Genomic DNA, 143438 nt, shown 5'->3' with positions numbered 1-143438 from the left:
GTTTTCCAGCTCGTGCACCCCTTCAGTGGACATTCATAGAGCACTCACTAGGTGTGAGGCCTGTGGGAGAGAGGGTCCCCCCCTCTCTCTTTTTTTTTTTTTTAAGATGTTATTTATTTTCGAGAAAGAGAGTGAGAGCAGATGTGAGTGGGGGCAGAGTAAGAGGGGAGGGAGATCCCCAAGCAAATTCCATGCTGAGCACGGAGCCCACCTTAGGGCTAGACATCATAATTTTTAGATCATGACTTAAGCCCCAAATCAAGAGCAGGTCGCCAAACCAACTGAATCATCCAGGTGCCCCGAGAGGGCCCCTCTCTTAAGAAGTGTACTGTCTCGGGGCGCCTGGGTGGCTCAGTGGGTTAAAGCCTCTGCCTTCGGCTTAGGTTATGATTCCAGGGTCCTGGGATCGAGCCCTGCCTCGGGCTCTCTGCTCAGCAGGGAGCCTACTTCCTCCTCTCTCTCTGCCTGCCTCTCTGCCTACTTGTGATCTCTGTCTGTCACATGGATAAATAAAATCTTTAAAAAATGAAAAAAGTGTACTGTCGGGGTCCCTGGGTGGCTCAAGATGGTTAAGCGTCTGCCTGCAGTTCAGGTCGTGATCTCAGGGTCCTGGGATTGAGCCCTACATCAGGCTCCCTGCTCACCAGAAGGTCTGCTTTCCCCTCTGCCTCTCTCCCCTGCTCATGCTCTCTCTCTCAAATGAATAAACGAAATCTTTAAAAAAAAAAAAAAAGACCAGGGTGCCTGGGTGCCTGGGTGTCTCAGCCAATTAAGGGCCTACCTTCCACTCAGGTCATGGTCCCAGGGTCCTGGGTACAAACCTGGAGTTGGGCTCCCTGCTCAGTGGGGGGGTCTGATTTTCCCTCTGCTCCTCTCCCTACTCATGCTCTTTCACTTTTTCTCTCTCTAATAAATAAAATCTTAAAAAAAAAAAAAAAAAAGAAGTATACTGTCTCACATGGAAGAAGGGACAGTCATGGAAGGCTTCCTAGAGGAGGTGATGCTGATCAGAGACACAAAGCACGAGTTGATTGGGCATCATGTCAATCAAGGGCAATCTGCCTACTCGGGGGAAAGCAGGGGAAATACCAGGTCTCACTTCAGGATTCCTAAACATGAGCTAGATCCTCATGCCAGAGCACTTTCCTCAGTGTCTTGGCATGACTTCCCGGCAGGCTTCAGGTCTCCAGACAAACAGAGCAGGTCAGAGAATTATAAACTCGAGCGCTTCCCCAAACACCAAGTGTCACCGTGGCAGGATTTGGGCCTATGGCCCAGCTGCCGCTCCTTCTGCCCAAGCGGACTTGGCCCCCCCGACCACTCACCAGGCCCCACCACCACCAGAGACCAGCCCGATAGCCAGGCCAAGGCCAGTGAACACTGGGGAAGCAGGTTTGCCCAGGGCAGTTCTTGGTCCTGCTTTAGTTTTGGGAGGAAGTAAAAAGGGAAGGCCTGAGTGGTTTCCCATGGACCCAGCATGACTGCTCATCTCTCTGACCAGGCTTGGCAAACCGGTGGGTGCAATAAGCAGCTCATGCCCCCAAGCAGGCGAAATCATAAAAATAGAATTACACACTACCAAAATAGAATTACACACTACTAAAAATAGAATTTATATACATAGGTAATACCATGGTCAAGAAAAGCTCTAAAAGGCTTCCAAGCCAGTCCAATACGTTGATGGACAAAACCTACTTAGGGAAGATAACCTTTCTGGGTCAACCATTTATCACCCCCAGATGGCTCAAAGTGGCGGTTCCTGGTGTCCATCTGTCCAAGGGTCCATTCTTACAACAGTTCTTACTGGTCTGCTATAAAGAGTATAAAACGTTTCCTGACTTTTTGTGTAATGCTCTTTTTTTCCCATTTAAAAAGCATCCTTTGCTTTGACATCGTGTGTCTTTTCTAACCTTTTTTGGTATTCGCTTTTTAAATTAAAAGAGATGGCAAATGGTAGTGTGTGTTTCTAACATCCTCGCTTGGCAGAATGAAAAGCTGCCGACCGTAGTTTGGTAGCTGTGGTGTCTGGGGGTACTTTACAGGAGCCGGCAACCCAAAAGTTTGGGACCCTTCGGCCCTAGTGGTCATGTGGTCTCTTGTTGAAAGGGGACTGAAGCAAAACCTTCCTGTCAAATGAGTGCAAATTTCAGAGCTGAAGTATCAGAAAGGAAACCATCCATGTCAGAATGGCCGATGGCAGGGGCCGCTGCATAAAACAAAAGGGGGAAATGCTGAGGCCCCCAGAAGAGGCAGCGATGAGAATTTTAAGAGAGAAAACTCCCAGCCACAGCCAGCAGGGAAGTCTTCATCTTTTGCTCTCCGAACGCCATCTCTCCCATTTTCCCGTGAGAGCAGAGATCATGCCATATACTTGAGAAATCAAACCCAGGATGGGGTATGTAGCTTTAGTGAGTATTCATTGACTGAGTATTGGTAAGGGGTTATGGAGGAGGATGCCCTGACGCCCATGCTTAGCCATCGAGGGCACACACACCCCCCCACCGCCCCCCACTGCCCCCTGCCAACTAGAGGCCGCCATCCTCAGACAACCAGCAAGCAAGTCTGTACTGGCCTCCCTGGGCTCACTCGCCCATGCCAGCCCTTAGCCATTCATAAGCTGGGCTCCTCCTGAACCCTGGCTTTTCCACACTCTCCTGGCACTCTCCTCCTCACTGAGGATTGGACATGTGGAAAGTTTCAGCCTTGGGAGTTCAGCTCTGGGCAGTTAGCGGGATGCCAAAAGAGAGAGGAATAAAAAGAAAACTCCCGAAATTGCTTTGAAAGTAAGAAATAGAAGGCATCGTTCCCTCCAACCCCCCTATCCCACCCCACCTTCTGGCTGTGCCCCTGCTACCTTCACTTAGCTCCAAAACAGTCCAGCAGAGATTTACTCAGATTTTCCACACAAACCCCTGCCTCTGGGAGGAGACCAAACTCAGAAGGGGCAGGCCCCGGAGAGATTCTGGAAATAGCTCTCACCGTGTGGCCTGCTCCCTCCACCAGCTCAGAGCTTCTTCGATCAGCTACTTGGTAGCAGAAAGAACATGACACTGGGAGTCAGAAGGATCTGGTTTGACCCCAGCTCAGGCACATCCCTACCATGTGACCTTGAACTGCTGCCTCCATGATCTCATCTATAAAATGGGGTTGAAAATTCCTGCCTTAAAGAGTTATGTGAGACGCAAGAGAGATTGTGGCTATGGAAGGACATTGTGTTCTCCAAGACTCTTTGATGCACTATAGTTTTGTTTTTTTGGTTTTTGGGGTTTTTTTGGTGGGGAGCAAAGCAACATTTATTGAGCAAGAGTAGAAATCTGCCAGAGAGGGAGGGGGCCTGAGAGGGTTGCCCCCAGAGTTTCTAAGTTTAGGGGTTATAAGCTCTTCTGTGGAACTTCCTCAGGATGTGCCGAGTCATGCCGATCTGGGCTTTGGGCTTTGGTCACGTATCTGTCTACCTATTAGGTTAATGTCAACATGCTGATGCTTTCTTTTTGCTGACATCTGGGGGTTTAGATCTTAACTGCCTTTTGTCCATAATAGGGACAAATGCTTTGTGCTTAATTGTCTTATTTTAGGACATTTTGCAGAAGTCATGTCTGTAAACGTTATAAAAGAGAATGCTAGTGATACACTCCAGTCTTATGCTGTTGCCACAAGCTGTAGGAGGCTATTCAAAATGAAACTGGGGGCTCCTGGGTGGCTCAGTCATTAGGCATTGGACTTCGGCTCAGGTCATGATCCTAGGGTCCTGGGATCGAGCCCCATGTCGGGTTCCCTGCTTGGTAGGAGGCCTGCTTCTCCCTCTCCCACTCCCCCTGCTTGTGTTCCCTCTCTCGCTGTGTCTCTCTCTGTCCAATAAATTAAAAAATCTTAAAAAATAAAACGTAACTGATTAAAATCAAATAAAATGTAAAATTCAGTTCCTCAGCCACATTAGCCACATGGGGCTCATGGCTACCATGTTGAACAGCAAGCTAAGGAATGTTTCCATCAGCACAGAAAGTTCTATTGGGCAGCCCTGCAAAGCTTTAAGAAAAACCACCACCTATCTCCCATCTCCCAGCGGCAGAGGCGAGTTGGCCTCTGGACATCCCTTTCCCCACACTTTTCCCAGGGCAAGGCAATGTCAGTATAGGTCCTGGTTAAAGGGATGGACCCAGCCCTGTTGTGCAGGGGCAGGGCTGCTTTTCAGGCTCTGGATATGGCCAGTTCCCTCTCCACCCCATTGCCCAGAGGCACCGTCTCCCTCACCTGTGACCAATTAGATGAGGCACTGACTTCAAGACGGGTCTCTTAACCCTCTGCCTCCTCTAAGACCTCCAGCACCTTCCCCTCTTGTCTGGGAGATGAACCTTAGCTCCAGATCAGGCTCTGGGCCCAGCACCCCCACACTGGAAGCTCAGCTGCTCCCTAGACGAAATCTCCATCTTTCCTATAATCTGTGTCCGTGGGACACAAAGACCCTACCCACTGAGTCAACGATCCCTCCCTCGGGTTGAGGACTGTCCTCTCCCACACCCAGAGGCCTTTGCAGACAAGACAGTCTCCTATTCACCCTCAGTATTTCTCTCAGCCCTGCCTTCGGCACCCCACCTTAGCCCCCTCCCAGAGGTTTTGGTTAGCCCTGGAACCCTCTCACAGGGGTGGGGCGTCCACTTAGGCCTTCAGCAGTTTTGCCTTGACCTTTGGTTTCTGCAGAAAGGGACCTGATGTCAGAGATCCCAGAGGGATCCCTGTCTGGTCCCCACATACGTGTCTTCAGAATCCACCCGGACCCGTCCTCCACACATGGGCTTTGCCCAGGGGCCGTGTCTCCAGGCCCCGAGATGGGCCCTGAGCCCCAGGCTGGGGGAGAAGCCAGGTCCTCAAGCACTCGCCCTGCTCCCGCCACAGCTGTGCTGGGACTATAGCTTGGGATGGCTGGAAACGGCACCGGGGCTCAGGGGCCAGCCAAGCACCCGGCTCCAAAATAGCAGTTGTGTTCACATAAAAGCCTCTAATGAGAGAAAGATGCCGTTTCTTGGCCCCTCGTGTGCTCTCTGCAGACGCCGTCTGGCAGGCCAAGCGGGCCTCTACTGTTTGGCGGCCAGAGGGGAGGAAGGGGGGGTGTGAGTCAGCCCTTGGCCCCCAGCCCCTCAGCATGGACCGCCCTGCTAATTGCATTAACAAATGCCACAATGCTGGGCCAGTCGGGGGCAGGAGGCCAAGGGCAGAGAGCAGTCCCAATTCCCACCGGCTCTGGCAGGCATGGGGCGGGGAGACCACTGGGCAGGGCTCCTGGCCCAGGGCTGAGGCCCAGATTTGTCTCCAGCTCCTGCCTGAAAGCAGAAGAGTTAACCTGGCTATCCCCATAGCCCCAAGGGCGGGGGGTGGGGGGAGCGCTTGTCTGGACAGAGGTAGGGCTTTGGAGGTGTCAGAGGCAGAGGGGGCCTCTGGAGACTAGAGAAAGATGGGATGGGGTCCCAGGGCCGCCTCTGTCAGGGAGGAGCCCAGGAACCAGCCTTTTCTAGGCAGGCAGTTCTAGGGCAAGAAAGACAGTTCTGTGGCTCACTTGGAGCCCCAAGCCCTTCTGTGGCAGTACCAGATCCCCGGGAAGATCAGGAGGTAGGGAAGACATCACTCTCGCTCACTACTCAACCAAGGCCGGGGCAAAAGCACAGAGGAGAGAACAACCTTGTGATCCAAGAGACCTCTGTTTAAATTCTGTGTGACTGTGGGCAAGTCCTTTCACCTCCGTGAGCCACAGTGTCATCTAGAACATGCTCACGCATTCAACATTTACGCTTGACCCAGGATGGAAGGCAAGACAGACATTGTCCTTTTCTTCATAGAGCTTCCAACTTAGAGAGATGGTCACAGAACAAGCAAACAAGTAAGAAGAACCGAAATGGAGGTATGGGTTACGAAGGAAGAAAGATTCGGGGGTCAGGATCCAGAATCACAAGGCTGATGTGGGGAAGCCCCGAAAAAGTGGTCAGGGGAGCTCCTCTGAGGAGGGGAACTTGAAACAGAATGGGAAACAGGACAGGGAGCCAGCCCCATAAAGAGAGGAAGGAAAGCAAACAGCAGTCTGCCCCAGCACCCAGGGGAAGTGTATTCAAGGAACCCAGGCTGCATTGGGTGGGCGAGGAGGTTCTGGGAGATGAGGCTGGGTGCCTGGCAGCGCGAAGGAGGGAACAGAGATGGGTCACGATATGATGCGTAGAGAGAGAGAGAACCAGAGAGTGGGGAGAGCAGGCAGCTGGTTGTGGCCATCACCCAGGTGCCCACGCTGGTGCCTTCAACGGGAGAGGCAGCCGGGGAAGCAGAGAGCAGCAAACATGCTCCTAGGAGACGTAGGAAGTAAAACGAAGAGGAAGAGCCTGGCGAGGAAGGTGTCCTGGATGGCCCCTAGGCGTCTGAGGCCAGCAGAGCCTTCTCATAGATGGGGATGCCTTTTAACAGGTCGGATAACAGGCAAGGTACCTGGCACAGAGAGAAGGAAACCATGAGCTTGTTTTGGACGAGTTAAGGCTAGGGATGTCTGGGGAGCATTGAGAGCAGACTGATGCCGAGTAGGCACCCGATGAAGGAGGCTGGAGGTCAGAAGAGAGGTCTGGCTGAAGATATATATAAATCTGGGAGTCGTCAGCTCAGAGAGAAGGCTTCCATCCATGGGAAGACATCAGATCATCTCAGAAGCAGTGCGGTGAGAAAGAAGAGGACCCAGGATGCAGTCGTGGGAAACCTAATGTTTAGTCGTTGGGTAGAGGACCAGCAGCAGCCAGGGACATGGAAGCGGGGCACAGCAGAGAATCACACAATGACCCCTCATGGGGTGAAGGGGGTTGAAATGCTTCGTGCGGTCCCTGTCACAGAGTGTGGCTATAATTGCTGTTGTGGATGGTGCCTACGACTGCTCGATAATAAGGGACAATTAACGCTTGGCTTGGCTCCCATGGCCCCTCTCTTCGCATGGGAAATTTGGGAGATCTGCAGGGTCTTGGAGAAGCCCAACATGTAGATGTTGGGTTGAAAGGGAGATGTCAGCGAAGGAGGCAAGAAGAGGAGGCTGGGGATGGAGGAAGGAAACTACCAGGCCACCCACGTGAGCTTGTACCTTCTCAGTCCTTTACTGAACATTTGCCAAGTAGGCACTCCCCTGGTGTCCACAGGACACAGCACCTGGCTTCAGGATCCCTGGATAAGGACACCTCCTAAATGCTTCTTTGAGCAAAGAGCCTTGGGGGCATGCGCCTGCTGGCCAGGAGAGTCGCAGCTAGCTGCCCTGGTGGGGAGAGAGCTGCCATGGTGGGGATAGAGATGAAGGTCTCTTGTAGGACGACAGCCGTTGTGTTGGGGGTGGGTCCCCACAGGGGTCACGTGATTATCCCCCTTTGCTGCCCCTCACCTTGCTCTCCTCCACTGCCTGCCGACTACGGAGTCTCAGGGGATGGTTCTTCCGGAGACCAGAAGCCCGGAGGCTCCAGACTCTGGCTCCTGGCCATTCCTGACCAGTCGGTGAAGATCCCACCCCTGCCGCGGGATCCCTAACATTTGCTCAGCATTTACCACTGTGAGGCCTTGGGCTAACTTCTTTACATGTCTGGCTTCTCTTTTTTCTTATAACAATGATGGGTGCCATTCCTATCCCCATTCCGCATGTAGAGGAACTGAGGCTGAGCGCAGCCAAGCGGCTTGCCTGAGGTCACCACACTATTAAGTGATAGAGAAAGGGCTTGAACCCAACGGGTCTGGCTCCAAAGTTGGGGCTCTTATGCCCCCGGCCATAGTTTTGCCCAGTGAGCTGGAGTCATTACAGAGACGGGATGGGTGGGGCCACATTAGGGGGAAGGGGTCCTCATTGCACTGAGATGTGGACCAGAACAAGAGCCACCATGCCCACAGAGGCTCTGAACCAAGAAGGCAGGGACAGATGACAAGGCCCACTCCAGGATCTCCTGAGTTTTCTGGAAGGGCTGATAGAAGTGAGGCAGCAAAATGGGACCTCTCGGCATAGTCCTGGGATAGGCCCTGCATTATTGAGTACGTGCTTACTGTTTCCCTTGTGTCCAATGAGCACCTGCCATTGCGGCGTGCCCAGGGCCATGTGACACAGCCCCTTCCCGCAGCATCAAGACCAAACCCATATGGAGCACAGACATCATACCAGACCTTGAACTAAACCTCTAACCCAAGTTATCTCATTTGTCTCTTACAACTCTGTGAGATAGAGACTAACACCAGGCACACTTTACAGGTGAGGAAACTGAGACACAGAGAGCGTGAGCATCTTGCCCGGGGCCACATAGCTAAGTGGTGGGGCTTGCATGTAAACCCAGGTAGTCAGGACCGTCTCCTGGACGTGGATGAAGATGACAGCTAAACTTACCAAGGGCCAGGCTCTCTACACAGACTTGCCCATTAATCGGGAGCATGAGCCTGGGACTCCAGAGCCAGGCTCCCTGGACTCACATCCAGGCTCTGCTGACTTCCTGGAGGCGAGACTTGGACAAACCTCATTCGTAAATGGGAAAGATCAAATGTAGTTTAGAGGATTGTGAGGATTAAAAATTAGCAATAACAAGTCCTTTGAATAGGACCCAACCCATGGTAATAGCTACAGTGTTATTATTAATCCTCAAAAACAACACTGTATTGATGATTATACTCATTTTCTGGATGAGGCTCTAGAAGAAAGCCAGTCACTTGCTTGAAGACACGGAGCTGGGATTCAGATCCACAACTCCTTGGACTTGGCACCAGAATCCAAAGCACATACTCTTAACCTCGAGCCTTCCCACTTGGTGGTGGTGATGGTGGGCTAACTCCCCTCCTCCTGCCCCACCCCCTACTTCCTTCCCCCACCACAGCAGCTGCGGGATTCCCTCTGCCCTGCCCACAATAGCCTCTGCGCATCTAGGCCCAGAAAAGATGAGCAATCAAAGAATTCTTCAAATCTTCTTCCCCAGTGTGAGCCTTCAGAAGCCCCCGAAGCGTGGTGTGTGTGTGTGTGTGTTGGGGTGGCCACGGGGGTGAGCCAGTCTGGGAAGGCTGGACAGGCTCCCAAAAGCCCTAACTATAAACAGGATCCAGTCAGCCCACACTCTCCAGAGCTCCCCCTCAGGAAGGGCTTCAGGCAGGCCCCCGGCTGCGGCCTCCACAAATCCATAAACACATAAACCCCGTGGCAGAGCTGGCAAGGCCACAGAAGGGAAGGCAGATGCCATGACCACAGGAAAAGATGACAGCCCCACTTCTGACCTTGCCGAGGTAGAGTGAGGAGTTGGGGTTCCAACAGTGGCGGTCCACAGAGGCAGTGGTTCCCCGAGGTCCAGGGACCAGACAGGGACAAAGCAAGGGGCCTGCCAGGCAGATGGACCGATAGGTCACAGCAACCAAGAAGTCTGTGAGGGGAGGTAAGAGGGGGCCGCGGGTCCCAGGGGGCACACTAGATGAGTAGTGGGTCAGATCCACAGATTTCTGGCAGAGACCTGGGGACAGACTGAGTCTCCTCACAATTCTGGGACGAGACTTCATTCTTGGCAGTGGGGGTAGGTCACACAGCCCCCCTCTCCTGCTGGCCAACGAGGCGCCCCACACGTGTAAAAGTGCTGGGAAAGAGCCCCGAGCCTTCCCCAGCCTTGGCACTCTTGGCTCCAGCTGGGAGGGCAGCTGTGGGGAGGGGAGAGGAAGATACTAACCACGGGGGGAAGCAGGAAAGCCAGCTGACGGGGTGTGGAGCCAAAAGCCCCACATTCTACAGAGCCAACACCCCACCGCCCACGTGGTTCTCGTTAGGCTCTTTAGCAGCAAAATAGCAACAAGCAAACAGCAGAGGGCCCAGCTAATGTGCACACAGCCCTCGCCCGGGCAAGCCAACTTCAAGTGGGAAAGTGATGCCCACTGGCAACTCCTCCAGGAGGGCTGCCAGGCTGCATGCCAGGGTCAGGGGGGATGACTGGGGGATTAGCAGGGCGAGAGGACCGGGAGAGAAATAGGGGGGCTGAGCACCCCCAGACCAGAGCAGGATTTGGCAGCATGCTCGAGCAGCCCCCAGCTGGGGCACAAGGGTACACACACACACGTTGCTTCTGACAATGTGCAGACTCACCCAACCTTGAATTTCCAGTGTCAAAGCTCCAGTCTGGCAGACGCTACCACAGGAAAATCATGAACAAGTTAGGAAACCGAGAACCTCCTGCACTGGCGGGCAGGAGCAGGGCCCAGGCCCAGAGCCCTCAGGCAGCTGGGGAGGGACCGCCCCCTCCAAAGCTCTGGCTTCAGCTTCAATCTCAGCTGCCCTCTCAGCCAAGCTCACTAGAACCTACCAACCCGGCTCCCCATCTCGCACCCCAAACCCCTGCCAGGTCCTCCAGAGTGCCCCAAGGCTATGCTTCTCAAAGTGTCATCCCGGACCCACCAGCGGCAGCGGCAGCAGCCCCCGGGAACTTGTTAGAAACTCAGACTCTCCAGCGAGCCCCAGACCTGCTGAAGCAGAATCTGCACTTTATTTTTTTTTTCTAATTTGTTAAAGATTTGATTTGTTTACTTGTCAGAGAGAGAGAGAGAGAGAGAGCACGAGCTCGAGCGCACAAGCAGGGGGAGCGGCAGACAGAGGGAGAAGCAGCCTCCCCTCCCCACCCCAGCAAAGAGCCTGATGCGGGACTCAATCCCAGGACCCTGGGATCATGACCTGAGCTGAAGGCAGACGCTTCACTGACGGAGCCACCCAGGTGCCCCAGACTCTGCACTTTAAATAAGATCCTAGAGGATTCATGGGGAACATCCAGATTTGAGGTAGGGCCCCCAAGGCAGATCTTCTTATGACTGACCCAACTCTGCTCAGTGGGCCTTCAGGCCCTGCTCGAATTGCCTGCGGTGCTTTAAAAATACACCCGTGCCCAGGCTCCAGCACCCAATCTCAGAGCTTCCGCTGAGCACGAACCCCTGGCTACCCACACCCCTGACTTCTCTGCCCAGGATTGCTGCTGATTTTGAGTCTCTGATCCTCCTCTGACAAGTCTGTGACCTTAAGCCAGACACCCGAGCCACACTGTCTTCATCTTTTTAAGTTTGAAGGACGGGTGTCTTCCCCGTCTCTGCCACCAGCCACAGAGGGCCTGTCCTCAGAGAGCCTCACTCATCCAGGCTCCCTGGAAAGGAAGGAATTTTCAGGGGAAAGATCTGCTTTGCTGTTGGTTTTTGAGTTGGGGGTTTTGGTTTCTCTACCTGGGGACCCTTCAAGAGACCCAGGATTCATGCCTGAGCCTCACCATCAGGCGGGAAGAGAGTCAGGGCCCCGGGTTTGAAGCAGAACCAAGAGCTGGGTGAGCGAGCTTCTCCATCTCCACAGAAACAGAAGCATCCCCATCCCACCCCCTCTCGGGAGGCCTCAGAATCAGAGCCGAGGGCCTGTCTCAGGGCTGCGAACACTGCCGGCCTTGTCGTAGACCCAGGCCATTAGCCGCGAAGCCCACACACTGAATAGGGCCTGGGGCTTGTCGCTGGGCAGGAAGGGGCTCTGGTGAGACTGAGTCCTTTCAGCCAGGCTTAGGGCCTTGCAGAAGGTAGTGGCAGGGGGCAGTCAGGTGGGGCTCCTGGGCCAGCCATAAGGGCCTGGGCAGCTGACAAGGCCTCCAGAGGAGCCTGGGGTGTGGAGAGAGATCCAATACCTGATTTCACCTGTAAGGACTCCAAAGTCTAGAAAGCCCCACTCTCAGCTGGGGTTGGGAGGGAACAAACCCCCACAGAGAAGAATGTGAGGCTCCGAAGTCAAACTGCCTGGAACGAGCCCAGGCTCCAGGCCTCGGAAGAGCGTTTCCTTGGCCGCGGGTCCCAGTCAACCCAAGACTCTGCTTCCTCATCTGTACGTGGGAATGGTCACTAAATGCCCACTCCACAGGGTTATTGAGAGCCTCGATGAGGGTAACGTATGTGAGGAGCTCAACACAGCGGTGGGCACAGAGGCGACGTCAGCTGTGAGCTAGCCGGGGCGGCCGTCCCGGCTCCCAGGTGTGGAAAGTGAGAGCTGGGAAGAGCAGGTCAGATGAGCTATCTGGTCGCAGGGGCTAATGATTAAGAAGAGGGACCCTGGAGTCAGGTTACCTGAGTTCAAAACCTGCCATTTCCAGTCCACATGACCTTGAACAAGTGACCCGCCTGTGCCTCAGTTTCCTTCTTTGCCCAATGGATAGTGGTCGTCGCTGCCCCTCAGGCCCTGTAAAGTGTACCTGGCACAAGTGAGGCTTTGGAGGCCTTGGCTCTTGCCGGCACAGCCTCTGTACGCTGAACAGAGGCTTGAGCTTGGAGGTCTAGGCTCTTCCTGCCTCACTCCTTGCCTTCTACAGAGCTACGATAACGACTCTCCCTTTGCTCTCATCGGGGCCAGCCAGGAGGGAGGAAGACTGCTCCAGACATGGGACTGGAGCCTCCTCTGAGAGCCTCGTGCCGGCAGGAGGCCTGATGGAGGCCAGGACTGGCAGGGCTGGGAGCCAGGGCAGGGGGGGCGTTCCCACAGCACGCGACGTGAATGCTGCCCCTAGAAGCGAGGTTCCGGGGTCAGGTCTGTGCTGCAGATCACAAGGGTGCGTGTGCGCCCAAGGGCCCCCATGGCCAGGGCGAGCGGGGCAGCAACACAGTGGGGCAGCAGCACGAGAATGCAGGAAGCTTTGAAAACACGAGTGGGGAATTTTGTCTGAAAGTCGTTTTCATCTGGAGGCCTTTTAAATTTCTCTCTTCCACCACCCATTGCCTCCATTCTGGAGAGGCAGACGGGGAAGACACCTTTGCTCCAGGTTCCGAAGTCCCTGGAACTGGCCATTCTCGAGGGAGCGGGGCAGAAAAGGGTGGATGGGGCAGAGGCACTCACGTTTGATACAGTGGTTGGTGCTGTTCGCTGTCGTCCAACCCGGGCAGCACTGTCCCCCGCAGACATTCCTCCTGTGGGGTCAGCAAAAGTGGGTCAGCACAAGGGTGCTCAGAGAGGTCCTATTCCGAGAGCCCCTTGGGACGGTGCCACCCTCTATGGGCGGGGCCACGGGGAACACTGCCATGCTGGCCAGACCTGCTCTAGGGCGTCCGTGTGGCCCCCGGGGCAAGAACTTTGCAATCCCGCAGATCTCACACTGAGTCCTGATGGCCATTTTCTGTGTGATCTAGCGCAACCTCACTCCCTCCATCAGTATGATGCGGGGAATTAACACCTGCCTGGCTGGGCTGCTGTCATGATTAAATGAGAGAGAGAGAGGGAGAGAGAGAGAGAGAGAGAATACATAACACAAAGAAGGCACTCCCTGGGCCGATTAATGACAGTGATGACGCAGGTGATGAAAAAAGCAACTTCAGAGAGGTTCAGTGACCGGCCGAGGCTCGACAATGAGTAGTGCCAAAGCCGGGTCCGAACCTGAGTTGTCTCATCTCTAAGTCATGCTCCATCCCTACTCTGCCCCTCACCAAAAAAATACACACGGTGGGCCTTTGCCCCACAAACACTGACTCTCGAAGGGAAGCTGGAAAACGCGCATGTGTGTCACCTGCCCACAGATGTCCACGGGAGGAGCCTTGCACTTGGGCAGGCTGGTGCGTGGGGCAGGGGAGACAGAGGGAGCTGGGGTTGGAGAATTTCTATTTAAGAGGGGCTTCATGTGATGGGCCGGCAGGAGGATGAAACTGGGGACTTGGGTTAAGCTGTGCACAGGGAGCACACTCTGGGCAGGCGAATGGAATTTACTTTATGGGGACAGCCCTTCTCCAGCTTGCTCCCTGGTGCTGGCACTATGGGCCCCACAGGAGACACTGGTTGGTAGGAACTGCTGGGGTACTCTCCCAACTCACCCAGACTTTGTTTTCAGGTGTGTTGTGAGGCCCCTGTAACACCAGCAGCTTTTGCCAGCCCCAGCTTTCCAACTAGAGACCCACATGCCTGGACCTGGGTGACTTCTCTAAAAGGGTCAGCCCCAGGGAAGGCTTCTGAGGGCCCGGGCCTGGCCCTGGCTGTGTGGACCCCACTATTACCACCAGAAATTGTCTACGGAGCACTCACTGAATCAGGCTGAGTGGGCAGCAGAGAATGAGCTGGAAGATCAGCGTGCAGAGAAGGGGCCACTCCTCTGACCCCTGTAGACCGAAGAGTGAGCATCTGGTCTTGTTTACGAGTTTATTTGACATTTAAGTGGACCCCAAAACTTGTGTGGTTTTTGAAGCCTTACAAAACATTCAAAATAAATTCCTGTAGCTTGGAAAAGCTGAAGCCCATTTCTAGCCCTGTGGCCCAAAGTTGTGGGGAGCTGCCTCCCAGGGAGCTCCCGGAATGTCCTCCCAGCCAAAAGCTGGGCCACCACCAGCCACCTCAAAGCCTCTCTGGCCCGCTGCCTTCCGAGGCTTCCTGGCTCTGTGACAGCATCCTCACGATCAGGGCCCAAGTCACCAGGTTCTGAGGAAGGGGCTGGTCCTCATAGCTGGGCTTTCTGTGTATGCACACTAGAGGAAGGTGTGTGTATACTACCCACACCTCTGTAAGTCACTACCCCTTGTGGTGGTGACAAGTCCTCTTAGAGACTTAGGAGGTCTTCAAAAGGAAACAGACTTCATACCTGGGAGTTTTCTAAGAACTAGGGTCCGTTAGCTCCCAGAAAGCACAGACAGAGGGGCCCAATTGGCTGGAAGGTCATGGCGTGGAGCCCAGCCCAAAGAGGCCGCCTGAGCCAGCTGTCACCCCAGATGCCCTCGGGACAGCTTTGTAGCTGACTAGAGGAGGTGGCAGCTGGCCTCCCGCCTGCCAGTGGTAGAGCCCTCAGGGGTCTCGGGAACCTGGTTGTAATCAAAGGCGGCCAGGCTGGGGCTGGAAGAGCCCTCGAGAGGGATTCAGGAGAGTTCTTTCAAGGCCAATATTAGAATCTTTTGCAGAGGACCAGGAAGTGGAAGATGACCATTCAGCTGGGCGATGACCATTCAGCGGGCTCTGGCTAGCTAGAGAGAGCAAGTGAAACTGACTAGCTGGGACATATCCGACTCGATGGTTCTGACTCCGTGGAACATACCACCATGAGACCATACGAGCCCAACCTTCCAGGTGACTCCTCTCAGCAAACATCTGCTCGGGAGCCAGCATCACTGTCCAGCCCTTGGGTTGGACAGCCTGGAAGAGCTGCTGGCCCACCTCAGATATGATCATACTGGCCCTTTGTTAATGGCTGCTCCTAACTGTCCTCCATTGGCCTCTATGAAGCTGGCCAGGCCCCCACCTGCCTGTGCTGTCCAACTGCCCCATTCCCCTGTCCCTGTCTCTATAACCTTCCACAACCAAGGCTATGACCCTCCAAGGCTACAGAATGTGTTGTCCTGCAAAGGCACCCCATAGGGACACATTTTGATGCCTTTGCTTAAACTGCTCTCTGCCTAGAATGCCTTTCCTCTCTTTGCAGATTGAAATTCTTTGTGTACTCCAAGACTTCCAGAGCCAATGTGACCTCCTTTGTGAAAACCTCCCCTGATCTATCCTCTGCCTTCCCCATCCCCCATCCACTGCAATCATTAGTCCCAACAGTCCCAGGTTACTGGTCCTATGTGTCCCCATCCTGACTATCTTAAGAATTCTTTTTTACCCCTCTTTGTGTCTAACACAATGCCTGACACGTGGTATACATTTAATACTACTTTGTTTCACTTAATCCACTGTTTCCCAAATAATGGATGAGCCACACCCAGGCTAGGAAATGGGGTTTTAGGTTTCCACAACCACAGCATTCAGCACTGTGAGTCACATGGTGAGAAAGCAATCCCCTTTTCAGTGATCTTTCTAGCCTGATTAGATCAGTCAAAAAAAAAAATCTGTCTGAGGTTGGGTCGCCATGCCAGGACCTTCTCCCAACACATGCCAGTCTCCCTTTTCCAGAGGAAGAATACACCACACCGTTGAGCTTCCTAAGATAGGGGTGTCTGACTAGAATTTGACAACATTTTCTTTTTATTTCAATTTTCCTACAATTACCTTCTATTTTATGACAAGTGGTATTATTTTCAACTATGATAGTGATACAAAGTATCCTTGAAAAATGAATTTATTTCTGTATAAAAAGGAGTCAAGCACTGTTTGCAATAGCAAACAACAAAAAAAGTAAATCATCTAAATGTTCAAAAACAGGAGGGTAGATAAACTGTAGTATATTCAGACAGTGGCATACTATACCACAGTTAAAATGAATAAATGTGGGCTGATTATATTAACGTGGCTAAACTCAAAAATCTAATGAGGAGGGAGAGAGCAAATTGTAAGAGGATGACAGAGTATGGTATCACTTATCTGAGTTTAAAATATGCAAAGCAATATTGTGTATTTTATGGAGGCATGCATCTGTAGTCATAGTGTAAAAACATGCTTTGGAATGATGAGTAAATTCAGGGTAGCGGTTAACTCTGGGAAGAGAGAGGCAACTTTATGGAGGGATTTTCAACTAAAAAAATCAAAAGCAAAATATGCCAAAATATTAAGGTTTGAAGAATTCTGGATTGTTAGTTATATTATTTCCAATACTTTTTTATATGTTTGTACAAAACCTCATAATATAAAATACTTTAAAATAGATAAAATACGAAATCCTGCTATTTTTACAAGTGTATAAATTTTTTTTTTTAAGATTTTTTCTTTATTTATCTGACAGAGATCACAAGTAGGCAGAGAGGCAGAGAGAGAGGAGGAAGCAGGCTACCTGCAGAGCAGAAAGCCCGATGTGGGGCTCGATCCCAGGACCCTGGGATCATGACCTGAGCCGAAGGCAGAGGCTTAACCCACTGAGCCACCCAGGTGCCCCAAGTGTATAAATTTTTTTAAAAATAATAGAACAAGAGGGAAAAGATCAAGGAAAATATGAAAGTATTAGGCTGTGAGGTTAGTTCAAGAAAGACTGAATACTGTGAAACAATGGCTTTAAAACTCCCCTGTGGACCATAAATTCCATTAGTGCCGGATCTGTGTCGGCTGTGGTTACTACGTATCCCACACACCAGCACTGTGCCTGACCCATGCTTAATAAATATTCGTTGTGTGCAGTAAATCCGCACTACATGCAAGTTCTGTGAGGACACTGGCTGTGTTCGCCTCTGCTGTATCTCCATGGTCCAGCAAAGTCCCTGGCATACAGGAGGCTTTTCAAATATTTGTTGAATGAATGAACAATCGCTTATAGTAGTGCTGCAGTTCCAAGCTTCACCAGCAGGTGGCACTTGGCCCTTGGCCCTGAGCAGCCCACTAGGCAATTGCCAGAGAGGTCCGCCTGGCCAGAAGCCATTAGCCAGAATGGGCCTGCGTAGAGAAAGCAGATGGACAAGACTCTACTCGGCTCACTTGGAGTGGTTGCGTGGACTGCCAGAGGAACCCACCCTTAACCAAAGCTGCAGAAAAGAATCTGCGGGAGGAGCCAAACATGTGATTTCGATGTGTGTACCTGTGTATGACAGGTGCCTAGGGGTGGCACCCAGCCTTTGTCCTTATACCCCTGTGCACACATACCAGCTTTATTGTGGTAACAATCTGCTTTGCACATCCCCGCCTCATTTTACAACTTCTAATAGTGCACCCTTCCACTCCCAGCCTCCACTATTCTACCTTCCCCCAGCTTACACCTAAATGCCTATGCTGTAAGCTCCTCCACAATCTGCCCAACCTATGCCTCCAGCCTCACGCCAATGGCTTCGCTACACCAGGCTGCCGTCCTGCCCCTAGGCCAGTGTCAACAACGAGAAGCCCTCATCCTTGGGCAGTGCTGCGCCTGGGACCCAAGTCCCTCCACTTGCTTCCTCTTGCTTCCCCACATACTGCCCATCGAGCCCAAGGGGCTCCAGCTCCTCAGCCATAACTGTCCCATTTCCTTATGCTTAATAGGAAGCTGCCATTACTAGTAAGCACGTTCGCCGGTACACATCTGTTCATCTCCCCAACTCCATTTTAAGTTATGGAGCTGCTCTCTTGGCAGGAACAATGCCTCTGTCTCTGAACCCCCATTCCCTGTCCCAGGTTCTGCACACTTGCTCTTAGGAAGCACGCATTCACTTGCACATGTCAGGAAAGGAAAAAACTGAAACACAGCCCGTGGTCCATTAACACCTGTTGACTGATCCTGTGTGTAAGCAGCTTGGCAGCGCCTGGGTCTGCTCTCTGCCTGCTTTAAGCGGGGTCTTCCTGGGGCAGCAGGGAGTTCATTCACTTGCTTAAAGGATACTTAAGGAGTATCGACTGTATGCAGGCACTGTTCTAGGCACTAGTAACACAACAATACACAAAACAAAGCCTCTGTTTTTGTAGAATTGACATTGGTGTGGGCTGGGAGACCAGACCAGAAATGCAGACAGGTAGAGCGTGTGAAGGGAGAGAGGATGGGGCAGAAGTAGTCCCAGCAGACCTGTCTGAGCAGAGATCTGAATGAAGGGAGGCACTCCTGAGGAAACAGGAAGAGTTCGGCACCCACGGAAAACCTGGAGCAGAAGGCCACCAGGTGCACCGTCCTCCAGGGTAGAGCTGAGGGTACTGGGGTCCTTGATGTGCACTGGGACTAAAATCAACTGGTAAATTGAGCCCAGGCCATAAAGGGCTGCCAGAGCCCTTCCCAGCCTTTCCCATCCTGCCCTCCTCCAGCCGCGCACTGCGCCGGGCTCCCTTTGCCCGCCATTCTGGAGACACATGGCATACCCAGACAAGGCCAAGTGCCCTTCAGCCATGGGGATCCCGGACTGGGTACGGGGTTGTATCTGAGCTTCCCGACGCTGCAAGGGCGCCCCCAGCGGGCAGCAGGGGTGCTGGGTGGGGGGAAGCAAATCGCCGGGCTGGGGGACAGTCCCCCTGCAGATTGCGCGAGTCGCGCTGACACCTAGCTGCACAGGCGCACACACAGACCCACTCTCCTACGGACCCACTGTGCCACAGCTACAGCGCGAGCGGGCTTCCGGCCCATGCCCCCTCCCAGGAGCAGCCTCGCGCGGGCCCAGCCCGACCTGAGTCCCAGCTCGTGTACTTGTAGCCAAGTTCAGGATTCGCGGCCAGCCCCCTTCCCGGAGATGCATCTGCCTTGGCACTCTGGAGCCTCGACGTCCACCTACCTGCGCTCTGAGCCCGTTCAACACTTTGGGGGCCTCAGGCGACAGGAAAGCCCACCCCGCTGCCCCCTCGGGGCTCCCTCTCGGATCCCCGCAGCGCTGCGGGCGGGAGTCTGCGGGCGCGGGTTAGCGGAGGGCAGCCCAAAGCACGGCGCCTTGGGAAAAGATCTAACGTCAGGTCTCGGCGAACTGGTACGAAAGGGTGAGGGTGGTGTTTCTCTTTGCCCTCAACTCTTTGAAAAGTGGGTCAGATCTCGGAGCCTCAGCTTGGGGACCCCGGTGCTTTTCCTTGCAGTCCTGAGGCCGCCTTGGTCCCGGAGGAACCAAAGGCACGAGCCCGGGGCCCTCTCCTCTCGCCTGCACATCCTTCCACTAATGAACACATGGAGACCCGCCCTCGCTCCCTCCGCACTCCCCACCCCGCCCCGACCCCCAGGCTTTTCTCTGCAGTGCTCACCCCGTAAGCCGCCCTCGAGGAGGGGTTGGGGGCGCAGCCCCGGGCCGCTGGAGGGTTCCCAGGCGCGGGAGAGCCGGGGCGGCCCGGGCGCGGGCTGCGGGCTGCTGCTGGCCCGAGGGACTGCTTCTCCAGGTCTGCGCAGGTGGCTGGGCTCGCCGCGGCTGCTGCGCGCGGGGCGGCCTCCTAGTCAGAGCGTCCGCGGGCCTCCGGGGACTCCCCCAGCCGGGTTGGGCCCGCTCCGTGGGCGGCAAGCCCGGGACTGGCGCGTCCTGCTCTCGGAACAGACTGTACACCTTGGCTGCAGTCGCTGCAGGGTGACTGCCCCCGGGGCGCCGCAGCCGGTTCGCGTCCCTGCCAGCCAACTCGTATCTTCCCACCGGGTCCCTCTGAGCATGGCCCATGCCCACGAAGAGAGCCAGGGTGAGGGCCAGGAAGCCCGCGCAGGGGTTCAGTAGGGCGCGCCCGGGGCAGCGGTGGGTGGTCGGGGGCCTCATGGCGCCGGGGGCGATTGGAGAGCCGCGAGCGGGGTGGGAGAACGACCCCTGGAGCTTGCGGCGGTCGCGCTCTGCTCCCCGGCCGGCGGCCCGCTTCTCCCAGTCTAGGGGCTCCCAGTCAGCCTTCCCGGGGCGAGGGCTGGGCGGTGTGAGCGGTCGCCGGGCTGCGCGCCCCGAGTCTGGCGTCCGCTGGTCTCCAGCCGGGCGCGTACCGCCGCTGCACCTTCGCGCCTTCTCCCGTCTCTGCAGCCTTCTGAAGGGGAGCCGGACGCTTTTATTTTTGGAAACCTCCCCCTGTTTTTTCGTCTCTTTTATCTACACCATGCCCCCTCCTCGGAGGGACAGCTCAGCCCCCTCATTACGGGAGAGGGAGAGAGAAATTCCAGCAACACCCACTTTGGCACCGGGAAGCGAGCGGGCGGCGAAGGGGGGTTAACCCGTGAGGAGCTGGGGGCAGCTCAGGGCGGACCCGACGGCTGGCAGGGGAGACGGTGCCCGCTGGGACGGGGGCACCTGGTCACCTGTCTCTCATCCTGGTTAAGCTCGAACTGCTGACCTGCCCCGGGCTTATCTCCTGCCCTTAGCCTCTGGGACAAATTCCCGGTTGCGTGACCAAGGCTGCAGCCTCGAAGGTCTCAAGGAGGCCAGGAGAGGTACTAAGATTGGGAAGACAGAGCCGGGCCCCAAGGACCGCGCCCGACTCCTTCGCTTCCCGCCCCGGCCACTAGGGGCGCCCGCTCTGGGGTCGGCGCGCGCTGGGGAGCGCGGGGCCGTGGGGCGGGGGCAGCGCGGGGAGCTCGCCTCCCCCTCGCCGCCCCAGGGTGCGTGAGCTTGGAAGGTCGCCGGGGGGCGCGCGCCCTCTAGTGGAGCATGCTGCGTCCTCCGCCACCTTGCAGCCGCCGCCCGCCGTCTGCGCTCCTAGATCTTACTCCTTTTCCGGCTGCGTCAGGGTCCGAGAGAGGCCTGGGGCGGCGATGGCGGATCCTGGAAGAGATACCATCTTTGTAACAGAGGATCACGTGTCGTGTAGACACGAGGATCTTGAGTAAGGTCACACCAGGAAACGGCGTGTGTCCAAAAAGGGAATGAAATGATGGCCTCCTGCTTCGGGCTCAGAAGCCTGTTCCCCGGGGCTCCCTCGGAAATGTCCCACAGGAGGGGGCAGGGGTTCGATGAGGCTCTGATTGACCCGGTGCGTGCTCACACCTTATACCGTCAGCGAGGGGGCTGGGGTGCAAGACAAGATGGCTGACTGCTACCCATCTGACTGCCTCCAACAATGAGCTCATCATTCACACCATGACCCCCTGCCCTCAAGCCTGAGGGCCTGGCCAGCATGATGTCCCCAGTGCATTTCCACTGCCTACTGTTTCCTAGAAAGGAAGAGTGACCTCCTACGCTGCCAAAGGATGGGCACCGCTAATACCTGGTGTTGACCTGTGACCTCTGATTTCAACGAGCCAACAGAGTGGCCTTCTCTCTCATCTGTTTCGCCTCTTGCAGCCTCCTCTCTGCCCCTTGAACAAGCCACACTTATGCCCACTGTCCTCTCATCAGAACACTTCTCTCCAAGATGTGTTACAGAATTGGCTCTTCATGGTTTCCTCTCTCAACTCAAATATCACCCACCTCCTGGAGTGGCCATCCCCGAGCCTCCCATCTAAAGCAGCCCACCCCTGTGTACCACATCACACCATTTCACCCTCCTTGCTCTAATGCCAGTTGAAAGTATCTTCTTTATTTATTTACCTGTATAACTGACTTAGGGAATGGGCTGAACTTGGAGAGGGGCTGTGAGGACAGAGCTATGTTTCTTTCCCCTCCGTGCCTTCAACCATGGTATGGTGAATTTCCCTACTCCACCTTTAATGACATCTCAAGTGGAGTCCTTGGCTTGCCCATCCCTACCACCACAAGAACAGTCTCTTCCATAATTAAGACCGACTTTCAGGCACTAAAAAGTCTGGTCCTGTCCAAATCAAAACCTCAGCCAGTTTAATCAAGCTTCCATCCAATTTAATACTCCTTACCCCCCACCCTCCCTGGGCCTAGCCCCTGGCCCAAGATCCTATGGTGGGGAGTAGACACGGTCTGGTTTTGTTTTTTAAGATTTACTTGTTTATTTGAGAGAGAGAGAAAGAGAGAGCAGAGGGGGAGGGAGAGAATCTCCAGCAGACTTCCCGCTGAGCACAGAGCCTGGCACCGGGCTGGATCTCATGATCCTGAGATCGTGACCTGAGCCAAAAATCAAGAGGCGGACACTCAACTGACTGAGCCACCTAGGCGCCCCTCGCATGGTCTGTTTTTCTAACCTCCCTTCTCTGCTGTGGCTCCCCCATGTCAGGGTCAGGGGAGACGTGTTAGAGGACCAGTGGCAAAACCCTACGTGACAGGTGCCCTTGGCTGGCAGGTGCCAAGTGCTTGTTCTTTCACGGGCACATCTGTGGGCTCTTGGGAGTCTCCCTGTGGGACCTCCACCCTGCGATGGCCAGCCTCTTACAGACTCCTATATTTCCCGCTTCTCATGGGACTGCCGCCCCCCACCCCCCATGGCAAACCCCTGGTGACTTAGCTGCTCCTCACTCTGCCGTAGAAGCCACTCCAGCCAGGATCCACAGTCCGAGTTCTCCAGACAGGGAGTGCACACAAGCCTCTTCAGTTGTGCGAACCCTCAATTCCTAAAGACTCGTGTTGGGTTCTCCTTAGAAGTTTCTTGCTGTGCCTTGGGGGCACTGGGGATGCTTGCAACTTCCAGCAACTCAGACAGCATCCAGGGAGGGAGAGTTACGGGGAGTCATGCTAGTCTCCTCTTCTTGGAAGCCCCCAAGTGCAATGACTGGTTCTTTTGGGGCTTGGTTTGCGCTGAGGAGTGGCCTCGGGGGGAATCTCAGCCTTGCCTACTCATGTAACAGTTCCCTACCTCAACAACTTCCTTCGATCCCTTTCATGTATAGACTGGAATCCGGGGATGTGGCGCAAGTGTGGTTGAACCAGTTCTGCCTTTAGGAAGGTGTCTAGTACTTCTCTTTGGAATGTGAGAATATTCAGTCCTTATTGTTCTACTCTCTGCAGCCTCAGCAGAAATTCAAAGATCACAGAAGAATCCTGTTCAACAACCTATAAAATCATGTCTGACTTCCCCAGCCATGACAATAGCTCCAAAGGAATAGATGTCTTGTCTGCCTGGCTCACCAGAGTTTCCCCAGAACCTAGGACAGTGCTTGACTCTAACAGACAACCAAAAAATATGTGTGCCACGGTTGACTAAGTAAATGGATGGCAGCATGACTCCATCACGTAAAAAGGGCTGGTATCATTAGACCCACTTTAAGAAAGAAATACTGAGTTTCTGGTGGTAGTTACTGGTCCAAGTTCATGTGCTTGCTGCCTCCAAGGCTGGTCTGAAGGATCTCCTTGAATCTTGTGCCTTGTATTTTGAGATGAATGCCATGTGAGTTTCCAGAATGTTCAGTTCTCTCCCTGAGACACTGCACCTTCCTGGCTTTGGGAAAACCTCAGCTCCACACTCACCCCCTTGCCCTGTTACCCACCCTACCCTTCAGCATGGGTGCCCCCTTCCTCTTCCCACTACCTGCCCCATCCCTTCAGGAGCTGCTGTCTTCATCCCTCAATGCTCACCTCTGAGCCCCAGGAGCCTCCCAAGGCCAGAAACCTTGGCGTCATCTTCGTCCCTGAGCTATTTTTTCCTCCCATGTGTCCAAGTCATTATTACTGCTCCGTCTCCTCCGTCTGCACTTCTGGAAGGCTGCCGCCCATTCAGCCTCTCACCGCTGGCCTGGGCCAAAACCCTCATGCAGACACACTTCCCTCACCACTAGGCGCCCCGCCCACTCCTCCGTGAGTACAAGTGGTCCTTGGAAATTCCCACCCTGCTCTCCAGGGGCTGCAGCCCGGCTGATCTCCTCTGAGGACTCTCCTTCTGCCCCACCCTGGTGCCATCCTCCTGCCCCGGCTCCCACTTACCGCCCATCACTCCCTCCCTTGTAACTGTTGGGACCTGTTGCTGCAGCAATTTTGAATCTCCAATCCCATAAACACTTGAGCTTTTTGTTTGTTTTTCTTTTCTATAGCTGCCAAAACTTATGCAGCCTCCGATGGTCCAAGCACGGTGCTAAGCATGTTACATAAATTGGCTCATTTAACGAAATAAAGGAGGCATTATGATTTCTACACGGACAAAGGAGGAAACTGAGGCTGGGAATGGCTCCTGGCTTGTTGGTAAATAACGGATGCAGGATGCAAGCTTAGACCATTTGCCACCCAAGCCCAAGCTTGTCAGCATCCGACATGTTGTTTTCGCCCCAGGCCTGTGCCCCAGCAGCCCTCCTCACAGCTGAAGGGGTATCTTTCCCGGCCCCTCTGCTCCTGGCACCACCTGAGACCCTCCACTGTACATTCCCAATGCCCTCTTCCCTGCCTGCAAGCCCACAGTCAAACTCCCTGGTGATATGGAGTTACCAGAACCTTCTCTCCTCCTTTACCCTTCTTGCCTGGTACTAGAAGGGGGGCGAACTGTGTCCAGCCTGACCCCTGACTCACCATGTGTCACGTCCTCACCCCTGATCCCAGCTTCCTCCCCAGTGAGGCAGAGAATGCTGCCCAGCCAACTCACCCATCTCTTGGGGTCCAGGGAAGGAAATCATCTCTGGAAAGCCCTGCAGAGAGAGACGGAAGGAACTGATAAAGGATTCCTGGGGGGGGTGGGGGGGTGGGGGAGATGGGCTGGGTGGCTCAGTGGGTTAAGCCTCTCTGCCTTCAGTTCAAGTCATGATCCCGGGGTCCTGGGATCGAGTCCCACATGGGGCTCTCTGCTTAGCAGGGAGCCTGCTTCCCCCTCTTTCTGCCTATTTGTGATCTCTGTCTCTCAAATAAATAAATAAAATCTTAAAAAAAAAAAAAAAAGGATTCCTGCAGGAAAGGTTTGCTGGGACACATGCACCACACAAGGGGCTGGAGAGCGGCTGGACACCCAGCGCAGCCTGTTCACTCTCCCATGTCTTGTTGGCATAATACTCGCAGCCACGTGGCTACCAGAACTTAAACTAAGTTGGTAAATAAGGACCAACCACAAGGGATGAATTTCTGTTCCCTTTGCTGAGACCCAGACTTCCAACAGAATTCCAGGCATTTTTCTTCCTTGGAAGTGACTGGACCTCCAGCCCCGAATTCCTCTCCCCAGGAGAGCTTATTCCCCTGTTCAGAACAAATAACACATTTCCTTGTTAATCAGTGGGCAGAACAGCCGAAGGAAGGCTGACTGGGCCCCTGGCCTTCCAGGCTGGAGCAGCTCGGGCTCAGATGTCCCCACGCAGACCCTGGGCAGAGCTGGGACCTCGGCGCTGCACCACCGCAGCCTCCAGTTCAGAAGGTGGGGGCCGTACCGAGAGGCTCCAGCTTGCTCCTGCATGAGGCCTTCAGGGCCCACGGGGGCTGCCAAGACCCTTCTACCTCAGACACCGTGGTGGCCTGGCCTCCCTCAGAGCTCACGGCCACCCACCCCGCCTTGGTCGGCCGGTGCCATCTTCTCCAGGTGGGCGCGAATGCTTCTGCCTTCTGTGCACCGGGCTCAGCTCTCAGCTATTTTGTCATCTGAAAATGGAAACAAAGATGCTCTTCTGGCCACCTCCACCTTCAGGGAGAATGAGATAACCAGCCCGGCTAACCTGTGTGTGTGTGTCGCGGGGGGCGGTGGGGTGGCGGCAATTACTGCTACTCTATCTGCCAGCGGGTATTTCCCGAGTGCTTAAAATGCACCAGGCGTGGTACTCTTCCCAGACATTTTCTCATTTACTTCTCGCAGTGATCTTAGGAAGGAAGCCTTCCTATTTCATTAGCACATGATGAAATGAAGGCTCAGAGAGGCAAAACAGCTTACCCGCCGTCACAGAGTTGGTAAGTGGCCACGCTAGGTTTCATTCCTTGTTTGTCAGGCTCCAGCCTCCAGAGGAGCATCGCTCTGGAAACGTACCACAGGGTGCAGTTCCCTGGGAACTGGAAACATTCCTGGCTGTGTGTGGTGTGTGTGGTGGTGGTGGGGGGTTGCTGATGGCCACTTGGACCCCTGTCACAAGAGAGACCCCACCAAGCACATCCCCACTCCTCAGGTCTGTTTCCAGCCAGGTATGCATTATGGGTCAAGGGCAGGACAAGGGCAGATCAAAGTCATCACGGGGAGTCTCAGTGAATCTGATTCCCTCCCATGGAGGAGAAGGAAGGAAATCAAGCTAGGAAATCAAGCTTCCCCTACATCAAATCGGTTTCAACTGCTAAAGGAAGGCTCATCTCGACCCTCAGCTTTTCTCTTTGGAAAAGAAAGTGCCCTAAATAGAACACCTGTGTGCCCCTGCGTGGTATAGACGTTGTAATTCCCATTTCACAAACCCAGAGGGGAAGATTCTTGCTCAAGGTCAGACAGCTAGGAGTCGAGCCAGAAGTCAGCCAGAAAGTCTGAAGGGCCCCCAGCCCCCTGCTGCTTCTGCTGCAGCACACTGCTCTTGCTCCAGGATGCCCTGCAATGATGTGAAAATGCAGTTCTTCAAAATAGTAGGCTGTACTCTGTTTCTCTTCATTTCTAGTCTCTGATACAAGAGTGGGCTGATCTATCTGCAAGCTCTGTGCATTTAGCTAAAGCTCGGATATTTCCTCCTTACCTGCATAAATTCCTTCAGCCTCTGCCTTGAGTGGAATCTTCTAGAATTCCTGGGGGATGAGACCTAGCAGACTCTCTGAAGACCTGAGCAGGAAAACAATGAGAGCAGCCTGGAAAGCCTCCTCCTTTTTAATTCGGTCTGATAAGATCACAGGGGCTTCGAGTGCTCCACCGGGCAGGGGTGGGGGGTGGGAATTGGATGGGGAGGAATCTCATCTTATATTACCTGTTCAAAATCTCCAGGGAGAAAAGTCCTGTGGGCCAAAGGACTGTGCCAACCTCTCCAGGATTCTGGAATGGCTGTGCTGGACTTTGAGGACAAGGCTATCACCGGGGTCTCCCGGCCTGTTCCCATGTTGGTTCCCCACTGGGATGCAGTGGCAGCCCTCATACCCCAAAGGAGAGGAGTTGTGGAGACAGAGAACAGAAGCTGCTACAGGGTGATTTCCAGAATCCGCTCTTTCCCCGGAGGCCAGTAAGCAGCCTTCCTTGCTTTCTTCATCAGGACAAAGCAAGGGGGTAACATCTTCTGCCATCACCTCTTGACTCCGTTGTCCCCTGGATCATATGCTGAGAATGGAGACACCCCATGAGGTTTTCCCTGGTGGCCCCAATACTCTAGTCTCTAGGACCCCAAGCCCTTGGGGACAGGCCTGGACCTTAAAGCTTTCCAAGACAAGGCCCAGACACCCGGCTGGGGAGTGGGAGAGGAGGGGCAGCCAGATCCCAAGGGGCCCCAGCCTGCCTGCATGACTCACTCCTTGTTTCCGTCCACTCTGGTCTGAGTGTCTTGGCCCAGGGGCCTCCAGGAGGTTGTAACACAGGCTGGCCCCTCGCCCATCGGGGCTCAGCAGACAGAAATTAAAGATCTCACTGCTCAGGAACTCACACAGACAGCAAAGGCATGCTCTGGGCTCTGCCTCACCAGACCAGACCTCAGGCCGGAGGAGGCTGATGGCCAAGGGAGGAAGGAAAGGCGTCTCCGGCTCCTCCTCCTCCTCTCTGCCCCTCACATCCAGGCATGAAGGTCTGGCCACTGCCCACTGTCTTCTCATTCCTCAGGTCATCCCCTGAAGACGGTGGTGTCCCCCGCCCTCCTCAGCTCTGCCACTCTCCTCCCAACCCTGCCTGAGGAAACGGGGAAGACACAGACTTGGAAACAACTCCCCGGGCATTTTCTGACAGCAGAATTCTAATCAGGCCTCTCGCCTGCTCAACAGCCCTCAATGATTCCCCAGGGCCCCACCAATCAAGTCCCAAACTTCTCACTAGGCCTGGCACACGAGCTTGTCTCTTCTATGTCCCCTCGTGTCTGCGGGTATTCAGCACAGTCCTACTTGCTCAGAAGTCCGCCCCCAGTTGACTCTCCCATGTCTCCTCACCCAAATACTTTGGGCCACGCCATTTCCTTCACCTAGAATATTCTTCCCGCCCTGCCTACCTGTCCTTCAACTCCTATCCCAGAGGCCACTGCTTCCAAGAAGACTTCCCAGAAGCCCCACTCCACCCCGAGTCTAGAAAGCCAGCTCCCTCCCCTGGAGGCCTGTAACTCTCAGTGTACCCCACTCCACCCTGCATGAGTAGGCCACAGCTGCCAGTCGTCAGCCGTGGGAAATACCTGGGGCTTTGGAGCTCTGCTCTATGCTGTCATTTACCAGCTTTGTGTCCTGGTTAAAGTGACTGAGCCTTTTGGAAACACGATTTCCTTACCAATAAAATAGAAATTGTAAGAGCTGTCTTTGTAGGGCGCCTGGGTGGCTCAGTGGGTTAAGCCTCTGCCTTTGGCTCAGGTCATGATCTCAGGGTCCTGGGATCGAGTCCCGCACTGGGCTCTTTGCTCAGCAGGGAGCCTGCTTCCCTCCCCCACCACCCTCTCGCCTGTCTCTCTGTCTACTTGTGATCTCTCTCTCTCTCTCTGTCAAATAAATAAATAAACAAAATGTTAAAAAAGAAAAAAAAAAAAAGAGTTGTCTTTCTAAGCATCGCATCTAGATAGGGCAACTCTATTTACCAACCACACAAACTTTAGGCAGAACGGATTGGACCAGAGATAAGCACCTGACCCAAGGGAGCCCTTTCATGAGTGGTCAGGGGCCTAAGACCTCTGTGGTCGGACTTGAATGCAGGCATCATTGGTTACTGGGAAAACCAGATTCTGTGTTAGACATTTGAACAAACAGATTTTTCTTTGACAACCAGGCCCTGGGATTAAAACAGAACAAGCGAGTCCCAGTTCTTAAAAGCTTATAGTCCAAGTGGGTTCATATAACCAAAGATATAGAGCCAGACAGGTAGCATGACTTGTGTGAGGTCACACGGCTAGTCAGAAACGCAGAGAGGGCTAGGGCTCAGGTCTCTGGACCCAGGTTTAGTCCAGGGTGCCTGGCCCCTGCTCTAGTCTCAGAGGCACGTGGCCCTGAGCAGATTGCCTGAAGAAGACCAAAGAGCCGCTTGCCCCACATCAACCTGTTCTGGCCCAGCTTTTGCACAAAGGGCTCCACCCTTCAAGGCAGCGCTTAAAAGATAAGGTCAGATCAAGGCAGGGAGTGCAGACGCTGGTTCTCTTCCCCCATGTAGTCCCCGTGTCCCCCTGGGCCTGCCCTTTTGCTCTTTCAGATGTCAGTTTCCTCATCTCTAAAAGGAGGGGCTTTTACTGGATGAACTCAAATTCAATGTCAACACTAAGATTTTGATTTGAGGCGCAGACAGACAAGCGGTCGGTGTGGGTCCAAGAAGTGTAGGACCCAGAGTGTGAACGCCAGAGGGGACTTCCCGGAGAACTCAGCCAGCCCACTCCTTCAATATACAGTTGAGGAAACTGAGGCCCAAAGGAGGAGAGATGCTTGTCAAGGTCACATGAGTGGTGATTGGCAGCCTTGGCTCTTGAACCACGGTCTCCTGCCTCCCAGACCTCTCAACTCTTTCTTTCAACTCCCTCAAGAAGCTGGGAGCTATCTGGCTGTCTCAGCCAGGAAAGCACAGAGTGGCTGTGCATGTCAGCAGCTGGGCCTCAGAGCCTGGGAACATCTCTGATAGGGTGAGAGCAAGTGCCAAAGCTGGGGGCCAGGGAGGGCGTATTGGAGATAAGCTGTCAGCATCTCTTCTCTTCCAGTTGGCAAGAAGAAACTGAGAAGGGTCCATGATGATTGAAGGAAAACAGCCCCCCTTCTGATTGGGCCATTGCTCCATGGAGGGGCTGGTGTCTCTCTCTTTCTTTCCTACACACACACACACACACACACACACACACACACACACACTGTCCTCCCCTGCCTAGCTGCTGAAAATTGCCACTCCACATCCTTGGTCTCAAGATGTGTACTGATATTCTTAGGGGCACTACTTGGTGGGGCCTGGAATTTCTTTCACTGCCAGAGATGTCTCCAAGCATCTGCCTACCTTCTAATGCTCACCCTGTCATGATCCCTCCCATTCTACAAACATTTTTGAGCATCTAGTATGTGTCTAGGTGCTGCGCTAGGCACTAGGGCTGGGTAGGACATCCTCACTGCCAAGGTCATGGTGAATGCTTCAGTAGGGGAATTAACAGTTTCTCGGGCTCACTGAAGAAGAACTTCTTACCAGGCAGGGTGGCAGTTGGCTAGGAAGAGTTTCTCAGAGTCTTGACTTTGCCACAAATCTTGAAGACTAAAGGAGAGCTCACCACATAGGGGAGGGGAATGTGCCGAGGACAGGCGCTGCATATGCAAAGGCAGGGTGTGAGATGAAGCCTGGGTTACTGGGGGAAATTTCAAGTAGCTCTTGTGGCTAGGGTTTCAATAGGAACAGAAGTTACAGAAGGGGAAATGAGGCTGGAGGGGTAGGCTGGCATCAATTCATAGGGGGCTTAGCTCTAGTCCGCTCTAGACATTGAGCAGAAAGATGAACCTGTTCCCCACATCCAAAGCCATCACCCTGGAGGGCACAGACTATCTGGAATTCTGAAACGGATGTCCTCTGGTCAATAGCAGGGGGTCATTTGTGTGGGGAGGAAGCAGCGTACTTGCAATCTCTGTCAATACCCCCAAAGCCACCCCAAGTAAACACCAACGGACATAAAGCCCATGAGCCTGCCATGCTCCAGCCCTGCTTCCAACCAGTCTGTTCCCCACATGGCTCCACTTTCATAGAAATTATGGAGCTACCAACTCAGCAGGTTTGCCCTGTCTCTGGGCTCCTACTGCCATGGCCCATCAACCCTTTCCAATCCTTTCCCTAAGTAGTTCCCCAAATTGCCCACTCTCTCTGGACCCAGATTTTCCCAGAGACTCAGCCCCCCTCCCCCGCCCAAGTCAGTCTTCTGTCCTCCAGTCTCGTTCTTGCTGGCTCTCAGATTCCTCTCCAGTCCCAGAAATTCATGTTGTTGAGGTTAGGTCATGCCTAAATATCATAATATACATCTCCAAGCCCCACTCTGCAGCCTCCAGCTTGGCTTTGCCCTATGGATAGATAAGCCATATGTGCTTGACGTCAAATAGAGAGCTGGGGAGGGCCTTGTGTATTTCAGCCACCATTCATTAATCATCCCTTTGTCAGGCATCGGGGTTGCCAAGAAGAAGAAGGCTTAGCCTCTATCCTCAAGGAGCGTCCAGCATAGGAGGAAAGGCAGCACCACCTATCACAGTGAGTGCCATGACTGAGATGAGTTCAAAATGCAACGTGAATATAAGGACAGAGCCTTCCAGGCTGGAAGTATGGGACAGTTGGTCAGGGAAGGTCCTACCTACGGTGCTGTCTGAGCAGGGTCTGGAAGACAGGCCAGGTTTCAGCCTGGAGAAGGAGGAAAGCGTAGTGAGGAGTAGGCACAATAGGGAATACCAGAGCCACGCTTACAAAAATAAAACCACAGTAGAGTCTACCGCATTTCCTTTTTCAACGGAGTTGAAAGAGAGATTTTTGCCAGAGTTTTGAATGGGAGTCAAGTGAAATTCACATGAATTTCAATGTGGAGTCAAGTGAAATTCACATGAGATTCAATGTGGATAGGCTGGAGAAATGCAGAGACTACAGTAATGCAGATAAATATGTGTGTAGATGTTGAAACCATCATTCCTGCATTGAGGGATAGGTGAAGATTGTTGAGATCTACAGTAGCCTGTGAGCCAGGCCTGGCACCTTCCCAAGACTGCTCACAATCTGGATGAAGTCAGAAAAAGCATTTTTATCAAATTTTCACATGACACAGGACTGGAGGAATAAATGATAAAAACTGGATGATAGAAGCAAGATATAAACTGATCTAGATAAATTGAGATTTAATAGAGATAAGCGAAGAAGTCTTGCATCTTGGTCCAAAATAAGTAATAATTAAAGGATGAGGGATAGTTGCTTTGATAGCAGTTCATGTGAAATAACTTTATTTGGGCAGAGTGTTGTGGGGAGGGGCAGAGGCTGTTGAAAAGGGAGATCCTGGTTAACTACTGGTTTGAAATAAACTAACAGTACAAACTTCTAAAAGGCCTGGTGCCATCTTGGACAAAATCCAGGGCTTAGAGTAGGAAGGGTAACAGTGTACTCCAGGCTAGGCAGATTGTTTAATGCTGCTGCCACATTTTAGATGACTTGTTACAACTCAGCAGCATGTCTAGGAGAAGGTCACCTGAACGGAGATAAATACAACTGAGGAGGAGTACTTGAGATGCTGGAGAAAAGTCTGGCAACGTTCATCTGTTTGCAAGATTACTGGGTAAGAGAGGGATATAGTTGTTCTGCGTTTGCATTAGGCATAGAGGGTTAACTACAGTAACAACCTCAAAACGGTATGTGAATTTTTTTTAAAGATTTTATTTATTTATTTGAAAGAGATCACAAGTAGGCAGAGAGGTAGGCAGAGAGAGAGGAGGAAGCAGGCTCCCTGCTAAGCAGAGAGCCCGATGCAGGACTCGATCCCAGGATCCTGAGATCATGACCTAAGCCGAAAGCAGAGGCTTAACCCACTGAGCCACCCAGGCACCCTGGTATGTGAATTTTTGTGCATGTCAAGATAAGACTCAAATTCCCAAGGTCATGCAGGTTCCTAGGATCCTTCCATCATGGAGCTCCAGTACAGAGATTCCAATCCTCCCTCCCATTCAGCCAATAGATAGAAGAGAAAAAAAAAATGTGGAGGATTACACAGGGCTTTTCAGGCAATGTCTGGAAGAGGCAAGTACCATTCCGTCCACATTCCAGTGATGAGAACCCCATCACACGATCACACCTGACAACAAAGGAGGCTGGAAAACGTGTGGCTGGGAGAAAAAGGCAGTGGGTGTGGGCTTTAGAGTCATGGACTTGGAGGAGACTGCCTTAGGAGTGACAAGAGTTCAGAGTTTAATGTATCCACACGAAGACTTGCACATAAGTAACGTAGACTTCGCAGCATCATTCATAAAAACCAAGGGTTACCAACGACTAAATGCCCATCAACTGGTGAAATCTGGTATATCTACACCGTGAAAGGCTACTCATTGGTGACAAGGAGTGGGCTGCCAACACATGTCGCTATGGGGATGGACCTCAACAACGTTATGCTCCGTGACAAAAATCAGCCACATCACCATACGCTGTATGCTTCCATTTGTGTAAATATCCGAAAAAGGCAAAGCTATAGAGACAAAGCAGATCCCAGGGACCCAGATGGGAGAAGCAGGAGGGAAGTTCACAGTAAGTGGGCACAAGAGATCTTATTGGGGCGATAAAAGGGTTCTAAAACTGAGTGGTGGTGGCGGTTGTACAACTGGGTAGAATTTACTAAAAAATAATTGAATTCTTCATTTGAAAACAGTGAATTACAGTACATATTAGTATCCCTCAATAATTTTTTTTTTTTGAGTTAAAGGTTTAGTGCTTTGAGGTTGAGGGAAGGAAAATAATCCTGCAAAGATAATAAGAAGATCCAAAGTGGAAGAAGGAAGTGGCACAGAATCCAGGGAAGGAGAAGATTTAAAAAAGGGATGCCTGGCGGCTCTAATCAAAGTTACTGAAATGTCGCATCACATCAAAGTCAATAGTGTTTTCTCTGCCACAGCAGAGTTCACAGTGTTGTTCCCGGTCCTGGATCAGGTACCAGAAAAAACACAGATTTCCACTGACAATAGATCCAACTTTTGGAGTGGGCTAACAGCAAGACAGATCCCATCACTGAGTAATGAAAGACGGGCTGGATGGACATCGTAGAAAGGATTTCCGCATGGGAAGAAGACCTCTAAGGAAGGCCCAAGTTTGGGAAGGGCCCAGGGTTTATTAAAGATTTGATTACCTCCTTTTGCCCAAGGCCTCCTCTCCACTCTCATCCTTGGGGTCCTCAACTCAGACACTGAGAGTGGCCCACTGAGAAAGCAAGAGCGATTCTGCCTCCTGAAACCCTAGGCATCCCAGAGCCACTGAGGACAGTCGTCTGTACAAAAATGGGTTTCACCAACATCAATGCAGGGAACTGAGTAATCCTGGGAGACCAGGGGAAAACAGGCTGAAGAGCAAGAGATGACACCAGAGGATTAGTGCTCATTTTTATTTATTTATTTGTTTGTTTTTAAAGATTTTACTTATTTATTTGACAGACAGAGATCACAAGTAGGCAGAGAGACAGGCAGAGAGAGAGGGGGAAGCAGGCTCCCCACTGTGCAGAGAGCCTGACGTGGGGCTCGATCCCAGGACCCTGGGATCATGACCTGAGCCGAAGGCAGAGGCTTTAGGCCACTGAGCCACCCAGGCGCCCCATTAGTGGTCATTTTTAAATCACATTTGTCCACCACCCCCCAGAATTCAGACATGGGAGGGAGAGATTGAAAGATGAAGTTCATGGTAGCCGTGTGGGGGGTCTCCAAGGTAGGAAGAAGAGGAGGAGGAAATGAAACACAAATGTGAACGCACATCTTCTGAGGGGCAAAAGGGAGCTGGGGACCCACCATGTGAGAGGATGGGAAGAATTTAATGTCGCTTTCTTAACTGGAGCATTGTTTGTGTGATGCCCCATCTTTGTTACCTGTCAAAATGGCCTTCATGGTGTAGATATAAAAGCCAACATCTAGAAGTTGGACGAATTTTTCCTTCAAGGGCTTGGAAAGCTGTGTGAAGCTTCTGGATGGCTGACTTGCCATGGTCATGGCAGAAGCTCTTGGCATTGCTCCAACCTAAACTCTGATTCCATTCAGGATTCCAGAAGGAATCCTTCTTCGCTCCTAAATGCACCTGACAAGCTACGGAGCCACCTGATCACCCAAACAGACACTCAAGAGGCAATTCATTCATCCAGAAAATGCTTGTCGGGCATCTTCTATGTGTCCAGCCCCCTCACAGAGCTTGGAGTCTGTTCACTTTGAGGTACAAGGAGGCCTGGCCCACAGCTCCGGGGAATATACTGATCCATGTGGGTAACAGCTGGAGAAAGGCAAGCGAAGTGTGTGCTTCTGAGTCTGCCTCTCGGAATCAAACTTAGACGTCCTTCTCGTCTCTGGACAAGAACCACACAGCTGCAGAAGTGAGGAGGAAGGAGGGGACAGCACCAGAAGCACGGGTCAGCTAGAGGTAGTGGCTTCCAAACTTGGTGAGCACAGCTCACAGTAAGAAGGATACCCTACAGGGGCACGTGGGTGGCCCAGTGGGTTAAAGCCTCTGCCTTCTGCTCAAGTCATGATCCCAGGGTCCTGGGATCGAGGCCCACGTCGGGCTCTCTGCTCAGAGGGGAGCCTGCTTCCCCCTCTCTCTCTCTGCTTGCCTCTCTGCAGGGAGACAGATGTTTCTCTCTCTGTCAAATAAAGAAATAAAATCTAAAAAAAAAAAAAAGAAGAAGAAGAAGAGGAGCACCCTACAGCACGGTTCCCCTTGCTACGACCAATGCACTCTCATTTTTTCTCTCCTGGAATGCCAGTGTGACTCACCACATCCACATTGTTTTCACAACCCACAAATGTGCTTTAACACTCACCTAGGCTAGAGGTCTATATGGGCTCAACCATTGTGGCCCTGAATAAGTCAGATAACTCGGCCAATCAAGGTGGCAGGTTGTTTAGAAGCGACTGGGATGGTCCTTGGATTATGCCCCAGAAGAAAGGTCTTCAGCCCCTCAGCCTGGACAAAAGGAGTCAAAGGAAAATTGTATCTGGTCTTCATATGTATTAAGATGTTTATTTATTTAATGCAGAGACGAGGTGAGGATTTATTCTTCGTGCTTGCTGAGGACTCTGTGAAGGGAAGTTCAGATGTTAGTTCAACACAGGATTTGTAGGTGAGTACACGTGGGGAGAAAGGGCAGCAAGAGATTTATACCCGAAAAAAGGTTGTGTGACATTGCTCCCGTTAAAGGCAAGGGAAAAACAGAGATCCTTAAAGGCTGGTTAAATTCTTGTCAATCTGGAATGGTTTTAATGTTTTTTCCAGAAGACGGGCAGGGGCTACTAGCTTGAGGTGGTCTCCTCCAGCCCTTAGCTGTCATGACCTCTCAGTTCGCCCCAACAAACCCATCCATGGCCTTTCACGCTGGCTCGGTGCTAGCCGAGGAAGGTGGGGCTCGATTTGTAGGAGCCCCGAGCAACAAGGCCTCCCAGTTTCCAGACCCAGAAAGAGAGCCAGGGCCAGGGCAAGTCGGAGAGGGAGGACCCTTGGGGGTGGGAGAGGGGAGAAGGGGGCACACTTCGTGCCAAGCACTCCAGACTGGGTGAGAAAGCCAGGGCGCTGGGGCTGCGGCCCGGGAAGAGCACCCCTAGCAGGCCATGAGCTCAGTGGTGGGTGGGAGACTGGTCTGGTTCCTGTTGTACCTGCACTAATGAGCTGGAAGTGGCCGGAAACAGCCCAGCATGGGAATGCCAGCAAAGGGAAGGCCCTCCCCCTGCCAGCTGGACAGGAGAGGATTGAGCGGGGCCAGAGGGGGGGGGCGGGACAGAACCCATCCCCCTCTCCACACCCCGAATTCTCAAGCTGGAGGCTGAGACTTCCAGAAGGGACTTGGGAGGTCAGGGCAAATCAGCCTCCTGGGGGAATGAGGCCTCCTGGGGGAAAGGGGATTAGCAAGATGCCAAGGGTCGGTGGCATAGGGGGAGAGAGGGCCAAGGGACCACAGAGGCACTCTGCCAACCCTGTGGAGGGTAAAAGCCCCAGGGGGGTCATGAGCTGTAGCCACAGCCCCGAGGAGAGAGACTGAACAGAGGCAAAGCCTGCAAGGTCGACTGACTTAATCAGCGCGGGCAGAATGGGTGAGTCCCCCTCCCTACCCCCAACCCTGCCGGGGCAGCAGAAATGGACGCAAGTATTCACAGACTGTAAACACCAAGAGGGACAGGGTTCGTCCGTCTGGGTCTGCAGGGACCTGGCTAGGCCTGGCAGGGGAAGGGCAGGGCCGAAATAGCGGCCTGAGCCTGGAGTTCTCTGCAGTGAACTGTCCAGAGGCCCAGGAGGAAGGGTCACTGTGGGAGCTCCACAACCAGTCACAAAGTCCCACTTGAGCCAGGAGCTGGCCACAGCCCCAGATGGCTCGCTCCTGCAGGGATCCAGCATCCACGAACCCAATCTTGGCATTTCTGTTTGGACCCTAGGCGTGGCGCTAGAGTGTGGGGGAGCCCACTCTGCCTCCTAGTATCGGTGGGGCCCGGGCAGTGGGACAAATACTTATGGAGCATCCACATGAACCTTTCGTATGGTCCCTCCCAGTGGTTTCCATGGGGCCCTTAGCCCTACTCTGTTTCTGGTATGCAAAAGTTGTACCAGAAGCAGAAGCCTGTGGGTCCGGTCTGACCTGTGGGCTCCTTGTTCAGCGCTGGCTGCCCAGAATTGAGGCAGTGACCAGGGACAAGTCACCTCTTGTCTTGGGGCCCCAGTTTATCCACCTGAAACACGAGACCAAGTCAGCTCTGTATGCGATGATTTTCATTGGTACAGCCTTTCCCTCGGCCTGTGGTTGTCATGGGAACAGCCCAAGTCAAAGGTGGACCCAGCAGGCAGGAGGTCCCCCGCTAGCCTCTGACTAAGGAAAACTTTGTTCATTTGTCAGCCAAGCAGCCCTCCTCTTGCTTATTCTGATAACAGCATCCCTCTTCCTTTACGGATTTGCCCTTCTCTCTTCTAGATCATTCTAATGGGGCAGCCAGTTGCAACACCTGCCACGGGGCACATGACCCAAACTGGCCAGTCAGATTCTCAGGGTCAAGCCTGACCCTGAAGCAGAGACACACAATTAGAACTGGATCATCCAATGGCAGTTTCCAAAAAAGACATAATCTGAGGAGCTCCTGGGGCTGAGCCCTGTCGCTGCCTAGATACCTTCTGGGTACCTACCTATTTAATTCTTATTTCTATTTTGTTTGCTCCTGAAATCGCCCTGGGAACTCCACTCTCTTTTTTTATTTTTATTTTTTTCTTATGTACAAATTAGAGTTCTTGTTGTTGCTTGCAACCAAAGAACCCTAATTTACACCCAAAGCAAGAAAGAGAGGCCAGGTGCATTAGGTGGTGGGCCCCTCCTCTCTGCAGACCTCATTTCTCTGTGGTCCCAGGGCAGCTGGCTCAGCTCTGCAGTAGCACCCGGTTCGTGTAGGAGACCTGGGAGTTAGCATCTGTTTGCTCGACAGGATTGGGAACATCAACCACTAATGACATCTGTATTCTAGATACACCTGGTTCACCGTCTCGCATGCTATCGGTGCTCAGTTTCATCACTTCAAGACCTTACAGCTCAAAGCAGGTGACTCCAGTAGGGACAAGACTTTACAAGTATCAGGGGGTAATACGTGGAGGGCAGATATAATCAGCCGCTGAACAGAGGCTGGGACAAGGCGATTCCCAGTGCATGCAAGTGATGAGTGCTGATGAGTGCTGGGAAGAAGGGCTCAGAGCTCATTGCAGGGTTTGGGGGAAGGCCTGGCTGTCCCCCCAAATATCCCTTCTACCTCTTCATGAATACTTCTCATTTCTGGGACAAGAGGCATAGGCACTCAGTTAACACTTAGATATAGGGCTGGAAGCACATCTACCCTTGGGAAAGTGAAAACAATGTTTCATTCACTCTGAAGTGTGAAGGATGGGTATAGAGCATTCCCCCGAGAGTAGACCTGGATGGGAGAAAGAGGGTTGGGAACATAAAAGTTTCCAGGGCGTGGAGAGTACAAACGAGTCTCCAGGTAGAACCAGAGCAGGAGCAAGGGCCGGGAAAGAAGGGCCAGTAAAGTTATGGGACACACACCGGCTTTCATGGCAAGTTCTGGAAGCTGACTCAAGCAAACTTAAGTGGGGAGAAAGAAAGTACCCTGTATCTTTTGCATAAAGGAGGTGAAGGGAGTTGGAGGAGGTGTTCAACAGGCAGATCTGGGAAGCCAGGAGCCAGGGCAGCTCCAGAAGTCTGGGGCACAGGAACCCAGAGGCTGGCTGGCTTGGGTGATTCCAAGCTGATTGTTTTCTGCGGCCAACAGTGCAGTCAGATTCCCCCAGGAGAGAGTCTGACGAGCGTACCTGGGGTCCTGTGCCTACCCTTTGGGCGTGGAGAGGTGGGAGTGTGTCCATGGCTGACAGCCCCACTGGAATGGGTACAATGGATTTCCCCAAAGGAAAACTGAGTTTCCTTTATCTGAGGAAGGGAAATGAGTGGTGGACATATGCACACAACAGATGTTCACTACACATGGCATGTCAATTTAGAGCAGAGGGAGATGAGTGGGGTGGGGTATGGGAATCGCCAGGACACTCCAGAATCTGCCACGGGAGCCAAGCTTCTGACTCCAGCCCTGAATTTCATCTCCCTCTCCCCCTATAAAAGCAAGCTCAAGGAAAGAACCCTGTTTCTGTTCTTGACAGCTCGATAGAATTGTCTCCTTAGCTTCCAGTCACGCTCGGCTCCTGCTAGAGTAATTACCACCCACCTGTTCTCCATGCAAGAATTCACAGCCAGTGGACACACATCTGGCCTGCAAAAGACATGCTTGGGAGTCTCCCAGGCTGCTCGGAACAGGCTGGGGACAGCACAGGGTCAGCCACTAATTCAAAGGCAAGGAAACAGCTGGCCTGAGAGTCATGCTCACTGTGTCCCGAGAGGCTGCCCATCCCTCCCCCAACACAGACAGCTTGATGGATGTGTGTCAGGTGTGACCTGGGATGAGCAAAACCCCTGGGATTCAATACAAGGTCCTGTCATCCCCACCCCCGCCTGCTTCTCCAGTGGTAGAGGAGACCGTTACCCTGTCTTTGTTAGGGTTCCTTTATTTTTCCTCCCATTCTGTCCACACTACTCCCTTCTGAGCACCCAGAAGTTAGGAGAATTCCAGGTAAGATTCCAACAGGCGAATCAGAAATATTTTGGTGGTGAAAGTAACTGCGTCCACATTTTAAAGATGTGAGTACAGAATTGAATAGGCCCAATCCTTGAGGCCCATGGTTTTCAAACTCTCTTTAAAAAAATCACAAAAATCTTCATGCAGTATTTCAACACTCAACAAATATTTATTGGATCCCTACTGTATGCCAGGAGCTGTGCGGGGGGATACAGCCTTGGACATATGGACACGGTTCCTGCCCCAGGGAGCTCCCAGTCTAGCAGAGCAGGCAGACATGGAACAAAAAACGAGGTCCAAGGATTGGTGATGGGTCACAATTGCATGAGAACGGTATAAGACTCACATGCCACTAGGTCGTCTAATACGGACTTGGGGGCCAGTGTTGGGGAAGGCAAACCCAAAATAGTGACATGTGAGCTGAGATCTGGTGGATACGTAGGAAAGAAGCAAAGAGATGGAGAGAAGAGGGGTCCAGGCCAAAGATACTATGAGAAAAATCCCAGAGGTAGGAAAGCACTTATGTTGGAGGAAATTGCCGAGAGTTGCCATAGTGAAGCGGGGCAAGTCGGGTAGGGGAGCAAGATGGCCATGGGATGCAGGGACCGGAATGCTGGGACCCTTGCAAAGCTCCAGGACAAAAGCAGGAAACTGAAGGGCTGCTCTAGCTGAGGAGGGACCAACGTCTTACTCCCTGCCAAATGCACACACACACATTCCCTTGCCTTGTGGCCACTGAGGCTTCTCAGGGGAACCACAGGGTTTATCAGAGCACAGCTTGGAAACTACTAATCCGGCCCTAGTTGCCATTTTCAGATGAGAAGAGTGAGACTTGGCAGTCACCCACCCCCAGTGCCCTCTCTGTCAACTCTGGGCACCTCACCCAGACTCCCTGGGGAGAGGCTGGCCGGATAGGATCTGGGGACAAACTCTGAGAACACTGCCCAACTCAATGTTGCAAGAAGGAGGGGACCGTCTCAGGGACCAGCCAGGGTTTGGGATGGGGGATGGGCCCCGAGGATGGGATTTTGCCCCTTGCCTGCCCTGGGACCCTGTCTCCCTCTATGCTGAGAGAGCCCCGCACAGCCAGGGCCCCTCCTCATCGTTCGTCAAGAGGCACAGGAAGGCCGCCTGCCAGGATAGCGGATCCCACTCGAGCTCCGGTCTCAACATTCCTCTCCACCCGGAGGTCAGGGTCAAGTGTGGGGTATTTTCCCAAGCCCTGGGGAATGGAGGCGCCTCCTGACATCTACAGTGACTGCCCCCAGCTAAAAGGGCAGCTACCGAGAAGTCAGTCTGGAAAGGAGAACAGTCAGCCCACTCTCAAAGCAGAGCTACCAGGGGCAGGGGGCAGGGGAGGAGGAGCCTGAAACATATCACCAACTTTAGGCCCAGAAAGCAGAAATATGAAGCTGGTGATTGGAAAGGGGGTGGGGGGTGCATGGCAGGAGTCTGAGCCGAGGCTGGAATTTTCCTGCCCCAACCCAGCTGGCCCTCATTGAACTAAACCTTAGGGTCTGGCCTCTCTTGAGACCCTCACTGGCCTGTCTGCAGCTCCTGGGCAGAAACCTGAAGACAGCAGCAGGACCAAGACCCCCCCAGCAAGGGCCAGGCAGGACACGCACTGCAGACCCCTTTGCAGCCCTGTAAAGAGGCAAAGGTCAAAGGGTTGGGAAGCTGGAAAGGTTCTGATGATGAAGGAGGAGGCAGAGGCAGTCCCCTCCGGCCAGATCAGGAGCAGCCCTGGAAAAAGAAATCTCTTGGGGTCCAGAAGGTGGTTTTGTCAGCCAAGGCTGGCCTGAGGCTAACCTGTACCACAACATCCTTCTTCCTGCCCGCTTCTCCCTCTCCCCCTTATCTGGACATGCTGCTCTGGGAGCATCGGCACCTGCCGTGCTGCCCTCTCCCCAGAGGAAAGCAAATATAGAGGAACAAGGGAACAGGTGTCAGAGGGTCTGAATTCAAATCCTAGCTGCTTCCCACTGTAACTGTGTGACCTTCAGCAAAGATCGCAACTTCTCTGAGAATCCACTTCCCCTTCTGTAAAAACTAGGATGAATAAAACCTACAGTAGGACTGCAGAAACGACCGGATGAGAAAATGAAAGTAAAGATTGTCGTTAGCTTTTATTTAGTGAGCCACGGGTAACCCCTAACAAGACAGGGAGAGAGGAGGGTGGACATTTGAATTTTCAAGATGGGGGTCCTGGACAAGTTGGGGAGCTTCCCAAGGTTTCATACGGCATTTCCAAGCTAGAGGCTGATCTGGATGATGGGTGGGTATTCTCTGTGTTAAAGAAAATGGGAAGAGGGAAGTCAGGTCTCACGACACATGTCAGCCAAGAGCCTGGGCAGACAGTGTCTCCTCCAGAGGAAGGGCTGGTGTTCTCGGCTCCGTTGGCCCCTGGCAGCCAAGTAGCTCCTGTTTTGCTCATTAAGGATAGTGGTAATCTGGTCCCCTTTACACTGCTGATACAAGGTCCAGAAAACCTCAGTCCCCAGTCCGACAGCGTCAGCTACTTTCAACATCATCTCCTGGGTGGATCAACAAGGTGGGGCCAAACTTAGGGCAGGCTGCAAGGGGTCAGGACAGAGCGCCCTGACTCCTGGGAGGGAATCCAGGGTCCAGAGCCCTCGCTGTGTGCCCAGCAATGCTAAGCATCATGATCATCATAAAATATAAAAAGCTACTATGTGTTGAACACACACTATTGGCTTTGTTCTCAGCACTAAAGCATAATATCTCATTTAATCCCCTTAACGACCCTATGAAATTGATACCATCATTATTTCTATGGCAGAGCTAGAGAAACCGAGTCACAGAGTAATTAAGTACCGCAACAAAGGGGCTTATATTCGTTGGGGAACACTAAAGGTTAATCACCCCCGTCTGAGAAGGGAAAAAAATATGAACTCCTCCCCACTATCCCAGGTAGCCTACTTCTCAGGTTCCCTTCATCACCTACCTCAGTTTCCCTTGATTTCCAGCTGCCACCTTGGTGGCTGGACTCAGAGGGTAGCCGTCACTCTCTGTCTAGGGAAGGTCATGCTTATGTTCCCAAGTTTAGCTAAGGCATGGTGAGATTTTTTTCAAAAGGAGCTTATCTAGAAAACTTAGAAGAAAATAAAACAAAATGAAAATATAAAAAGCCAAGAATCTGGGAAGAGATGAATTTATAAAGCAGTTTTTGTGTCCTAAGATAAGGAAAGTAAGAGGAGCTACTGGTTGTGCCAAGGATCAGACACTATACTATGCTTTTGATATATGTTGTTTTGTCTAATCCTCAAGGGTACCACAAAGACAGGCATTTTATTTTCATTTCACAAATCAGGAAGCAGGTGCTCAGAGAGGTTAAGCAATTATCCAGGTCACACTGTTGGTAAGGAATGGAGCAGGGGGTCAAATCAACCTTTGCTGTTAACCACCTACATAAAAGAGAAGAGCATGGTGGGTGCCCCTCTCTCAGCTGCCGGCCTGAGCCACCCAGATCCTAACCTGAGGGGCTTCGGCTTGGCCCTACTGCTCCAGCTCACAAATGTTCAGCTATTGCTCGGGAAGGAACCAGAACGCTCTTCCTCCTGGACAAAGTGGGGGGAAAACCTTGGTGAACTGTACCTTCCAGTTTTCCATCTTCTCTCACTGAGGCAGACCAAAACAATCAAAACAAACTGATAAGTCAAAACCCTTGAATTTGGACTTGTCCTTCATTTCACATTACCCTCATGACATGATATGATTTCCACAATATCTCATTAGTTAAATCGTTGGGCAGAAGGTTCCTAAAGCACAGAGCTAATGTGAGTGAGCCCCTAACCCAGGGCCAGGTGCATAACCAGTATTGGGCCGGTTTTTGTTGCAATGACCACCATTGAGAGACCTCTTTCTGGGACCACGTCAGCAAGTTAGCCCTGACTCCCTTGGTATAAGACAATATGAAATTGATTACTAATTGCATAGTTGATACCAATAGTTATTGATAAGTAATATTTACTGAGCAGTTGCTACATCCCAGGTTTTAGACTATGTAGCTTGCGTACATGGTCCCTTTACATCTTCATAACAACTCAGGAAGGTAGAAATTATTTTTATTACTTCCCTTTTATGGACAATGAAACTGAGGCCTGGAAATATTCAATCACTTGCCCAAGGTCGCACAATTCCCAAATGGCATGTCTTGGGTTGGAACCTAGAGACCCACGTCCAGAACGTGCGCAGCTAAACTCCATACTGCACAGTCTCTGAGGATGGGTGTGACAAGAAGATTACGGGGTTGTGTGCTGGGGTATGGTAGGGGAAGGGAAAGCATCTGAGAGGGGGTGGGCCTGACTTGAAGGAAGGACAGGATGGGTAAAGCGAACAAGAGGTAGGTTTTAGACTGGAAGGTGATCCCTGAAGACTCAGGGGACCCACACGTGGGACATCAGGAGGTCCTCCATCCTTGGAATGCAAGAATTGCTACCCCTCTAAGGCAGTGTCATTTGGCTGTCCAACCAAAGACTTAGGGCTTGAGCAGGAACCTACGGGGTCTCTGGCAACAGAATGGAGAGAGAAAATGGCAGAAGTTCTCCTGGGAGGCCCTGGGCATAAGGTTGGCCAGAGTCAGATGGACCCCACACCTGCCCCTCCATCTCCACATGGACCACAGGTTTGCTTTTAGGAAGATGTTTCATTTTGCTGTGACTGTGATAGGCTTGCCCCAGCGAGTATGGACATGGGCCAACAAATCCATAGAAATTCACAGAAATCTTAGGGAGGAGCTTGAGTTTCACTTAAGCCATAAAAATGCTGGGGCTGGAGTGAGGGGGGATTTCATCCAGTGGGTCACACAAGTACTTCACTGCCCAGGAGCTGGTCAGAAAGTTAGCTCCAGGGAGAGAAGGGCCACTGCTGGCCCATGGAGGTCTGGATGGGAACATGTGTGCAAACCCATTCCTGGCTCTCACATGCACTGATGGAATTTCACTTAGCTCCAGCCTGGCCTGGCCTGGCAAGCCTGCAGCCAGAAGCAGCCTGGAAAGAAATGGCCAACTCTTTTGAGAACCAGGCTGAGTCCAGAGAAGTGAAAAGCCTGGAGAATTCTTCTTGGAGCAGGCACCTGTGTGAGAGGCCCCTGGCTCCCATCACCTGTGTGTGTAGACCTCACTGCTCGCAGAGTGCCCTTGCTGACTCCTGTTGTGGCCATGGGTGTGCCTGTCTTATTCTCCTATGACACTTCAAGTTGCTGTCGCTCCAGGTGTGGCCCATAGGCCAGCAGCATCAGCATCACTTGGGAGCTCATTGCAAATGTTGACTCTCATAGCTGAATACTGGATCGGAGGCTAAATACAGTAATTCTCCCCTTATCCGCGAGAGAGACATTCCAAGACCCCCAGTGAATACCTAAACGGCAGATAGTACCAAACCTATATAAACACAATTTTTTCCCTATACATACATACCTATGATAAAGTTTAACTTACAAATTAGGCACGGTAAGGATGAAAAACAGTAACTAATTATAAAATAGAACAATAGACTGTAATAAAAGTTGTGTGATTTCTGGTCTCTCAAACTAATTGTCCCGTACTCACGCTTCTTCGTGTGATGAGGGGAGAGGATAGAATGCCTTAGTGATGAGGTGAAGTAAGGGCAATGATGCAGGAATTGTCACACAGTGTTAGGCAACTAGTAACCATCTAACGACACGGACAAAGGAAGCTCATCTCTTCTCGGACCTGATCGTGGTTGGCCTTCGATAACCGACACCACAGAAAGCAAAACTGTGACTAAGGGGGTATTATAAGATCCCCAGTTATTTTGAAAGCACATTACAGTTTGAAAAGCACCACTACTTGGAGGCAAGAGTTATCTGTGCCAAAGTTAGCTTTGCACAAGTAAGGTTTTGTATCCCAGCTGCTTGGCAATAAGTAGGTGCTCAGTAAGTATATGTTTTTTAACTTTTTATTTTGAAATAATTTTAGGCTTACAGAAAAGTCACAAAAATTGGGACGCTTGGGTGGCTCAGTGGGTTAAGACTCTGCTTTCGGCTCAGGTCGTGATCCCAGGGTCCTGGGATCGAGCTCTGCATCTGGTTCTCGGCTCAGCAGAAAGCCTGCCTCCTCCTCTCTCTCTGCCTGCCTCTGCCTACTTGTGACCTCTGTCAAATAAATAAATAAAATCTTAAAAAAAAAGAAAAGAAAAGAAAAGTCACAGAAAGAGTACTGGGGTCCCAAATATCCTTCCCCAGCTTCCTCTCATGTTAACAGCTCATAGCACCAAAGTGCATTACCAACTCAACACGTGTAAAGTTACTAAACCTTTTCACATTTCATCATTTCTCCCCTAATGTCTTCTTCCAGTCCTGGGGTCCCCTGTGGCATTTAGTCATGGAGTCTCCTTAGTCCCTTTTGATTCAGGACAGTTCATTCTGTCTCTTTCTTGCTAATGACTACTCTAGTAAAGAGTACCCCTCGGTTATGTTTTAGTCTGTCAACTTGAGTACGCCTTGTGGCTAGACCGAAGTTAGGCATTTTTGGCAAGAATACCACAGAAGTGATGCTGTACTGTTATCTCCTGTGGACATGTCTTATTCCTGGTGATGTTAACCTTGATCACTTGGTTAAGCTCATATTTGCCAGATTTCACCACTGTTTCTCTTCTGTCAATTTCCCACTATCCTTTTCTTTGTAATTAGTAAGTACCCGGGGCAGGGTGGAAGAGGGATTTTTCTTTTTTTGAGACTCTGCAAATATTCTGATTCTCCTCAGAGACTTCTTCCCGGCTAATTTTAGCATCCATCATTGACGAATCTTGCCTTCAAAAATTATTGCTGTTGAAATAAGTCAATCAGAGAAAGACAATTATCATATGATCTTCCTGATATGAGGAAGTTGAGAGGCAAAGTTGGGCGGGGGGGCTTGGGGATAGGAAAGGAAAAAAAAAAAGAAACAAGATGGGCTCAGGAATGAGAGAAACCATAAGAGACTCTTAATCTCACAAAACAAACTGAGGGTTGCCTGGGGAAAGGGGGGGAAAGGAGAGGGTGGTTGGGTTATGGACACTGGGGAAGGTATGTGCTATGGTGAGTGCTGTGAAGTGTGCAAGCCTGATGATTTACAGACCTGTACCCCTGGGGCTAATAATACATTATATGTTAATAAAAAATAAAAAATTTAAAAAATTATTGCTGTTGTGTTTGCTTGATGGTAGTTTTGTATTTCCCTCATTCAGTATTTATTAACTGGAATTCTTCTATAAAGAAGAGCTGCCACTTCTTTAGAGCTTCTTCCCCATTCTTCTGAAAAAAATCTATCTACCTCAGTAGGGACCCATGGTTATTTTATTCTATGGGTTATAATGCAATATTACTATTATTGTTTTGTTTTTCAAATTGTTCCATCCACTGGGAGCTCCCACAAGTTGGCGTCTTGTCCTTTTGCCATGCCCCATCCTTTTCCAATCACTTTCCTATTTTTTGTCACCACATTTGTCACCAAATGTTCCAGACCCATTTGGTCCAGTACATTTTTTCGAATGACTGAATGGTAAAATGAAAAGGAAGGGGCCTGCATAGAAACTCAGCCCCTCTGTGACTCCCCAACTAGGAGCTCGATCCAATTCCATTTCCAGCGGGAAGGAAGAAGGGGGAGATGTTCCGATGACTCCCAGAATTACTCAGTTCCACTGCCCTATGAGGGTCAAGGAGAGCTGGAGAAACTTCTAACCTGAAGGCAGAAGAGATTAGAAGCTGGGTAATTGGTCTGCCTGAACATCCAGTGCCTGGACTCCACATCTAGAAGCTCGAGGCGGTGCCTAGGAGCACACTTGCTGGAACCAGATGCCTGGCGCTAGTTCTGCTCCTTAGTGCTAAAACGTCCCATACCTCAATTTCCCTATCAGGAAATACAGGTAATAGTAACAGCACTTGCCACGATGTTGCGCAATGACTGAACGAGTGTAAATGTTTAAATTGCTTAGAACAACCTGTGATACACGTAAACACTCAACAATCATTAGCCAGGGGTCTCACACGTGCAGCATTAACGCAACCTGCAGAATTCATTCTGCAATTCTGCTTAACTGAGTGTTGTAGCATGCATTGCGGTGAACGGGTTCCAAAAGGGAACCAAAGACAGAGTCACTGTTCTCCTGGAGCTTACGGTCTCCAGAAGTAAAAAGAGCCTAAGGCTGAAAAGACTGCTGTACTATTTAAGACGGTAGCGGGGTGGGGGTTGGGAGCAGCTGTTTTCACCATCCACCTCAACCCTTCACCCCTCCAGGGAAAAAGTATTCATTTCCTCTGAGAGCTAAGTCCTAGCCAATCAGGATACTGCACTGTCCTAGCGCCAGTGATTGGTTCAGACAAAGACACACGACCCAATCAGAACCAGGGAGCGTTTTGTGCTGGGGCTCCTATTGGTCAGAACCTCTGAACTAGTAGCTGAGGAGGGGCGGGGATGGCCTGAGAATAAGCCATCACCACTCAGGGCGGAGCAGGGAGTGGAGGAAACTGAGTCCTGATGGCGGCCTGAATCAAGAATGGGCCTGAAGTCAGCCCTATTCTGCACTTTTCAGTTACACAACCCAGTAAGTTCCCTCTTAACCACTCATCACTGAGAGCCTCGAGCTTACTTCAATCCCTCAGAAAGCTGACCCCTCAGCAGGAAGCTGGACCCTGTTGGGAGCCCCTGCTCTCCCTGGGAGCATTGAGCTTCCTGTCGCCACCCCAAGGGTAAACCATCACGCAGGCACTCACACCCCCACACGTCAGCACCCCATCCCACTTCCTACCTCTGGTGCACTCCCCCTGCTTCCGAAGGACAGCCATCAGCCCATGCTCCCCCATTCTCCAGAGCTGGAGTCTCTCCCTCCGGCTCACCCCCCACCCCCAACACACACGCCTCTCAACCCTCATGTCCAAGCACCTCTTTCGGAGGCAAGTCTGGCTGAATCCCCAGGCCTCAGTCTTGCTTGTTGTGGTCCCGCCTCCTCCTCTCCAGCGGGACTGAGGGGGCGCTGCCCAGTCCCCGATGGCCAGAGAAAGACCACCATGCTACCTAAGGAGTCACACTGCAGCTCGCAGCCTAGAAGACCCTCTTTTCATTAACTAATTTGTCTCCAGGGTCTTATTTTTTTCTCTCTCTCTTTAAGATTTTATTTATTTGACAGAGAGAGAGAGAACGCGAGAGTAGGAACACAAGCAGGGGGAGTGGGAGAGGGCGAAGCAGGCTTCCCGCTGAGCCCCATGTGGGGCTCCATCCCAGGACCCTGGGATCATAACCTGAGGGAAGGCAGACGCTTAATGACGGAGCCACCCAGGCGCCCCCTCCAGGGCCTTTCTCAAATCTGGGCCTGGGCAGCTGGCTCAAGGATGTCTGAGTTCTCCCACTTCCGTGTCCTGGTAGAAGCCATGTCCTAAGGGCAGACCAGAAGAACCCAAACTGCTACTTCCTTTGAGAAGATTTCCATTTCCAGAGTCTAGGGAATTTACTGACTCCACCACTACACTAACATTTCTTGTCCTGTCCTCTAACCCCTGGTGTCTTAGCTTTTCCTCAGTATACGATTTGCCTCTTTGACGGATTGCTATCTCAGCTCAGGCTACCATAACAAAATGTCCTAGACTGGGTGGCTTAAACAACGGAAATTTACGTCTCACAGTCTAGAGGCTGGGAAGTTCAAGATCAAGGGGGCCAGCAGATTTAGTGTCTGGTGAGAGGCTTCCGGCTTTGCTGTGTTCTCACACGGCAGAGCTGGAGGGAGTGCTTGTCTCTTCCTCTTCTTATAAGGACACTAATCTCATCCTGGGCCCCAACCTTCATGATCTTCTCTAAATCTAACTTGCTCTCAAACTCTACCTCCAAGTACCATCACACTGGGGTTTAGGGCTTCTACATGTGGATTTGAGGGGGACACCAACATTCAGTCCACAGCTCGACTGTAAGCCTAGCACGGTGCTCTATGAACAGGGTGCTCTATGAATGAAAGAATTATTGAATGGATGGTGAAATGAGTGAATGAATGAATAAATCAATAGACTAACAAGGAGAGAAAGTAACACAACTGAAATGGAGTGGCAGAAGGATCCAAAAGCCCTGGAGGGGTGGGGCTTGGGCCCAGGGAGGAGAGGAGCAGAGAAAGGACACAGGCAGGTGGATGGAGCAGATATGCCACAGAAGAATGACAGGAGAGAGACAGATGCCACCTGATCTCCCATTGTTTACATAAAAATCTGGAGCTTGGGCCTTTTATAGAGCTCATTTGCTAGCATTTTAAAACTTTTTTTTTTTTTTTTTTTAACGTAAGTGCCATTTGTCAAGGACATTGTGGGGTTTTTTTGTTGTTGTTGTTTTGTTTTTTGTGTTTTTTTTTTGTTTTGTTTTTTGTTTTTTGGTTTTTTTCTGGTGACTCTGCCGGCACTCAAACAAGGACATTGTGCATCTTGCTTTGACATGGCCAGTCTTGATGGCTGAGCGCTCTGTTCAGGCGTATTCCTCTCCCAGATGTGGGAAGGACAAGCTGGTCATATGGCTAGCACACCAGGTACAGCCTCTGGGGAAGGGCCTGGGAGGTCCGATGGACTCGAGGATCCTCCTGAGATCCCCTTCGCTGAGGACTCCAAGTCCTCTCTGGGTTAGAGCCAAAGGGCTGCTGTCAGTCCCCCAAAGACTCCCCTTCTCTGCCCTCTGTCACCCACTCCCCATCCCTGGTTCCACACTGGCATTGCCTGTGCCTGTGCGGCCCCACAGGACCCAGAAGAGCTGCAGATGTCTGCGCAGATTTGCAGCTACGAATGAAAAGCCAGGTTTGTTTTGAATGGATTGTGGCTCTGGAGAGAAAGCCTGGGGATGCAAATCTGCCATGAGTGGGATGCAGATGGGAAGCAGATGTGGGATGTGGAAAGTCCCTGCTCCGGAGTCTAAGGCCCACCTTGGAGAACTTATCCCTTTCCCCGCACTGGGACCAACCCCGACAGTGGGAGCCCCAGCTCCCAACAGTCTGCTCAGCTGTGGGCCGTCTCTGTCTCCAACTGCATTCCCTTCTTGCCTTCCTATAGGATATGCCTGTTTGCCTGCCTCTCCCCTGTCTCCCTGAGCTTCTCTCTCTCTCTCTGTCTCCCAGTCTCTCTCTGTTTTTCTCACTCTGTCTCCATCTTCATGTCACCACTGTCTCTTGCTCTCAGATGGTCTCTGACTCCATGTCTGTCCTCTGTCTCTGTCTCTCACTCCCTCCGTCTTCCTGGCTGCTTCCCAAGGCCACTGGCCCTACCCTCCATGCTTGGATAAATCTTTCAATCAGCTTGAGCCCCTGGGGTGAGGGACAGGAAGAACAGGCTCAGGGCAGACACCCCAGTTCCATGAAAGAAGGCGATTTTAAGCCAGAGAGGCCTGGGCAGGCCAAGGCCAAGAATTTCTCACTTACCCGTAGGGCTGGGTATTTAGTCCGAGTTGGGGAGGGCAGGTGGCAACCAGCCTGGAGCTCCAGAGCCTGCAAGAGCAGCCCCATTGCAGCCCCTCAACGGCGTGAGGTCCCCTTCAGTGTGCCGGCTCTGTCTGCTTCCACGCCCCAGGGGAGGCAGACCAATAAGCGCCACGGGCACCATCTCCCCCGAGGACACGGGCCCAGGTGAAGGGCAGGCAGGACCATGGGGCTGTGATTTTTATCCCCCATGGCTCTCCCGAGAGCTGGGAGCAGCCCTTCCCTTTCAACCCCTGTGGGGCCTCAGTCTCCAAAGGCAAATGTGCTTTTTCTTTGGCTTGTGTACAATCTAAATACTTCATCCAATTGATATCGGCTCCACATTCAGTTGTCTGCTTTTCGCTTATGAATCTGTCCATGGCCCTCTGAGCTCCCAGGCAGGGCCTAAGGACCATTTGTGGCACATGCACAGGGCCACTAGGGATCTTTAAGTTCATGGACAGACTGTGAACGCTCCACGACTTCTGGGGTTGGGGGGGCTCTTGAGGGACGCCGGGAAAGCCATCCCCAAGCAGCCTTCGGTCCTTCCCAGAAAACTGGAATGGTTTAGAGGGCATGTTCACAAATGCTTCCGCGGCTATGAAAGAAGATGCTGTCATTATACAGCTGGGGCCTGTCTCCCGGGCACTCTCCAAGCCTCCGCTCCCGGCTGCCTTCTCCTCCCAGCACCCAGGGGCGCCCCGTGGGCCCCCGCACTGGGCTGGCACTGAATGGGCATCACCCCAGCCCTCCATCACCAGGTGTGGACTCCACAGGCCTGCGGTGGCTGACGTCTCCGTTGGGAACCTACGCATTGAGCACCTGTTACGTGCAGACGCTGTGCGAGGCAGTGCGTGCAAGCCGTGAGCAAACCACGTGGGGTGACGCCGCGCATGAAGGAAGCGAAGGGTGGTGAGACCGGGGGTGATGGTCAGGGAGCTCCCGGGAGAGCACGTGGCGGGGAGAGCCGGTCACAGCACCTGTCTCTGAGCTCCGATTGCTTCACCCGTGACGTTGGGAGTGACGCCAGAGCTGTCCAGGATTCAATGACGTCATCGATGCCTGGGAACTAGAGACAATATGGCCTGTGCAGCTAAAGCAGATGGGAGCGGGTACAGCAGGTGCCATCGGGACTCCGCCCATGAATCTTCTGGTCTCCTACCACTTCAGGACATGTGCCAGCGGCTGTCTCCTACTGTTAGAACCTGCTTTGGCCACCTGCACAGAGGTCAGGGAAGTGCCTGTGAAATTAGGCCCTCGGCCCCCAAGGGCAGCCCCTAACGGACAGCTCAGGGTTGGGGCATGAACAGCTCCATCTCCCAAGCTCCCTGCATGTGGAGTCCCGTGCCCCTGTGCCTTTTGCTTGACAGCACATCCTTGTTTGGTTTCCTTCTCTTTTTCTAGCCCCACCTCCCCTACTTCCTGCACAGCTACTCTCTGGTCAAGCTTGGTTCTCGAAAGTTCCTAAGGAATCAGTGACAGTAGGCTCCTAACTCTGAGAACATCCTAACTCTGAGAAGATCTGTGCTCCCTGTATTTGAACACACAAAGGTCAGGGCCGTTGGAAGCTGGCAGGAGAGTCCCTGCCCTGTAGCTCTCAGTCCTCAACCCAAGAAACTGAGACAGTGGTTTGGGGACTGTCTGTGTCCTCCATCCACAGTCCCATACAGGGTGCCAAAAGATGGCGTAAAATTCATATTTAATCATTGTTGTGTTTCTCTGGGAACTCCGGATGGTTATCCTGAAGTTAACCCTTTATTGTTCCTCTTTCCACATCTCATCAGAGGAGAGATGGCAGACCCACACAGGGCAGAGACACAGCACTGACAGGAGAACATCCTGACGCTGGTCCAGGTGACTTCTCTAGACTTTGTGATGTTTGTGCTATTTGCGAGCTTAAAATTTTTGTTATGATTTCTTTTTTCTTATTTCAAATAAATACCCTCCTTCTACCTAATTTTGTATTATTTTTCTTAACAAGGGACCCCTAGTACCTTCAGATGACAGAAAACCTCAATATACTTTGACCATTTGATGAGTAAAAGAATTTTCTCAGATGGGCTTCTGAATTTGTATATTTCAGCCTTGTTTCTCTTCTCTTACCTGAGTCCTTCTCGTCCTGGATGTCGTAACCATCAGGCCCTGTACCTGTCACTGCATCAGCTGAATCCCCACAGTGGGCCACGGGAACATTCCAGAAAGCCACTTCTAACTATGTCAGCTGCTATTACATGGCGTTAAGTGTACTACACTTAACCCAACTGAATGTTTTCCTGACATAACTAAATGACTATCTGACAGTAGACTCAACTGAATGCATTCCCAACTCAAATTCCTTTAGTCACTTCCCCTAATGCCACAGCTACCTCCCCCTTCCTGACATGAAGGATGTGACAGGAGAAATCATGGCAGAGAGAGTAAAACTATTACCGTTTAAAAGTTCTTACCTTAGCAGACATAATGAGAGATATAATCTTGACAAATAGATATATATCACCTTGGAAGCGGTCCTCATGCAAGCGAAGAGCCCCAAGTGGATACTTTCCTAGCTTCTCAGGATGCCTACCTCTGGTGGCTGGACTCACTGTGAGGCTCAGACACATCCTGTTTGAAGACCTGTGGGTTTTAGCCACATCCTCTGTGTGTGTGTGTGTGAGAGAGAGAGAGAGAGAGAGAGAGAGACAGTGGCTCACTATTGTTCTGGATTCTCCTTTTCTTTGGTACCTTTCAACCCCAAGACCACACAGGCAAAGCCAAGGAGGGACCGCAGGTGATGCTTATGGTCATGGCTCAGGCTCCTCAAGCTTGGACTTCACAGCAGGAGACATCATATTCGTAAGCCCAATTACTCTCCTTTTGAGTTTGCTTGGCTTAGTTTACCCCTTTTCATTTTTAAACCAAAGTTTCTTTTGAAAAAAATTCCAGGCTTGCCTTTGCTGAATGCAAAGGCATTTAACAACAACCAGGCCAGTGGCAGGGGTCAGATCGCCCAAAGGGGAGACACAATGGGGATAGGAGCTTTGCCAATGCCAGAGCCCCGCGTGAGCCAGAGGAAGTGGGAAGGCCATGCCACATTTCATAGGAGGTTCTGTGATTTTGCAAACATCTTTTACCGCTATTATATTTGAACTTCACACTCTCTCTGTGGGGTATGCTGTGGGTGTTTGACTCAGTATTTTCTAGTTAGGAGACATTAAGTAATTTATTCAAGAGTATTCAACCGGGCCAAGGTCAGGATTGGAACTGAGATCTTCCAAATTCAAATCTATAATAAAGCCAAAGATAGCTGTGCCTATGGATTTGCCATCGTTAATAAGAATATGAGGGCTCCTGGGTGGCTCAGTCGTTAAGTGTCTGCCTTCGGCTCAGGTCATGATCCTGGGGTCCTGGGATCGAGCCCTACATCAGGCTCCCTGCTTGATGGGAGGCCTACTTCTCCCTCTCCCACTTACCGTGTTTGTGTTCCCTCTCTTGCTGTCTATCTCTGTGTCAAAAAAAGAAATACAATCTTTAAAAAATACAAATCTTAAAAAAAAAATATGATAGCCATTTTTTTAAGGTTTCACTTTTTCATAAATTCTATTTAATCCTCACCTGCTCTGATCTGAGCTGGGCCTGACGGGCAAGGCGGTGGGAGGGACCGAGCCGGGCAGCCGTCCTCCTGGAGTGCCCACCATAAGCAAAAGCTCAAAGGTGGGCTGACCTGGGTTTGTTCATTTCATGCCTGTGACCCACTGTCCGCAGGGTTCTGGCCCAGTCAGGTGAGGGCCCTGTCACCTCTCACCAGAACACTCTTCTGTCCTATGGAAAGAGGACATGAAGGGGGTGCTGGGAAGCTCAGGTGGCCTTCAGCCTGTCGTTCCCCATATGGTGGCCTCTCTGCAGACAGAGGCCTGCCAGGGTGAGGTCTGTCACTGGGGCTCCCAAATCCCCAGCCAAGCGATGGGTTTGGTTCCCACCCCGCAGCTTTGAAGTTTAACGGTGCTCCTGGCAGCCCACAGGGCCTTGGCCAGCAGGAGCTGCCCTTCAACGCCTCTTCTCACCACCCCCCCACCCCCACCCCAGGGCCTGGAGCCCCCAGCAAGTCTCTAGAGAGCCTCCCCCAGCTGGTCCGAGAGGCAGGTGGAAAGTGTGAGCTCTGCCCAGGGAGGGCAGCAGAAGTCAAGAGGCACAGAACAGTGGGACCGGATGGAGAAGTGGGACCAGATGGCTCCCCCTGGCTCCGGAGTCTGAGGACCACACAGTCGATCTCGGGGTTGGAAGACAAGCAGCACACTAGCCGCTGTCTTCCCAGTGTTCTCTGGATTTGACTCTCCTGCCCCCAAACTCCACCGCCTTCAAGCTTGTGGGAGATAAAGTGAGGGCCAGCTTGACACCTAGGTGCGTCCCTGGGTGGGCAACCTTGAGCAAGTTACTTCTCTGCCTCAGTTTCCTCATCTGGAACGTGGGAGTAGTACCTGTTTTTATCTTGTAGATCTGTGTGAAGATTAAATGAGTCATCACAGGCAGTTCTTTGAACAGGGAGGGCACAACAGGTTTAGACGCTGGCTGTTATTATTCTAACAGTTCTGAGGTTACTCCCTAAGGCTCCCCAGTATTTTCCCTTGGGGAGTTTCTATCACTTGAAAATGGACCAACAGGGGTGCCTGGGTGGTACAGTTGGTTAAGGGTCTGACTCTTGGTTTTGGATTAGGTCAGGATCTCAGGGTCCTTGAGGCTGAGCCCCTGGTCAGGCTCCCCACTCAGCACAGAGTCTGCTTAGGATTCTCTCTCCCTCTGCCCCTCCCCCATGCTTGCTCACGTTCTCTCTCTCTCTCTCTCAAATAAATAAATCTTTTTAAAAAAGTCAAATGGACTGGCATTTCGGGGCAAGCACTAGAGAAAGTTTGACTTTGTCAAGGTGAGAAGTTTGAGGATGCTATGACTGCTGTCTCTGGCTTGTTTCCTTGCCTGCTACCTTCAGTGCCATGGCTAGCCTCAGCTGGAGAAGAATGTTTACTACCTCATTAGTACTTCCCGACTATTCATTGCGGGTATTAATCACTTTGGTTACTCCCTCCGGGGTGACTCTGAGCTGCCTTTTGAAAAGCAGGCATGTGATGGCCTGAAGACGTCCCAGCTGGTCCCAGTTCCCTCCCTCCCCTGTCCCTTTATCCAAAAAGTGAAACAACTTACTGGTTAGATTTTGGTGACATATATGTACATTAAAAAAAAAAATAGGGGTGTCTGGGTGGCTCAGTGGGTTAAGCCTTTGCCTTCGGCTCAGGTCATGATCCCAGAGTCCTGGGATCGAGCCCCACGTTGGGCTCTCTGCTCGGCTGGGAGCCTGCTTCCTTTCCTCTCTCTCTGTCTACCTCTTTGCCTCCTTGTGATCTCTGTCTGCCAAATAAATAAATAAAATCTTTTAAAAAATAAAAAATAGATCAGACTCTTCATCCTTCAGCGGCACCTGAAACAAAACCTTTAAAAGACTTTTCCCAGAGCCTTCCACCTCTACTTCTGCCCCATCCCACACCTGCCCCTTGCCCTCACCCTCGCCACCACTGTTTGGTACAGGAATTGGGGAGAAGGCAAGGGCCCAAATCTGAAGCAGATGTTTGGGACGATGAGTGAGGTTGGGGTGGAGACAATAGGAAGGATGTGGACCTTGCTAGAACTGCTTGTTGCTCTGACCCGCTGCCAAGGCTGAGAAAAATAGAGGGACTGTTCCTGGTTAAATACCCAGCTTTTATTCGTGCCAAACTTTCCTGGGCCTCAGTCCTCAGAGTCTTTGGCTCTGCTTCCAGAGTTCTCCATATCCTTGTGCCAACCACTATCTTGGCCCCTTTTTCCCACCGCGCCAAGCCCCTGAGCCCAGCCTGCGCCCTAAAAGCAGGACTGGAGCTGTGCTTTTTTTAATCCCCGTATAGCTAAAGCTCAATGGCATTTTTGGAGCCAAAACTTCAGATATGGCCTGAGAAAAAGAGTTTTAAAGCGCTGCTTCCAGGTATGAGAGGCTGTCTGGAAGCCATGAGTTGGATGCCAAAACAATACAGTTCTCAAGGTGTATGATCTCAAGGGATCCCAAGTCAGAACAGTTGAAACCAGAACCGCTGCGAAGGAGACGAATGCACGCACGCCTGCTGTACCCACACCCACCGCCAGACCTCCCCACCCACCTCCGGAGTCTGTCGGGATCCAACAACATGTCTCCCCTGACTAGGAGAGCAAGTGCCAGATCTATAGGAGAACACCCAAGTTTAGTTCTGGTGCTTTGAGTATTTGAGGAGACATGAACAAAATATCAGAGGAGAAATCCCTCTGGGAAAAGAAGACTGAAGGTTTTCCTAAAGGCCATGGCCTGACCCCAAGGGCCATCCAGCTGTGATCCAGCTCAGAAGCTTGAGGGGATCAATGCTAGGACTTATTCAAACCCCAGAGGGTACTAGGCATCAGCTACAGCACACCACAAAGAGATGAGGAAGCACTTCAATTTCCTGGGTGTAATTAACATCAAGGGAAATTGGAATGAAGCTCCGTGTTTCCACCCCTAATGGTCTCAGTCAACCAATTTCAGGGCTGTTCATGAAATTGATTTGCCTCTTCATGCCTCTGGATTCATTGGAAATGGAATTACTTTCTTTCCTCTGCCACCTCAGTATGAACCCTTCTGATGGCTGCTAGTGTTGGAGATTCCTCCCTCTCCCCATCCACTCAAGATATTAATTTCATTCACTGAGCTGCAGGCTACTGGCCAGTCTTCCCACTGCCAAAGTCAACACTTCAGGTCTGCTTCGTCTGGAAGAGGAGATTAAGGGGAGATTGGATCCTGAGATCGCAAAGTTCCTTTTCCCAGATTTTCCTAGGACCTGCTCAGGTGATGGCCTATTTATGGGACAATGGGGGTCTCCTGGTTTGGAATCCATCTTTCCAAAGGCCCTTGCTTCTCTGCAAATCAACAAGGAACATAAATTCCCTCCCTTTGTATATGTGTTAGGAGCTAGATGAATTTCACTGTAGCTGTTATTCCTGTAGTATGGAAAGTCTCCAAATGCATAAACAGAAATGCTCCCCCCACCCCAATTAAACAAGAATGAGAGAAACTATGGGGATGGGTGGTGATGGGTTTGGGTGTTCAAGTCTTGGGGGAAGGAAATGAAGGAAACTGGATTTTTTATAGGTCTGTCTCCCCAGACAAGATGGTGAGCTGCTCAGGGACAGGGATCTCGTTCTGTCTCGTGTCCTTGGCTCATAGCACAGTGCCTGCCTGATTCACAGGAAAAGTCTGCTAACGTGTGGACGTGCAAAGAACAAAAGGGAAAAGGGAGGCCACAAACCCAGTGATGGAACAGAAACGTCAGATGTTGGCATTTGGTTTTTGGGGGGTGGTGTGTCAGGGGGTATACATTTATAGGAAATGAAATGACAGTTTGGAGCAGGATGAGACCCAGAACTTATGAGATCTAGCACAAAATGATGACACGCACACAGTCTTCCTCTTACACAATAACACAACATTTTGTTTTCAACAGAACATAAAAGCCATCAAAGGCTTTCTAGTTGGCTTGCAAATACTCTGATATCCCTGACTCTGCTAATAGGCAAACAGAGGAATGTCCTGGCAATTTCTTTGAGTGGGAGTTCTGAGGAGAGAGGGAACATTGCTGGTCTGTAGGAGGGTGTGAGGATTCCAAAAGATTCCTTCATGTGCAAGATCCATAATGCAGGTGAAGTGCAGTTGTAGAAATGGTGACCTCGTCCCAGAGAGGTACAGGACCCCCACCCTGGGGAAGATGCTGTGTTGATAATTCCAACAGAATCAGTCTTGTGTGAGGGGTAGGTCTCCCTTTAACTGGCATTCTTGAAAATGTCTGCTTCCTCAGTGAGATAACCACCAGGAATTTGGCCTTTACCAAACGGTGCTGTGTTTCATGTAAGGAAAGTTTAGAGAGAAAAGATTTATTTAAATGAAGCTTTTTCCTGCAGACTTAGTTACCAGAGATAAGCATCAGGGTATTGTGTGGCGTGTCTGACCTCATTCTAATGATTTCATTTGCGTGAGACCTATGGTTTTTCTACCAAAGTGGGGATATTAAAATTCCAGGATTTCCACTCCCCCTCGGTTATATCCTTAAGAGTTTCTTGTATTCTTTATGCAGGTTCATTTAAACTTGGAAGTCACTTCACACAAACTCTTAGTTGGTATTCTGTGGAACTTTCTAGATGCAAAAGATTTTAAAGTCACACCAAATAGTTACCTTTCTTTCTCTTCCTTCCTTCCTTTTTTTAATTTTTTCTTCCTTCCTTCATTTTTCTTTCCTTTATTCCTTTTCTTCCTTTATTTCTTTTTTAAACTGGGGTCCCCCATGCTCTACCAACTGAGCCAGCCAGGTGCCCCCCACAATAGCTGTATTTCTTGGGGTAGGACCTTCTCCCCCTGTAAATCTCATATCCTCAAGTGACTGACAGGTATAAGACAGAGGTATAAAGTGTTCATCGGCCACACAGGGTCACCAAACAATTGTAAGGCAGAGTCAGTGAGCTCTGGTGCCCCAACACACCTGTTCCTTTGTCTAGGCTAATCTGCCCGAGACAAACCAGCAATGTGAAAAGAGTTTGGGTCTTGACATGAAACAGACCCATGTTCAAGTACAGCTCTGCCACTTGCTAAGGAAACTCCGCAGTTATGTATCCTCTCTGAGTTTATTGTGATTTTGTGGAATGGAGAAAGCAAGACCTTCCTTGCAGGGTCATTGTCAGTGTAAGAAAGATAGTATTTATTTATTTATTTATTTATTTATTTTTTAAAGATTTTATTCATTCACTTGACAGACAGAAATCACAAGTAGGCAGAGAGGCAGGCAGAGAGAGCGAGGAGGAAGCAGGCTCCCCGCCGAGCAGAGAGCCCGACTCGGGGCTCGATCCCAGGACCCTGGGACCATGACCCGAGCTGAAGGCAGAGGCTTTAACCCACTGAGCCACCCAGGCTCCCCGAAAGATAGTATTTATTAAACTCCTAGCATAAGGGTGGAACTAAAAAAAATGGCAGCTACTATCATGATTTGGTAACCAGATGAGCTAAGGAAGTCAAGGGTATTAGGTTGTTTATCATAGGGTTGCCTACGCCACATAAAATAGGTTTGAAATACAGTCCCCTCAAAGACCTCTTTTGGCTTTTAGAAGGTCATATGAAGGAAGGAGAGGAGGTCTCTTCTGACCTGGGGCCTTTTTCGCAGAGGTAAGGGCTGGATGTCTTGAATACCCATTCTCTCTGGCCTGCTTGAACACGGCAAGCAGGGACAGGAGCCACCATTCCATACCCGCGACCCACTCTAGCATCCTCCAATGCCCCTAGATCCATGTTGCCTCCTGGCATGGATATTGCCAGGGCCCTAAGCTGTGGTCAGTATGATAACACACATACTATATAGAGGAAAACCTTCCAAGAGCTTGAAGCTATTAGTCAATTTTCTTATTTAGTTAATTACATCATTTCACAGGTCACAAAACTAATACCGAAAGAAGACTATCCTGCGCAAAGTTGAACCACGGAGTTAAAAACAAAACAGAAACGTTCAGACTCATCAATCCATGGCTCTTTATCCTTTGAGGGCCCCATTCTGCCCACTTGATGCAAGCAACATCTTCTTTTGAGAATGGGCTGAATGACAGATGCCTCTGCTTCAGGGGAGGCCATAGGCCCAGAGGCTCTGGAGTCCGAGACATAGCAGACAAGTTAGGACAGGCTACCTGGTCAAAAACGCAATGATGTTATCTCCTCACCTAGCTCCTTGACTAGTCCCAGACTTACTTCTTCCTAGAGTCATTCCTAAGAGATGAAGCCCTAAGATCTTGCTTGCTCAGAAAGCTGCCTGGTTCGCCAGCTAACCCTACTCTAAAGGCATTCATGGTCGCTGAAGATTATACAGACCATGTTGGTCTGCTAATCGGGCAGCACCCAGAGGCTTCATCCTGGAGGCATTAACCATCCGTCGTTTCCCTGAAGAAAGGCTATAAAGGAAACTAGAAGGGGATCCCCATAATGTTCTTGGAAGGTGATGGCTATCACGGTTCTGTGATGTGTTTGATCCCTGCTCCTAGATGTACTACCTTGTGTTGGAGAAGCTGCTGCAGCTGGCGGGCTCTGATAACTCGGACAAGTTTGCCAAAGTTACTTACGATGCCGTATCCAAAACCTACAGCTATCGTTCCTCTGCCATCTGGAGAGGCTGTGTCCTCCACATATCGTCAGGAATTCAGGGACCATCTTATAAAGATCACACCTGAGCCAGGTTCCTGCTGTGGCTACCACAATGAGTTCTTATAGGAGCAGAATTCAGGCTAACTGAACTCGGGGTGGGGGGCGGAGGACTCACAGCAAGGTACAGCTAGCTCTAGGTGGCACCACTCTGTCGCTCACAAGCCACATCATCACAGCTCCCCGTGGGTTTCAAAATCCACCCCCTGCGCACTCCAAATCCAAACAACTAAGCTCTCAGGTAACTTTGGAATGGCATTCTATTAGAGGCTGCACAGACTCAGTACCCTAAGTCAGAAATACTAGCCCATTTCACAAACTTCTGAGACAATTTCGCACAGGCGCCTTTTCCATAGGACACTTAATACGATACTTGAGAATCTGCTGCTAGGCACCAAAGAGAATCACAATCACATTAGACCAGTCCCCAAAACCTGTTCAGGGTATAAAAGAAAAGTATTCAAGTTAGAATAGCTGGGGGAATACTTTGTTGTCTTTGAATATGACTCATCAGTTTCAGCATCAAGAATCAGAACTAGAGGGGCACCTGGGTGGCTCAGTGGGTTAAGCCTCTGCCTTTGGCTCAGGTCACGATCCCAGGGTCCTGGGATCGAGCCCCGCATCAGGCTCTCTGCTCAGCAGGGAGCCTACTTCCCTCTCTCTCTGCCTGCCTCTCTGCCTACTTGTGATCTCTGTCAAATAAATAAAATCTTAAAAAAAAAAAAAATCAGAACTAGAGTCTCCTGGCACAACAATGACCTCCAAGTTCTCTTTAGTCTAATTGTGATGTGTAGTAATTACTACAGAGAAATTAACCTTGGTAAGTATCTTATCAAGAGATCACACGGCCTCTTATTTTTCCCTTCCCCACTGTGAGTTTTAAGACAGATTGTTCCAAAAGGGAATTGACGCAACAAGGACCATAGAAATCAGGATAACAATTACTTCTGGAGGGGTGGGAGACTTGCTTTGCAATGCTGTAGTGTTTTATTTTTTGGTTTGAATGCCACCATCACATACATGTGTTTCCTTTATAATTATTAAGTTGTACATGCCTGTAGACCTTTTTTTTTTTTTTAAAAAAATCTGCATTACATCTCAAAATAAAAAGAAAAGGGACATTCATTTTTAAGTGTAAGTATCGCAAAACCTGGAGCTGTTCTGTTATACTTGAGGGTCTTTGTGAAGCACAAGTAAAGCCTCTGCTTCACGCCCCCTGCAAGAGAATCTTGGTTGTGCCCCTACAAGAGAAGTGTGGCAGGGTGGAGTCTGATGGCTCTATCTGCCGTGGGTCAGAGGTAACGACTCATGCCAGGCTGACTCTAGTATCTACAGTGTCCATTCAAGAATAATCCTACCACCATCTTGAGTCTTAAGAATAACTTTATGACAGAGGGTGCTGGGGTGGCTCAGGCTGTTAAAGCATCATCCGATTTTTGATTCCGGCTCAGGTCACGATCTCAGGGTCCTGGGACTGAGCCCTGCATCGGGCTCGATGCTCATCATGGAGTCTGCCCGTCCCTCTCCCTCTGCTCCTGCCTCTGCTCTCTCTTCTAAATAAATAAACAAATAACATTTTAAAAAAAGGAATAACTTTATGATAGGCTGAAATCAATGATGAATGTTCACAGCCACTCAAGGTCACAACAGCAGCAAGTATAAGAGATGTAAGACTGTTAATCTAAAAATATGAAGTTAGAAGGACAGAATTTTGGTTTTTTAAGGGCATCTCATATCACCAAGGAGCTTGAGGAGGTGGGAGTAGAATGAATGGACTCTTTAAAAGAGTGGTGTTCAAAGATTCCAATTCACCAGGTCTGGGATATGGGGCAAAAATCAGTATTTTAAAAACAATTCCAAAGGGTATTTTTTTTTTTTTTTTAATTTTCCAGATTGGGAACTAATGTGTCCTGACACCATTGACTACTTTCCCAACAAAGCCAGGGTCCCTGCTACTCTTCCTTCCAGGCCCCAAATCAGAGGTCTGGTTTTCTCTCTCTGCCAAGCTTACCTTCAGCTGGAAGAGAATTGGTACCAATTCTTTGGGTACCAAATGGTACCACCCGTCACCCACAAATGTCTGAGGAGCAGTGATTTTGTCTGCCACGCCTAGCTTGCTTGGGAGGAAGAGGTATGGAAATAAATGTGATCGTATGCAAACCAGAGGCCTACATGTATCAGTTAGCAGTGGTGACATCTGGATAGCAGGTCAATGATTTCTCTTGGCCTCTTTTTAATTTCCAAATTTTCTATGCTGAGCTTCTTACGTCAAACAACAAATGAAGATTGAAAAGACTCAGGAGAGCAGACATCCTCTGCTCTTGCCAAACTGCTTTCTTCTTCCGGAGCTGAGCATAAGCCTGGCATCGCACTGTGGCCCCGCCTGGCATCAGGGACAGCAATGAGGAAGGATGAAAGTGTGAGAAGCCCGGCGTGGGCCAGGGCTCTGCAGGTAGATTCTACCCTGAGCTCGTGGCTTTTGAAGGCATCACCTGGGGAAATGCAAAAACATTTCTAAATCTTTCTTTTCCTTCCCGGCCTCCAGTCTGGGCCCTAAACCACCACTTAAAGAAGTCACTTGCTCCTCAGTCCTTTCCAATATTGATTTATTTATTGTACAAAATATTTACACTGTCAATGCAGCAGTCTGGCCCCTTTGCCTGGCCTGACGGATTTGTAGCAGCGCGTGATCTCTAGAAAACATGCTGATGCTCTCCTTGGTGTTCCCTCGGTGCTTGCTTGGTCTCCTTCCAAGACGCTACAAGGCCAGGCGTTTACCTGGCCCCCCAAGTACCTGGGCCCCCGGGGCATAAAGAAAAGAACTGGCCAAAATAAGAAACGTGAGATTCACAATTGCTCGAGAAGTAACAGGTGTTCCTCCTTCTCTCTGACAAGTACCTTTTCCGCAAACTGGCTGGGACGGAAGCAGGCTTAGAAGAAAAGGTAAAGGAAAAAAGGCCAAACTGAGCAAAGATGCTTTCGAACAGACTTAGGAGACAGAGTACACTGGAAGAATAGAAAACCACAACAGTACCGAAGGGTTTTTGTTCAGTGAAGCCCCTGGGGCTGGGGACCCCCACGGGGCTGCGAGCTGCCGCAGCTGGGCCACAGTGGCCCCGAGGATGCTCCGAAAAGTGCTACGACTAGAGCTGAAAATGACAGATCTCGACAAGAAAATCAATTCGAGCTCCAGCATCGGTCTCTAGAGGGCTGTTGGAGGGAAGAATGCAGAATCCAGAAGAGGGGCAACTGCCAAAAACAGCAGAACCAGCCCCTGTGCCCCCAGATGGAAACCCCTCTCAAGGCTCGAGGGGCAGCATCGTGTTTCCAGGGTGATGACAAAACCTGCCTGTATTCATCCGATGGGAAAACACTGGGGCAAGCAGCAGCACCTTGTCCTGGTCCCTGAGGACAGCAGTGACTGTGTGGCATGGAGGGCCCTGGCTGGGATGTCGAGGCCCTGATGCTGGATCCTGGACCCGAAGAATGAGTGACGTCAGCACCCACGCCAAGAAGGACAAATGACAACTGCGAAGGAGTGAGGTCAGGCCGTGATGGGAGCAGCTCAGGAGGGCTGGTTCCTCATGATCCCTGGGAACAGGAGGGCTCAGACAGGCTTCCAGGAGGCCGAGGCATGGCCATAGGTCCCGCCTCACCTCTGGACTCTGCAGGCTTGCTGGTTTTGGCAGTAAAGATGGCTTGTAGTATTCTCAGAGTTGAATGCCCCGTTGAGAATGGTAGCTTGTAGCAAAGCCTTCTTAAAAACAGATATTTGGGAAGTTGATGAGATTTTGAGTCTTGAAAATGTCTGCATTCAAATGGTCATGAAAAAGGGCGGTGTGACTTCGCAAGGGCCTGCTGCGGGTTCTCGTCAATCACCATGTCACAGTGAATCTACGAGATCGTCCTCCCTCCACCAGGGCTCCTGCTGGCAACTTAGACACAGAAGGAAGTTAGTGGGAAGCTGGGTGTTTGTCGTCGGACACAGCTGCTCTCTGCATGTTCCCAGTCCCTGACCCCACGGACCTGTGACCGAGCACTTGACCATTGGTTCCTTTTTCCTTGCTTCAGTGCTGCCAGAGAATACCAAGCAAAGAGAGCCAGGGATTGTTAGCATGCTATTCTTACTGCTCCCAAACCCTTGTTACAAAAATTTTCTTCCATAGAAAGCTAAAGAATCCCTAGCTCTTAGCAGGCTGCAGAAGTTCGAGGTAAGCGGCCAGGCCCAGCCACACCTCTGTGTACAGAACAAACTCAGGGACAAACATCAGTAGTCTTCAAGCCGGCCATAGGCCTAGACATGCCCTAAAGGAAAATCGTTTTCAGCACTGGAAGCTATGCCCCAGCTATCTTTCACATTCTTGGGTCTGTTTTTCTCACTGGCTCAAACTCAAGAAAAAGCTTAGAGAGTTCTTTATGGATTAATGATCATTTCCAGAAATGCCTTCAGGGAAAAAGTTCCTTTTCCAGTTTTGACATCACAGAAAAAGATCCTTTTGTGCCATCAGTCGCCCCTCAGAGGTAGTCCAGTGCCACGGCCTGAGCCTGCTATGGTGCAGAGGGACAAAAATGTGAAGACTGTGCACGTGGGCCACTTGCCATCTGCACTCCTCCCGGCTTCTGGTGAGAGAGGCGATCGCCCCGTGCCCAGGAGGGACTCACGTCCCCGCAGGGCAAGCAGTGAGGGCCGCAGAGGGACTGGTATGGGCCATGGGCACAGGAGCCTGAGGAAGGTGGACCCCAGCCTTCTAAGAAAGCTGAGCCCTTTGTTTAATCTCCCGCGGCTCCTGAAGCAGCTCCCGGTCCGGAGATCTTCTGAGAACCAACTGAAGTGACAGCAGCATGGTCCTCTCCTCAGGAGAGAGCAGCATAGACTCCATGGGCCCCTGCCGAAGTGGCTTGGGGGCCGGGGCGTGGCGAAGTGGAGGGGGCGGGGATGCAGAGGGGGTGGCGAGGGAGCGACCCGGGGCTGGGGGGAGGTGAGCAAGTCCTCCAGACACCGGGTAGCATGCAGCAGCTTCTGGCCGATGGAGAGGTGTTGGGGTCGGTGGTTCTCACGGTGTTACGCGCACCCAGGTGCTCCAGGAAGCACGGGGGCCGGGGGCACGTGGCCGGGGAGTGGTCAGAGCATGCCAAAGCCCTCGCAGCCCTCACTGATGGCCAGCTGCAGCATCCTGTGAACCTCTTCATACGAGTCATACGTGGGGAGGCACAGCTGGTTGAAACTGGAAGCGCAAGGGGAGAAGCGATGAACTCACGCGCCAGAAACACTGGCCAGGGCTGGCTGAGCCTCCCCCTCCAGAGGGTGCCCTGGGCGGCGTGGGACCTACCACGTGTGTGCAGTCGGGAGCGTGCTGTGGGTGGGAGCGGCAATAATCTGGAACGAGGGACAGAGGGCGGCAAAACCTCCGGGTGGCAGCTGAGAGGAGCCCGTGGTGAACTGTAGCAGCCGAGCCAACTCCTCCTGGGTCAGACTGGACACCACGGTCCAGAACCACCTCATGACCTGGCAGGGAGAGCACAAGGTGGGGTCACGCTCAGTGTGCAGCCTAGCACTGGACTCTGGGGGACGAGGAGGAGAGCCGGAAGTGGGGGACACAAATAGCCACGGGGAGAGTCGACAACTCCAGGAATGCAGGGCGGCCTCTGACTGGTTGGTTCTGTTTCTTCACCTTTCTAATGTACCGCTCCTGTGGCAGCTGGAGCAGCCCTTAGGGACCAGGGCTCCCTTCTGTTTGGACAACCACCTGTCTTTTCCTTGTGGACCATTTTCTCCCCAAATGATGTGTCTGCCTATCTGACTCCTTGGCAATTTTCTTCTGAAAGTTTTTCCTGGCAAAGTGGCACAAATCCAGGGAAAAGAAGTTTAGCCCACTTACCTTTTCTCGGAAATGCCATGAGCCGCCAACAACCACTGCATGGGCTTTGAAGTCAGACACACTGATGTCCCCAGTCCCACACATCAGCAGCTGGAGAGGACAGTTGGGTGTTACTAGGACAGTCGGGGGACAAACACCCAATATAAGGTCAAAACTACTTATGTTAACATGCAAAACATGGAATAAAGGAAACACCAGGAAAAGCACCATAAAGTGAGATCATAATGCCAGTACTCTGCTTTAGGAAAATCAATTGTAACAGGCCAATGGTTCCAACCAATGTGGTAAAAATCGCCCAGCTTCAAAAAAAAAAAAAAACATGCAGATGCCCGTGCCCTTACCTCATACCCACTGAATCAAAATCTCTAGGAATGGGTTAGAAACTTGTGTACTTTGAGAAAGTTTCCTGTTACCAGTGCGTACCTCTAACTAAGAGCTACTGCTTTGATTGGGTGCCTGGGTGGCTCAGTCGGTTAAGCGTCCAATTCTTGATTTCGGCTCAGGTCATGACCCCAGGGTCTTAGGATCAGACCCCGTGTCAGGCTCTGTGCTCAGTGGGAAGTCTGCTTCTCTCTCTCTCTCCCCCACCGCCCCGTCCCCTTGCCCATGCACACTTTTTCTCTAAAATAAATAAATAATTCTTCAAAAAAAAAAAAAAAAAAAAACCCAAACAAAAGAACTACTGCTGTAGATTATTTTGAACTGAAACAAAAGACAGAAAGAGAACCAAGTATTTACTGAGTCTGCTCTATACACGGCCTGGGAATACCAGGAAAAAAAGGCAGGCCCCTCCCCTTTGATGAAAATCCCCAGCTCCATTTCTGAATTTGTCAGATGGCCCTTCCTGTTTCCCAGCATCCATCCTTCTTTTGTGGCTTGAACTTTCACCAACTTCCCTTCAGCCCTGCCTCTACTTGATCAGATGAATTAAAAAGTACACCAAAAAATGAGAAATGAATGCTATCAGAGGCCTGAACCTCTTGCTGATGTCCTAATTTGGTTCTGGATCCAGAATGTGACATAGCCAACTGCGAATGCTCGTTCAACAGCTCTAAAGAATGATATGTCCTCACCAAGAGACAAGAAAAGTCCAAATTTAAGCCTGAGGAGCTTTGGCTCCTTCAAAAAGAACCATAAGCTAATGAGTAAGAGTGGGGTGTGGGGTATGGAACAATTCTAAGAGACCGTGTCCATCCTTCTTCCTCACTTTAACAAATCGTCACGAAGGTTATGCTTCATAATAAACCAAAATACACCAGTAGCTGTTCCTCAGCCCGGAAAACACCAGCACTAGGTGACAGGTCTAGTGGAAACGTGAGGCTGAGTAAGAGATGGAACATTCATTTTGCTTGAATTTCATGTCTGAAGGTACACATGTGAAGAAAATCACACAGGACTTTGATTCTTGTTCTTGAGGCTTGTTCCGTTAATAAGAATAAACACTGTATAAGACCATCTGAAATGACTGTTCTGTTTTATTTTCTTTGAGGAAGAATCTCCTTAGAGGAACCAGTCTGCAAAGCACACTTCTCATAAAGGCTGTGGCAAGTCGGAACCAATAACTTGCCTCGTACCATTTGTGCGCAACAGATCAATGACTTCCTGATTTTATTTTTTGCCCACAACTTCTATTTTGATAATCATAGAATGGTATTCACCATCCTAGGTCCATTTTGTAGTTGTTACAGGATCTGCGATAAGAATATATTGACAGTATAGTGTCGTAGCCTGAAACTTTGAAATATATCACATCTTTTGGTTTGTCTCCTTCCCTGGAACAAAGCTCTATGAGGGCAGGGACTCTGACCTATTCATTACTGGCTCCCTGGTGCTTCAAACGTCCCTGTCTTATAAGAGATACTTGATAAATAGACCCCGAAAAAATAAATTCTATTATTCCCCTAAATCAACTTTAAATGTCACAGGATTTACATGGACTGTACACAATACCAATGTTCTTTACTCTTCAATGAGTATCAGTAATACTGGATGAATAAATGACTATTAATTATTACTCTTCAAAAATAATTAGTTATTTGGTTTCTAATGCTCACATTCTAATGTTCTGGAAGCTGGAGAAAGGAGCAATGCATGGAAGAGTGACAAAAGAGAAACCAACTCCTGCACGAAGGACTTCCCACCGCATCTCACAACAGGAGGTGTAACGAGCTGGTTCCTTCGGGCACACTCACATACCTTGTCAAGAATGGGTTGGGGGTGGGGGAGGTCCTGTAATTGGAACCACTTACCTCAAGCTCATTTTCATCAAATATAGCCAAAAGGTTTTCAGGGACCAACTCATTCAGGCCTGAAACAAAGTGGCCGAGTTAAAGCCATACCCATACCACGGATACAGGGTTTTTTCCTCAAGGCCAAGAGTAGACGGGCTCTCACCTTTTAGGAAGTGTTCTACCTCCTCTTTCACTTGACTGGCCAGTCGATATTGGGCCAATAAATTTAAATAGAAGATTTTATTTGCATTTGTGACTGGGGTTTGAGCTCCACCTGTCATGAGTTCTACAACCTGAAAGAAAAGGAAAGGACAGAGGGAGGGGGGAGCTGTGGATGGGAGACGATCCGATGACACCCGCCCGGTACGTCCTGTGAACCCAGCCTCACTCATGAGTTTCTGAAGCACATTCCCCCTCTCAACACATCTGGTTTTATACAGACACTAAGCTTCAGCATCTTACCACTGTGGCCTAGTCCACTGGCTACCAGGGTATTGGAATGAGTCTTCTCTGACCAGGTCAAATTGTGGTGATGCAACAGAAGATGTCATGGTTCCTTGTCAGCAACATTCTAACAGCTCTAATGATCCAGAATTAAGCCCCTTGTGACCTTGTCTCTTAGACCCCTGCACCAACTTATCTGAGAATAAATAAGGCCAGGTAAGTAGTGAAGAAGTCTTTTTAGATTTCAGGAACTCTGGGCGCCTGGGTGGCTCAGTTGGTTAAGCATCTCCTTCAGCTCGGGTCTTGATTCTGGAGTCCTGGGATCGAGTCCTGCACTGGGCTGCCTGCTCAGCAGGGAGTCTGCTTCTCCCCTGACCTTCCCCCTCTCATGCTCACTCTCTCTCATTCTTTCTCTCTCAAATAAATAAATAAAATCTTTATAAAAAAAGATTTCAGAAATTCTAAGATGGGAATCACTGTTCCTTTCATCTTCCCAATGTGTTCCCAGAGGCCATGTGATTATCAGTACCAATAGTATCAGTGCTCACAATTTTTTAGTCGTTGCTACTTTACTTTCAGTGGTAATAATACTGTAACTTTACAGTCATCATAATCATCTGATACTATATAACCCCAAAACAGAAACAGAACCAAATTTGCATCAGACATGTTTTGGGCCTCCCCAAATTTTTTTAATTTAAAAAAAATGTTTAAATTAAATTAAAATAGAAATGTTTTCAGCCAGTAATTTTCTAGTAAAAAAGCCAAAAAATATATAAGCACAGTGTTAAAATAGGAGTTAACTATATCACGACCATTGAAGTTGAGAAAAACAAAGTTCCGTCCCCTCCAAAGCTGCTTGTGCAGTGACACCTGATTTTCACTCAGTTCTTTTTATACTGGAAAGTAGAAATGGTGTGTCTTTTGTGCCATCATACAGGCCAAGATCATCACGTGTGGGATGCAATGTCCTGATATGGTTGTCACTAGCCTCACGTGAAAACTTCAGTTACTTGGTAAATAACCAGGCACATTTTGGGTGTTCAAAGGCAACACAGAGGGACAACATTTCCATCACTGTAGAAAGCTCCAGTAGGTAGCCTGCTCTAGAGGAGACTGGGAACCATGGGACCCACGGGCTCTGGTTCTCTTTCTCACCTTCTCCAATTGGCCTGATTTGTTATATTTCTCTTCTGCAAAGACCAGCTCCATCTCACTCATGTCATTGTTGAGGATGAAGCAAACCTTAGATTTGTAGAATTCTGGGTCATCTGTTTCAAAATACTGAGAAGACAGAAAGACAGAACAGAACATAACTACTCTTTCCCAGAAATGAAATCTGCAACTGTTTAGAAACACTTACCCCTTCAACCTTAAGAATAATGAGCTCAGAGTGGAGGGATTCCAGAATTAACAGCCAGAGGCCTTGGTTAAAAAAACAAAACAAAACATGCATACTAAGACTTTACCTTATAATGCATACGTAGTCCTATGATTTGGGCCAAAAAAGAGCGGGTGAAGCGAGCTCGGACCAGTTGCTTATAGGCTCCGCCTAGAGAGGACTCATAGAGACACTTGCCTACCAGCCGCCCTGCAAACTCATACATCTTCAAGCGTAGATGAGCAGGGCGATTAGGGTTGGGGTGGACCTGTCAAAGGAAGAGATTAAAAGGCTCTGGGCCATTTTTCTTCAAGCTTAGTTCACCAACTCTTTTCACAAGGGAGCAGGAATTTCAGTGTTAGAATCAAAGAATCATCTAAATGGCATTAGCTAGTTGGTAGCTACCATGAGTAATTTAGAGTGCCTAGAAGATGGAGGGCACAGAAGGACTTCGAGTAAGGGGTAAAATCTTACATTAAGCTTGCGGTCCCTGGCTGAGTATGGAAGTTAGCCAGCGAATGATGTGATGCCTTCCCCCTAAACCAGAACTTATTTCAAACGAAGTCTATTTCTCCACTCCGGCTACCTCTACCTAGTCAAAGATCTAGTACGGAATTCAATGGCTTGAGGTATGGTCTGAGAAAGTGGCCTAATCATTCTAAGAAGATAGGCATCGCACTATGTTTTAGCCAAATACTCACCCATCCGCATTTTCTCTTATTTTACAGAAGAAATAATAAAAGGTAATGAGGAGGGAGCCGATCTAATTTGGATTCACTTAGAACAAGACACAGGTTTCCAAATTCCCAGGACAGTTTCATGACCTCAAATCCTTCTGAGAGTTTCCAGTACAATACAACTAACATCTTCCGCCCACCCACAGGGGAAGTCACGGACTCACTAATGCTTGGTTGTTGTCACTGAATCTGGTGAAGAGCTGATTGGTGGTATCGAACAGTGCTTTGCAGATTAGTTCAAACCATTCCCGGCGAGGCCCTCCCCAGTCCAGAGCTGAAAAGTATAATAAAAATAAAACATGGGGGTACTTGGGTGGCCTCAGTTGGTTAAGCGTCCAACTCTTCATTTCAGTTCAGGTCATGATCTCAGGGTCATGAGATCGAGCTTTGAACTGGGCTCTGAGCTCAGCAGGGAGTCTGCTTGGGACGTTCTCTCTCTCTCTCCCTCCTTTCTGTCCTTCCCCCGGCTGGCACACGCATGCTCTCTCTCTAAATAAATCAATCTTAAAGAAAAAAAAAAAAAAAGGCGACTCTGACCTACCAATTCTTACTGCTTGTGTTCATTCATTCATCGCTTGACACTCTCCACTTTCCTTCTGTTCCACTACATCGTGTCTCCCCAGTCCAAGCCACCTAAACTAAGGAGCCTTTTTTTAATCTTTTAAAAAAAAATCCCACCCCTTTCTGTAGGATTACAGGATTCAAGATATTCTACTCACTAGGTTAATGCCCCCCCCCCAGTATGGAAACACAGGAGAACACAGGTCCCAGAAAATGGACATTTCTCTTCTACAAAGGTTACTTTCCCTTCCAGTACAGACTCTTAGAGCTTGCCGTCCCAGTCCATGTGTCTGTGCTCTACAAGCTCCAAATACCTAAAAACACCAACTTTTCTGTTTCAATTCATGACTTCTTTTTCCTTGGGAAAAATAAGCTGGGGCAGGGGCAGGGGTGCGGGTAGGGGAGGGTATTTTTGTGATTTGTGGAGAATGGGTGAGGAGGAGGGGAGAGGTGGGGAAGAGAGTTAAAGAAAATCAACACGAACTTTTAAAACTGACCTTCTTCATCTTGAAAAACCACTTCAAAGTTCTTGCTCCAATCTGAGATGGAGAAATTCCGAGTGGCTTTCAGAGACTGAAAAGCAGGGAAGGGAAGGGAAGTGTCAAAAGACTGGCAGGCATCTCTTGGATGTGAAAGACAAAAACACCAGAACATTGCCACTGTCCCTTTAAACCATTAGTACTTGGAGGAGACGCAGTATTCATAAACTTTAATCATATCAATTCATATTTTAAATACACATATCTCCAGAAGAAATTTAAGATTTCAAAAAACAATTTAATTCATCTATACACCATTGCTTTGTTGTTGAAGTGGGTTTTTTTTTTAATGTTCATTTTATTAATGAAAAAACTCTTACATAAAGAAATAAAAGGAGTCAAAGTAAGCTGTCAGCAAGAGAACCAAGGAGCCCTGGTTTTCAGTCAAGTGCAGCGTCCACTGGAACTCTCTATTCACAGGGCTGCGTTCAGACAGGGAGCCATGCCACACAGAGAATGTGGCTGAGAAAAGGGGTTTCCAGTCACACCTACCAGAGCCAAACATCACAAACACTTTCTGGACAGGGACCAAGCCTTCTCATTCTTGAGGAATGCAAGAACCAAGCCAGTGTCTGTGCAGTGGAGACAGACAGACATCAGGTGTTCCTTTTCCATCAGACCAGGGTGACAACAGAAATCATTTCCTATTAACCCAGCAAGAGCTCTTCTCTTCCAGGGATGCAAGAACAAGAATGCTCCTCTGTGACAACTGCTTCTCCCTTCCCCACAGAGAGGTTCCAAGAGACGGTGCAGGAACTAGTTTAGTACAGACTGTAAAGCCAATGTGTCAACTAGTCTCTCTCCTCGGTAATATGTCTTGAACAAACCCACCCCAAACTTAGTATAATCAGACACAGAGAAGAGCAGTCTTTAATAGATACGTTTAAAGAGAAATTTGGGGTTCATAAAAGATGACCTGGGGGATATAACCCAACACCGGAGAGATTTCTAGTTGCAAAACCCTGACCACTGACAGTGGAAATGAAACTTTACCCACCGATTCCAGCAAGGTGTGTCTGCTGACCTTCAGGGTGACTTTGGAATGTGGTCTTTTCATATGTACCTGCCGAAGCTCTCGCTGGAAGAAGTTCACCTTGTCCTGAAAGGTCTCAGAGCCTCCTGAGGAGCGAAAAGATCCATCATGATGACAGCCTCATTACAAGACATCTGTGCAGTCCGCCCCACATCTTCAGACACCCAGGTGGCTGGGGCTCCTGCCTTTCCTGTCAGAACCCCTGTCCAATCTTACCTATATTCTTATGGAGGGAGCGGATGAAAGTGGCTGCTAGAATGTTCCTCTCCTTACAGCTGAGCTCCACAGGTGGTTGAATGCCATCATCTACCACCAGTGTGAGCAGCTTATGAACAGGGTCGGGGCCAAGGTACGAAAACTAATGAAGGAAAAAAAGAAAAAAAGAAGGCATTAACCTATAAAACCCTCAAATCCAGCAAAAACTTTCCATATCCCTAACCTTTGGTACCAACCCATAAACAAATTAAGTATGTCTCCTCTAAGCCAGTATTTCCTAGGAGTATATCACCTTGTTTTTCATGTCAAGTACTCTATGATCCGAAATACTTAAAATTATTTCGGTTACAGAGTTACTGGTTACTACTAGTTACTACTAGTTAGTTACTCGTTACTACAGTTACTACTAGTAGAGTCACTAACTCCAGTTAGTGGAGTTAGTGAGGATCATAGGCAACAGGACAGCTCTCCTAACGTAAAACCGAAGGAGGATGAAGGTAGTAAAGATATGTAAGATAAAGGGGCACCTGAGTGGCTCAGTCAGTTAAATGTCTGTCTTGGCTCAGGTCATGATCCCAGGATCCTGGGATCGAGCCCCATGTTGGGTTCCCTCCTCAGTGGGGAGCCTGCTTCTCCTTCTGCCCCTCCCCTTGCTCGTACTCTCTTTCTTTCTCTTTCTCTCTCCCATGCTCTCTCTTTCAAATAAATAAAATCTTTTAAAAAAAGATATATATAAGATACAAATGACTACCTGATGAGGTTGGACAGACTGGCTGGAGGAAAAGCAACTCACCTTCAGATTCCAAAAGCTCAGAGAAGTTAAAACAAATTTTTTTAATATATGAGAATGCTCATTCTGAAAGAGTTAACTTCAGCACACTGGGAAACCAAGCCTGGGCCAGAACTGCCAGCACCATCTCCATTAACTTAGTCTCAGTGGCAAAAGATAACTGTTGAAGAATTCTGACTTGCTACTAATTCCTATTTCTGTAGGCATGTGCCCTTCTAGAACTTCTATATTCTTCATGCCAGGTTGTGAGGAGAAAACAACCCTTTCTTTATTTAGCAATGAATCCTGTGTGCATGATAAGAACTTCAAGAAACACCAAAAGCCCTTCTAGGAAAAAAGAAAAGGCAGAAACATTCCAAGGTTGAAGTCTACGCAGCATGAAGCAGATGTAAGGTTCAACTTACTTTTGTTCCTGGGCACACTCGGAAGGTATAAAGGCGCCAGGGAATGATTTTCAGGTAGAACTCCTTCACTGAAAATTGCTGGAGGACAAAAATACAGAAAAGGAAGTGAAAGAGAACTAGAAATGGTCTATTTGGGTATTGTAATTAAAAAATCAGAGTCCCTACCTCCATTCCTCATAATCTTTTCCCTCTACGGACGAAGAGGATAATTTTTTAGTACTAACACCAAATCAGTAACATCAATTCTATCTTAAAATAGGCAAATCAGGGGCGCCTGGGTAGCTCAGTGGGTTAAGCCTCTGCCCTCAGCTCAGGTCATGATCCCAGGGTCCCCAGATCGAGCCCCACATCGGGCTCTCTGCTCAGTGGGGAGCCTGCTTCTCCCTCTCTCTCTGCCTGCCTCTCTGCCTACTTGTGATCTCTGTCAAATAAATAAATAAAATCTTCAAAAAAAATAGGCAAATCAAATATGTTACTCTGACAAGGCAATTTCATACAGATACACTTCTTAATCTCAATACTCAAGTTTTACTACCATGTCCAAATGTCTGAGATCAGGGTTTCCCTTTGATCATTTTCACCTAGAAATGATCAAAATCTCCCTGTGTTCAGCTGGGTGCTACTCAGATCTCCTCAATGGACGGGGGATACCAGTGGCCTATACCCACTGCTTCACCCTACTAGAATGGAACCAAGGATCTGCCGGGGATGGGGAGCAGGTGGGGAACAGGGGAGCGTGTGAAGGTGGTGGTGTGATTTTAAAACAAAAAACTTCATAAAGGGTCTCTTTATACTGTTATAAAAAAAGAAAAAGAGAGCTTTAACTTTAATCTAAAAAAAAAACTGTTCTCTAAATGTACAGATCAGACTTTTTCTTGATTTAAAAAAAACCCAACTCTTCATGAAGAAAATTTCCAACACATACTGAAGGAGAGAAAATGGTACAACGAACCCATCATCAGCCTTAACAGCTGTCGCTTCACGGTCAATGGTCAATCTCGCTTCATCTGTACCTCACCCTGGCCCTCATTCCCATTCCCCTAGTCCAGAGTAGGGCTAGATTTTTAAATGATAAAGGACACATAGAAAAACTTGAAGTAGAACAAAATCAGAACTCTTGTTTTGGTTATGAGAGGAAAGAGCTGTCACAGGATGTTTCAAGAGCTCTTTTTTCTGAGATCTGAATGACTAAGCAAAATACAAATGTTAAAAAGAAAATTCCTAACACAAAGTGCCTCTTAGCTCAGGGGCCTTGGGAAGCTCACCTCCGTGCCTCTGCCAAAATTTCTCTATTCTGATCTTGTTGCCTGATAGTAACATGCATTTACTGTGGTTTCACAAAGCACAGAATGAAAGATCAAGCTGTTTCAAAACAGCATAAGGGGCCAACAGTAACTTTTTTTACCAGTGAAAAATTTTTAATGGTCAAAAGCTGCTTTCTTTAAAATTCTAAGAGCCATGCCTTGAAAAATCTTCCCAGGAGCAAGCAAAGGGAAGAATGCGCCTGGTGCTCTAAAGCACCAAGGTACACAGAATCTCTGGACAGAGTTTCTACCTAGTCCAAGCCAAACAGGTGCAACAAAAGAGGGGGCACAGGGGTGCTGGGGGGGGGCTCAGTCAGCTCAGGTCATGATCCCAGCGTCCTGGGATCAAGCCCCACATCGGGCTCTCTGCTCAGTGGGGAGCTGCTTCTCCTTCTGCCTCTCACGTCTCTCGCTCCCTCTCTAAAATAAATAAATAAAATCTTAAAAAAAAAAGGGGGGGGGCACAATCTTCTGCTCAACCTTAAGTAGCCTCTCTTAGTGTCCCAGAAACCCTACAAGTCAAGGATCTCACCCTAATTCTCACACTAACGCTTCGTGGTTTTTTTTGTTTTTTTTTTTTAATCAATGGCCAGTTACATGCAGGTTCAGGGAGGAGGGTTTTGAGACAAGAACAGGAGGTCCAGGGCTGCCTGGGTGGCTCAGTCAGTTAGGTATCTGCCTTCGGCTGGGGTCATGATCCCAGGGTCCTGGGATCCAGCCCTGCGTCAGGCTCCCTGTTCAGTGGGGAGCCTGCCTCTCCTTCTCCTTCTGCCTCCCTCTTGTGCCTTCTCTCTCATGCTCTCTCTCAAATAAATAAACTCTAAAAAAAAAAAAGAACGGGAGGGCCAACCTTTGGTGACACATAGCAGTACACCTTCTTCGGTTTCTTCACCTTCTCGGGGGTCTGGCACTCAGAGGGTGAGTCCTCCTCCTCCTCCTCCACGGCTGTGGAAGGCCGGCGCTGGGAGGAGCTCGTGTGCATGGGCGGAAGGTGCCAGGGTGTGCCGGTACAGTTGGTAGCATTATAAAGATAAGCCTCAAAGTAAATGCTCACTCCGGAGGTGGACACATTGCGTTCAACAATATTCTTCTCATTCTCTGAAGTATAACAAGGAATAAGGTTTTAAAGTAGGACACGGGGGAGAAAAGAAATGACCTATCACTAGACCTTTAGTCCATAGGACTCTGAGCCAAGTTCGGCTCAAATAGCAAATGTGTGTGAGGCTGGGCAGGAGAATGCAGACGCACAAAGAACAAGTGGTCTGGGAACGGGGCTAAATCACAGCTTTTCTTTCAACTCACCACTCAGGACAATAATGTCAAATTCACCATTGTTGATTGGCTGATTTTGGTATGAAATGCAGGCATGGAAGCAGCCGCGAGAATGCAGGGTAAGTCGCAAGAACACCTGGCAGGTCTGCCTGTTGGAGGTCACTGACTTCTCAAAGGAGACACCAGTGCTCTCTTCTTCTTGAGGACCGAGCTGGAGGAGGGAAACAGAGCATCACTGAACATTGAGAATTTTCCCTACTGCACGGCAATTTACTCTTGACAAAGAACTTTCCTGTCTGCGAGCCGATCTAAGGTCTCTTAATTATCATGAGATGGGCATTGTCAGATGACGGAAGGAGAGCACAGAAGTCAGGGCGGAGACGAGAGCAAGTGAATGAGAAAGAGTGAGAATGGCAGGGAAGGAGAAAGAGGAGGAAGGGAAGCTGCTTACCTCATGAATGGACACACTGTAATTGTGCTCGTCCCTCAAGGATGCGGAATTGTTGGTAGGGTTGTCGTACTCATCTCGGGGCACTATTTGAAGGGTGTGTGGCTGTCCGCAGGTCAACACCAGAGTAGAAAAATGGCACACTATTTTGGTCTTGGAAGGAACCACCATTCCTGGAACAGACAACGGAATCTAATCCTTAGAGGGGGACTTTTCTGACCACAAAGATCTTTTCAATCAGTGAGTCCCAGAGAGCTGGGCCCCACCTAATTCCTAGGGATAAACACCACCATTAAGAGGTCAAGAAAAAGACAGAAAAAGAAACACACTCAAATGAACTGGGGGACTCATTTTCACAAATTTCCAACCACTGCGGTGCTACACAAAATGAGAAAAGGACTCAGAGGAAATAAAACTGAGAGTTCCATAGTGCCCACAGTCCCACTGGGAACCTACAAGTGAGGCAGGCCTCAGAAATAAGTGCTTAAAAAAAAAACCACAAAACAAAGAAACAAACAAACAAACAAAAACCCCTGAAATACTTGGGTGCAAATCCAAGGACAAAAGTACAAGACTCCTATGTTGAAAACTACAAAATGTGAATGAAAGAAATGAAGAGGTCTGAATAAAGTCAGAGGTTACCATGTTTTTGAACTGGAAGATTCAGCATTGTAATGATGTCAATCCTCCCCAAATAATATGCAGGTTTAACACCATTCTTGTGGAAATCTCAGGGAGAGTGTTGGTAGATATAGAAAATAGTGTTCTCTTTTGTATGGAAAGAGAAAGATTCTGCAGTAGCCAAAAACAATCCTGAAAAAGTTTACCCAATTTCAGGATTTACTGTATAGCCATAGTAATCCAGATTCTGTAGTATTGATGGAGGGACCCAGAGATCAATGGAATAGAACAGAGGACCCAGAAATAGACCCCTGCAAATATGCCTAACCAATCTTTTTTTTTTTTTTTTTTTTTTTTAAGATTTTATTTATTTGACACACAGAGAGAGATAGAGAGAGAGGGAACACAGGCAGGGGGAGTGGGAAAGGTTGAAGCACACTTCCCGCTGAGCAGGGAGCCCGATGCGGGGCTTAATCCCAGGACCCTGGGATCATGACCTGAGCTGAAGGTAGATGCTTAATGACTGAACCACCCAGGGGCCCCTGCCTAACCAATCTTTAACAAAAGCACAAAAAAAGGACAATGTAATAGGGGAAAGATGATCTTTTCAACAAATGGTGCTGGAATAACTAGACATCTGTAAGAAAAAAAAGAAGAAAAAAACCTTGACACTATACAAAAATGAACTAAAAATGGATCAAAGCCTTAAATAGGAAACGTAAAACTTCAAGGAAAAAAAAAAAAAACCAACAGGAGGAAATCTTTGAGATTTAGAACTAGTCAAAGAGTTCTCAGATACCTAAGCATGATCCTTAGAAGAAAAAATTAATAAACTGTCTTCATCAGAATTAACTTTTGCGGGGTGCCTGGGTGGCTCAGTGGGTTAAAGCCTCTGCTTTCGGCTCAGGTCATGATCCCAGGATCGAACCTCGCATCGGGCTCTCTGCTCAGCAAGGAGCCTGCTTTCCTTCCTCTCTCTCTGCCTGCCTCTCTGCCTACCTGTGATCTCTGTCAAATAAAAAAAAAAAAAAAAAAAAAAAATTAAAAAAAAGAATTAACTTTTGCTTTGTGAAAGGGATAAAAAGAAAAGCTAAAGATTGAAAGAACAGGGGCGCTGGGTGACTCTGTCAGTTAAGCATCTGCCTCTGGCTCAGATCTTGAAACCAGGGTCCTGGGTCCACACCTGGCTCCTTGCTCAGCAGGGAGCCTGCTTCTTCCTCTGCCTGAAGCTGCCCCTGCTTGTGCTCCCTCTCTGACAAATAAATAAAGAAAACCCTTAAAAAAAAATACTAAGTGTTTAACTACCATATGACCCAGCCATTATGCTGCTGGGCATTTACACCAAAGAAATGACTGACAACATATATTCACACAGAAACCTGTGCATGAATTCTCATAGATTTATTCACAACAGCTCCAATCTGAAAACAACCCAGATGTCCTTCAACTGTGATGGTTAAACAAGCCAGGGTACATTCACATTATGGAATACTACTCAAAAATAAAAAGGAACCAACTACTGGTACACTCAACAACTTGGCTGAATCTCCAGGGAATTAGGCCAAGTGAAATATAATTCCATTTATTAAAGATTTTATTTATTTGAGAGAGAGCGAGAACACACAAGCAGGGTGGGGGGCTGCAGAAAAAGAGGGAGAAGCAGGCTCCCTGCTGAGCAGGGAGCCCGACACAGGTCTCGGGACCCTGGGATCACAAACCAAGCCAAAGGCAGACACCTAAAAAACTGACCCACCCAGGCACCCAATATAATTCCATTTATGTAACATTTTTAAAATGACAAAATTATAGAAAGGGAGAAGAGAATCGTGGGCTGCCACGGGTTAAGAAGTAGGTAGGTGGGGGAGGGAAAATGTGTATAAAGGGGCAGCATAAGGATCCTTGTGGTGATGGAAATGCTTCCTACCGTGATTGCCTCAATGTCAATAGCCTGCCTGTGACACTGTACTTTAGTTTTGCAAGATCTCACAACCACTGGGGGAAACTGGGTCAAGGGTATACCAGCTCCCTCTGTGTTATTTTTTTAAACTGCTGGAGAATCTACAATTATCTCAAAGTGAAGAATTTAAATTTAATTTAAAAATAAAAGCCTGAGACATACTGTGAGGATATGAACTGTTCTCCACTGGTGGCAAGGAGGTGGGGTGAGGCTAATTCCTGCGGAAAGAAGTCTGTGAGCGAGTCACTGAGGGAAAGGAGGGGCTGCATGGAGGGGCGTGGCTTGGGAGCCACCTTGTCCACAGCCTTCCACTGTTATAAGAGAAAGAAAACTAAGGACCAGTCAAGCAAAGACCCACAAATCTTCTTAAGGTTCCTCTTCTTGTCATTTCACTCCAAAATGCTCCCAAAGGCCTCTCGTTTCTGTGGATACCAAGCTGGCCAGTACTTAATGACACCCCCTAAATGAAGCCAAGGTAGGGCACACAGAGCACACAGGATGGTCAACACCCTGACCACATCAGCTACGGGGTCAGAAGTCAGAGACTGCACCTTTAGGCTTCAAAGTCAGTGAGCATCTATGATCTATGACGGGGTCAGAAGTCAGAGATTGCACCTTTAGGCTTCAAAGTTGGTGAGCATCTATGATCTGGCATAAAGGATACGAGTGGGGGAAAAAAGATAGAGGTCTCAATTCTTATATATCAGCAGCTCAGGCACTCTGCCATGAGAAGGAAAACACATATGGGCAGTAAGGGCAGAGTTCCGGTCAAGGGCTTTTTACTTGAAAGGATTTCAAAAATCAGAAGAATTTACCTTTTGTCTATTCTGGCACCCTTACCCCTTAAGAATTTACTAGGCTGATGATCCAGCAATTCTACTCCTAGAGAAAGAAAACCATATGTCCACACGAGAACTTGGGCACAAATGCTCACAGCAGAAGTAGTCACAGCAGCCAGAAGTGAAAACAACCCAAACGTCCGTCAGCTGGTGAATGGATAAATAAAAGGTGGTCTATCCACACAACAAAATGTCTTTTAGCAATAAAAAGGAAGGAAATGCTGATTCATGCTATAGCACTGAATAAACCTTCAAAGCATTATGCTAAGTCAAAGTGGCAGTCACAGAAGGTCATATATTTTATGACTACACTTATACAAAATGTCTGGAGTAGGCACATCTAGAATGGATAAATGGTCGCTTAGAGATGGCGAAGTTTGGGGGAAACGGGGAGTGACTGTTAACGGGTACCAGATTTCTTTTGGGGCTGATGAAAATGCTCTAAAAGTGACCCAAGTGCCAGTGGCACAACTCAGAATTTTATTTTATTATTATTTTTAAAGATTTTATTTATTTATTTGACAGACAGAGATCACAAGTAGGCAGAGAGGCAGGCAGAGAGAGAGGAGGAAGCAGGTTCCTTGCCGAGCAGAGAGCCCGATGCGGGGCTCGACCCCAGCACCCTGGGATCATGACCTGAGACGAAGGCAGAGGCTTTAATCCACTGAGCCACCCAGGCGCCCAACTCAGAACTTTAAAAACCATTTAACTGTATATTTCAATTGGAAGGGTGATATGGCCTGTGAACTAAATCTTAATAAAGGTGTATTTTTAAAAAGCGAGAAAGAAAAATACAGGAAGGAAGGGATGGAGAAAGGGAGGAAAGAGAGAACATACCAGGCTGAAAAATTTTATAGTAGGGACTGTAGGCCACGTTTAATCCACCAAGCTTCACCGAGATCTCGTAACGCCCCGCCCTGCGCACAGTGAAGGCCACCTTGACCACGTTGGAACTGGGCTCCTGCAGGACTTCCTGGGTGACTGGAATTTCCACGGCCAGCTCGACATGAGAGATGTGAACTCTCAGTCCCACAGGCCGATGTGCCGGGAAAGGCTGTCCGTTCTTGTAGAATAACTGTGGTGGGGAGACGAGGGGGCGCCGATTAGTGAGCAGGTGGAGACAACTGTTCCCCACCTGATTTGAGAGAGTGTGGGCAGGGAGGAGGCAGCTGGCAAATCCCAGCACCCACTGTTCCTACAGTCCTGCTCACAGACGCAGAGAGAAACAGCACACCTCAGAGAAAACATTAAATCAGGAACAAATTCTTAACTTGTTCAGGAGACAGGGATAAAATACACTGCTGAATCCATTTTAGCTTGACATTTCTGAACCACAAATGCTGCCCCCTCTTACACCCGGCCCCTTATATTATATTATATTATATTATATTATATTATATTATACTATATTATATTAATCACTGTGGACCACCCAGAAGTGAAGGTAAGTCAGTGGGTACCACGGGCACTGAGTGACTAAAGCACCAGGCAGGGCTGGTGGGGGGGTGGAGCAGGCAGGCAAACTTTTCTATAAAGGGCCAGAGGGTAGATATTTTGGCTTTGTGGGTCACACACAGCCACTCAACTCAGCTGTGGTTAACTACTCAAGTATAAAAGCAGCCACAGGCAATACAGGAAGAGAGATGGGTGTGGCTATGTTCTAATAAAACCATATTTACAGACACAAGAGGTGGGCCTGATTTGGCCCCTCAGGCCATAGTCTGCCAACCCCCAATCTGTAACACCTATTCTTTCTGGTGACATTTTTCTTCTTTTGAAAAAGTAACATTAAACTTTATACATCTTCAAAGTTGGTACCTACTAAACCAAAATGATTGAGAAATTCATGACCCTTCCAGATAGAAACAACTACTAAGTCCCTGGGAATGGCTGAAAAACAAGGAAACATGTTAACATTCCAGGCCAGCACTACCAACAGACTGAATGGGGCTCTGGAAAGCAAGTGATTCAGAAAACCCGATGGGTATGGAGACAGAAACATTCCCTTACATGCACTCGGAAGGCCATGCTGTGGCCCACCTCATAGGGGTCCTTCCAATCCCAGGAGACTTTGCAAGACCGGGGATCCAGGTAATTTCCCCGCACGTAGTCATAAATAGTCCGGTCCCCTCTGCGCTCACGGTCCTCATTCTGGAGGAAGCTGACTACGCGTGCGGCAAGCTCAAAGAGGAACTTAATTGTGAAGAAGAATGCAACCACAGACACTGTGATTCCACCTGTGTGAAAGAGAGAACACACATACCACCTGTCAGTTACACATTATAGCTCCTCACTGTAGAAAAGGCCAGTCACCTCTCAAAAATTAGAAGAAGTCAGGCTGAGAGAACAAGACTTCCAAAGAAACACTGTACTGGGTCACTACCTCTGAGGGTGAAGACAAGAACTTCTAGGATATCTCTCTATCATCTATCGATCTGTCTATCTATCTATTTAGAGAGTGTGTGCAAGCAGGGGGAGGGGCGAGGGAAAGGGAGAGAGAATCTCAAGCAGACCCCGTACTGAGCGCAGAGCCCAACCCAGGGCTTGATCCTCTGACCCTGAGTCGAAACCAAGAGTCAGATGCTTAAGTGACGGAGGCACCCTGGTGCCCCAAAGAGAGGAACTTCTATACCAGGGGTTGGAAATTATGGGCCAAATCCCATCCACTGCCTATTTTTGTAAATAAAGTTCTATTAGAACACTGGTCCATCTACTGACTTACATTTTGTCTAGGCTGCTTTTGCCTTAAACTGACAGAATTCAGTAGTTGAGATAGAGTCTGTCTGGCCTGGGAAGCCAAAATACTTACTCCTTGGCCTTTTACGGAAGAAGTCTGCCAACCCTGGCTCTATACTGTGGGATACATACAATGCCCACCCCCCACCTTCGTGCATGGGCTAGGCCCTCACAAGAGTCCTAGAAAGGGTGTGAATTCTATTCCCTCCATTTCAAAGTCTCCCCCTCTCTAGTCCACTTGACAAAACCCCTCCCCGATCCTCATCTGCATTAGGGGTTCCCTCTTCTGGGCTCCCTCAAACTCCTGCACATTTACTTATTATAGCTCTTCTCCCCCTTGACCATCTCCCCATTCACATTACGAACTTCTTGAAGGCAGATTTTTGCCTTATTCGACTTTGACTCGACCGGAAACAGCATCTGGCACGGGCCAGAATTACTCAATAAATATTTCCCAAATGAATGAATTCCACTGCCAGCTCTAGGAAGGTACATTCTGGCACGAGGAGAATTATTTCTATTTTCAAGAGGAAAGGGGATAGACAGGGAGGCAAAACGGATGTAGCAACCCTAACAAAAAGATAAGAGAGAGCTCTTTCCATAACATACCAATAACGTAAAACATCAGGTCCCTTCAATGCCGACAGACAGCCGAGGATCACAGCTGCAGCTGCAAAAGAAAACCTGTTTAGTTTTTTTCTCCAGCTCCTCCTTACAGCCATCTCTCAGCGAGAGACAAAGAACATATGGCTTGAGTTGACTCGCTCGAGCCTTACTCTCCCAGTCCTCTCCCTCTCTCTAGCCTGACAGGTGCCCTATGACTAATTGCAGCAAAACAGTGACTGCATCCCTCCTTCTAAAGACTTCCAATCTATGACCACCCTAGGAATACCACAAACAGCCACTTGCTTTAGTGCTAATTACAAAATGCAATAACATGACTTTCATCTTCTTAAATCCAGGGCCCCAAGACAGTTTCCCTCCTCCATGCAAAGTAGTGCTAATTAACACAAGCAAAGAGGGTAATGGAATCACTTTCCCCTTCTATTTGCCTTCTGGAAGTAATTCATCTGAGTGGAAATAGTTATAACAAATGTAGATTTTTTAAAAGCAAGTATTATCATCATCATGTTGGCATTACATAATTAAAGTGAACCACAGGTCATCCCAATTATAAGCATTGGGAATGTAAGAGAAGGCATTTCTGCTGTTACCACTCAGATTAACAGATCCTGTGGAAGCAGCAGAAAGGCCAAGGACAGAAATAAAAGGATGAGACTGTATTTTTCCTAAGCGATACCTGGCAAGGTCAGAACAACTCAAACAGGGGCCAGAGTTTGAGGGGAAATTTTCACTGTTATTAACCTTGTGTCCAGAATAAGACTTCAATCATCATTACTTGTTTGAACCACCAAGGTATTACCGAGGAAAAATGCAACGTACAATGACAATGGTATTTTATCACTGAGTTCTGACCTTAGCGTTGGCCATAAAAGCCCTCCATTCTACAGTGCAGTGAATTCATGTTTTTCAAGTCAATGTATATAAAGGTTATCAACATTAGCTCAACCCAGCACCTTTTATCAGCACTAGAATATTACTTAGAGACAAGACAGCTGAAAATTTCTAGGCTCAGGGCTGGGAGGGACCAAAACAAGTTTTGGGGTTTTGTTTTGTTTTCTTAAATAAGATATACTTTTATATCTAACTGTACTGGAAAAATTTAAGAGGGAGACAGAAAATGGCCTTTAATTCCTCTGATAGCAACAATATACCTAATGGAATCCAGACAGTTGGTTAATTTGACAATGGCCATGACACGTTTCATAGACATCCCTATTTAGACTGGCATCTAAGTCCTTCTAGAAAAGAAATTCACAGAGGAAACATTAGCACACTCAATATAAGCCGCTCCCAGATCTATTATAAAGGGACAATATAGAGACCCCAAATTTGGGATCACAAATACTGAGTCTCCTTCCCAAAAAAGTATCTCGCCTGCTGGGACCTTATGCTGAAAGCTGCTCTCATTTCTAAAAAAGCATCTGTCTGCACTTTCCAGGATGCAGATGACTTCCTAGATGACTTGGTAGAACCCACGCTGGCAGTTTAACTGCCTGAAGTACTCCCTCAGTTGAACATTATCCAATCCCATTCTGGACATGGCAATCTGGTCCTTAGCAAAGTTCTAACACTCGGCAGAAAATAAGGTGCATGTGGCTGATGTTACAGGTCTTGGGGTCACAAGTCTCTTACTCCCTGGAAGAACAGGAGGCGGTGCCAGATTTATGGCACATTTCATGAGGGCCGGGAAAATTCCAATGCCCTATCTCTGACAACTATGACCTTTTCTGGGAGAGGCAGTGGACAAGCTGTAAGTCAAAGGCCTGCAGACCAGTTCCGACGCTGCAAGTACGTGACCTGTCCAGCTTCAGAATTCTCCTTGCTATAATAAAAAGAGTTGAGGTTTAGTCGTTTCTGTGGCGCCGTCTCCTTTAATCTAATGCCCCACAACCACCGGGACTCTAAAATCAGTTATAGCAAAGAGGACAATACAGAGCATGAGGGCATGGACTCCCTGGGTTCAAACCCATTCTCTGCCGCTCAGTGTGACCATGGATAGGTTATTTCATCTCTCTGGGGACAGCCAGTTTACTTGTCTGTCAAATGGGGCCCATGTGCAGGTACCTCGCAGGGGTGTCTGTGAGGATGAAATGAGTTAACACATGTCAACAGCCTAGAATAGTGCCTGGCACTCAATGAACTGTCAGTGTGAGTTATTATGACACTTATTATCAGTAAAGGTAGCAGCACCACTACCCCTTTGTGTCGGAGCCAGTAGGAGACTCTGGGAACCTCTCTACTGGCCCACACTTTCTTCAATGGGAAATGGATCAGAATTACAAAAGGCATGGCTTCCCTTACTGCATTTTAAGTTTCTGCCTACATGGGAGTTCTTCATACTATTCTAATTTTATGACTAAAAATTTTTATGATGGAGAGTTCAAATTCATCCTAAAATAATTTGCCCGACAAATACTGGGGACCTACCTAACGTGCCAGGTGCCGGGGGGACAGTCCTAATCCTCCTGAAGGTGGAGTAACGAGCTTGACCTTGCTGAGTCTTTGTCCATTTGTTCCCCATTCACTTACTTCTCAGCCAAACTGTCACCACTGATCTAGAACACCCAGACTTCTTCCAGTAGGTCAAGTTTACATTTCTACTCCAATTCCCTTTATTATTAAAACTCAGCATACCTATTGCTACTTTTTCCTGAACAACTCTCATCTCTTCTCCTGGAAACGTCCTTGTGGCCAGGGAGTTAGCTCTGTCGATTACTAACCCCTGACCGGACCTTTACAAAGTATCCCAGTTCTCTAGAGTAGCTCTCAAAAACCTCCCCAACAGTATCTAACCATCTCTACACTGGTCACATTTTGAACTTGTCTTCCTTTTTTGTTTTCCTCCTGTCTTGTTCCTCTTGAATGTTGTCACAAACCTTCTGATCTTTGTCACTCAGATCACTTTTATGCCAGATTTCACTTCCATTCTGTTAGCATTTTGCGTCCTCTTCCCGACCCCGGCATGGCTCTCTCTGTTGTCTCTGCTCCCATCCCCACCCACAGTGGTTTTCTTCACCTCGTCTCCCACAGTACCCTGTGTTCATCCTACGATCTACCCAATTCAAGTCCTTTCCACCTTCACATCTAAGTTCCGAAATGTCCCATCTCTATGCTTTGTAAAAAGTCACTTTCTCGGGGCGCCTGGGTGGCTCAGTGGGTTAAGCCACCTTCGCTGCCTTCGGCTCAGGTCATGATCTCAGGGTCCTGGGATCGAGCCCCACATCGGGCTCTCTGCTCAGCAGGGAGCCTGCTTCCCTCTCTCTCTCTCTCTGCCTGCCTCTCCATCTACTTGTTATTTCTCTCTGTCAAATAAATAAATAAAATCTTTAAAAAAAAAAAAAGTCACTTTCTCTGCCTAGACTACCCACTCCCCACTCACATCTCCATCCATGGGAAATCTCCGATCCGGAAAGTCTATGGAAAATCCCGTCTCCTCTCCCTGAATTCTTCCCTGGGCCTCAATTTAGAAATTCCATCCCCTTCTGAATTCCCACATAACTTTATTATTTATCTTATAAAACTTGTTCTCTTTCATTAGTTTCACATTTGTTTTATTTTCCATTTCAGAGGGGTAAATAACATTAGGCAAAGACTAGTCTTCAAAATTCCCCACAGCACCCAACATAACTGCATATAGTCATTGTAATAAATCTGAAGTATCTGAACAGATAAGAGTCCAATGTCTGTTCCTTCCTTCATCCAGAATGCCTAAGGATCGGGAATTTTCTAGATGGGACCTGTTTTCTGATACAGTTTTTAAATACTTCTCTAAATGGCAGTACATTCACTTGAGCCAGGGGTCATGAACTCTTCAGACCACAAGTTACCAGTTTATTACAGTTCTGTAAGTCTGTACCAAATGCCTATAACCAGAGACACTGGTTCTCATGCATGGTGTGGTATCTGATTTTATAGTTCTCTCTTCCTTATCTTGAGCATTTATTTTTCTATAACAGTTTCTATAGCACCCTCCACTTTCTGCTGCTCACTTCTTCTTCATAAAATTATTCTAGAACTCTTCCCGAGTCTCATTCAAGCACAAAGAAGCAGTACGGTAAGCCTCTGCCATACTAATTCACATCATTTAGCTATATGAGTATTCTGTTTTCAAGTTCATCTCTTTAGTGACTTGCTCTTTTTTTTTTTTTTTAAGATTTTATTCATTTATTTGACAGAGAGAGGGATCACAAGTAGACAGAGAGGCAGGCAGAGAGAGAGGGGGAAGCAGGCTCCCTGCTGAGCAGAGAGGCATGTACGGCTCCATCCCAGGACCCTGAGATCATGACCCAAGTCGAAGGTAGAGGCTTTAACCCACTGAGCCACCTAGGCGCCCTGGAACCCGCATTCTTTTTTTTTTTTAAAGATTTTATTTATTTATTTGACAGAGAGAGATCACAAGCAGGCAGAGCAGCAGGCGGGAGGGTGGGGAGAGAAGAAGTAAGCAGGCTCCCCACCGAGCAGAGAGCCCAATGCGGGGCTCGATCCCAGGACCCTGAGACCCTGACCTGAGCTGAAGGCAGAGGCTTAACCCACTGAGCCACCCAGGTGCCCCTAGTGACTTGCTCTAATACAATTGAGCAAACTGTGATTTGCTAAGCTAGCAGAATGGCAGTAGTAGTAAAGTAATACTCACTCCCTACCCTTATTGAGCCACTTACCATAGGGGAAGTGCTAAGTGCTTATATATGTTAACCTAAGTAATTGTTTCCCTAACAACATGGTAAAATAAACACCACTATTCTCATTTTACAGATTAAAAAACACACACACAAAAGCTAGGCTTGGAAAGTTAACTTGCTGAACACCTCCTGGCTGGCTAAGTGACAGAGCTGAGACTCAAGCCTAACTCTGTGCCTAACTCTGAAACCCAACATTCTAACTCTCATACAACACTAAATCATGACAAAGAATGGAGTCATAGTGATAGTGAAGTATTTGGGAAGAGGAAAGATGAAAAAAACAGGTAAAAGTATGAAAAACATTACTTAATCTTACTGCAAAGAGTCCCACCAGGAGGTTAAAATTAGAAAGATAAATGCTTATGACCCTTTTTGAAATCTTTTGAAATAAAAATAAAGCATGATAAAGGAAAATGGAATGCAGTACCAATTATCTAGTGCAGAAATATCACTTGCTTACTAAAAGATCCCGGGCAAGTTGCTTAACACTACAGTGCTTTGGCTCACATTACCTACAAAAGGCGGGGTAGGGAGAACACTTGAAAGTGCCGGTCTCAAGGGAATGTTAGAAAGTTGACCAACATACATATTCTAAAACTCTCTGCTTTTCTAAGGAGTCTAAAGATTTGTAATTAGTTCATAATTTAAATTAACTTGTAAATTAAATAAATTATAACCCAGACATTAAGATCAGTTGTGAAAAAGTCATTTCCCAGAAACAGAGAATTGATTTCTTCATCCTCAGAGGGGCCCTAGAGGTGGAAGGAAGGGGGGATCCATTCTAACTGCGACTTCAACAGCTATCCCTTGTGTTGGAGAGGCTTAGGAACTGGTCACTGAGTTCATGTTCTGTATCCTAATAACAAGTGAATCTGAACTAGTCTATGGTCTTACCTTTAAACGAGGGCCCATGTTCTGAGAACCAAGTGGAACACTCCTATGCACCGAAGCAGGCAACTTTTGGCACATTCACCTTGTCCTCCAAACTCCACGGGAAAGAAAATTGCTGCAAGGTCAACGGAAAGCGTCTGTCCATCAGACATTCATTGAGGATGTGTCACAGAAGCTGAGGGTCAGTATTTCTGGAACGAACTGGATGAATTCCAGGGTGGAGAAATAGAGCCCCAAAAGTTATTATCCTGGACTTCTCTCTAGGGCAGGGTACGGTCGACTACCAAAGGATGCATCTGTTCTCTCGTCCTCAGATCCTATCAACAGAGAAAAAAAGGGTCAGTGGAAGAGCTGTTTATTTCTGAAAGAGAATGCCCAGAAAACAACAAAGAGGAGATAGATAGGGCAGGAAGAGAAAACTCTGGGGCCCGAAAAATAAACAAGGCCTGGTAAACCTGGACCGAGCTTTCCCAACTAAAATGCCACCAAAAAAGGCAAGTGGCAACCTCACTGCCTTAACTGTGTCACTCCCCGAAAGGAAGCTCCAGCACTTTGGCTGATTCTAAGCCTTTAAGAGAAGCAACGAGGGCACAGATTTAAAGAGTGAGCCTTGGGATGCCTGGGTGGCTCAGTTGGTTAAGCGTCTGTCTGCCTTTGGCTCAGGTCATGTTCCCAGGGTCCAGGGATCCAGCACCGCATTGAGCCCAGTGTCAAGCCCCATGTCCAGCTCCCTGCTCCCTGGGGAGTCTAATTCTCCCTCCTTCTGCCCCTCCCCCTGCTTGAGTGCACACACGTGCACGCACTCTCTTCCACTCAAAGACATAAATAAAATCTTTAAAAAAGAATAAATAAAAGGTGAGCCTCATCACTACCACATGCCCAGTTCCAGTTTAATGGGGCTGGAGCACAGGGTCTGGGAATAGGGTGACGAGAAATGAGACCACAGGATAGGTGAGGCCACATTACAAAGGGCCTTATTATGCCACAGAAGCAATCAAGGTAATGCTCCGTTGGAAAGAGAAAACCACCAAAAAGCTTTAAAACCTAACCCATCTGCCCATGTACGCTGCTCCCTTTGCACCCATGTCTGCGTTTCCAAGACATGATGAAACAACATTGATTTCATTTTTTAAAGTCACATTTACTGAGTGGGGGAAAAAAGTCTGAATTCTCGAGATAAAGTCATGAAGTAGAGTCTAGTAAAGTTAGTGTGTAACTCAAAGACATTCATAAACTAAATGTAGCAGAAGGGCGTATTGGCAAAGCATACACAAACAGCCACCATAAAACAAATGAGGAGAGACCACTCATCGCTAAAAACAAACAAACAAACAAAAAAAACAAAAAAAAAACCACAAAAACCAGAATCTCTTTCCCCATGATGGGAACTATGGTCAGTGCTTTATATATATTAACTCACAACCCCAGGACACAGATAAAATTATCCCTATTTTGCAGATGAGGAAATAGAGATACTTTCTCAAGAGAATACAAGGTAAGTAGTAGAGGTGAGTCAAATCCAGACAATCTGGACCCAAAATCCAGGCTTTTTACTTTTCTTTTTAAGATTTTATTTATTTATTCAACAGACAGAGATCACAAGTAGGCAGAGAGGCAGGCAGAGAGAGAGGGGGAAGCAGGCTTCCTGCTGAGCAGAGAGCCCGATGCGGGGCTCGATCCCAAGACCCTGAGACCATGACCCCAGCCGAAGGCAGAGGCTTTAACCCACTGAGCCACCCAGGCGCCCACAGAATCCATGCTTTTTAATGACTACCCTACGGCCTCCCTACCCTGGGAAACCAAGAAAGAAAAGCCACAATGCTAGTAAGAACGGAAGAACGGAATGAGGGAAGGCCAGAAGATCAAACAAGTTGGCAAACTTTTATAATTAAAAATAAACAAGTATATGTATTTATTTTAAAATATGGTGATAGAATTGCCAAGTACATGAGCCAAAAGCTGGGTTGACTAGCAACTGGGACCAGCCTAAAGGATCCATAAACAAGATAAGAGTTATATATAAACTATAGGAGCTCCATTAGAATGCTATCTCAGCCTTAAAAAATGACACCTTTTAAGGAATAATGAAAGAAATTTCTCACAAATAAAATGCTAAATCAAAGGCAAGCACGAAATTATTTACATAGCATGAGACCAATTTTTAAAATGTTACAGTACATACACACAAAAACATAAAAATATTAATAGTCATCATCTCCTAGTGTTTGCAATTATACATAGTTTTTGTTCCCTACCTGTACCTTTCCGTGTCTTCTAAATTCTTACTGATGTAAGAACATAGTCAAAGTTTCTATTTCTGGAGAACAAATAACTTTTGGGGACAGAACAGGCAAGTCATCCTTGTTTCTAACAAGGAAAGAGTGTAAAAAACTAGCTAAAAATAAAAGAATGTACTGAAATTTTACTTCTATTCATTATGATCTTAGTGGGTCTCCAGGCCTGTAATCAGCCATTTGGTTATTAAATAAAGTAATTCCTAGTTCTTTTTTAAAATAGTGATTTATTAAAAAGATTTTATTTATTAGAGAAAGAGAGAGCGCGAGCACGGGGCAGAGAGAGAGGGAGAAGCAGACTCCCTGCTGAGCAGAGAGCCCAGTATGGGGCACAATCCCGGGCCCCTGGAATCATGACCTGAGCCAACGGAAGATGCTTATAACCAACTGAGCCACCCAGGTGCCCATAACTCCTAGTTCTAATATCGTTTTTACCGTACCCCACCATGAACTACCATGCCCGCCCCTGACAATGCTTCATTCAGTGTCTCTAGTAAGCCTGAAAATTCAATTCAGGCACCGTTCCCCTTCCTGGTCCAATTCTCAGGCCCCTCTGACAATTGCCCCCATGCCACGCAGAACCAATCACTTGCTCCTCTGTGATACCCCTGTTCTGAAAATACCTCTATTATAGCATTTATGAGTCTGTATTGTAATTATTTATCTATACAGAAGTCTCTCCTAATGAATTCTGGGATCTCTGAGGACACTGACTGGGTCTTACTCATCTTTGTCTCCCTGCAGCTAGTATGTTGTTCAGCTTATCTCAGTCTATACTTTGACAAGTGCCCCCAAGAGATTACTATACATATTAAAGTCTGAGAAGCTTGGTCTAGGCTCTAGGGCAGCCCCTCTGAGAAGCGACCCGATATTCTGTATCTCTAACAGGCTCACAGAAGTGTTGATGCTGCTGGTCTGTAGATCATGCTTTCGGGAGAAAAGGTCTGGAGCAGGAGTTGGCAAACCATAGCCTGCAGGCCAAATCCAGACAGTCGCCTGCTTTTTTTTTTTTTTTTTTAAAGGGAGGAACACAGCCAAGTTCATTCGTTTACATATGGTCTATGACTGCTTTTGCACCACAAGAGCAAAGCCGAGTAGCTACAAGGACTTAGGGTCTACAAAGCTTTCCTATCTGACCCTTGACAAAGGTTACTCCTCTCTAGCATAGAGGTCTCAGTCTTAGAGCTACTTTGTATAACTGTTTCGTATAAATGAACTCGTTTTTATAAATTAAAAAAAAAGCATAAAATCATTTTCTTCCAGTTTTCCTGTCCCCTCTTAAGAAACGAGCTATAAAACTGGCAACATTATGCAAATATTTCTCCTTGCTAATTTCAACTGTTGTTTAAAATTTTTATGCCTCCCATACCCCAAAGTAGGAATTTTATACAGTCATTTCCCAAAGTACATGTTTCCTACAATTATGCTTGCATTTCATCAAAGCTGTAATTTCCTAAAACCAGTACCTCAGGGACCAATCCCATATCCAGGTTTCTAAAATTATTACAATACCTATTAGTGACTCAGTATCTACTTTTAAAATGCTATTATAAAAAGCCATCAAAAAAAAAAAAAAAAAAGGATGTGAAAGTTCACTGTGGAAATCTGGTGGAGAAAGAAAGTGGCAGTGGCAGCACATAGTCACCCAACCACAGTCCAAAGAGTCCCACAAAGAAGGACAAGATGAGAGAAAGATGTTGCCTTTGAATGATGGAGTCTTTAGGACTCTCTATATAGAAGCACCAACCACAAGTCCAGGAAAATCAAGTTAAAAGAACCAAATCATTCCATTAACAAAAGGCCCACGGTTTAGAGGGATTGAAGGAGGTTCCAGAAATAAAGTGTACCATCAGACACTTTAGATTATGTTTTCCTTTGCTTAATTTCAGCCTTGGTTTATTCTCCCCCAAATCCCACCCTAAGAGACTGCCCCTCCCCCATCGAGTTTATTCTCTTGAGATATTTCTGCAGTTGTGTATTCCTGCTATCTCGGTTCAGCCAAGTTATACGGTTTTCATTTATATTCTTTCCTCATCAGTCAGCCCCTCCAGTCTCTTAATCATTCCTGTGGGTCTTCTGTGAACTCTCTCCAGCTGGTTCCCAGCGATCTGGTAATGAGGTGCCTCCAACTGACTGCAGCCTTCCAGGAATAGCCTTGTTAGAACAAAGATGAGCTCACCCTCCTCGGTTCCATGACATAATACTCCTGCGTAGACAAGCCCCCCCCCCCCCCCCCCCCCCCCCCCCCCCACACAAACCCCCCCCCCCCACCCCCCCCCCCCCCCCCCCCCCACATCACAGTAAGCTAGAACACTGCCATATTAGACTGGAACCCCGTTCCAGATTTGGGCCTGGGGGCAGGCCGATGTGCTGGAAGCCTGAGGATGAATGGCACAAGTTCCTGCAGCAACCTTTTACTAGAGGATGACTCGGGTGGGGAGAACAAGGTATTCTCACCTTAAAGCTCTCACAGGCAATACAAGAGAATGCAAAATTTGCATGCATTTCTAAAGGCAAAATACGGGTATGTCCAAAATACGCAGATTCTTTTTTTTTTTTAAAAGATTTTATTTATTTATTTGACAGACAGAGATCACAAGTAGGCAGAGAGACAGGCAGAGAGAGGGGGGGAATCAGGCTCCCTGCTAAGCAGAGAGCCTGATGCGGGGCTCAATCCCAGGACCCTGGGATCATGACCTGAGCAGAAGGCAGAGGCTTTAATCCACTGAGCCACCCAGGAGCCCCTAAAATATTCGGATTCTTGGAGGCTCAGGGCTCTGCTCCCAGCCCCCAAGGGATTACATGCTCACCATCCTCTACCACCAGAGGCACTTAAACTGAAGTTTAAAAAGCACTACAATCCCCACTCAACTTATGGTCTATTACCCCACTGCCGCCCATCCCATATACTCACATTTTAAATAAAATTCTTTTTGCTGCTATGTCCCCTTCCCCCAACCCTTGGATACCTGTATTTTCTCTTTGCCTAACATCATTTGCTGAAACAGTGTTTTAGCAAATTCACTGTAATTCACCGGCTGTAATCCACCAACATCCTCAGGTTCTTCTGTAAGGTTCATTCTTCATTCATGTCAGATTTCTTGAGCATTTGCTGTCTGCCAGACTATGTACTAAATAGAACAAAAGCTAAGGTGGCAAGGATAAATGAGACAGGGTCTTTTCTTAACTCTGATGAACTCAGTCCGAAGTGGGAGTGTGGCAAGTAGCACAAGAACAGGAATAAACAGCATGTGGAGGGCAAAGGAAGGAGAAAGGTAGCTTTGCCTGAGAGTGAGGAAGTTCTGACAGGAGAGACAACAGAGCTATTACTTAAGACTGAGCAAGCATTTGCAAGGCAGAAAGAAAAGGACTAGTACCCCATGAAGGAGAAAAATAGCACAAGCCAAAGTTGAGTCAAGAAAAGGAGTGATGATGGGGCACCTGGGTGGCTCAGTGGGTTAAAGCCTCTGCCTTCGGCTCAGGTCATGACCCCAGGGTCCTCGGATTGAGCCCCGCATAGGGCTCTCTGCTCAGCAGGGAGCCTGCTTCCTCCCCACCCCCCTCTGCTCTGCCTACTTGTGATCTGTCTGTCAAATAAATAAATAAATAAATCTTTTTTAAAAAGCGGGGGAGAGGGAAGAAAAAGGTCAGCATTATGAAAGCTAAGCATTTAGAAAGACCACCTGGGGCCAAACCAGGGTGACTGATTCTCAGCACGCTACGGTGGAGGATTCAGGAGCATGAATCTTACTACTGAGTAATTTTGGACAAGCTGCTTCTCTTCTGTTGTTCAAATATAAAATGGAGGTGTAGGAAAAAGAGGGAGGAACTCAGCGGCTCTTGAGAGCAAGGCGTGGCATGTTAGGGAAAGGACTGGGTGAGGCTGGAAGTGGCCCCAGGTGACCAGGCAGGAGCATCTCAGCAGATACGGCTTGGATGTGCAAACCAGGCTGCCGGTTGCCAGCTGATGATGGTAGTTTGTGTCCAGCAAACCTGCAGCTCAACCTGCAGGAAGTCAGGAAGATAGCACCGGGTGTACCTGAGGGACTAACTGGTTTTCCAAAGAAATCCTATTTGGAAACAACTACAGCAACAATCCAAAATACCAAGTTATCTGGTTTTTTCTCAAGAATGATGATATCAGGGCGCCTGGGTGGCTCAGTGGGTTAAGCCGCTGCCTTCGGCTCAGGTCATGATCTCAGGGTCCTGGGATCGAGTCCCGCATCGGGCTCTCTGCTCAGCAGGGAGCCTGCTTCCTCCTCTCTCTCTCTCTGCCTGCCTCTCTGCCTACTTGTGATCTCTCTCTGTCAAATAAATAAATAAAAATCTTTAAAAAAAAAAAAAAAAAAAGAACACTTTAAAAAAAAAATAAAATAAAATAAAATAATGTTGTTTCCTTTAAAAAAAAAAAAAAAAAAAAAAAGAATGATGATATCACAAATCTACCTTTTACTGAGAGCTCGCTAGGTGCCCGCACCATTTGAAGTGCTTCCTGTATTATCTCACTTAACTTGCAGCAACCACATAAGAACCTATACTGTTATCCATGTTTTGTGGATTGGGACACATGAAACCCAGAGGGCTAAAATAACTTATCCACTATCACCCAACTGACAAATGAAGCAAATGAAGGAGCCAGGCAGCGTGATTCCAGAGCCTACCCTCTGAACCAGGAACACTGACGTGTCAAGAACCCCAAGAAAGGAAAAAAAGATCCTTGGGATAGGAAGAATGAGAGCTTAACAAATACTTACCCTGGAAATTTAAAAGGATTTTAGAGTTGAAGCAATCACAACCAAAAAACCCAAGAGATGGTTTTTTTAACTACGAAAGAAAGAGGATGACACATTTTAACTATCATATGATCTCCCTGATATGAGGAAGTTGTGATGCAACATGGGGGCTTAAGTGGGTACGAAAAGAATAAATGAAACAAGATGGGATTGGGAGGGAGACAAACCATAAGTGACTCTTAATCTCACAAAACAAACTGAGGGTTGCTGGGGGGAGGGGGTTTGGGAGAAGGGGGGGGGATTATGGACATTGGGGAGGGTATGTGCTTTGGTGAGTGCTGGGAAGTGTGTAAACCTGGTGATTCACAGACCTGTACCCCTGGGGATAAAAATATATGTTTATAAAAAATAAAAAAAATTAAAAAAAATTAAAAAATAAAAAATAAATAAAAATAAATAAATAAAATCTCTGAGAAAAAAAAATAAAATAAAAGGAGCAAGAGGACCACAAATTTTAGAAGAGACTCTGAAGAGGACAAAAGATCAACAGCTGAGTCGAGACAAGAGGATGCTGGTCCAAAGGAGCAGGGAGGCAGTGGCCACAATGTTGGGGGGAGGGCAGGGGAAGCTAGAGTATGCATCCTTTCCCAGTTAGAAGGATTAGTGACCTGTGAGGTCAAAAAGATAAAAGAGAGCAAAAGCCAAGGACAAATCGGGATTTTGTACGCTTGGGAGCCTGGGTGAATGGTGGTGGTGAATTACGGAGGCAGAGCCAGTGTTTAGGGAAAAGATCTGAGTACAGAACTAAGTTTGAAGTGTCTATAAGATATCCAGGTAAATATATTGACAAGACAAATGGAAATGAGCATCTGAAGCTATGGAGATACCAGTAACTGAAGACAGTTAAAAGACAGGAAATGAAAAAGGACTGCCATGCAAAACAAGCAGACCAAGAAAAAGACCAATTATAGAACCCTGAAGGGATCAACCTTAAATGTAACCCCTACCCCAAAAAAAGGAGCTAGCAAAGAGTGAAAAGGAACAGAGAAGAGGGAAAAAAACCATGTAAGTTGTTTACTTGAGGCAAAAGGTAGTATTTCTCGAAACTGGTGGTGGTCACAGTATTATAATGAGTAAATTGGTTATAAGACTCGGGCCAGAGGGGGAGCTCAAAATCAGCCTACAGGTTTTTTTCCTTGATTATTCAGAACTCTCATTCTCTGATCAAGCACCTTCAAATAAATGTGTATCTTATTTCCACCTGTTCTCATTAATAATAAAAGTCTTAGCCTAAACTTGACCCAACTTGGTAACTAGTAAGCTCACTGCAACTCAATTCAGGGATCTGATTATTTCAAAATTACTTTAGTACCTGTGTAACAAATTCAGATCTGAATTAGTCTGAATCTAGTTTCTAATTGCGTATAAGTCGCAGTCCAAAAAATAAATAAATAAATAAATAAAATCTTCCCCAAATCAGCTTTTTTGACATATAGCTTAGATACAGTAAAAGTCACTAACTTAAAGTAAACAATTAGAGCTTTGACAATAGTAAACGGTTATGATATAAAACACAATCATGATACAGAACTTTCGTCATCCCAAGGTTTCCTCATGATCCCCTTGCGCAACTACTGATATGCTTCCTAGCACTTTGGTTTTGCCTGTTACAGATGCCAAACGGTATCATATACAAAACGTCGTCCTTTGTGTGTTGCGTTTCTCCACTTAGCACAACACACTTTAGACCCATACATGTCATTACATGTAGCGGTAGTTCATTCCTCTTTACTGCTGTGTAGTAATCCATTATAATATAATTTCTTTACCCATTCACCAGTTGATGGACACTTGGTTCTATCCAGTTTGGGGCTATTATGATAAAGCTGCCATGAACATTCAAGCGTAAGTCTTGCATGGACACGTGTTTTTATTTCTGTTGGATAAAAAGCTAAGAGAGAGATTGCTGGATCATATCATAAGCACATATTTGACTTGTAAGAAACTGCGACACTGTTTTCCAGTGAACAGTGTATGAGAGCTCCAGTTGCCAACACTGGGTATTGTCAATCTTTTAAATGTTATCATTCTAGAACAATACAACCAGATGTAACAATTGTAAATATGTATGCACTCAACATGGGAGCACCCAAATACTTAAAGTAGTTAATAACAAACATAGAGGACGTAATCAGTAACAGTATAATAGTAGGGGACTTTAACACCCCACTTAACATCAGTGGACAGATCATCCAAAAGAAAATCAATAAGGAACAGTGGCTTTGAGTGCCACACTGGACCAGATGGAGTCAACAGATATATTTAGAACAGTCCATCCTAAAACAGTAGAACACATATCCTTTTTAAGGATACATATCCTTTCAAGTATACATGTCCTTTCAAGGACACATATCCTTTTCAAGGAACACGTGGAACATTCTCCAAAACAGATCACAAAACAAGTCTCTCAGGGGCGCCTGGGTGGCACAGTTGGCTAAGTGGCTGCCTTCAGCTCATGATCCCAGAGTCTGGGACAGAACCCCGCATCTGGCTCCCTGCTCAGCAGGGAACATGCTTCTCCCTCTCCTTCTGCCTGCCACTCTGACTACCTGTGCTAGCTCTCTGTAAAATAAATTAATAAAATCTTTAAAAAAAACAAACAAGTCCCTCAACAAATTCAAAAAAATCATACCATGCACCTTTTCTGACTGGAGAGCTATAAAACTAAAAGTCGACCACAAGAAAAAATCTGGAAAGAGCATGAATACATGGAAGTTAAATAATGCACTACTAAATTTTACCCATTCTAAAAGGTCTGGTCTCTCACTGTGGTTTTATTTGCATTTCCCTAAGGACTAACAATTTAGAGTACGTTTTCATGTGCTTATTGGCTATTTCTGATGCATCTTTGGTATCTAAATCTTTTGCATTTTTAAAATCAAGCTGTTTGCGGGGCGCCTGGGTGGCTTAGTCATTAAGCTCCTGCCTTCGGCTCAGGTCATGATCCCACAGTTCTGGGATCAAGCCCCACATCGGGCTCCCTGCTTAGCGGGAAGCCTGCTTCTCCCTCTCACACTCCTCCCGCTTGTGTTCCCTCTCTCACTGTGTCTTTCTCTGTCAAATAAATAAATAATATCTTTTTTTTTAAAAACATCAAGCTGTTTGTCCTCTTACTTAGTTGTTAGAATTCTTTATATATTCTTCAAACAAGTCCTTTACTAGATATGCTTGACCAATATTTTTGGTTTGTTTTTAACATTTACTTAACAGTGTTATTTAAAGAATAAAAGTTTTTCCTTTGTGGACGCCTGGGAGGCTCAGCTGGTTAAGCCGCTGCCTTCGGCTCAGGTCATGATCCCAGGTTCCTCTGGGATCAAGTCCCACATTGGGCTCTTTGCTCAGCAGGGAGCCTGCTTCTTTCTCAGCCTCTGCCTGCTGCTCTGCCTGCTTGTGTTCTCCCCCTCTCTCTCGCTGACAATTAAATAAACAAAATCTTTAAAAAATGAAAATTAAAAAAAGTTTTTCCTTTGATGATATTCAACCTATCACTTTTTTCTTTTATAGTTTGTGTTTTTTACAGAGTAACTCAAGGACACAAAGATTTTCTTCTAGAAATTTCATTTAAAAGTTTCACAAAAGAAAATCTCTTGTTAAAATTTTTAACAAGAGTACATATGAAAAGATGCTCAACATCACTCATCATCAGAGAAATGCAAATCCAAACCACAGTAGCACCTCATACTGGTCAGAATGGCTAATATCAGAAAGACAAGAAATAACAAATGTTGGTGAGGATGTGGAGAAAAGGGAATCCTTGTGCACTGTTGGCGGGAATGCAAACTGGTGCAGCCACTGGGGGAAATGGTATGGAGGTTCCTCAAAAAATTAAAAATAAGGGCCTCTCAGTGGCACAGTTGATTAACCGACTCAGTTTTGGCTTGTGTTCAGGTTCATGAGATCGAGTCCCATGTAGGGCTCTGTGCTCAGCAGGGAGTCTGCTTCAGATTCTCTTTCCCTGTCCCTCTGCCCCTCCCACTCATGTTCTCTCTCTTTCTAAAATAAATTTTTAAAAAATTAAAAATAAAACCATGTGACCCAGTAATTCTCTTCTGGGTATTTACCTGCAGAAAATGGAAATGAATTTAAAAAGATATATGCACATTCAGGTTTATTGTGGCATTATTTACAATAGCCAAGACATGGAAGCAACCCAAATGTCTATCAGTAGATGAGTGGATAAAGAAGATATGGTGTGTGTGTACATACAAATATATGTATATGTATGTATGTGTACACACACACACACACACATATATGTAATGAAATATCACTCAGCCATAAAAAAGAATGAAATCTTGTCATTCATGGCCACATGAACAGACCTGTAGAGGTATTATGCTAAGTGAAATAAGTCAGACAGAAAAAGACAAATACCATTTGATTTGATTTGATATAGAACCCATAAAACAAAACGAACAGAAATAGACTCATAAATACGGAGAAAAGCTGATGGCTGCTGGAGGGGAGGGCTGTGAGGATGGATGAAATAGGTGAAGGAAACGAAGAGGTACAGACTTCTAGTTACAAAATACATTCCGTCGCAGAGATGGAAAATATGCAAAGGGAATATAGTCAATAATACTGTAATAATTTTGTGTGGTAAAATATAGTTACTATACTCATCGTAGTAGGCATTTCATAACGTGTATAACTGCCCAATCTCGATGTTTTATCTAATACGTAGATAATGTTCTAGATAATGTTGTATGTCAACTATACTTGAATTAAAACTTTTTAAAATTTTATTTATTTATTTCAGAGAGAGAGAGATATCACAAGTAGGCAGAGAGGCAGGCAGAGAGAGGGGAAAGCGGGCTCCCTGCTGAGCAGAGAGCCCGATTCGGGGCTTGATCCTAGCACCCCGGCATCTGACCTGAGCCGAAGTTAGAGGCTTAACCCACTGAGACACCCAGGCACCTCTCCCCCCAAAATTTTTTAACAAGAGTTTTTGAGGCTCCTGCATGCCCTTTATCTCATTAATTACTCAGTTTTACTATTGCTTTGTTTCTTTCAAATTCAACTCCCTACATTACTAAGAAGTATTTCAGTTAGTCTGTTACAGAATTTGGAAAGATTTTTATCTTTTAACAGATTTCCCCCTACTCTTTAACCTAATAAATGGCATTTCGAAATGGGGCCAATGTTTTAGTCCCTCGGTTCTCCTCAAATTGACATAAACCCTCTGGACCCATGATGCCGGGTCTTAAAACAACAACAAAGTTCCAGAGCATGCACCTGCAGGTTAAGCCAAGGACAACAAACTACTTGCCCTTCTGGTTTTGAAGAAAAGCTTTTATTTTATTTTTTTTAAAGATTTTATTTATTTGAGAGAGAGCGAGAGAGAACATGAGCAGGAGGAAGAGGAAAAAGTGGGCTCCCCACTGAGCGGGGAGCCTGATGTAGGGCTCCATCCCAGGACTCTGGGATCATGACCTAAGCAGGAGGCCGACACCCAACCAACCCAGGCGCCCTGAGAAGAAGCTTTTATAAGATCAGTCTCACCTAAGAGAAGGCAGGAAACCATTATCTGATCATTCACTAGTTAAAAGAAAAGTTAGGCTTATAAAGGTTTAGCTGACAGTGACAAAAGTAATTCTCCATTTCTTAATTCAATCTGGATTCTCTCTGTTGCACCATTCTCTTTAAAACAAACAAGAGGGACGCCTGGGTGGCTCAGTCAGTTAAGCGGCTGCCTTCAGTTCAGGTCATGATCCCAGTGTCCTGGGATCGAGTCCCACATCAGACTCCTTGCTCGGCAGGGAGCCTGCTTCTCCCTCTGCCTCTGCCTGCCACTCTGCCTGCCACTCTGCCTGCCTGTGCGCGCTCTCTCTCTCTCTCTCTCCGACAAATAAATAAAAATAAAATCTTTTTTTAAAAAATAATAAAACAAACCAGAGTTTGTCAGACTTGAAATGAAGAGTGCATATGAAAGTGCAGTTCAGGTCCATCTGGCCCCTGGAATAGACTTTGCCATTCTCCGCACAGTTCAGAGTAAAGAGGAAAAGCGATTCAAAGCCAGTGTGCACAGAACAGAGAAACAAGGGTCAACTTAATCATTGCTCATTTTGTAACTTCCTGGGACATCTGGAGAAAAACAAAATTAAAAAACTGGCCCATCTATGCCAGTCGCAGTGTTTCATCTTCGTCAAGAAAACAGCAGCTTCACTTTACAACTCTCTCCTAACGTGGTTTTTTTTTTTTCTTTCTATTTACCAAACGAAATCTGTTGTGCCTGATCCACAGAATTAGGACAGGTCCCTGTGTTCCCACCCCATGGCAGCTTTTATGCTTAGGTGACCCTGGGCCACCGAATCTTGGCTATAACAGGAAAATTTTAAAACAAATTCCCTGAATCTGACAAGCCGTCTCCCTCAATAAGTCTAGGAGGGTGTTATTTCATTAACTGTGCATGAAGTGGCAGGCAAACGGCCAGATCTACAGCCCAGTGGGATGAAACTGGAATCATCACACATGCGCTTAAAAGCTAACAAAACTTCTACCTATACGGTCATCTATTCTACCATTATTTTTAAAGAAAATCATTTATCCACATCAGGGGAAAAAAACAGCAATCTTAAATGAGTATTTTATAGTTGTTCGTTTAAGATTCCAGGAAGAAAAATTCAATTAGCCACAGAAAGGGCAAACTGAGATGACTCGATTTGAAGGAGAAACTCAACACTTATGTAGTATTAAAACAAAACCTTTTTTGACCTAATAATCAATGTTACCAAACAAGGTCTATGATTTTCTTTGAATGCGTATTAAAAATCTATTAGATGCCCAACTTATGTTGGACCCTGAGGAGCCAAAATGAGTAAGATGATCCTGACCCCTTAGAAGAATACAGTTTCGCATAGAAGACACACAAGTAAACCACTGGGTGACAGTTCCATGTAGTAGAAGTCTATGAAGTGAGCACCTGGTGTCAGTGCATCCCAGGAAGGGCCCCACAATCAGGATTAGCTCTTAGCATCTCAGGAAACTTCAGCCCACCTTCCTGGGAGCAAAGCCGACTCCCTCACTGAGTTACCAGTGTTTGGGGAATTAAGGAGGTACAAAACACTACCTACATAGTATTGTCTATTCTCAGGGTCAATGACTTCCTCTCTTCAGCAACGGTCACAGGGGATTACTGAACTCTATACACAGCAGAGAGAAAGCTCATTGGAGACTCCAATCTATCAAAATTGCACATGGTCTAAATACAAGGCAGTATCCTGGTTTGGATCTTAGAACAGAAAAAGGCTTTTAGTGGAAAAACTTGTAAAACCCAAATAAAGTTGTAGTTCAGCTAATGGTATTGTACCAAAGTTAATTTCTTATTAGATGTGACAACATACCATGGTTATATACATATACATATATACACACATACACACACATACACACACACACACACACCACGATTAACCTAATGGTTAACATTAGGGGAAGAACTGGGTAAAAGATATACAGAAACTCTCTGTACTACCTTTGCAACTTTTCTATAAATCTAAAGCTACTCCAAATCCAAAATAAAATGTGATTTTTTAAAAATTACAACTTGTTCCTCTCTTTACATTCTCTTTGCCCCCGCTAGGATTCCTCCGATCATGCCTCCCTAATCCCTACCCAACCGAGGTAATGCTTGGTTAAAACATTTTTTTCCATTCCTTTTCAATCTTTTCTATAAATCCTTTACACTGCCCAGCTGAGTTCCCACCTTCACCAAGACATGAGAAACGAGATTATACCTAGGAGGTTTTGGTTTTTTTCTTCCTAATAGTTTTACCACATACACCAGGGGTATCCTTGGGAGTGGAGCCTCTCCAAGTGGACAAAAGAGGGGTTAAAATAATCTGAGCTGGATCTCTAGATAAGAGCAAGGGGACCCTGCAGAAAATGTATGTTGTATATCATTAGATTACCTTTACCTGATCTCTGGCCAAAAAGGATAATGAATAGAAAATACGAGGAACAGATGCTGACTACCCATATCTCAACACCAAAAGACAAACTGCACTGAAATGATGCTGCAGCTAGAAGCTCCGAAAAATGTGGTGCAAATTCTTCAACTATTCAGGGTAAGAGAAATTCATATTGAACAAAAATTCATATTAAAATCACATGGTGTGGCGCTTTGGTAGCTCAATCGGTTAAGTGTCCGACTTTTGATTTCAGCTCAGGTCATGATCTCAGGGTTGTAAGATCAAGACCTGTGTCCACGTGAGGTGTGGAGCCTTCTTGAATTCTCTCTCCCTCTATCTCTGCCCTCCCCCAGTTAAAAAATATATATATGGTACTCTTCAATACAGGCTAAATGATGCAACATACTTTTACCAAGACTGTCTGGTTTCTGATAACTAAATGAATACTCATCTCTATTAAGCCATAACTTGTAGAAGAGGCTTCAAGAGTCCCTAAGGAGGGTGCCTGGGTGGCTCAGTGGGTTAAGCCGCTGCCTTCGGCTCAGGTCATGATCTCAGGGTCCTGGGATCGAGGCCCGCGTCGGGCTCTCTACTCAGCAGGGAGCCTGCTTCCCTCTCTCTCTCTGCCTGCCTCTCCATCTACTTGTGATTTCTCTCTGTCAAATAAATAAATAAAATCTTTAAAAAAAAAAAAAAAGAGTCCCTAAGGAAAACATCGTGGTGATAGAACACCCTATTAAGGTGTCAAGCATGTGTGTGTGTGTGTGTGTGTGTGCGCACACATGTACCCATGGACATACACACAAACTACAACAAGATTAAGCAACGTCAACAGTTTGAAAATTATTATATAAAAGCATATTATTAGTGAAGGCTAAACATTCATGAAGACTTCAAAGGAAAAGAAACCAAAGAAGGAGAAACTGAAATTTAAGACTAAGCTATTTAATGACTAAAGTCGTTTCAAAAGTAAAATGATATACTAGAATCCGTTGAACTCATTAAGTCTAATATGATATATAGTATGTTGGAATATACGTAAAATATATATTACACAACAGTACTCTAACCGGGACCACTTCCGTAGAGATGAACAGGTAGAGTAATTCCTATCAAAGAGTTCAATTTGCGTTCGTCTGTTGAACAACCTTACCATCATTGATCTGCTCACAAGTCTATCTCCAATACAGGCCTGAGATCTTAAAGAGTAACAAGCACACTGCCTAGGGTAAAATGGGCCCTTAATACACACCTTCCGAATGAGCGAATGTGCAGCAGTAATATACCTCCGAGGTATCCTTACAAGCCACTTGGTATCAACACTTAGGAGCAGAACATGCTGTATACCATCTTACATATTTAGGAGGCAGTCAAACTCACTGAAAAATAATTACTACCAACTAATGTTGGGGAAAAAACTCATCACATGAGACATAAAAAGAAGTGTAAAAACTGTAACTTGAAAATGAAGAAAGTACCTGTGAATTCGTTTTCTTCCCTGGATCACCACAAAAGTCAATCTACCTTTAACTTCCTAATATGGAAATACAAGAGTTTCAAAAGAATCTTTCGTTAGCCATAATTTTATATAAAAAATGTGTTATTAACTTAAATTGGTAAGGAAGACCAATTAGTGGATGGAATGAAGTCCAAGCCCAATTATGTGTTCAAAACTGTGGGTTGAATGCCTTAAAAAATTCTTTCTCTTCAAGACTGCAGAAAAATACAAAACAACCCTCTTGACTGCTGAGAAGGACTAAAAGTATTTCTTTTTCTCACAAGTATGTAATCAAAAGCAATTACTTTCTGCTCCTACCCAACACAAAGCGATGCCATCTCCTCCCTCCCATCACCATCAAAACACGCTATGGAGCATCTCAGTACTTTAATCTTAGACTATAAGAATGTCAGATTGCAATAAAATTACAATCTGGCGAAAACATTTTTCTAAGTATGTTCTTATTCCCTGCGGTATTCCTATGCTAATTTAGGTCCCTCTCAAGTATTAATAAACAAGATAATTCTCCGAACAGGTATTCTAAATTGTTTTTTTTTTAATTTACTATTGTTCATGGATTCCAAAATTCATGGTACTAACATTAGCAGGACAGTATCTTTCTGTCAATGGCAGAATTTAAATGTGAATTACTATTTAAATTATATGCAATTTTCCCTCTGACCCTACCTATAATACCGGCCAACAACCAAATGTTTAAAATAAACAACTAGTCACATTTACTTAAAAAGGTTATTGCTGAATCACTGAAAGGTTCTAATGCATCCAAAAAGCGGTAGCTCTCAGCTCTAGCCATGAATGCAGCTTGCAGACAAGCTGTCTCAGAAAGATTAGGAACTTCCAGTGACGGCAAATGGGGTAAAGCAGAAGGCACATACGTTATCTGTAGATGGTTCACTAATAAAACTGTTTCAACATAAAAAACTCAGAGCCTACAAAATGCCTACAAGCCAAAAAGAAGAAGGAAGAAAAGTGTGTCTATATACAAGTCAACATGAGAAACCACCCTGTAATTGAGCTTTTCAAGAACTGTAAACCTCATAAGGTTCTTGGAGCTATTAACACATTCAAGTTCCAAAATAGAGCAACTATATTAAAATACAATTGGCATAAAATTCTAATGCTACCACATGTTGAAAGACACACAATAAATAATAATAGAAAACACTTCAATAGCGTTTTATCTGTGGTGGGCTCTGTTCTAGGGAGTTCACATTCTTATTCATTTACTCCTGATAACCTTCCTATAAGACAGGTTCTATTAAGATTATCTCCACTCTATGGATGAAGGAACTGAAGTACAGATAGATCAATTCACCCAATGCCATACAGCTAGTAAGAGGAAGAGCAGGAGTTTAATTCCATTGGTCAGGCTCCAAAGTTTACGTTAATCGATGCACCGTGTTTTATGAAATGGTCAGTTTTTTCTTTTTTTTAAACCTAATAACATTTTTGGATTTCAAACACTAGGATAGTTTTGTGCAATAAGAGATTACAGGCCTTGGAATCAAATCAAACCTGAACAAACCCTTGAACAAAGTCAAACCTCAGCTTCTGGTATGTAAAAGGCAGGCACTTAAGTTATGGTGAAGGTCAAAGTAGATAATGCAAGTGCCATGTATAGTATACAAGATAAGGGTTCTTAACCTTACCTTCACAGACATCAAGTGTCCACAGAAGGGCTTCAGAGTCTCTTTGTCTTACCAATTGTATGAAAAATGTTGTATGTGCCCCCCCCCCCTTTTAAGAATCGTCTCCGGCTGTCCACAAACCTTCAAGGGATATCTGGATCTCTGAAAGGTTAAGAACCACCAAAGTACACAGCAGTTACTCAAAAAAAATGGAAATTCTCTTTCCCTTCTTATTCTCAAAAACTGTCCCTTTTCCATTAAGGGTGACACAACAAGGCTTCCCAATAAATGTCAATTATTTCCCCACCATTTTCCTGGCTTGGTAACTAATAACATATGTAAAGCTTATGTCCCAATTTCCTAGAGATGGTCTAAAGAAGGCCCTCAAACGATGATTCATCCCTCTCTGCACCGAGATGAAACCATAGTATTTACTTGAGAAAATCGTGAGACTCATCCACCTAGCTGCACGAAGCACCATGTCAGCTAGGAGAACCGAGTAGGTAATAGAACCTCCCACCTGCACCCTAGAGACCTGAACCCCAGCACTGAGGGATGAGGAAAATGTGTTTCCCTAAACTAGTGGAAAACCCTAAAGTCTGTTCCCCCATCCCTGTCCTGCCTCTCTGGAACTCTGGTGCAGGGAGGTCCTGGGGCAGTGCCCCGAGCTACAGTGGGAAAGGAAAGAAACGTTACCAGAGCAGCGCGGTAGAGTCCCAGCTCTGCTGTCGGGGGCGGCGGCTGCAGCACCGCAGCAAGACTGGCCCAAGATCCTCCCTGTAGAGACCCCTGCACGGATCTCGGCTCCGGCTGGGAACCGGCTCCAAGCTTTTCCGTTTTCCAAAGCGGCTTCCGCTTCCGGGCTAGGCTTTGCAGGAAGCAGCATTTGGATGACGCAAAAGTGTCGCGCGATGGTGATTCCGGAAGAAACAAGAGTACGACGTGAACATGGTGAGGGGAGGGTTGGTGAAGTTATTTTGTTAGACCACGTTTTGGGAGAAGTCGAGCCAGTCAGCCGTTAGCCAAATTTCCTCTGTATTGCTCTTAATTATTTTCATTCTGATTGTAGTTCTAAACTGGCTCCTAAAGGTGCCTGCTATGCTGTAGCGAGTGGGGAGCGGAGGACCAGATTGGGGCACAGAGAATAAGAGATGGTGGGTATCTGAGGGAAGAAGGGAAGGGAATGGACAAAACAAGAGAAAGAACTCAAGAAGATACTATGTATTTCTAATTCTTTTAACTCTAAAATTTCTGTTTCAAGGGGAAGCAAAAGAAAGCAAGGAAGTATGCGACTATGAAGCGAATGCTTAGTCTCCGAGATCAGAGGCTGTGAGTATCTGGAATAAATCTATTCCCGAAGATAAAAGAGTTAGGAGGACAGAAGTAGTAAGAGTTTTGTCTTTATTTTGTGTTTACGTTTAAAGTTTTTGTTTCTTGGTTTTGTATAGCATAGGATAGTAGGCAAATGTGTAACAGCCACTTAGATGCTGAGCGATTACACTGGGGAAGGGGGTGGGAATTGAACATTTCTGAAGTGTTCGCTCTCTTCCACCGTTTTTATGTATTTTATCAATCATATCACATTTAAGCTCCCTTGAAGTTGGTAGGTTGGAATATCTTTGTGTTCTTGCCATTACCTTTCTTATAATCCCCAGTGGGGAAAAAATTTGTTAAGACTGTTGAAAAACGGTGAGGTCAGAGACCATGTTTGCCTTGTGTTCCCAGCATCTGCCACTTAAATATTTCTAAAAGAAAGAATGGGAAAACACCTAGATGTCTCTATTTTATAAATCTTACAAGAATCCAAACCACTGTGGGAGAGTGAAATGATACTCCCTATTGTAAGCTTCCTTGCTTCAGTGAAGAATAGACAAAGTTATGAAATAAGAAGTGGTCTTGGGGCACCTGGCTGACTCAGTAGATCACAGGACTGTTGATCTAGGGTGGTGAGTGCAAGCCCCACCTTGAGCCTAGAGCTTACTTTAGAAAGGAAGGAAAGGAAAGAGAGAAGAGAAAGACTGGTCTTCATTGTGTTTAATAACCTTAGAACAAAGAAATGCTCTTCAGTTCCTAAATTGTATTCTCAGCCTTTAGTATGTATGTGTTAGGTAATTTTTAGGGAATCTGCCTCTTTGATAATGTTTTATTCCAGCAAAGTGTTAAATTTTGTGTACGTGTTTTTACGTTTTTGTCTTTTATAAGAGACATATAGGGGAACCTTTTTGCTCCCTACTATTGGAACACTGGAGTCTTCAGAAGATAAATGTTAGCCTGTTTCTCCACTGCATTGAAATGGATTTTGACCCTTGATATGAAGAGCTTCTGACAAAGAAATGATAGTATAACTAACATTTATTTACCCATTAACAATTTTTTTAGATTTTATTTATTTATTTGTCAGAGAGAGACAGAGCACAAGCAGGGGAGTGTCATGCAGTGGGAGAAGCAGACTCCCACCTAAGCAGGGAGCCCTCGATGTGGGACTTGATCCCAGGACCCTGAGACCATGACCTGAGCGGAAGACAGAAGCTCAACTGACTGAGCAGCCCTGGTGTCCCCCGTTTAACAAGTTTTATGGATTATTGGTTAGAGATTTTTAAATTTCATTATGTTTAACTGATTAGTTACTTTCCGCCTACTTCCCACACAGTTCCACACAATTATGTATGCTTAGAAAGTGGGTGTAGGTATTAACATGAAGAAATGACAAAATAGGATTTCCTTTGTAAGCAAAAAAGAAGAAGAAGAAGAAAGACAGAAAGAAACTTTAAATGTTGAATGAGATTATAACTACAATGAGTTTTTCCTTCTCTCTTGCATTTAATTTACTTTCTTTTTTCCTAGTAAAGAAAAGGATAGATTAAAACCTAAAAAAAAGGAAAAGAAAGATCCCAGTGCACTCAAGGAAAGAGAAGTGTGAGTAATCAAAAATTTTAAGTTTTCCTTTAAACCTAGAAACCTGACATTTTAGAACCATGAAATCTTAGAAACCCAGGCTTTCCCTGAGCTGTTCTGTAAGCCATCTGAAAGTCTGGCACAACTATGCAAATGAAAGTGATATTGGTGAACGTGTATCCATTCTAGTAGTTGGAAGTTTTTGGATTTAATGGAGCAGTGAAATTTCCCCTAAAATCTTGGGGATTAGATCTAGAATTACTAATTTTTTTCCCTTTGCCATGATCTTGCAAAAGAAATATTATCATTGTTTAACACACCAGCATTGATGAAAGAATGTATCATCAAAAGTAGTAAGGACAAAATTTCAAGGTCATTCTTCTTTAAAAAATACACTTAATTTTATGAAACATCATCATATTTTCTTTGTTATCTCATTTTGCCCTAAATTGGTAATTTATATATCGTCACAGGATTTATTAGAATTTATTTCCAATCAATAAGGAAAAGGAGCTTAATTTATAGCAAACAGTTTAAAGCAGAGACTCCATTTGTATTGCTGATATCAAAGTATCAATGTAGACATTACTTTGTGTTTTGTGTCTTCTTCCTTCAGCCCCCAACATCCTTCCTGCTTATTCTTCCAATATAACACACAGCTGGGCCCACCTTACCACATCCTGGTTGATACCAACTTTATCAACTTTTCCATTAAAGCCAAACTTGACTTAGTACAGTCAATGATGGACTGTCTTTATGCCAAGTGTGAGTATCATAATTTTACATTTCATATCATTTATAAAGAATAATTATAATTATCTAAATACATGAAAAGAGGGGAGTGGGGTCTTAGTTATTTGGATTTCTGGTCATTTAATTTGCTCACTGTAGCAATGACCATTTACAGTGAGTTGAAATATAATGCAAACTTGACTGGAAATAATTAAACGTCACAATCAGAACATACTTAGACTGCTTTGATGTTACGGACATCAATTTGGAACATGGAATGGGAATTTTTTGTTTTAGAATTTCGGATTTTAAAATTCTGGGTAAATGAAAATTTATTAGTTTTTCAGAATTCTTTTACATCAAGGAGGAAACATTCTCCATTCTGCTCCTTTGTGGAAAAGCTAAATAAGATATTTTGCCATTTGTGGTCACAGAACTAGAAGTGATGCTGTTTCATGACTCCTAAGTTTATTCAGTATGGTATTTATTTGCACTACAAAGGACCAGAAGTAGGTTATTTGTACCTAGATGTGAGTTTACCATTAGTAGCTTTCCCTTGTGTTTGGGTGTCCCCTCCCTCAACTAATCTTCCTTCACTACCATGAGTAAGAAAAAGAAGAAAATCTAGGCCATGTACAAGGAAATCACTTCCTCATAGTGAGATCTGTTCTTGCATTTTGTGAGGGATTTACATTTATATTTTTTAATATATTTACATTTGTATTTTTTTACCTTTTTTTAAAGGTACAAATGAAAACTAGACTTATACTTTGCCATAAAGAATAAATTGAAGGAAAAAATTTGCATGTGCTTTAATTTTTAAAGGATGCTATATAATGAACATTTATAGAGTGATAGTAACGTAAATGTTGTTTATTGATTGAAAATAACAAGTTGGGAAGATGTGGTAAGAAATGTGATGAGTAAGAGATCTAAGTTCTTTAAATGCCGTAAAACTAATAAATACAAAAGTGCATAAATGTATTATATCAAGATATGAAGGTAACCACTAAATGAGAAAAACAGCTAATGAAGTAAAATAGTGGTCTCTGAGGATCTGAATTGGTGGGGTGGGAAAGGATTTTTTTCACACAGACTTTGCCATATTTCTTTTTAAGCTGTGGATGTGTAATACTTTAATTGGTTTAAGTTTGTTGGAATAATAAAGAAAAACAACCTGAGGGTTTTGAAGGGGTGGGGGGGAGGGGGGGAGGTTGGGGAGCCAGGTGGTGGGTATTAAGGAGGGCACGTATTGCATGGAGCATTGGATGAGGTGCAAAAACTATACTGTTACGCTGAAAAGATATTTTTAAAAATTAATTAATTAAAAAAAATAAAGAATAACCTGAAATGGGGACCCTACCTTCCAGTGAGAGTGGACTAGAGTGGCCTTGGATGAGGGAAGACAGTACATGTGGTAAACTTTAGTATTCCCATGGTGTTTTTTATGACTATAAATAAAGTGTGCTAGCTGCTTATCTAGAAATGCCGTGACCTACTTATAAATGAAATGGATGGAGGTTCAGGCATGGCCCTTTGAAGGCAAATTGTTTCCTTGACTCTATAGGTCCATCACTGTTATCTAAATGGTGACCATTTAGGAAAGCTCTCATCTGAGAGGAGTGCTTTCTCTGGATATGGATACCTTGGGAATATAGCTATAATGTGTACAGCTGAATGCTCTCACTGTGCCTTTTTTAGAAACAAACTTATTGGGATACCTCAAACTGACTGATGGCTCAGTCAGTTCAGCATCCGACTCTTGATTTTGGGTTAGGTCATGATCTCAGGGTTGTGGGATCGAACCCAGTATTGGGCTCTGTGCTGGACTTGGAACCTGCTTAAGATTCACCCTCTTCCTCTGCCTCTCCACCCATCTCTGCCTCTCTAAAAAAAAATAACAGTAATAATAAAATAAAAACTTTTTAAGGAAAATACCACTTTCTGCAGTCTTCTATATAACATAATACCTCAAAGGAAAGGTTGAAGAAATATTCAAATACAGTACAAATTCAGTTACCTAGGATATTCCTTGACTGTTTTTAAGCTGTAGCTATTTAATTTTTTCCCCCACTTGTCTTTATACCTGAAGGAAGACCTTTATCTTCCTCTTCCTTTGAAGATGCCCCTTTGGCCTTTTCACAGCTCCTGGTCCCATTCCTCCCTGAATTTCCAACAAGGGAGGATAGTTAGCTTTCTATCATCTTTCTTTTCTACCCATGAGGGTTCTTCCCTGCTACCTTCCCTTCCTTGATAGTCCTCTTCCTGGGCCTACCTTCCCGCTCCACATGCAAGCCCTTGGTTGGTTTACTGCTATGTGGTTCTGAAATTGACCCTCTTAAGTTGCATATTGCCCTCTGACTCCATGACTGTTTGATCTTACTGATTTCGTACCTCCATTTTACAACTGTTTCTTCTTCTGGATATTGTACTTTAGTTTAGAATTTAACTTTGTCCACATTCAAAAATATTTCTGTACTTGTGGAAAAAATCTAGCATAAAAACATTAAAGCCCCCTATAACGCCTTTCCTCGGGGAGGGACAGTTTTTATTTTTACTTTTTAGGCTTTTTTTGTTTTGTTTTGTTTTGTTTTGTTTTCTCCTTAATAGGCTCCACACCCAGTGTGGAGCCCAGTGTGGGACCTGAGCTCATGGCCCTTAGATCAAGGCCTGAGCTGAAATCAAGGGTCAGATGCTTTACCAACTGAGCCATCTAGATATCCCTCTAAAACGTAATATAAAATCTCTGTAAATTATAAGTTAATTTTGTTTATTTTATTAATGAAAATGGATCCTAGATTATTACAATTTGTCTTTGTGCCTTTTTAAGCAACTTGGAGACATAAATTCACATACCATTTAAAGTGTATGATTCCATGGCTTTTAGCGTATTCAAAATCAATTTTAGAATATTTTACTACCCAGAAAGAAACTCTGAACCCTCTAACCATCATCCCCAAGCCTTTCCTCTTTCCCTCCCTAGACAACCACTAACTTGCCATATGTCTCTATAGATTTACCTATTTTGGACATTTCCTTAAAATGAGATCATAAAATATTTTGTCCTCTTACATTTAGCATGCTTTCAAGACTAAATGTTAAAGCCTGTATCAATACATCATTTCTTTAGAGTACCAAATAACATTCCATTATATGGCTAGATAACTCAACCATTTTTTTCTTACTTTTACATTGAGCAAATAACAAATAAATTTTTTAAGGGGTATTTATTTATTAGAGAGAGAGCATGCGCACGCTCAAGTGGTGAGGAGAAGGCAGAGGAATAGGGAGAGGCAGGCTCCTGCTGAACAGGGACCGCCCCCAACCCAGTGCAGAGCTTGACCCAGGACCTTGGGATCATGACCTGAGTGGAAGGCAGACACTCAACCAACTGAACCAGCCAGGTGCCCCTTGAACAAAATATATCTTGAACATTTTGCTGTGTCAGTATATGTAGTGGATTTTATTCTTTTTTTTAAGTTTTCATAGTACTTATATAATTTTTAAAAATTAATATTCTATTTGATACTTGGATTACTTGCAGTTTTAACCTTACTATAAATAAGGCTGTAGTGGATATCAGTGTAATTATGTCTCTGTTAGGGTGGAGTAGTTCTGTAGGATACATTTCTAGGAAACTGTATTGCAATTTCAAGGGGTTCATATATTTTCTTACTTTAACATATTGCAAAATTGCCCTAAAATAGTAATACATATTTTTATACTTACTAACTTAGAGTGAGAATACCTGTTTCCTCAATATTGGGTATTTTCCTTGTTTAATCTTTGCCACTCTAATAGGTAGAAAATGAAATCTTGTTTCAGTTTATAGCTCTTTAGGAGTGAGATTGAGCACCCTTATGTTTGTTGACCATTGTATGTCTTCCTCTATGACCTGAATATTAACTGAAATGTAGCATGGTGTTAACCATGCTATAAACAAACTATAAACAAAATCCAGTCTATAAACAAACTGAGGGTTGCTGGAGGGGAGGGGGGATGGGAAGGATGGGGTGGCTGGGTGATGGACATTGGGGAGGGTAAGTGCTATGGTGAGTGCTGTGAATTGTGTAAGACTGATGATTCACAGACCTGGACCCCTGGGGCAAATAGTTCATTATATGTTAAGAAAATTAAAATTAAAAAAATAAATCTCAACACATAGGGAGAAAGAGGTAACTAGCGATGTGCTAGGATTAAGTATTGCTCTTAAGAAAAAAAAGAATCCAGTCTATAGCCTGACAGTCTCTATTCAAGTCTTGGCTTCACCCTTTGCTTCTACTTAACTTCTTTGTGCCTTAGGTTCCTGATCTGTAAAATGGGGATGATAATAATAACAACGCTACCTGATAGGAATTATTCGGAATAAGAAGTGAGATATCCTCCTAAAGTGCTTGGCCCAGTGGCTGGCAAATAGCACATAACATAACAAGCACATAACGTAACAAGTTCTTTGTATATGAAAGAAATTTGCCCTTTGATGAAGGTGTAGAAGTACTTTTCCTAGTTTATTTTTATTTTAATATGACTTCCATCGCTGTCAAACAGAAGTTTTCTATTTTTATGGAATTGAATTTACATTTTCTGAATAATTGTTTGGTTTCTTTGGGCTCATATTTAAATATTTTTCCATCTAGAATTTATTTTAATGTAGAAAGGATGACAGGGATCGAGCTTAATTTTTTCCCCCAGGCACATTCATGACACTTTATCAATCTGTAGTGTGGAACTGGGATGGTTCAGTTCTCTACTTTCCTCATCAATAGGGATTTTATTCACCTCTTGTTCTTACTGTTCATTTCAGTGTGTTATTCTGCTGTCATTCCAGAAGCCTAATGGGTCTTTTAAAGACTCTGAATGGGATATAATTCAGAGAGAGTAAAACCAGTTTCTTTACAGGTTCTGTTATCAATATGTATTTTTTTCCTGGCAGGTATCCCTTGTATAACTGACTGTGTAATGGCTGAAATTGAGAAACTGGGGCAGAAGTATCGAGTGGCTCTAAGGTAGGAAGGAGCTGGTCTAGATTGGTGTACACAAGATTCTTGTGATCCTCCTTCATCTGTTTGCTGTCTGAAGATTTCTTGGATAATTACTTCAAATAAAAACCATACAAAACTAGTTAACTATTCATGATCAAGAAAGCAAACATTTGGGGCGCCTAGGTGCCTCAGTCAATAAGCATCTGCCTTCGGCTCAGGTCATGATACCAGGGTCCTGGGATCGAGCCACATCAGACTCCCTGCTCGGTGGGAGGCCTGCTTCTCTCTCTCCCACTCCCCCAGCTTGTATTCCCTCTCTCACTCACTCTCTGTGTCAAATAAATAAATAAAATATTTTTTAAAAAGAAAGAAAGCAAACATTTGAAGGTTAAAGAATTTAAAGATTTTATTTGAGAGAGAGAAAGAGCATGAGCTGGGGTGCAGGGGTGCCGTGGGCAGAGGAAGAGAGAGAAACAGGCTCCCCCTTGAGCAGGAAGCTGGTCACGCTGTGGGGGTCTATCCCAGGAGCCCCAAATCAGGACCTGAGCCGAAGTCAGACACTTAACTGATTGAGCCACCTAGGCGTCCCTAAGCTGCAGTTTTTTGAATGAAGTTAGTCCTATTGGTCTTGTAGGCCTCCTTTTAAGTTCCTCTGGATTTTCAATTAGAAAGTGTCTTTTTATTAGCTATCTAGATATCTTTTAGAATCTCATACTTAAAGGAGTCACATTTTGAGTTTTGAGCTTACTCTAGAAAGTTCACTTGAATTAAAACTAGGGGTTCCCAAAGTATGGTCCATGGACCCCTAGAAGTCCCAGACACCTTTGCGCAGGGAGCCTAACAAAACTATTTTCATAATAATATGAAGACGTTGTCTCTTCACTGTGCTGACATTTGTACTGAGGGCAGAAGTACTGGTGCCTTAGTACCAGTCAAGATAGTGGACCCAAATAATGCTGGTAGACTTTGTATTCTTCACTGCCCCTCACTAGCAGTTAAAAACAACAAAAACAACACAGGGGTGCCTGGCTGGCTCAGTCGGTAGAGCATACAACTTTTGATCTCGGGATTATAAATTTGAGCCGTAAATTGGGTTCAGAGATTACTTAAAAAAATAAAATATTTAAAACAAAAACAACAAAAAAATCTCAGAGTCCCTTAAGAATATCCTTGATGAAGTAGTAAAATTTGTTGACTTTGTTAAATCTCAACCTTAGAGTAGACATCGGTTTTCCTTGTGATGAAGTGTAAAATACACCTAAAACACTTCTGCCACATCCCAAGAGTGAAGGTTGTTGCCTCAGTGAAAAGCATTTGTGTGCTTGTTTGAGTTGTGAGCCAGACCAGCTACCTTTTCATGGAATGTCATTTTTATGCGAAGAGTAACTGACAAACACTGATTTTTCAGACTAAATTTGCAGATAGATAGTTTCTCAAAAATTAATGCAGTACATCTGTTACTTCAGGGAAAATCTTCACTGTATTAGCTGCCAATGATAAAATTCAAGTTTTGAAGTGAAAATTAGAGTTTTGAAAAATCACAAGCTTATCACATTCCCAATACTAAAAGACCTTTCTGTTGAGACAATGAAGATACTGAGTATGATTTTTTTTTTTTGGTAATTTTGTAATGAAATGTGTTAATACTTTGGAAAATTTGTATAATTCAATGAGTTGGCATTTTCCAAATGATCAGTGAATAATATTACAAAATCATGCATGGGTAAAACATTCAATCAAGGTCCAAGATGTACCAGTGAATTTGTGTGTCTCTGTGTGTGTCACCTTTTAAAGGTGTACATTATATGCTATAAAATTCACCAAGTTTAATGATATAATTTGATGGGTTGGGCAAATGTGTACAGTTATGGAACCACCCTCATAGTCATGAAATAGAACATTTCCAACCTTCTAGAAGTGTGATTCCGTTTACATGAAATTCCAGAAAAGACAAAACTGTGCTAATAGAATACTGTAGTTAGCTGAAGCTGAGCGTGGGAAAAGTGGATTAACTGCAAAGGGACACAGGGAACCTTTTGTAGTGACAGAGATGTTTTATATCTCAATTGTGGAGATAGGTGACATGGATATCTGAATTTGTCAAAACGCATCAAATTTTGCATGTGTTAGTGAATTTTATTATATTTCATTTATATGTAATAAAGCTAGTTTTTTTTTTTTAAGGCAAAGAAAAATGGAAAAAAATAAAAATGGAAACCCAGTATATAAGAATGGTAGCACTGTTTAGCTGAAAGGGAAAGTGATAAATTATTAAAATATTATCTTTTGGAATGGAGAGGGGTGGGGGGTTGGGTGAGCCTGGTGTGGATATTGTGGAGGGCACGTATTGCATGGAGCACTGAGTGTGGTACATAAACAGTGAATGCTAGAACACTGAAAAGAAATAAAATAAAATAAAATGGAAAAAAAGTATATATATATATATATAGGGGCACCTGGGTGGCTCAGTGGGTTAGGCCTCTGCCTTCAGCTCATGTCATGGTCTCGGGGACCTGGGATTGAGCCCTGCATCGGGCTCTCTGCTCAGCAGGGAACCTGCTTCTCCCTCTCTGTCTGCCTGCCTCTCTGCCTACTTGTGATCTCTCTCTCTGTCAAATAAATAAAATCTTTAAATATATATATATATATATATATATATATATGTATATGTATAGTCACTATGGAAAGAAACAAAATTGGATTTCCCTCTTTCACAAAAATCATTTCCAGGTAGATTAAGTATCTAGACTTTTATAGAAAATACAGAGAATATTTTCATGATTTTGGAGTGGGCAGGGCTTTCTGAAGGAGTCCAAGCCATAATAGAAAACTAACTGATCTGATTATATTGCTGTTGAATACTGGGGCACCTGGGTGGCTCAGTCTGTTAAGCGTCTGCCTTGGGCTCAGGTCTTAGGGTCCTGGAATCGAGCCCTGCCTCGGGCTCTCTGCTTATTTGCAGGGAGGCTGCTTCTCCCTCTCTCTCTGCCCCTCCCTCTGCTTGTGGTCTCTCACACTCTCCGTCAAATAAATAAATAAAATCTTAAAAAAAAAGAGAAGTTGAATACTACTTTATAACAAAAGGTAGCACAAACAAAGCAAAACAGTTAAGTCACAGATAGTGAGAAGATACTAGTAATGCATATAATCAACAAAGTGCTTAGTTTCAAAATATATAAAAAACTACAAATCTATGAGAAAAAGACAAAATCCTTAAATTCACAAGGAGATATCATTTCATATGCAGCCGATTGGCAAGAATTGAAAAGTCTACTTAACAATGCCGTGGATAGTTGAGACTGGGGACCAGTGGGAATTCTCATATTTGACAGATACGGATGTAAAGTGGACAGTCACTTTGGAGAGCAGTTTGGCAGTATCATTGCAGAAGGTTTTGTCTTCCCAGCCCTGTTTCACTCTCCTCTGCACAGACACTCTCTCCCGACCAGGAAGAGGTGCTTGCTCTTCCCTGAACACCAATGACCCAATTTATAGATGGTTGGTGCCCTGTTTCGAATGTGCCTGCCCATGGAATATTCTTCCATCTTTATTTTATTTAACATCCATGTAATTTTTTTTTTAAGTGTACCAAATTCACAGTGACTTAGCTCTGAACTACTGCAATGTGGAGCATTTTTCTTGCACTTGGTACCTATGTGCTGCCTTGTAGTTTTATTCAGTTTGTGACTCATCATTACATAGTAGGAAGAACATGGTTCTGGGAATCACAGACTTGGGGTTTTTATTTTTTCAAAATTGCATGAAAATAACATGTTTGATTTGTTAAACATGTACATATGATAAAAAGTTAAAGTCCCCCTGCATATTCACACTTTGTCCATTCTTCCACCCTAATGGTGACAACTGAGAAGCGTTAGTGTATTCTTTTTTAGACCTTTTTTCTAAGCAAATGCAAGTGTAGATAAAGACAAGGAAAGAAATTTGTATTTTCTTTTTTTAAAAAAATTATTTATTTGACAGAGCGATCACAAGTAGGCAGAGAGGGGAGGGGGTCAGGGCCGGGGGCCGGGGGGAGCAGTCTCCCTGCTGAGCAGACATCCCAGTGTGATGCGGGGCTCCATCCCAGGATCCTGAAGTCATGACCTGAGCCAAAGGCAGAGGCTCAACCCACTGAGCCACCCAGGAGCCCCAGAAATTTGTATTTTCTTAATTGAATCATAGATGTATATTGTTCAATGACTTTCTTTATGCAACGGTTTGAATTTTTTTGAGTTTATTCAACAAGCCTTCTGTGTTGGTACAGACAGCCCTACCTCATTTTTCTTAAACAGGGTGGGGCATCAGAATGTATTTAACTTTTTTTATGTTGCTGATGGATAATCAGATGATCTGCAGTTTTCCACTATTATAAAGTATTCTGTAGTGGGTCCTTGTGCCTATACTCTTGCAGATTTGTGTAAGACAGCTTCTGAAAGTGAAATGGCTAGGTTAGAATTATTTGGTTTTGAATCCCAGCTTTTTCCACCTGTGTACTTTGAACAAATTAATTAATCTCTCTGCATCTGCTTCCTCATTTGTAAAATGGAAACATAATTAATTCAGAGTTCTCTGAAGATTACATGACCTAAGGCACAGCAGCCTCTCCCTCAGTTGTCTTTCCAATCAGAAGATAGGGTGCGGGAGGCAAGGGGTGTCTTAGAGTCCCCACATAAACCAAGTCACTCTTATTTTACAGATCAAGAGTCAGAAAGTTACCTGGTTGGCTGTCATTGTTAATCCACTTTTGTAACCCTTTAGGATTGCCAAGGATCCAAGATTTGAACGATTACCATGCACGCACAAAGGAACCTATGCAGATGACTGCTTAGTGCAGAGAGTAACTCAGGTATCACCAGTTTTTAAATGTTCACTTTGTGCTTCACAGGAAGCGTAGGTGTCCTCACTAACTTGAGGAAGTGGATTGGAAATGTATACTGTAACTGTAATGGGAAAATCACAGGCTTGGGGAGGAGACACAGGTTTCAAGCCTCAGCACCTGCATTTATTTGTATGTGATTTGGGGCCCTTACTGATTCTTTATTCCACAACTCATCCCTATAAAATACTCTGAGTGAGTGTACATATAATATCAGGTTTCACCTCCCTGAGTCAGAAATCATCCATTTCTGTTATTCCCCATGCAGGAATTTTGTTTCTTTCCACCATGCCTAAGCAAGAGTGTTTCTCAGTTACATCTGAGTGTCCCAGGATGCTGTCTTACAAGTACCCTGGAGTAACTAGGTTTTTGATTCTTCTTCTCTGGCCTCCTTGTCAAGCAGGACAAGAACTTCTGCTATTGGTTGCCCTTTCTAGACCCTCCTCCCCTGGGGATAACCGTCTTCACCTGGTGACCACACTGCCATCCCTTTAGCCACCCCATCCCATGGGTGGAGACAGCATTTACCTTAACTTCCCACAGCACAGCTGTCACCAGGCTACAACTCTTTTCAGAATTGATTGGGAGATTGGGGTATGATGGAAGTAAAATCTAATACAGCTGGCAGCTAAATGCTTTCACAACTGCTAGGCTCAGACTTGTCCTAGAGTTCCATTCTGATGATGTCCTGGCTGAGGAAGTGGCCTACCTCCACCACTAGGAGGTCTCAGAGTAGGCCCACGCTCAGAGATTGCAGGAAAGGCAAAAGCTGGGCCCTCCGATCTAAGACATTTACTCAGCCTTTGCATTGAGTCTTTTGGGGTATTACTCCAAATCAAGAAATTGCCTGCCCTAAATATGAAAGTACCTTCCACTTATGAGACAAAAAACAATTTGCTGCTTTAAATAGTTTCTCTACCTTCTCCCCCTCAAGAGTCTTAGAACTACATTTCCCCTGGGCAACTTGTTAAATGTTTTGTAAATATGAGCTCCTTGATCATAGTAGGTACTCAACAAATTGTTTAACCTTTCCTTTGCTATTTACTGTGAAAATGAGTAATTCTCTAGATTAGCCAGTATACCATTATTCAGTGTCAAGTAGACTCAATGTGTGAACACTCATTGGCGTCTTTTACAGCACAAGTGTTACATTGTGGCCACAGTTGACCGAGACCTTAAACGAAGGATCCGGAAGATTCCTGGAGTTCCCATCATGTACATTTCTAACCATAGGTGAGAACTGTCGCTTGGGGGAAGCGATTAAAAGTATAGACAGCTGATATCAATTTAATAGATAGCTGATATCAATTAAAAATGAGGTCAGGTTATAGGAAGATCTGAAAGCAATTGTTGTATCAAATGCATACATAGTTACATTTGAAAAAGTGAGACAAAGTAATAAGAACAAGGGCAAAAGATAAAACTAGGATTTGGGGATGAGGCAGACATTCCTATTGCTACAATAAGATTACCAGAAGAAATGGAGATGTGTAGCTTTAAATACAAAGCAGTAATTTGAATTACACTAATCTTTTTGGCCAGAAATACCTTTTTTTTTTTTTTGAAAGCCTAGTATATGTGATCAGCACCTCATTTGGGAAATTAAAAGCTTATTAAAAAATAAAAACTGGTCTTTATCTTGCTTGGATGTTTCCATGTTAGTGCTCAGTCTCTTACTGTCTCGCTTTTCAACCTGGGAAGAACACAGTATTGTGGGAAGAATATGGGCTGGGAGGAGCTGGGCTTACCTGGACTTAGCGCCTGGCTCCTTTACTTGTTAACTTTCGATTTTGAAGAATAAAGATAATATAATTAAGTCAGCTTTTTGCTAAAAATCACTCACTACGTTATCCCTTTAAAATGTACCCACTGACAGAAAGGATTCACAGTGGGGAGGTGAAAGTGTTGCAGTCAGTAAAGGATGGGTTTTTAGGTGGGTTCTGGACCCATCTTTCTTACCAGTGTTAATTTTTTGTCCTGATTAGGTACAACATTGAGCGGATGCCAGATGATTATGGAGCCCCTCGGTTCTAATTCTTAAAAGTTAGAGTTCTCTGCCTTCCTTTACCAACTCTTTCTATTGCTGGTTCATATTAGCAACATGCTATAGCATGAATTATTCTTCTTACCCTTTTCCTGTTATGAGCTTAGTATAATTAAATACACTCACTTTTTGGTATTGTTTTGAAATTGATATTTTGTATCATTTTAAATATTGTTGCATTTTCTTATAAATCAGATGATTGCTCATATAATTTGGTGGTGGTTGTTTTATATCGATTTACTCAACATATATTTATTACGGTTATCTTTGGTACTTAATAAGATATGGTCCTTCCCTGAAAACTTTCGTATTATAATAGAGGAAAGAGAAACATGTATGTGAATAAATATAGTCATATAATGGCACCAAGTTAAAGGTATGAGCGGATAGACCCGTATATGAGAAAAGAATGATTTCTTTCTACTTGGTTGGAATGGGGAGGGAGGTAAGGCTAGAGGTAGTTATATTTGAGTTAATCTTTAAAAGTGAATAAGTGCTCACCCAGCATATGAACAAAGAAATGAGGCATAAGAAACATATGAACAAAAGTACGGAGACTTGGATGTTCCATGGAATGATTGCTTGGCCTGTGCAGACACTATCATACGGTTTTTCTAACTAGAACATGGGGAAAAGAGATCGATCCTGCATCTGAGACTCCAGGGGAGGGAGGTAACTGGGAGGGGACCTTATATGACATGGTAAAGGGTTTGGACTTGATTGTGAAGTCAACAGGAACTTATTAAAATTTTAAGTAAGGTGAATAATAAGATCAGATTAGATATTTTAAATGTTCACAAGGTAGTGTAAGAATAGAGAAATAAAACATTGAAGTAGAATTGAAAGTCCATAAACTGATATATTTATGACAAGTTGGTATATTATCAAGGTGGTATTTCAAATCTGGAACAAGGACATTTTATTGAAATGCCAAATAGTGTGGAGTAATTCTTAGTGGGGTTAGACTTCTGATTCCACCACTTACTATCTGTATGAATTGGGCACAGTATAACCATTTGGTGCCTTCCTTGCTACCTCTTTAAAATGTGTGGTCTAAGAAAAAATAAAATAAAATGTGTTGTCTAATCCTCAAAACAAGTCTGATAAGATGGAATGAAATCAAATAGTACATGACAATTTAGGTATTGCTCAGTAAATGCCGGTGATTATTATAGTATCATAATGGCTAGTGGGCTATCCATTTGAGAAAAGTTCTTGTATTCCTACTTTATATCCTTCATGAGAATACATTTCAAGTGGGTCAAAGGTCTAAACTTTTTTTTTTAAGCTGTGGAAGTCTTAGGAAAAGCACAAAAAATGCCTATAATCTTTGTATAGAATTCTCAAGTAAGATGGAGAATTTAAAAGCCATAAAAAAAAAAAAAGGATTAGTAGGTGTGACTATGTTAAAACTATATATTTCTGTGGAAGGCAGCCCTCCCAAATTAAGACAAGTGGCTGACCAAAAGATCTTCCAATATATTTAACAAGGTTGTGAAGAAATGAGTAGTCACACAGTGGTGAGAAGAGTACAGATGGATATAACTGTTTTAGGTAGCAGTTTGGCAGGAACCCTTAAAATAAAAATTACAGATATCCAAGGAACCCAGTTATATTTTGGGGTCACTTATAGGTATACAGGTGGTTTTCTTTAATATACATGGTTAATGTGATAATAAGTGCATAAATGCAATATAAATGCATTTTATAGTATAAGTATATTTATGTAGTATAAGTATAAGATAATAAGTGCATAAATGCGATATAAATGCATATTATAAAGAAACATTCACACGTGGATACAAAGAAGCATCTAGAAGCATCTTACCGCACCACTGTTTATAATAGAGAAAAACTGAGAAGAATGTAAAGTTCCATCAAAAGAATCTTAACTATGTTACATCTCTACAGTTAACCCTTGAACAAAGCAAGGGTTGGGGGGCTGAGTCCCCATACAGTTGAAAATCCGAGTATAACTTTTGACTCCCCCAAAATTTAACTACTGATAGCCTACTCATGACTGGAAGCCTTAGTGGTAGCATTAACAGTTATTGCATATTTTGCATGTTATATGTATTATACACTGTATTCTTACAATGACAAAAGTGAGAGAAAAGAAAAGGTTAAGAAAATCATAAGGAAGAGCAAATATGTTTCTAATACTGTATTCTTAAAAAATCCACGTATAGGGGCACCTGGGTGGCTCAGTGGGTTAAAGCCTCTGCCTTCGGCTCAGGTCATGATTCCAGGGTCCTGGGATCGAGCCCCACATCGGGCTCTCTGCTCTGCAGGGAGCCTGCTTCCTCTTCTCTCTCTCTGCCTGCCTCTCTGCCTACTTGTGATCTCTGTCAAATAAATAAATAAAATCTTTAAAAAAAAAATCCACGTATTAGTGGACCCATGCAGTTCAAACCAATTTTGTTCAAGGGTCAGCTACACTGTGGAATGTCATGAGCATTTGAAAAGAATGAAGTAGATTTAAAAATGGGCAAAAGACTTGAATAGACGGTTCTCCAGAACAAAATATACAGATGGCCAGTAAGCACATAAAAGATGCTTAACGGCCCTAATCATTAGGGAAGGAAGTGCAAATCAGAATCACAGTGAGGTATCACTGCATACCTATTCAGATGGCTACTATTTAGAATAAATAAATAATGAGTATATATACATGGATGAGGAGAAATTGGAACTTTTGTACACTGTAGGAAATATGAAATGGTACAGTCACTGGAGGAAACAGTATGGCGGTTCCTGGAAGAATTAAAAATAGAATTACCATATGATCCGGCAGTTCCACTCCTGAGTATGTACAAAAGAATCAACTCGGAATTTTAAAGAGATATTTGCGCATCTATGTTCACAGCAGCACTTCTAACAGTAGCCAAGAGGTGGAAGCAATCCAAGTGTCCATTTACAGAGGAATGAATAACGTCCATTAACAGATAAATAACCAAAATGTGGTATATACGTACAATGGAATATTATGCAACCTTAAGAAGGAAGAAAATTCTGACACATCCTCCAACATGGATGACTCTTGAGGACGTTATGCTAAGTGAAAAAAGTCATCAAACAATAGGGGTGCCTCGGTGGCTCAGTGGGTTAAACCTCTCTGCCTTCGGTTCAAGTCGTGATCCCAGTGTCCTAGGATCGAGCCCCACATTAGGCTCTCTGCTCAGCAGGGAGCAGAGCATAAATAAAGCATAAATAAATAAAAGATAATAAAAGAGCATAAATAAATAAAATCTTTAAAAAAAAGATAAATACTGATTCCACTTACATGAAGTACCTAGGGTAACTGAATTCATAGAGACAAGGTAGAAAGGTGGGTCCCAGAGCTGGAGGGAGTGGGAAGTGGGGATTTTAATGGGGATGGAGCTTCAGTTTTCCAAGACAAAAAGAATTGTGGAGACTGGTTGTACAACATTGTAAATGTACTTAACTATATTGAACTATATACACTTAAAAATGGCTAAAATGGTAAATTTTATGTGTATTTTATCACAATTAATAAGAGCTACATTGCTTACTTGACCTAATGTTAAGAAAAAGAAGCAACTCTTAGAACAATTAGGTGTGGTGTGATACCTGTTTCAATTTTTTTTAAACCACAAAATTATGTAACTTAATATGGTAATATACATACATGGATAGAAAAAGTTCTGAAAATAATTCTTTTCCTAGTCTCCCTTCTCTGCTAACAGTATTACTCTTAGAGAAATCCATTGTTATAGGATTGGATTGTGGCTCACTGCTACCCCAGCACGTATTATGGATGTTTCATCTTCCTGGTTAGACCAGTCAGAATATTCATTTATTATTTTTTTTTTTTTTTTTTAGGTTTTGGGTTTTTTTTAAGATTTTATTTATTTATTTGACAGACGGAGATCACAAGTAGGCAGAGAGGCAGGCAGAGAGAGAGAAAGGAGGAAGCAGGCTTCCTGCGGGGCCCGATCCCAGGACTCTAGGATCATGACCTGCGCCGAAGGCAGAGGCTTTAGCCCACTTGGTGCCCCAAGTCAGAATATTCTTATATCCTTTGCCACTGCGATTACTTCAAACCTGGGAGATCAAACTCAAGCCAAATAGTCTTAACCAGCGCTTTTACTGGAGATCTGTTAGCTAATGTAAGCTTTGATCATATCTGCCAATACATTGGAAAAACCAACCTAGATTTTACTTTGATTGCATTGTCAAACTTAACCTTAACTAATGTAGGATATATGTCCCCTCAACCAACAGAGGAAAAATGGAAAAGGGAACTCAATCATTAAAAAAAAAAAAAAAAACCTCAAAAAAAAACCAAAACAGATTTTGTCAAAACCCAATGAACTGCATCACTGGAGATTTGCATATTTTGCTATCTGTAAATCGAAAAAAGGAAGAAGAAAAAAATACAGAAGAGGGGAGGGAAGAAGAAATACTGGTAAATAGAAAACATAAAGTAAGGTGGTAGAGAAAGTTTCAAATGCACAGTAGTTATGATGAATGTGACTATATAAGTTTTCTTACTTAAGGACAAGTGCACAGGGTGACTGGGTGGTTTAGTCGGTTAAGCATCTGCCTTTGGCTCAGGTCATGATCCCAGAGTTCTGGGATCGAATCCCACATCCGATGGGATGTGAAGTGGAGAGTCGGCTTCTCCCTCTGCCTCTGCCCCTCCCCCTGCTTGTATGTTCTCTTTTTTTTCCCCTCTCTTTCTCTCTCTCCCTCTCTCCCTCTTTCAAATAAATAAAACCCTAAAAAATAAATAAATAAATAAAACCCTAAAAAAAAAATACAGCCGCACAGGTTGGAAATTTTTTAAATCTTACGGCTGTGTGATATTATAAAACATGCCTAAAACAGAATGACACAGAACAGTTGGAAATGATAGGAAATTACACTTAACTGCACAACCTAGTAATTCTACTTCCTCGGAAATCTAACCAAATGAAAACAATATTCACACAAAGACTTGTACACCAGTGTTTATGTTATCTTTATTCATAAAGATAAAAACTGGAAGCAACCCAAGTATCTGTGATGTAGATGGAGAAACTGTGGTGCATTCACAGAAAGGAGTACTATTTAGCCATAAAAGGAATGAGCTGATACAGCAACATAGGCGAAGGTTAAAATAATCAAGTTGAGCAAAAGAGGCCAGACACAAAAGAATATATACTATATGATTCCATTTATATGAGATTCTAGAAAAGACTAATCTGTAGTGATGGTAAATCATTAATTGCCTGAGGTGGGGATGGCAGGTTGGCTGTATACAGATACAAAGGAATTTGGGGGGTTATGGAAGTGTTCTCTCTCCTTTTCTTTAAAGAATTTTGTTTATTTATTTGACATAGACACAGTGAGAGAGGGAACAAGGCAGGGGGAGTGGGAGAGGGAGAAGGAGGCTTCCCACCAAGCGGGGAGCCTGATGCGGGGCTTGATCCCTGGGATCATGACCTGAGCCAAAGGCAGATGCCACCCAGGCACCCCTATGGAAGTGTTCTATATTTCTCTTGTTGTGATGGTTACTTGGATATATTGATTTGTCAAAATACATTGACATGTACACAAAATGAGTGTGTTTTGCTGTGCATAGATTATAATTAAGTAAATTAAAAGATGGAAAAAGACATGCAAAAAATACTCTGCTTGAATATGCAATATGGAAAATGTAGAGGGTTTTTTAGTGGCATAATGTCAATTTCATGAACATTCCATGTACACTTGGAAAGGAGGTATAGTCTCCATTATCAGGATATTATCAGGGTAAAAGTTTTGCTATTTATCCATAAGATCTACTTGATGTTTAGATCTTCTGTCTTCTTATTTTGACTCTTTTATCTGTCTCAAGCTGAGAGGAATGTATTAGAGTTTCCTAATATTGGTATGTTTTGTTTATTTCTCCTTGTACTTTTTAAAGTTTCCACTCTTGATGAAATTTGCTACTATGTTGTTTTGTGCATAGGTTCTCATAGCTGATATATTTCTTGTGGATTGTAACCTTTAGCATTATAATGTATCCATTTTGTCTCATTTAATGCATTTGGGCCTGAATTCTATTTTTTCTGATACTGAGAATAGAATCTCTGCTTTCTCTTTCTTTTTTTGTAGTGCATTTGTCTTATATTCCTTTGGTAATCCTTTTATTTTTAGCTTTTTTTAATGAATTCCTTGTCCCGAAACTGAGATGACCTTGCGTGGCTTATCTTGTAGACAGAATTGCTAGAAATCAGTATTTCTATGTGCTCTTTTTTTCTTTCTTTTTCTGAATGAGAGTGTTCATGGCAATTGTCCTGTTCCTGTTCCAACAACTGTGTGTTTGGTTATGAGGGCAGATAATTTGCCCTCTTGGTGCATTGATCTTTAGATCAAAAAAAGCTACACCTGCTGATAATGATATTACTACATAGAGTACATAATGGTCTACTACATATACATGTGCTTTACCTGGATATCTTGGACTTTGAGCATGATGTCATGACTGAACAAGATTTTGAGGATGTCTCTGTCGGGGGAGGGGGTTGGCCTCTGGTAAGGAAAGTAAGGAAGCGAGCTCAACATTTGATAACTTAAAGGGTGGAGTGTAGCATTGGTTTGTGCTGTTCAGCAAACATTTCCAACTCTGTTTTAGGGACCCAGGATAGGACTCCTCTTCCCCACCACCTTTGAAGTTAGATGTGGCAGCGCAAGTGAAGATGACATACTCATTCCTAGGTGGACACTTTCAAAGTTGTTGTATGATTAGCTTTGGCCCCTTTGTTTTTTTTCCTGACAGTCATAAAAACGAGGGTGGAAACTTGCTTTGCCTGCATCCCAGCCTAATGATGGGAATAGTAGAATGAATGATAAATAAGCATTTGTTATTTTAAGCTATGAGATTTGGGTTGGCTTTTTGTTTGTTTTTATTACTGTAGCATAACTTAGCCTGTATCAACTAATAAAGCACATGTTAAAAAGTCTGGGTCAGAAAATTAGACGAGAAAAATAAAAGGCGTCCAAATAGGAAATGAAGTAAAGTTCTCTCTCTTCACAGATGATGTGATCTTATCTGTAGAAAATCCTAAAGAAACCATTTTTTTAAAAAATATTTATTTATTTATTTATTTATTTGACAGAGGGAGAGAGATCACAAGTAGGCAGAGGCAGGCAGAGAGAGAGAGGGAAGCAGGCTGCCTGCTGAGCAGAGAGCCTGATGCAGGGCTCGAACCCAGGACCCTCAGACCATGACCTGAGGTGAAGGCAGAGGCTTAACCCACTGAGCCACCCAGGTGCCCCAAGAAACCATTTTTTATAAGTTTTTATTTTCATTCTGGCTAACATGCAGTATAATACTAGTTTCAGGTGTACCAAAGAAACCACTTTTAAAACTGTTAGAACTAAAATGCTTTCAGCAAAGTTTGAGGACACAAAATCAACATGGAAAAATTAGGTGCACCTCAGTATACTAACAATGATCAATTAAAAAAATTAAGAAAATCCAATATACTATAGCATCAAAAAGAATAAAATATTTAGGAATAAATGTAACTAAGGAGGGGAAAGATTTGTACACTGAAATTACAAAATGTTACTAAAAGAATCAGAAAAGATACAAAGAAATGAAAAGACATCCTGTGTTCTTGGATTGGAAGAATCAGTATAATGAAAATGTTCATATTACCCAAAGCGATCTACAGATTCAGTGCAATTTTTATCAAAATCCCAATGACATTTGTTTGCAGAAATAGGGAAAAAATGCTAAAACTCATATAGAATTCCAAGGGATCGCAAATAGCCAAAACAATCTTGAAAAAGAAGAACACACAAAAAAAGAGAGAGAGAGAGAGGAACAAAGTTGGAGACCTCACAATTCCTGGTTTCAAAACAAACTATAACCAAATCTCAATTAGGACAGTATCCTACTGACATAAAAACAGAGATATAGGCCAATGGAACACAATAAAAGGCCCCAAAATAAACACTTGGTATATAATGCCAAATGATTTGTGACAAGGGTGCTAAGACTACACAATTGGGAAAGGAAAGTCTCTTCAACCGATGGTACTGGGAAAAAGTGGATATCCACATGCAAAAGAAGGAAAAATGACTACTACATCATAAAATAATTAATTTTTAAAAATTAACTCAAAGTGGATCAAAGACCGAAATATAAGAGCTAAAACTAAAAGAACATGGGGGGAGGGGGGAGTTGAGGACATTGGATTCAGCAATGATTTCTTGGATATGACATCAAAAGCGCAGGCAACAAAACCCAAAAGAGACAAATGGAACCACATCAAATTTAAACAATTCCTTCTTTCAAAGGAAACGATCAACAGAGTAAACAGGCAAACCTTGGAATGGGAGAAAATATTTAGAAATCATACATCTGACAAGGGATTAAAATCTGGAATTGCAAGGAAGTTGTACAACTCAACAACAAAAAACCAAATAACCTAATTTAAAAATGAGCAAAAAGATCTGAATAGACTATTATCTGAAGAACGAACAAGCAAGAGAAAAGATGTTCAACATCACTAATGATAAGCGAGATGCAAATTAAAACCGCGGTGAGCTACCACCTCACATCCATGAGGATGGCTACTATCAAAAGAACAGAAAATAAGTGCTGGCAAGGGTGCAATTGGTATCTGATTAAATGGATACCAATTAGTATCCCTATTGGTGGGAATGTAAAATGGGATAGCCTCTATGGAAAACAGTATAGTGGTTACTCAAAAAATTGAAAAATAGAATTGTCATGTGATCTGGCACTCCCACGTCTGTGTATATATCCAATAGAATTCAAAGCAAGATCTCAAAGAGATACTTGCACACCCATGTCCATTACAGCATTATTCACAATAAGCGAGAGGTGGAAGCAACCCAGATATCCACTGATGGATGAATGGATAAAGAAAATGTGGTATAAGACAAACCATAAGTGACTCTTAATCTCACAAAACAAACTGAGGTTGCTGGGGGGAGGTGGGGGTCGGGAGAAAGGGGGTGGGGTTATGGACATTGGGGAGGGTATGTGCTATGGTGAGTGCTGTGAAGTGTGTAAACCTGGTGATTCACAGACCTGTACCCCTGAGGATAAAAATGTATGTTTATAAAAAATGAAAAATTTTTTAAATGTTTAAAAAGTAAGAAAATGTGTTATATACACACAATGGACTATTACGCAGATTTTAAAAAGAAGGAAATCCTGTTACATTCCTTTTTTTTTTAAGCGCTGTCTTTTTTATTTAATTTAATTAATTTATTTGACAGAGAGAGAGATCACAAGTAGGCAGAGAGAGAGTGGGGAGCAGGCTCCCTTCTGAGCAGAGAGCCTGATGCAGGGCTTGATCTCAGAACCCTGAGATCATGACCTGAGCCGAAGGCAGAGGCTTAACCATTGAGCCACCCAAGCGCCGTGGAAATCCTGTTATATTCTGCAACATGGATAAATATCAAACATTATTCTAAGCAAAAAAGCCAGTCACAAAAGGACAAATACTATACAATTCCACTCATGAAGTGTCTAAATTAAGCTAAAATCAAGACAGAGAGTAGAAACATGGTTGCCAAGTGCAGAAGAGAGGTGGGTAGGGGACATTAGTGTTTAGGGGATAGAGTTTGTCCTGCAAAATGAAAAAGTTAGAGATCTATTGCACAACAATGTAAATATACTTAACACGAGATGTACACCTAAAAATGATAAAAGATGGTAAATTTAATGTGATGTGGTTTTTAATACAATTAAATAGATATAAGATCAAAGAAATACACAGTGAGAAATGAAAGTTTAACTATCAAAGGAAGTCCCATTCTCTTTAAGAACTGCTGCTTTGTTTGTGATAGGCCTGTGGACTTAAGCCCTGTTGGGTTTCAGATCTCAGTGTTTTGGGGACCCATCCCTGGTGTGGGAGCCCTTAAAAGTTGGGGCACTAGATGCGTAGTGCAAACCCTTCAGTCCTCAGGAAGAAGCTGGGAGTTGGGGGCTCCCTCCCAAGTATTTGATGCTATGCTGAGAATGAGCTTCGCGATGACAGCATGGCTTAGTCCTTCCTACCTTTTTTGGGGTGAGTATTTCTCATTTGCCTGATGTATGCTAGTCTCTCAGCCAGTTTCTGAATTTCTCTTGGAGGCAAATTTGTATGTACATTCCGTGTGTCCAAAGGAAGAGTGAAGTTCAGGAGCCTCAGATGTCAGTGTGTTGGTCTTTCTCCATAAAAGGACATTTTTTAATTATAGAGAAATGCAAAGAAGTGCTCAAAAACGGATGGGGACTTGTGAAAAGAAATATGAGCCAGCTTGGAAAGGCTCCTTCTGGCCAAATTTGAGACCGTTTAATCATCAAAATTAATAATGACAGGAATGGATTATCACATTGATTTTTAAACTATATTTGACATACAGTGTGTAAATTTAAGGTCTATGACATGTTGATACATTACTGATTTTTATTTTCTATTTATTTTTAAAGATTTTATTTATTTATTTGTCAGAAAGAGAGAGAATGAGAGCACAAGCAGGGGGAGTGGCAGGCAGAGGGAGAAGCAGGGTCCCCGCTGAGCAGAAAGCCCAATGTGGGACTCAATCCCAGGACCCCGGAATCATGACCTGAGCCAAAGGCAGATAATTAATGAACTGAGCCACTCAGGTGTCCCCATACTGATTTTTTAAAAGATTTTACTTATTTATTTATTTGACAGACAAGAGATCACAAGCAGACGGAGAGGTAGGTGGGGGGGGGGTGGGAAGCAGGCTCCCCACTGAGCAGAGAGCCTGATGTGGGGCTCAACCCCAGAACCCTGGGATCACGACCTGAGCCAAAGGCATACACTATGGAGTATTATGCTTCCATCAGAAAGGATGAATACCCAACTTTTGTAGCAACATGGACGGGACTGGAAAAGATTATGCTGAGTGAAATAAGTCAAGCAGAGAGAGTCAATTATCATATGGTTGCACTTATTTGTGGAGCATAACAAATAGCATGGAGGACATGGGGAGATAGAGAGGAGAAGGGAGTTGGGGGAAATTGGAAGGGGAGGTGAACCATGAGAGACTATGGACTCTGAAAAACAATCAGGGTTCTGAAGGGGCGGGGGGTGGGAGATTGGGGGAACCAGGTGGTGGGTATTATAGATGGCACGGATTGCATGGAGCACTGGGTGTGGGACAAAAATAATGAATACTGTTATGCTGAAAATAAATAAAAAATAAATTTAACAAAAAAGGCAGAGGCTCTAACCCACTGAGCCACCGAGGCACCCCTACCCCCAATACTGATTTTAAATAAAGAATCCATGAGTCCATAAGATACTAAGAATAAGCAAATAAAATGGGATAGGAGAGCTTTCATATATAGGAATATGACAACTATTAAGTGTAGAAGGAATGATTGGAATATAAAATCATTGTTTTATAATCACCATTGTAATACTGTTTCAGGCAGGAATCATCAGTGGATGCTTCCACCAATGGGTGGAAGACTGTGGGGAACAAGATAGTTCCAGAACCTGAAAGTATCACCACACAGATTAGTTATATTCACCTTTGCAATAGAGAAATTTGGCAGTCACTGCCTATACCAAATGATCAAGCTGGATATTTCTATTAAGGGTTTTAACTGGCATAATGTATGATATATAGAAGAATACAGTACCCATGTAATATTTTTGTCCCCCAAATTAAGATTTTTTTCACCTGAATCATATTATGAAGAAACTATCAAACCCCAAATTGAGGGATAGTCTGCAAAAATTGTCTTAGATTCTTTTTATTTTTTATTTTTTTTTTTAATTTTTTATTTTTTATAAACATATATTTTATCCCCAGGGGTACAGGTCTGTGAATCACCAGGTTTACACACTTCACAGCACTCACCAAATCACATACCCTCCCCAATGTCCATAATCCCACCCCCTTCTCCCAAACCCCCTCCCCCCAGCAACCCTCAGTTTGTTTTGTGAGATTAAGAGTCACTTATGGTTTGTCTCCCTCCCAATCCCATCTTGTTTCATTTATTCTTCTACCCACTTAAGCCTCCATGTTGCATCACCATTATCCCAAACTAAAACTATGTCCCCATTAAACAACAACTCCCCACTCCTCTCTTCCCCCAGCTCCTATCAATCATGATTCTATTTTTGTCTCCTTGAATTTTAGTACTCTAGGTACCTTATTTAAGTAGAACCATACAGTATATGTCCTTTTCTGGCTTATTTCACTTAGCATAATGTTCAAGATTCATCTATGTTGTTGTGTATCAGAATGTCCTTCTTTTAAGACTGAATAATATTCCACCGTATGCATAAACCACATTGGTTTTTCCATTCATCTGTCAAAGGACACTTGGGTTGTTTCCACCTTTTGGCTGTTGTGAATAATGCTTCTATGAACATGGGTCTACAAATATCCCATCAAGTCTCTGCTTTCAGTTCTTTGGGGCATATTCCTAATATATATAGTCTTTTTGTTGTTGTTATGTTTCTAAGACTCATCCATGGTAATAGGTGGAGCTGTCATTCATTCACCGTAATTGCTGCATGATATTTCATTGTGTGAATATTAAACATTTTGTTTATCCATTCTCCTCTAGATGGTCATTGGAGTTTCCAATTTTTGCTGTTACCAACAGGGCTGCATTGTCTTACATGCCTCCTTGTACATATGTATAAAAGTATCTCTAGTCCCCAATATATACTTAAAAATGAAATTGTGTCATAAGGCACTTTATATCTTCAGTGATGATAGATATTGTCAAATTACACTTTCTGTACACCTTTGTACTCCCATCAACAGCATATGTAAGTTTCCATTGCTCCACAGCCTCATTAGAACTTGGTCTTGTCAAGTTCAATACTTGAATGCAGATACTGCCAGTTGTCCCTGGATACTCTTTTGTCTTCCCTTAATAATATATCTCATGAGTTTTATCTGTGTTGCCCAGGTGGAAACTTTATTTCAAAGCCTTCCTGAGGCTGGGGAAGGCCAACCAACTAAGGTGTAGCCAATAGAATGTCACTGAAAGTGACATGTATCTCTTCTGGGTCCTTACTTTAAAAGGTATATTTTTTAAAAAAATTTTAAATTAACATATAATATATTATTTGCCCCAGGCGTAGGGATCTGTGAATCACCAGGTTTACACCCTTCACGGCACTCAGCATTGCACTTATCTTCCCCAGTGTCCATAACCCAAGCACTCTCTCCCTACCCACTCTAGCCCCGGCAACCCTCCATTTGTTTTGTGAGATTAAGAGTCTCTCATGCTTTGTCTCCCTCCCGCCCTCCCGATCCCATCTTGTTTTATTTTTTCCTTCCCTAGCCCCCAAACCCTCCACTTTGCCTCTCAATTTCCTCATATCAGGGAGATCATATGATAATTGTCTTTCTCTGATTGACTTATTTCGCTCAGCTTAATACCCTCTAGTTCCATCCATGTCATCCCAAATGGCAAGATTTCATTTCTTCTGATGGCTGCATAGTATTCTATTGTATATATATACCACCTCTTCTGTATCCATTCATCTGTTGATGGACATCTAGGTTCTTTCCATAGTTTGGCTATTGTGGACATCACTGCTATAAACATTTGGGTGCACGTGCCCCTTCGGGTCACTACGTTTGTATCTTTAGGGTAAATACCCAGTGGTGCGATTGCTGGGTCTTAGGGTAGCTCTATTTTCAACTTTTTGAGGAACCTTCATGCTGTTTTCCAGAGTGGCCGCAGCAGCTTGCATTCCCACCAACAGTGTAGGAGGGTTCCCCTTTCTCTGCATCCTCACCAGCATCTGTCATTTCCTGACTTGTTAATTTTAGCCATTCTGACTGGTGTGAGGTGGTATCTCATTGTGGTTTTGATTTGTATTTCCCTGATGCCAAGTGATATGAGCACTTTTTCATGTCTGTTGGCCATCTGGATGTCTTCTTTGCAGAAATGTCTGTTCATGTCCTCTGTCCATTTCTTTTTTTTTAATTTTTTTTAAGATTTTATTTATTTATTTGACGAGAGAGCAAGAGACACAAGCAGGCAGAGCAGCAGAGGCAGAGGGAGAAGCAGGCTCCCCACTGATCAGGGAGCGCAATGCGGGGCTCGATCCCAGCACTCTGGGACTATGACCTGAGCCAAAGGCAGTCGCTTAACCACCTGAGCCACCCAGGCGCCCCCTCTGTCCATTTCTTGATTGGATTATTTGTTCTTTGGGTGTTGAGTTTGGTAAGTTCTTTATAGATTTCAGATACTAGCCCTTTATCTGATAATGTCGTTTGCAAATATCTTCTCCCATTCTGTCAGTTGTCTTTTGGTTTTGTTGACTGTTTCCTTTGCTGTGCAAAAGCTTTTGATCTTGATGAAGTCCCAATAGTTCATTTTTGCCCTTGTTTCCCTTGCCTTTGGTGATGTTTCTAGGAAGAAGTTGCTGCAGCTGTGATCTCCTCAAGGATTTTGATGGATTCCTTTCTCACATTGAGATATTTCATCCATTTGGAGTCTATTTTTGTGTGTGGTGTAAGGAAATGGTCCAGTTTCATTTTTCTGCATGTGGCTGTCCAATTTTTCCAACACCATTTGCTGAAGAGGCTGTCTTTTTTCCATTGGACGTTCTTTCCTGCTTCATCAAAGATTAGCTGACCATAGAGTTGAGGGTCTATTTCTGGGCTCCCTCTTCTGTTCCACTGATGTATTTGTCTGTTTTTGTGCCTGAACCATACTATCTTGATGATGACAACTTCATAATAGAACTTGAAGTCTGGAATTGTGATGCCAAAAAGGTATGCTTTTTAAAAGGTGTGGTTCCCTAACCCATCTACTTGCTTGCAGGCTAGGTGCAGATTTGATGGCGGGAGCCAGAGTAGCCACTTTGAACCCAGAAATGGAAACTTTATATTGAAGAGGATAACTTCGGGATGATTACCTCTGAACTGTTTAATGAGTGAAAAAATGAACTTTTGTTTCAGCCACTATAGTGTTTCATTGTTATAGCAGCTTAGACTGCATCTTAATTAATACATTAGTTATTCAGTTTAAAGTCATTCCCAATTTCACCCTTGCTCAGAGGGCTTGTGTTTGTTCTCTCTCAAGATCTTTCTGGTGATGTTCTTTTTGCATTTGATCCATACTGCTAAACTCCTTTTTATGCTCCTGTCCTTACGCATATTAGCCTGACAACAGTGGCCCAGGGTAGTGGATGTTTGTTGTTGCTTATCCACATCCACTTTTCCTTCCTAACAGCACCTAGACTTTTTTGTTTTGTTTTGGTTTTGAACGTTACATTTTCCCCAGTTGTATGCAATTTCCCCAGTGTTGCATTTTCCACAGTTGTCTGCAGGATTTAGATCAGAGTATCCAGCTCTTTTGCTATAGAAGATAAGGGGAACAGTGGAGACTCTTTCTTCTAGATCCTTTCTCTTACCAGCCCATATATCTGCAAGGGCACCAAGAGGCTAAAGGTTAAAGGAAAAAAAAGAGTCGAACTTTGTTTCTTACAGCATTCAGAATTTTGATGATAGAATAGCTCCTGCCTCGGCTTTGTACTACTTCTAGATCTAGTTAAATGACCTTCTTGTCTATTTTGTTTTTCCCACAGTATCTTTTCAACACATTAAAAAAAAATTTCAGCTGTTGCTATGGATAACATCAAAAAAACTGTAATGGATACAACCATCCTTAAGTTCCAGGCTTTTCTAAACTGTGACCCATTGGAAATGGTTGGAAGGACTTGCTACATGTTAACTGGGATTACATATAAACACCTCTAGGTTTCTTTAAGACAAAATGAGAACCATAGAGGAGGAGAGTGTAATAGGGAGGAGAAGAAGCACTAACATGGCCAAGGTTATGTGTGACCAGTTTACTCGTAAGTTTAGACATTATCCATCTAAAATCCTGGTTAACTGCCTGCCTAAGGATGCAGAGGTCCAATAGTAGACAATCTGCCTCTAGATCCTGTTGCTTAGAGCAATATGAGCTGCAAGAGCTAACAGAGATTTATATTCCTCAAGATGGTATGTAAGCCATCAGCCAATCAGAATATGACCTCAGGCCATTAACCAATCAAATGCCACCTCACCCAGCCCTCACCCAAGTCCCCCTAGCAACAGCAAGAATGAAACATAACAGGAAAGAAGTACAGCTGGGTTATAAACCTAGACCAGAGAAGACTCATGCAAGTTGACTTTGACAGCACTGACAATTAAGAGCTAACCCCCTCTGGAGTCTCCCACACAAAACCTTCTGCATGATTTGTGCTTTAATTCAAACCTTAGCTCATTTTGAAGGAGCACTTTATATTTTTGTTGTTACTTTTTTCAAACTAGATTAATAAAATTCATCTCCAAAAACTTGGCCCGGGATTGGTCATATAATGTGAAGTCGCTGTCCCTAAGATGTTTTGAGATCTTCTTTTCAAGAATTTTCTGTCATGGATAGGGGTTCTGTATCCTAAAGATGGCTGTGGATTTTTGAAAACTGTGCAGGCTAGAAGTTTTGAGTGGCCAACTATATGTTAGTTCCCTGAGAGTAAGAATGTAGGGGACAGGATTTCCTATAGCATCTAAAACCATTCCCAGTTGGATCTTTATCTTGAAATAATAAGGGGAATGTGGAAGAGCCTGTTTAAACATAGGTGCTGTCTCCCAAGTAGGTGCTGAAAAAACCATGGTTGTTGGGTGGAATAGAGGACAGGACAGCTAGAACCTACCAATGCCAGGTGGAAAAGAAAAAGACAAAGAGAAACCTTCTGCTTCCTTCCATCTAATCTCATCTTTCTCTATGACTTTCCTCCTTCCCACTTTTTTTTTAGCTTTTAAAAAATTGTGAAGTACACCACACAAAGTGGAAAGCGCAAAGGATAAACATACAGTTCAGTGAGTTTTAACAAAGCAAATGTTTGTGGAATTACTGTTTGGTTCAAGAAATAGAACATTGTTAGCATTTCAGAAACCCTACTTGTATCCCCTTCTAACCACTACCCTTTCTCTCTCCCCAAAGGCAACCACTAATCTCACTTTTAACATTATCAGATCAAGAAGCAGAACATTACCAGCAGCTGCCTTTTATGCACCCCTTTAAATCACTATCCCTTCACCCCAAGGGTAACTTCTATCCTGAATTCTAATGTTGCATATCAATTATGTTTGATTTTGAATTACATATGTGAAAACATATAGTACATACTATTTTTTTTTTTGCCTAGCTTCTTTTGTTCAACATTATGTTTGTGAGATTCACCTGAGTTGTATGTGGTTATAGTTTGTTCATTTTCATTGTTCTTGTATAAATGTATAAATGTACATTTATAAATGTACTTTGTATAAATGTACCACAATTTCATTATACATTCTAGTGGAGGTGCACCTTTGCGTTGTTTTCTAGTTTTCAACCATTACAAATAGTGCTGCTATGAACATTCTTGTACATACCTTCTGTATACCATATACATGCATTTCTCTTCATTATATGCCTAGTGATGGGATTCCTGGGTCGTAGGCTCTGGGTCTGTTCTGCTTTAGTAAGTACTGACAAATAGTTTTTCAGAATTGTTGCCCTAAATTTATACTTCCACCATCAATGTATTAGAATTTCATTTGTTCCACTCTAGCTTGCAGCTGCATAACTCTTATCTTGGTTTTCAGCATCACATGGGCATGGTCTCTGTGTGTCTGTGTCTTCACATGACCACCTTTTTATAAGGACACTACTTGTATTGGATTGGCCCTACTACAATGTGATCTTATCTTAACTAATTACATCTGAACAACCTTATTTCCAGAGAAAGTCACATTCTGAGGTACCGGGGATTAGGACTTAAACATTTGAGGGGTGGGGTGGGACACAATTCAATCCATAACAGATGTGATGGTACTGAACATCTGTTGTTGATCCCAGTGGGAAAACTTCAACTTTTCACAATTCAGTGTGATGTTTTCTGTAGTTTTTAAAAACAAGTACTCTATAAGATTAAGATGTTCCCTTTTATTTCTGGTTTGCTAAAGTTTTTAAAAATTGTGACTGGATGTTGAAATTTGTCAGACACTTTTTCTTCATCTAATGAGACAGTCATCTCATATTCTCCTTTAGGCTCTCACTATAGTAAGTTACATGTATTTTTAATATTTTTCAAAAGAACTTTGATAGAAATATTAAAATTCCAAGTAAGTGGGATTTATGAGTTGGACAATGTTCTGTTTCTCTTTTCTTTCTCTCTTCTCTTTTTGGGAAAAGAAGGGGCACAAGGGCAGGCAGGTATCTGACCTGGCCCTAATGTTCTGTTTCTTGATCAGGGTGCTAGTTACAACAGTGTGATTGGTTTGTGAAATTCACTAACCTGTACACTTATGATGTTTAACTTTATGTATATAAGTTATATGTCAACAAAAAATTAAGAGAAATTCAGCTACATTCCTATGAGAATGAAAGCTCTTCTGAAAGATACTTAGATGCCCCAATTTCTACTCACATCAGCCTCCTAAGAGAGGTGAAGATCTGGGTTGCTAAGATGGAAGGAAGGTCAAATCTTTAAGTGGTTCACAATTGACACACTGACACACTTAATATGAGTTAGGTACTTTTTTTTTTTTCCTCTCCCCAGAATTCAGTGTGTATCAGCCTTGTTT

At 45.7% G+C, this 143438-nt stretch overlaps 3 protein-coding genes across 7 annotated transcripts in view; 1 reads left to right on the top strand and 2 right to left on the bottom strand.

Moving 5' to 3' along the window:
* The window catches only part of LTBP2 (latent transforming growth factor beta binding protein 2), a 100702-nt gene extending 80397 nt beyond the window's left edge, over window positions 1–20305 (bottom strand). Inside the window, exons 1-2 of the mRNA XM_059373746.1 lie at window positions 19526–20305; window positions 12851–12921 (exon numbers count right to left, since the gene is read on the bottom strand). Coding sequence (XP_059229729.1) covers window positions 12851–12921; window positions 19526–20019 — 565 coding nt within the window. The 5' untranslated portion in view covers window positions 20020–20305. The remainder of the gene's footprint in view (window positions 1–12850; window positions 12922–19525) is intronic.
* Window positions 20306–64186: 43881 nt separating this feature from the next.
* Window positions 64187–110178, bottom strand: AREL1 (apoptosis resistant E3 ubiquitin protein ligase 1). 3 transcript variants are annotated; one of them, XM_059373743.1, is made up of 20 exons: window positions 110024–110178; window positions 91187–91500; window positions 85599–85659; window positions 84264–84490; window positions 83091–83328; window positions 78840–79009; window positions 78419–78599; window positions 77967–78214; window positions 75813–75890; window positions 74619–74760; window positions 74367–74488; window positions 73328–73403; window positions 72434–72543; window positions 71621–71800; window positions 71310–71435; window positions 69871–70000; window positions 69726–69784; window positions 67477–67566; window positions 66928–67103; window positions 64187–66822 (listed from the first exon to the last, which is right to left on the bottom strand). In XM_059373743.1, the coding sequence occupies exons 3-20, from the start codon at window positions 85612–85614 to the stop codon at window positions 66720–66722; spliced, it is 2472 nt and encodes an 823-aa protein (XP_059229726.1). In that variant the 5' UTR covers window positions 85615–85659; window positions 91187–91500; window positions 110024–110178; the 3' UTR covers window positions 64187–66719. The 3 variants fall into 3 exon arrangements, with proteins under 3 accessions (XP_059229726.1, XP_059229727.1, XP_059229728.1); XM_059373744.1 differs by having other exon boundaries at window positions 78446–78599; XM_059373745.1 differs by having other exon boundaries at window positions 84294–84490.
* A 21-nt stretch (window positions 110179–110199) lies between these two features.
* Window positions 110200–125067, top strand: FCF1 (FCF1 rRNA-processing protein). 3 transcript variants are annotated; one of them, XM_059373740.1, is made up of 9 exons: window positions 110231–110278; window positions 110397–110481; window positions 110589–110656; window positions 112172–112243; window positions 112839–112987; window positions 117888–117960; window positions 122695–122782; window positions 123951–124045; window positions 124798–125067. In XM_059373740.1, exons 2-9 carry the CDS (start codon window positions 110479–110481, stop codon window positions 124844–124846), a joined length of 597 nt encoding a protein of 198 aa, XP_059229723.1. In that variant the 5' UTR covers window positions 110231–110278; window positions 110397–110478; the 3' UTR covers window positions 124847–125067. The 3 variants fall into 3 exon arrangements, with proteins under 3 accessions (XP_059229724.1, XP_059229723.1, XP_059229722.1); XM_059373741.1 differs by lacking the exon at window positions 110397–110481 and having other exon boundaries at window positions 110200–110278; XM_059373739.1 differs by lacking the exon at window positions 110231–110278 and having other exon boundaries at window positions 110285–110481.
* Window positions 125068–143438: the final 18371 nt, after the last annotated feature.

Source organism: Mustela nigripes, chromosome 13 (genome assembly GCF_022355385.1).
Source record: "Mustela nigripes isolate SB6536 chromosome 13, MUSNIG.SB6536, whole genome shotgun sequence".
Classification (NCBI taxonomy): domain Eukaryota; kingdom Metazoa; phylum Chordata; class Mammalia; order Carnivora; family Mustelidae; genus Mustela; species Mustela nigripes.
The sequence above is the reverse complement of the archived record's forward strand: the minus strand, read 5'-3'. Positions and strand labels throughout refer to the sequence as shown.

Coding starts and splice junctions, on each gene's coding strand:
- AREL1 (XM_059373743.1), bottom strand. Junction 74,489..74,618: donor CTCCCTCCATAAGAATATAG/GTAAGATTGGAC, acceptor TTCGCTCCTCAG/GAGGCTCTGAGACCTTTCAG. Junction 67,104..67,476: donor CATGGCATTTCCGAGAAAAG/GTAAGTGGGCTA, acceptor TCTCCCTGCCAG/GTCATGAGGTGGTTCTGGAC.
- FCF1 (XM_059373741.1), top strand. Junction 117,961..122,694: donor AAGTATCGAGTGGCTCTAAG/GTAGGAAGGAGC, acceptor GTAACCCTTTAG/GATTGCCAAGGATCCAAGAT. Junction 124,046..124,797: donor ATGTACATTTCTAACCATAG/GTGAGAACTGTC, acceptor TGTCCTGATTAG/GTACAACATTGAGCGGATGC.